A 103,881-nucleotide genomic window follows, 5' to 3' on the forward strand; every position below is an offset into this window, starting at 1 on the left:
TGCGACTATTAGTTTGGAAAAGAAATAAATTTTAAAGTGTTTACATTTGCAAGATGTTTCCATTAGATCACGCCAAAAGATTGATCATAATTCATTCCTAATTAAGCTGACTTAAGTAATAAGAACAACAAACAGAGCTATTGGATAACTTCGATCAATTTCTCAATGTTTACTTTGGATGCGAGTTGACACGGAAAACGAATTAACTCTAAAGAGAATCTTAAAGTCGATCAGATTTATGGTGAACACTAATGACCCACTCAAGGTTCAGTCGTATTTTTTGTTTACCGCAAGGGAACAGACACTTGTGTAAACACCTAAATTCTCGAATAGTCCATATCGCATAAACATTCTTGAGACTGTAAGAAAAATGACACACAAATCAATCTACGCTAAAGCGCAGGAACATTACGATTCTTACTTGGGAACTTTTTCACGGCGAAATTTCACTCATACAGGGTGATACGAGATTTTTTTCTTCTCCAAGTGAGATGGAATTCTTTTAAGAAATTAACGTGTTTCTGCATCGTTACAATTATACAGAAACAACACCTTCTTAACGACCTAATTATGCCTAAATTATATACATTTTTTGGATACATAATATATTATACAGTAAGGGTTTTTTCCCTTACTGTACAGATGTAGTGATGCGATGAAAATCCACACATTCTATATTATAATTGACACTCTTATAAGACACCTGAATAGACGTCTGGAATCTTATCGACTTATTTATCAACGTGTTCGTGTTATTAACAGAATTGCCAAAATTAAGCAATGAAGAAATTATTAAAGAAGCTGAAAATCTTATACAAAATAAAGACGACCAAGATACATCATTCATACATGAATGCATTCACTTAAAGGATCATTTGGATATCACAATAAAATCACCAATCGACATAAGAAGAGTTAGTGCAGTCACTGAATGTGGATATGAGCTATTACCTCCGATTTCTTTGAACCTCCATCGATTTGCATGAAAATTGATGAGCGGTTAGAGGATATCTTAAGGAACTAAGGTGATATGGTGTCAACTTGCGCTTTTACCCTGGGGGTGGATGCCACCCCTTCTCGGAGGTGAAAATTATTTTATTAAAAATATCCCCAAAATTAGATAGAGGGATAAATTCTAAGCAAAATTTGTTACATAAAGTTATTAAAATAAATAAAACTTTTTGAGTTATTAAAGATCAAAGATTTTAATTTTTCATGAGAAAAATGCATGTTTTTAACCGATTTTTCGTAAATAACTCAAAAACTATAAGATTTTACCAAAAAGTTATTATTACCAAAATTGAAGCTAATAAAAAGTGAAATAAACTCCCTACTGGAAAAACCTTTTAATGTTAACTAAAAGTGAGTTATAATAGGTAATTGAATGTATATTTTTTTTTCGGCGAGTACCCAAATCTACTACCTATTCAAGCTTAAATAACGGGAAAATGATGCATTTTATAACATACCTAACCTTATTACACATTTGTCGAAGTACTTAGAAATATCCATAAAATGAGCCCCTAAACAAGTTGATAACATTAAAATTTATGCACCAAATATTTTTCAAAAACTATCTTTTAAAAATTTTTCCAAAAAAGTTATTGTTTTTTTAATAACTCCGTTAATTTTTACGATACATATCAGGTTTGCCTAAAAACCATTTGAAAGTTATATTTAATGGCTATTAAACCCCGTTGAATTTAATCTTAAATTTAAAAAAAAAAAAAAAGGTTGAATGGCCCCGGTTACATGGTTCTCGCACCAAAATTTAAGCTTTAAACTTTAAACGTTTCTATCTCGCTTATTTTTTACTCTACAGAAATAGTAAAAAGGTAAAATATTTGATACATAAAAAACTAAAATCTCGTTATACATATATAACTTTTTACGTATGTTGAGTATTTTTGGAGTTATTATCAAAAGAAAATGAAAATTACGATAATTTTAAAAATTATACCTTTTTTTCAAAAATATGAATTCTAAACCGGCCAAAATTGTTGAAATCATTATATTTTACAGGTATATTTTATAAAATGCATCGTTTTCCCGTTATTTAATCTTGAAAACTTAGATTTGCGTACTTGTCGAAAAAAATATACATTCAATTACCCTTAACTCATTTTGAATTAACATTAGTTTAGTTCTTTAATTAAAGAGTGTACCTATTCAGACTTTTATTATCTTTAATTTTGGTAATAATAACTTTCTGGTAAAAGCTTATAGTTTTTGTAGGTGAAAAACAACTTTAAAACATGCATTTTTTACGAAAAAATAAAATCTTTGATCTTTAATAACTCAAAAAGTATTGATTTATATTAATAACTTTATATTATAACAAATTTTGCTTAGAATTTGTCTCTCTATCGATTTATGGTATTATTTAAAAAATAACCCCTGAAATAATTTTCACCCCTGAGAAGGGGTGGCATCCACCACCACGGTAAAAGCGCAAGTTGGCATCATGTCACCTTTGTTCCTTGAGCTATCCTCTAACTACTCTCCAATTTTCATGAAAATCGATGGAGGTTCAACGAAATCTGAGGTGAAAACCTTCAGTGACTAGTGGATTGAAAGATATTTTCTTTAAAAATGAATAACCATTTTCAATTTCGTTGCAAAACGAAAACACAGCCGAACCATATTCTAGTCCAATCAGAGAGTGCCGCAAGCACCCCTACCCGTTTCGAAACTTATTAGTCTCTCATCAGGAGGCACATATGCTGCTCTCCCCGATCCAACCAAAACAAACACCAGCGTGCAGTCCCGGATTGCAACGAACGAAATGGCATAGATGCCCTAGCGGCAACTGCTAGCAAAAAGACTAAGTTTTCACACTAATGGCATATAAAACAACATAATGCTATTCTACATCCCACCAGAATGAAAACAATGGGAACCTTCTCTGGTTACACCTCCGAGGCTTCTACAATTTGCAAGCCATACGGATGCTGAGACTAAGGAAGATGAGGGAATTCTACAATTTACAATTCACGTCCCATCTGCTCAGCGCGGTAAAGTTCCAACGAGAATGGTTTCCTTCATACTCCACACAGAGTAAATGTAAATCAAAAATGAATAACCATTTTCAATTTCGTTGCAAAACGAAAACACAGCCGAACCATATTCTAGTCCAATCAGAGAGTGCCGCAAGCACCCCTACCGGTTTCGAAACTTATTAGTCTCTCATCAGGAGGCACATATGCTGCTCTCCCCGATCCAACCAAAACAAACCCCAGCGTGCAGTCCCGGATTGTAACGAACGAAATGGCATAGATGCCCTAGCGGCAACTGCTAGCAAAAAGACTAAGTTTTCACACTAATGGCATATAAAACAACATAATGCTATTCTACATCCCACCAGAATGAAAACAATGGGAACCTTCTCTGGTTACACCTCCGAGGCTTCTACAATTTGCAAGCCATACGGATGCTGAGACTAAGGAAGATGAGGGAATTCTACAATTTACAATTCACGTCCCATCTGCTCAGCGCGGTAAAGTTCCAATGAGAATGGTTTCCTTCATACTCCACACAGAGTAAATGTAAATCAAAAATGAATAACCATTTTCAATTTCGTTGCAAAACGAAAACACAGCCGAACCATATTCTAGTCCAATCAGAGAGTGCCGCAAGCACCCCTACCGGTTTCGAAACTTATTAGTCTCTCATCAGGAGGCACATATGCTGCTCTCCCCGATCCAACCAAAACAAACCCCAGCGTGCAGTCCCGGATTGTAACGAACGAAATGGCATAGATGCCCTAGCGGCAACTGCTAGCAAAAAGACTAAGTTTTCACACGAATGACTAAAGACTAATGGCATATAAAACAACATAATGCTATTCTACATCCCACCAGAATGAAAACAATGGGAACCTTCTCTGGTTACACCTCCGAGGCTTCTACAATTTGCAAGCCATACGGATGCTGAGACTAAGGAAGATGAGGGAATTCTACAATTTACAATTCACGTCCCATCTGCTCAGCGCGGTAAAGTTCCAACGAGAATGGTTGTGGTTGGAATATTTTCTTTAATTTTGACATTGCTTTGCACATTTATTTGTGAATACCAGTTGCCAACGTGTCCGCTGAAAGGTCATTTTCGAAAATGTCAAGAATTAAAAATAATTTCCCATCAAGTATGACGCAAGAACGTGTTAACAATTTGTCGATTTTGTTAAGAAAAAAATTTTTTTTTGAATAGTCTGTTTTTGAAAGGAATTCTCTGATGTGATCGAACTGGAGTGACGATTTTTTTTGTTATAGTATAGGTATATAAACATCGTAGTTTAAATCCATTCTTAGTGTATTCTTATTTAAATAAAAATTTCTGCAATTTTTTTTCGCAAAAATGGTAGGTACATGATTGAAGGGCGGCTACTAGAGAATTGCCTAGGGCGTCAATTGACCTAAACGCGGCCCTGGCACCACTAGTTGGGTCTCTAGGTTAGGTATCCCGTTTTATCCGACTATCCCGTTTTATCCAACTCTCCCCCATATACCGTAAAAATTTCAGAAAAAAATATTAAAATGGAACAGAGTTGTAGCGAGGTAAACGCAAAAAAAACGTGATTTCATTTTTTTTTAATTTTTAGGTTAAAATTGCGATTTTGACACTGTTCCCCCACATAAAATTCAAAATAAACTTCATTTTCGTTTTCAGCAACCTCGAAAATATAAAGTATGAATAAAATTAGCCCTTCGGCCCTCCGTGGTCAGTATCTCGAAAACTAAGCGCTTTTTTGAGGGTGTCCGCTTGTGTATTATGATTAACAAATATTGGGGTGATTATTACCATGGCTTAGGAGAGAAAGTAAATAATCGAAAATATCGGAAAAAATTGTCTCCCTTTAATCAAAAATTGACCTGTCGTTGGGTTTTTCAAAAATATCGTAATTCCTAATACTTAATTAATCTGTTTCAGGGGCGTCATTTGATAGGGGAAGGGGGGACATTTGCCCCCCGGCCCTGAAAATGACTGAAATTTACAAAAAATACACCAATTTTCTTCATTACACCATATGTAATGTATTGTATATATAATGCTTGCCCCCCAATCAAAATTTCAAATGACGCTCCTGATCTGTTTCGTTTTCGGTTACCCTGTATCTATGCTTTTTTTTGTTGTCTTTTCTTATGACATCTTCGTCGATATTGATTAATTCTAATAATTCTACGAATACGCCAAAAAAATATATGTACCTATGTATAAGGAAACGGAATTCTCGTCTACACGTGGTCGTCAACGTGTTAAATCGTATATAATGCGTTAATGTCATATTACGCACATTTCGCCACCGCCACCTTCATCTAATTTCACTTTCGGGCCCACACCGGCGGCGGTCTCGGCCGAAACCATAAACAACACAACGAAGAAGGTGCGTTGCAAAGGCGGTGGGCGTAACTGTGCACCACCCCCGCTAGACGACCAGCCCCTGAACTCATAGGGACTGTTGTGTTGGACTATGTATGCTGCTCTGCTATGCTCTGGGCTCTGCTTTGCTGGTGAATGCTAATAGGAATACACGCGATCGCGATGGCTTGGGGCTTCATGGATGACTTCGACATCTCTGTCTGTGAAGAGTGGAGAGTCGAGAGTGTGCAGTGTGCAGGGTTGGTTGGGTTTTAAACAGTGTTGCGTGTTCTTTTCACTTGCATAATATCCTAAACATACATGATACTGATAAATTATATTCTTTCTTTTTTTCTCTCCTTTCTTATACCCTTTCAGGAGTCGGATTTGGGTTCAATTATGCTACATATTCACCCATTTCTTCCACTATTTTTTGTCTTATCTTTTGTCATTATTTTCATAGTTTTATTTCATTCTCATTCTTATCAGATGTCCATAGGTATGGTCGAAGCGAAGATCGGTGGGATGTGCGCATTTTATCAATGAAAGAAATTCGATGTGTTTAAGACATTCCAGAAGCCGCTACAGATAAAATGTTTTAACAATCCATTAATCACTCAGAATTAGTCGACGGCTATTAGTAGATACAGTTAAAATAATTAAGACGATAACTGGACGATAATTATTTAATGAGTGAAATTTAAAGTTTTTTCTACTTTAATGACAAAAAAGCAAGCTCATTAGCAGAACCCAATTAAAAATAATTTTGCACATCATATTTGAAACATTATTTGGTTGAAAAATCTCATGTTTGCTGGCAAAAAAATATATCAATTTGTCTGAACTAAATTACAGTTATGTTTATCTTAAATGGGATATGCTATAATACTATCAACATTCACATAGTGTTGCCAAACTGAATTTTATTATTTTGAGTGTAAATTTTCCCAGCGATCTCCGAAACTACAATACCTACCAGTTTATTCGATCCTATCCCATTTGGTCTTTCCGACCTTGTACCCTGTAAATGTACCCCTACCATACATGGACTCTTAATACAGGGGAGTTCGTTACGGGGGGGGGGGGGGGCCGAAAAAAAATCTATCCTTAGAAAAACTCGAAATCGTCAGATTAAGATAAGGTAAGTTAAGTACCTACCTACATACAGAACAGTGTATATTTCAAAAGTCTGACGATTTGAGCAGGGCGTAAGGAAATGGGCGAATCACAAATTTTCACAAAAAGCGGATATTTTGGCGAAATGAACGTCAGATCGAAAAACTGAAAAAGACGGTTCAATATTTTTCAAAAATCTATCGAATAATACCAAACACGAAGCCCCACGCAGTGGGGTGGGGGTAACTTTAAAATTTTAAATAGGAACCAGGCGATATTTCGCGAAATGAACATCAGATCAAAAAAATTCTAGTTCTTCGAAAAAGGTTTTCATTATATTATGTATTCTTATTTTTTAAACGCTTTAGACGTTTGCGTCAAATCTTTAGACGTTAATTTGACTGCCTTTTCTTCAATGCAAATGAATGAAAATTTGCAGACATATGCATTCGTGGGAACAATACACGAATAGTCAATAAAAAAATGATGTTTATTAATTGTTTAAATAAAAAAAAAACGATTTTAATGGAAAATGCTTAAATTCTCTTGTTTTTTACAATGTAGATTATGTAGAAACTTGAAACTTTTACAGATTGTAGCTAATGATATGAACTATACCTACATAATTTCACTTTTTACGTTAATTATTTACGGTATGCTTCATAAATAAACAATAAAGTTTCAAATTTTTGACGCTCATATATTTGTTTATATAAAAATCGGCGCCTATTCGTGTCAAATTTCAATATGATACGAAACAAAACTTCAACCAAAACTCGAATTCAAAAAATTCGGGTTTTTATCGTAGTCTTATAAAAACCACCGGTAGAGACGTTTTGTGCTACAATTAACATTAGAATTCGTTTTGGCGTATTAATTAATTAAACGCTTTTCTTTAGTTCAGTCGTTTGGGCCAAATCTTTGGACGTTAATTTCACTGCCTTTTCTTCAATGCAAATGACTAAAAATTTGCAGACATATGCATTCGAGGGAACAATACACGAATAGTCAATAAAAAATTTTGTTTATGTTTATTAATTGTTCAAATAAAAAAAAACGATTTTAACGGAAAATGCTTAAATTCTTTTGTTTTTTACAATGAAGAAACTTAAAACTTTTACAAATTGTAGCTAATTATATGAACTATACATAATTTGACTTTTTACGTTAATTGTTTACGTTATGCTTCATAAATAAACAATAAAGTTTCAAATTTTTTGCCTATTCTGACTACTTTTCATGTTTGTACATCATATGTTTTATACATATTTTAATAAACATGACGATATATTTTAATGCTTGAAAAGTGTAAGACTAAAAAGTAAAAAATAAAAAAATATGAAAAAAATTTTTTAAGAAACGCTTTTTTTTAGTTACGAGAGACTAAATTTAAAAATATTATAAAAAAATCAACTAAAGAGCAAAAAATAAAAAAAAAATGAAAAAATCTAACACAGCGATTTTCAATGTTTTTGAGTCATGTACCACAAAATTCTTTTAAAATTATTCTTGGTACCACCTAACTGAAATACCTATCGATCAAGGTAATCTAACTAACTACGAATATGCTGGATTTTTGCTGTGTTTTAGTATTTTGTGTACCACCCCAAATAATGGGATGTACCACCAGTGGTACATGTACCACAGATTGAGAACCCCTGATCTAACACATTCGTTAAAGAAAAGCGTGGGGCGAAAACCGTTTATTCGATGAAGACGCATAATGACGCATAATGTTTTTAATTTTAGTCACTCGTAGGTAACTAAAGAAACGCGTTTCTAATTTTTTTTTTCATATTTTTTGATCTTATCATCCAATCCCTCACCCAATATCGATAAGTCCTTCTATTTCTAGCAAGAGGCGTAACGGTGAGGTAATTATAACAAGGAACAGCTTTTCTTCTCTCCTTTTTAATTTGCCATTTTTAAAATCACTTTACAACTCAACTCACAATAAGCTTATAACTCAGCTTACAATGCTGTTGCTTAACAAGCAACAGCAACAGCATTTAGCAATCAAAGAACTGTGCCAATTGCGTAAATCAGAACTTATTAATCCCGTATTATTTACAAATAAACGGTACTAATGGCAGTTTACTAACAACTTGTGACATTGTGAAAAAACAGTGCTATCAGAGCCACCTTGTCTCAAGTGAGAGTAAACTCTAGAGTCGCATAAACTCTGGTGTTTCACAAAAATATCTCATTACTCATTATGTGGAAACATATCTGAAATAAATTTCTTATGAGTTAAAAATTTCAAGAGATTTTAGTCTTCTACATAGTCTCAGCTTAAGAAAGTTAAAAGAAGCAATTATACTCATCATGTCCTTTTTCTTCCAGTTCTCTAGTTTCTTTTATTGCTTTATTTTTGGAGTAGAATAATATTGTCTGATTATTTGCATGAGGTGAATCTATACGTATATCTCATGAATTATAGGAGTTTTCCTTAGCTTAGTAATTTTTACTATAGTGGAGACCGGGGCACAGTGGACATAGGGGCACAGTGGTCACCTTAAAATATCTTTTAAATGGAATGCATTGCTACCACGGCCACCTAGTAGAGAAAGGCAAAAATAGGTCCAATAGGCAAGTAGATTACCGATAAAAACTTTAACCTCAAATTTGTGAGTGTCAAGTAATAATTCGGTCTCCAAAGTTTGTCAAATTTCTAGCGGACTGGCGGATACGATTAAAGTAAATTTATTTTCTTTATGTAGTTGATTCTTGCATGTATTAATATTCTACTGTCCCATAAAGATATAAGAATAACCTTTTATTTTGAATATAAAAAATTTACACATAGGGGAAGGGGGAGTATGATGGGGTAGCTAAGGAAAATAACAAAAATACAACATAATTACTACGTTTATTACTATTACTAATTGATGGCGCGTTACGTCATTAATCTAACATGATTTGGTACAATCTTTGGAAAATCAACCTATCACATTTTTCAACAATTAGCCATTAATAAGAACATTATGAAAAACCATCTTGCCCCATACTATGGGGTATGATGGGGTACTGGAATTGGGGCATGATGATGGTGCTAATTAATTCTCACAAAACAAACAAAAATGTGTATTTGCTCCAAATCTTCATTGTCCACCCTAGCACAAGCATTGTGAGCTCAACATCCACAGATCTGGCAGCCTACCCAGGGTTCTGACGATGTCACTTTATCTATGGCTGTTTTCATAACATCTCTCGACCACTCTCCTCTTTTTGTTTTTTTCTTGTAAGTACGTACCATGGTATTATCTAAAACAATAATCCAATGTTATTAATTAAGAAATTTAAATTAACCCAGACTTACCACCAATGTCCCATCATACCCCGCACCCAATACCCCATCTTGCCTCAAAAGGTAACTTTGAACAAAAAAAAATTCACTAATTAAATGTTTAACGTATTCACACAAGCAATATGCCATTATCAAAATAAGAATAGGTACTAGTAAACAACGATAAAAAAGACATTAATGAGGTGATCATAATTACCTTAAAATAACGATGGTTGTCCTTGCACAAAATTAGATCAACGGAGCGCTAAAACAGTTTTCCGTTTGTAAACAAAAAACGCGTGCACTCTCATTCACGGTTTCTCTTGCAGTGCCAGTGACCGTTAGTCGAATGACTCTTCCTATTGAGTTACTGCATGCTATTCACCAATGTGTAGTTTCTTGTTTGGGTGCGGTACCCCGTCTTACCTCGCGACCCCGTCATGCCCCCCATTCCCCTAACACCCATACCTCGCTTTACGGCCTAGATACGTTCCACAAAACTTGGCCGCAAATCGAAAACCCGTTTAACGAATCAATTATTCTAATACAAATTCATATAAATTCAATGGGATCGGTTCCAAATTTGTTAAATATGTTAAATGTAACATTCTCCAAAAACCAACAAAAATCTATAAATAAAAATGAAAAAACTTCATGTTACATAAAATATGTTTATGTATGCACACATTTTTTAAATAGCTTTAATCTGAAGAACGATGAAGAAGTGATGCTGGTAAGGATGGACCTGGCTTAGAAAAATTGACCAACATTGTTTGTGTTGAAATGTTGTCTATTTCGTTCTTCAGTTGTTTATAACAGCTAATTCCTCGAGAAACTTTCGCGTTACGTTCGACGTCAGGATCGTTTTCAAGAAGGATATTTATTCCTTGTTCGAAATAGGAAAAGCATTCGACAAATGTTTTGATGTTAGCTGTTTGGAAACAACAGGCTCTGTCTTCATCAAGTGCCAGTTCTGTTTACAACTGAATAAGTTCTTCAAATGAAGCGGGTTCCCTATCAGCTCCAAGTAGATCAAGCACATATCGTTCGTTCAAACCTTCAAAACCGAGATCATGTGCTAGATACAAAATGTTTGGTCTAATTTCAGGAAGGATACTAACTTCTGCTTCAGTAGGATGTGTACTTTTACACATTCTGGCCATATTTTTTTTTTCAAAATGCAAATATGTTTTAATGTCTTCTTTTTAATTGCAAATTTTAAAAATTTTCTCTCCAGCTAGCCGTTATAGCGAAACATTTTAGGCTGTACAGGGTGCGCCAAACCTCTGGTCTTCTTTGATTACGGCTAAACTATGAGATATACAAAAAAATGTTAATAACAAAACTAATGTGTATCAAAGAGGTCTATAATTTAAAATTATTTTCAATTATACAGGGTGAGTCAGAACGACGGTATGAACCAAAGTTGTATTTTTTTTAAATGGAACACCCTGTATATTAAATCATTTTTGAATATATTATTTAAAAATATGAAAAATTTGTATAAGGTCTTATAGGCCTAAAGTTAATAATTTTCGAAATATTTACATTTTCATTGAGAAAAATGGTAATATTTATAGGGTTGTGGATTATGTTTCCAAGGAAATAAAAATTTAGGTGATAGGTCAAAGTTTTTAAAATATAGTGTTATTTTTAAATAATTTAATATTTTATACTTTTAGCCATAAAATATACAGTGTGATCACTATTTGCAAATACAAAATTTTCTCATTTTTTTTAAATGGGACACCCTGTATATTAGTTTTGCGTTTTGTAGTAAATATTACAACCTTTCTTTTGGTATAAGGTTGTATGTACCTAGCTTGCTTCGTTTTGTAGATATTTTAAAAAAACTATAGATTTTACGTGTTTGCGGATTTTTTATTTAAAAATTTTTTTGCAAAAAAATAATTATAATCTGGTTTTAGAAACATACACCAAAATATAAAATATGAAAATAAAAACGTAATTAAAGATTAAAATAAATCGTATGCTAGTACAATTCAATTGAATTTAATAACTTTAAATTATTTTACAAAAAATATTTTACCATATTAATGAATGCATAAATTAGTTACTAAATTAAATCAACAACCAAATTTTAAATCAACCGTAGTAATTTTTCTACTACAGCAACTTTCCTGTACCAAATTAATTGTTAGTTAAATTGTATTTAGTTAAACTTTTAATTTACCTTTTAAATTTACTTACATACATCTTGAGAATATAAAAATTATTATAAAGTATGCTTTGAAACAAATGAATGTTAAATGTATCATCCAAATTATTTATTAATATAAATAGTATTTACTGGTGTCACAAAAACTGGTAATACTTTTGTAGTTGAAATTTTTGTAACAATTTTTTATATTTTAAATTTTAATTTTTTAACCGAAAAATTTTTGGATATGACATTTCTTTTGGGCGAAACCATTAGAAATTATTACCAGCTTTTGTGACACGAGTAGGTACATAGATACTATTTACTTCTTAATATACTTCCATAACGTTCATTTGTTTCAAAGCATACTTTATACGTTCTCAAGATGTAGGTAAATTAAAAAGTTATTAACTGATCTTACTCGTAAATACAATATAACTAACAATTAATTTGGTACAGGAAAGTTGCTGCGGTAGAAGAATTACTACGATTGATTTAAAATTTGGTTGTTTTTTTAATTTAGTAACTAATTTATGTATTCATTAATAAGGTAAAATATATTTTGTAAAATAATTTAAAGTTATTAAATTCAATTGAATTGTACTAGCATACGATTTATTTTAATCTTTAATTACGTTTTTATTTTCATATTTTATATTTTACTGTATGTTTCTAAAACCAGATTATAATTATTTTTTTTGCAAAAAAATTTTTAAATAAAAAATCCGCAAAAACGTAAAATCTATAGTTTTTTTTAAATATCTACAAAACGAAACATGCTAGGTACATACAACCTTATACCAAAAGAAAGGTTGTAATATTTACTACCAAACGCAAAACTAATATACAGGGTGTCCCATTTAAAAAAAATGAGAAAATTTTGTTTTTGCAAATAGTGATCACACTGTATATTTTATGGCTAAAAGTAAAAAATATTAAATTATTTGAAAATAACACTATATTTTAAAAACTTTAACCTGTCACCTAAATTTTTATTTCCTTGGAAACATAATCCACAACCCTATAAATATTACCATTTTTCTCAATAAAAATGTAAATATTTTGAAAATTATTAACTTTAGGCCTATAAGACCTTATACAAATTTTTCATATTTTTAAATAATATATTCAAAAATGATTTAATATACAGGGTGTTCCATTTAAAAAAATACAACTTTGGTTCATACCGTCGTTCTGACTCACCCTGTATAATTGAAAATAATTTTAAATTATAGACCTCTTTGATACACATTAGTTTTGTTATAAACATTTTTTTGTATATCTCATAATTTAGCCGTAATCAAAGAAGACCAGAGGTTTGGCGCACCCTGTATATCGAAAACGTGCCTTAATTGAAGAGGGCGAAACGTGCCTCGCTTATAGCGAGGTATGGGTGTAGTTGGACTTTAGGGCACAGTGGTCATTTCAAAAAGGGGTGCAGTGGTCACTACTTTCTCAGAGTTCGAGGAGTGACCACTGTACCCCCATAAGAAAATGCCAGTGTTTTATATAAACTGTTTTAGGAAAATATGGTAAGTAATAGAAAGATGAAAACAGAAATTGCTCTTACCAGCGAAAAAACTATACTTGCAGCATTGCGAACTGTTTTCAATAGCAGATGGTCAATTAAACCTATGTTAAATAGAACTGTAAAATAATTACAAAACCAAGAGAAGGTGCCTCTATAAAACCTTGAACTACCATAAAAAATTAGGTTTTTTTTTTGGTGGAAATAAGCCACAATTTTACTTTAAAATTAAGTTTATTTGACGTTTCGATTTCCACTTCGGAAATCGCTCTCAAAATACAAAACATTAATAAATTAAAGAACGTTTGTTTTTGTTGCTTGGTAAAAAATTCTTCTAATAATTTAATTTTATCTGACTTGTTCATATTGACAATTCACAAATTCACACATAGGTATATCTAGATATTGCACATTTTAAAGTACCTAGATACTTAGATGACTTTAACTTTAACATTATATTGCCAATATTCTTCAGTTGCGTTCCTATGATGACTTTAATTTAAGAATATCCGTAAGAAAAATCATAGCATATGATACCTATGTCTTTAAAAAGACGTGTACATAATGACGAAAGTAAAATTCTCTTGTCAGTGATCAGTGATCCCATAATCCCATAGCATAGTAAATTCTGAGGAATCAAACCTCAATGATACTATCCCGACATCGACAATGGTAAGTAGGCAACCTATTTGGTTTTACATTTACCTACTTTACTCTCAAAATTAACATCACTCTGATTTTATACAGGGTTGCGAAAAAGTCTGGCAACACGTTATTTTCTCGGAAACCGCTAGAACGATTTTTATAGATTTTGGTGGGTAAAGCAAGAAACCCATTATGAACGCCCGGCACGGCACAGCCCGGCACGGCACAGCACAGGCCGGCACGTCCAAAAACCCATTTGTAACGGCCGGCACGGCACGGCACCGGAAAAATGATCATATATTTTAAAAACTATCGTAAAATAAAAGTTTTTAAAAGACATAAACTACACAATTTTAAAGAATATGCATCATGTTAAAAAAACGAATTCATGGTTAAAAGATAATGTACGTACCTGTCCATTGATAAAAATTTTCGGATATTTGTACCCATGTATTGTCCCTTTTCTTACTATCATGATAACTTGAGTCCGATGCATCATACAAAAATGGGTATTCTCTGACACTCTCAATGAAAAGTTCGTCCATATTATTTTATTTCAAAAGAAACAACGCGCTTTCAATTAAAAAATCAACAATATATCTGCTTATTACCAATTATGACGCACTGGCGCCGACTGGCCGTTCAGGCCGTTCGACTTCAACGGATTTTATTCTCCTCGGAGAATTTTGGCCGTTCCGTTTGCGTGCTGGCCTGTGCCGGGCCGAGCCGGCCGCTCATAATGGGTTACGTTGCATTTAAAACTATACAAATGAATTTGGACTGTCCTGTGCCGGGCCGGGCTGTGCCGTGCGGGCGTTCATAATGGGTTTCTTGCTTTAGGGTCTCTTAATGCGGCCGATATTATAGTGGTAATTATATTGTTGTCAAATCTTCCGTTTTTCTGGAAATCTAATGAACTTTCTTATTTCAAATAGAACACCCTGTATGTTTTTTAAGTTTTGGAATCCTTAAGGGATACTGAATATTTCTCATATGATATTCCCTATACCTAAATGCCATAATTTCGCAGTTATTGCTACATTTATTAAAAAATTAAAAATTTTTAAACAATTTATAAAAATCATTTTTTTCGGCCCGGGTAGACAATATTTTAGGTTCTTTGGATCATTCTAAACAAAAAAGGTCTTTTATAATTTTTCTCTAAAACTTAATCGTTTTCGAGTTATAAACAATTTAAAACTGAAAAAAAAACGAAAATAGACGATTTTTAAGGTTCAAAAACACAAGTAAAAAAATAATTTTTGAAATTACAAAGTATGTATGTACCTATAAATACAATACTATACAAAATAGTATACAGATACCTATGAGAATTTTTGGGACGTTTTATTCTAAAATATTGTTTTTTTAATTATTAATGAAGCGCGTATGAGAGAACGGGCGATCGGGAACAACTAAAAAATAAGATTTTAAAATGAAACAAGACCAAATTGCTTATCGGCAACTGATAAAATAAGCCTTGATCTTAAATTTAGTCACTTTGTAGTTTCAAAAATAATATTTTTTACTTGTGTTTTGGAACCTAGAATATCGTCATTTTTAAATTTATTTCAGTTTTAAATTGTTTATAACTTGGAAACTATTAACTTTAGAGAAAAAACTACAAAAGACCTTTTTTGTTCACAATGATCCAAGGAACCTAAAATAATGTCTACTCGGCCGAAAAAAAAATGATTTTTATAAATTGTTTAAATTTTTTTTTAATAAATGTAGCAATAACTCCTAAATTATTGCATTTAGGCCTAGGGAACATGATATGAAAACTAATAAGTTTCCTTTAAGGATTCCAAAACTTAAAAAATATACAGGGTTTTCCGTTTGAAATAAGAAAGTTCATTACATTTCCAGAAAAACGGAAGATTTGACAACAATGTAATTAACACTATAATTTCGGTCGCAATAAAAGACCCTCTCCCACCAAAATCCATAAAAATCGTTCTAGCGGTTTCCGAGAAATTACCCTGTTGCCAGACTTTTTTGCAACCCTGTATGTAGGTATCTTATTTTAAGACTTATATGATGTATCCTCGATATGTTATTGGTTTACTAATAATGGTATTTTCTTTCTATTGATTTCCACTTTTAATATGGGTAAGGTAACCAGATCCTACTTCATTCTGCCGAATAATTTGCGATACAATTTATTTCATTTAAACATACCTACCTAATTGCAGCCGCTTCTTAGGCTTTTCTCTTTTTACCATCTGTTTCTTTCAGGATTATACTTGAATCTTTCCACTGAATTTTCCCATGCGTGTTTACATAAGTATTTATGATCTATGATCTTTCAAATTCTCTATTTTTAATATAAGATTTATTTTCATTTATTCTACCGTTTAATGGTCTTGATGTTTCATCTAAATACAAATGTTCGCATTCACACGGTATTTTATAAATACAATTATTTGTTCTTTCTTGTTCATTGCTAGGTTTAGTTTTAGACAAAATAGATCTCAATGTGTTCGTTGTTTTGAAGGTTGTTGAAATGTTTAATTTATTTTCTATCGTTTTAAATTTTTCGGATAATCCTTTTATGTATCTAGGTATGTATTGTTTCCTCGTATTATTTGAAAAATAATAAATTTATACATATAAAATAAACAAAAAAATCGGCAAAAGGCTGATATAATTTCCTAAACGGCAACCATGTCCAGCTAATTTTATCCTTCATCTAAAGACAATTGGTTCTGCTATTAGGTAAACATAAAAAGCATGTAAAATCATGTAAACACGCAGCAACGCAAACTCACCAAGTTCCAAGTTACATACTATTGACAGTATTGACACAAACAAGCTCAACTTTCTAGCGTTCATATTCTGCAACATCTGACAATGGCATCAGTACACTTATTTTTTATTTGTAAAGTCAGAATTATTGTCAGAATCAAATTTGGTGAAAGGCAGGTATCGATTGGTATTAAAAACAAAGACCAATCGAATTGTCATCGCCGATACAACAGTGGATGTTAAAAAACTGTTTTGAGTTCTTGTAAAAGCCGGATATTTCGGGGACAAAGGTCAATGGGAGGACGCAAATGTAGTCGGCTGACGCCCCTTAGCCCGCGGCTGGGGTTCAGGGAACATCTGACGGAAGAGAAAGCCCTCGATATCGGCCAGTGGCGGCGCTACCCCGATAAGCAGATGGTCCTTGATAATGATAAGTGATTAGTGCACCTGTTTTATTAAATGGAATTACCTGTATGCCAGTGGTGTCATGGTGTGGGAACGCGTGGGAACGCCGTTCCCGCACTGGTCAACAAAAGTTAAAAATAATAGAGAATTTAGGTTTTGTAAACAAAAATTAGCAGTGCGTTCCGGCACTGCGTTCCCGCACTGCTAATTTTGCCATGACACCACTGCTGTATGCATGATCATTTCTGAAGATAAATGCATATTTATTAAATGTAGATCAATACACAAAGGCGTGCATTAGAACTCCAACAGTGACAAAGTGAAATAATTGTTCTGTCTGCAGTTATAAAATTTCGTCACATGAGAAAAATAAGTGTTCAACAATTATTACTCTTCTTGTGATGCTATTTCCAGTAATTAATGAATCATTGAAATAATCGTATGGTCTAAACCTCGGAATACCTATATTATTTTCCCTCTATACCTCTATGTCCTGGATATAAGATATAAGGGTCCAGGAAGAAGAACATCCTGGTTAAAGAACCTCAGAACCTAGTTCAACACAATATCTGTGCAGCTTTTCCGCGTTGCTGCAGATAAAGTGAAGATTGCCATGATGATCGCCAACATTCGTCAAGAATAGGCACATCAAGAAGAAGAAGAAGAATACCTCTTTAACAATGGCGAATGCTTCATTGCACTGTGTGCTTCACTTTGAGTCAAAACGACCACAACACAAGAAGCAAGTAAAGGCGAACATCTCTCGTATATACCAGATCTTGGAGAGGCGCATATGCAACCAGTGATCACTACCTTAAGATGACCAAGATTAGATTAAAGATAGCTAGGAATAGGAAAGAACGCAACAGACATATACAAAGAAAGTTCAACGTTGAGAATCTACAAAATGACGAGACAAAAGTAGAATTCGTACGAGAACTGCGCGCCAATTAATAAAAACCGAAAAAAAGATTGACAAGGACATTGTGGGAACAAGTGAAAACATTTTGAGCCTACAGAAGTACATTAAGAAAGAGTGGATCACCAGAGAAACATGGAACAAAATAGGATGTCGCAAACGCAGTAATCTAGAAGCAGAACTACTAAATTCCATAAGAGAAGCAGAGTCAAAAGGCAGTAATTAAAGACAAAAGAAATGGGCAGAAAATCTTGCTAAAGAAGTGAATGTTGCCGATGAATAGCAAAAGATGAGACACTTATATAATATCACTAAACAACTAGCCAACAACAGATAGGCCATTCACCAACCAATTGTAAAAAGTAATGTTTAGGTGAAGAAGTCGCCACAGGAACAAATTAAAAGATGACATGAATATCTCAGTCAGTCTCTAAGTGCTATCCCAACACTACCAGAAGACGCACAAAATATAAACCCCAATATTAACAAACTAAGAATTAGCACCAATGAACCAACAACGCAAGAAATAGAAATGGTCATAGAAAAACTGAAAGCGCATAAAACAGCCGGTCCTGACAACATTTCACCAGGGTTATTAAGAGCTTACCCAACCCAACAACAGAGCTAATCAAACCAGTGCAGATTTATAATAAAAAATACCAAAAAAGAGTGACAAAAGTTATTGCGAAAACTGGAGAAATATTTCACTCCTGAATATCATAAATAAACTAACAGCAATAATTATAAACAGCCTAATGGCAAATAATGTGAAACCAATGTTAAAGAAGAAGGAACAAGCAGGCTTCATACCCAACCGACTATAGACCAGATTAATACACTTAAGGTAATCGTTGAACAGTCTCAGGAATTTAACTTTCTTCTCTTCATATACTTTGTGGACTTCTACAGAGGTTTCGACACGCTCACACATACGGCCATATGGAAAGCACTGCAGGAAATGACTACCAGAAAAATAATAAATTTCATCAAAGAACTCCACAGTGACAGATAAAGCAAAATCTTAGACAACGACATAACATACGACCCAATAGCTGTGCTAAACTGAGTAGAACAGGGCTTTACTTGCGTTTTCTATTGGTTTTTTATTCCCCCTACTATTTAACATTGTATTAGACTCCGTAGGTACTAACAAAGGTAAACTCTATGACAGCGGTTCTCAATCTGTGGTACATGTACCACTGGTGGTACAATTCATTATTTGAGGTGGTACACAAAACACAAAAGTAGCCAAAATTAGCACTACTATTGAAGTTAATTAGATCACCTAGCAAGATAGGTATTTTAGTTAGGTGGTACCTAAAATAATAAAAAGTATTTGGTGGTACCTACATGACTCAAAAAGATTGAGAATCGCTGCTCTATGATATATGCCTCTATAAAAATAAATATATTACTAGAAGAATAAAAGAAGTGTGGTCTAGAAATAAATATCAACAAATCCAAAGAGATGCGATTTGGCACAAGTAACAACTAGCAACTGTGATCAACAATCAGGTTTTGAGAGAATGGTGGAATTTGTATATCTGAGCAGCATAATTGGCTGTAACAGTGGTATAGAGCGTAATCTGCAGGAAAGAATTAATAAGGCTCGTAATGCTTATAATATGCTTAATAACATATTGAAGTCCAGGATTTAGTCAATTAAAACGAATAAGGTTCGGCCAAAAATTCCGTAGACCCCCAGTTGACTGCGCTGTCCTGTCAATGTCAAAATATTAACAACCTTTACTCATTTTCTACTAAAATACTTGACACTTTAATTTTTTAACATTTAATTATCCATTTATCTCTTTCTTGCATTATTATCGTCTTCGTTTAATCCTCGAAAGTTCAAGATATATTGTTAATGTGTAAAAGTATATGTAAAGTAAAACTATATGAGTAATGGTAAAGATAAATGGTACTAACTAATACACTCAAACTCAAAGTGACTAATAAATCCTTCAATGATTTACATAATATATTGGAACACTATTCGCGAACTCAAGCGAGGGTGCTGCCGCTTATTTGGAACTAGAGGAATTGGGATGAAAATTTAAACAAAGCATCCGTTAACCTATGTATCAAGGTCGATTGAATGTTTGTCCGGTGTGTTCATTTCATGAATGATTTATTTATATTAATTAATTACAATAATAAAAATATTAATTACATCAAAATACGTTATCCCAATTACATCGGCCATTTTCATGCAACTGCACTGCCACCTATAGTCGATTGAGTTCGCGAATAGGTACGAGCCCTATAACGATTCTAGACATTGAAACACTATATGAGCCCTAACAGCTTAATAATTTGTTTCCTAAATTTTTTTAAATTGTAAATGTGAAATTAAATATGTAACGCATAACTAAATATGGGAACATTTTTGCGTTTCCTCACCTTTTTAAAGTTATCAGTTAAGCGCAAAGAAGGCTTTTAAAATCAAACATACGAGTACAATAGGTAGTAGGTCTGGATCCCGCGTATGAAAAAAAAGTTGATTAATAGCAAGCTGAAAATTTGTTAATAGCTTAAGGGTGTCTAGTCGGACAAACTTTGATATATGGGAACACTGGAACAGGGGAAGTTTTAATTGTGGAACAGGTTAAAAATTTGGAACGGTCAGACCACGAAAACATCACACGTATTTTGTCCGACAGAACTTCCAATTGATTTGTTACCCTTTCATTAAACTCTCATGCAAAAATGAGACTGCTATTTATCACCTGTCATAATTCCTGTCATTTGACATGTTCTACGTGTTCCACTCATTATAATGCCCATTTGAAAGTTTAATGAAAGGGTAACAAATCAATTGGAAGTTCTGTCGGACAAAATATATGTGAAGTTTTCGTGGTCTGACCGTTCCAAATTTTTAACCTGTTCCACAATTAAAACTTCCCCTGTTCCAGTGTTCTCATATATCAAAGTTTGTCCGACTAGACACCCTTAAGCTATTAACAAATTTTCAGCTTGCTATTAATAAACTTTTTTTTCATACGCGGGATCCAGACCTATAGTGCCTAGTGAGATTTCATGTTGTCAACAAAAATTATCATTCGTCATTTGAGTATGAATAATTATTAACAACCGTCAGTTTTATTACGAGTAAAATACAATAATGGCACTGATAGAAAACCTACTGATCCAAAAGTGCGAGAAATTATTTGATATTCATCATAGTAGGGGAGCCCAGGCGGGGATTTTTGTAGTTACTCGAGAGCGTCAGATTATCATATGGGAGCAACCTGGTACCCTGCAGATGTACCTCTACCATATATTGGCTCTTAACACAGGGGAGTTCGTTCAGGGGGGCCCGAAAAAAAATCTATCCTTAAAAAAAGTCGAAATTGTCAGATTAAGATAAGGTAAGTTAAGAAGTACATACATGCAAAAGTGTGTATATTTAAAAAATCTGACTATTTGATCCGGGCGCAAGGAAATGGGTGAGTCCCAAAATTTCACACGAAAAAAGCGAATATTTCGCGAAATGAATGACAGATCGAAAAACTAAAAAATATGTGCTCACTATTTCTTAAAAATCTATCGAATGATACCAAACATGACTTCCTACGGAGAGGGATGGGGGGTAAATTCAATATTTTAAATACGAATCCCGCGATATTTCGCGAAATGAACATTAGATCAAAAAACTGTAAAATACACTTATTCAATATTTTTAAAAAATCTATCGAATGACATCAAACACGACCCCCACGGAGGTGGGGTGGGGGGTTACTTTAAAATCTTAAATAGGAGCCCCCATTTTTTGTTGCAGATTTGGATTCCTCACGTAAAAATAAGTAACTTTAATTCGAAACATCTTTTCGAATTATGGATAGATGGCGTTATAATCGGAAACAACGATTGTTGGAAATGGAAAATTAAATTAAAAAATGGCAAGCGCCCACTAAAATGGAAAACTTTACTTAACTTTTTTTGGCTTTAGGACCTACTATTCACAACCCAATAGGTCCCCATAACGCTCGAGCGACTGCACATTTAACATACTTTGCTCCCCTACTATCAGTACTATAAAGGGAAAAAACAATGCGTGAGAAAGTCGGAACCAGCTTGGTTCCAACCAATAGAGTTGGTTCCGGCTTTCTCATATAACAAGCACGTGCACAGTGCAGTCTTGGGCAAACATGAAGACTTCCTTACATGTTTTTAATCTTTAAACATCGACTTATTGTCGCATCTGATTAAGTCGAAATGGCTTAAAATTTGTAATTTAAAGATCATGTCGCCGGTCCGAAAGAAGAATGAATTAACTGCAAATTTTGTCAGTTCTTGTTTAGTGCGTAATTAACTTCCAAAATATTGTGTACAGATGAAACAACAAAAGGGACAGAACTGTAACTATGTGCTGAGCCACTACAGGGTAGTTGAGTCGTTATTGAAACACGCGCCAATCTAGACCTTCTTTCAGATGCATAATGACGCAACTGTAGATAGGGTTGAAAATGGGGGGATTAAATTAAGATATTAATAAAATTCGAACCAATAGGGATGCAAATAAAAGCCATCATTATAAGAATAAACGCCATACCGATGCTCCTGGATGATTACTTTTCATTTAATCCATACATTAAATATTTAAAAATCTTTTTTTACTCTCCTGAAGAAGTTAGCTTTATGCAGTTACGTCATTCTTCTTCCGGACCGGCGATGTGACCAATTTCTGGGGCTAGTTTCAACTAAAGTGATCCGGAGTTTAACCTGATGATGGTTTGCTAAGACCGAAAACGTTTGTTAACCTGTGATGTACTTTTAGTCCAACTGAGATCTCTTATATATTAAAAATTTATATACCAGCTACAAAAATAAGTCTTTTTTATCTACTTATTCAGTATTTTTACTATGGTATAGGCACGTATAGGTAAAGTGCACATAATTTAAAGGTGCCGGTTGGGGGTGGCGTATATGGACAGTAATATAGTCGGTGAATGAGAGAGAAAGTAGGTATTCGAAATAATGAAATAACAAATACTATAAAATTTGTTATTTCATTATTTCGAATATTTTCTCTCTAAAATTGGAAAGAAATCCTTTGTAAAAGGTATAATTTTTTTTTATTAAAATCCCTTAAAAGGGCTACATCACAACAAAACGTTTTCGATTTTTATAAAAAAATCATCATCAGTGTTGGATAAACTGGATGCTAGCTGAGCCACAAAAGAAAAATATCCGGGTAAAAACCCTTTACATATAATATAGATGCCTTAAAAGTGCATACTTCAATAAAAAGCTCTGTGATGATCACATGGCAACCAGGATAATGCCTTAAGGTAATGTATAGAGATTTCCCAACACGTGGGATCCAAATTGAGTTGATTACATTTCAATGACTTAATGGCAACTGACTTAAGTCATTGAAATGTAATCAACTCAATTTGGATCCCACGTGTTGGGAAATCTCTATACATTACCTTAGGGCATTATCCTGGTTGCCATGTGACCATCACAGGGCTTTTTATTGAAGTATGCACTTTTAAGGCATCTATGTTATATGTAAAGGGTTTTTACCCGGATATTTTTCTCTTGTGGCTCAGCTAGCATCCAGTTTATCGAACACTGATGATGATTTTTTTTTAAAATCGAAAACGTTTTGTTGTGATGTAGCCCTTTTAAGGGATTTTAATAAAAAAAATTTATACCTTTTACAAAGGATTTCTTTCCAATTTTGTGATTGATGGTATACCTACAGCCAACTACAGGAAAAACATTTTCTTTTCCCTGTGGACTTTCTCTCCCATACACCAACTATAATAGGTATTGCACATAGACGCCATCCTCCACCGGCACCTTTAGAATATGTGCACTGTACATCCAATTAGAGGGATTTCCCTTTTTATGATAAATGTAATAGTTTTTTCTTTAATAGTTATTTATGACATAAGGGTTAAAAGTGCAATTTTAAGGCACGCATGTGAAAGTTTGCAGAATGAGCGAAGCGAATTCTGCAATTCACATAAGTGCCTTAAAAATGTACTTTTAACATTTATATCATACAATATTTTTTCTACAAACGTTATAAATTTATAAAATACAATATTTTTGTTAATTGCTGAAACCATGAAACCTATGACCCGTAAAAGGTAGAACTGGTAACTGGTGTCTACACTCGAGGGGAATGTCTAAAAATTCTTAGCGAAAATATTATACCGTTACATAAACTTGTTTTTTTCTATAAACGTGTTAAAAATGCAATAATACAGTTTAAATTAAATTTTAAAAAACCTTTTAAACCACCTTTTTCAAATTGCGCAAGTTGTACTATTAATAATGTTAATAAATGAAATGTAAATATTTTGACGTTTCACAATTTGACAATTCACTTTTAACTGCAGTGCCTTAAAATTTTTAAAGCACTAGTGCTTTAAAGTAGCATTTTTAGGGTAAGGTGGGGTAATGGCGTACACTTAAAGATAATTAGAATTTATTTTATTATTAGACGACATTAAAATTTGAAACCTAAGCAAAAATGAAGAACACATGTTAGTCTACAAATTTTGATTAAAAAAACTTTTTAAAATTACAATACAAAATTAAAAATATACATATAAAAAAAGTTGTCACTGTCCGGTATTACCCTCTATGTTGGGGTAATGACGGACACCTTTTACAAACAAAAGTCGCAAATAAATTTTTTGTCATTTGGAGAGTTAGAACATGCCTTGTGTGCCCAATGACCACAATACACACATCTTAGCCAAAGTTCACTGTTCTTGCCAAATTCTCCACACAAAATGCAAATGTCTTCGGTAATGTTCTTGTCCCTAACATCGTCATCATCCTCTATCTCACTTTCTCCTTCTTCACATATTTTATAGTTTAAGGCAATTTTTGTTCGCTTTGATTTTTGTCTTAATGTAGACCCCTCCTGTGTCATAAATACATTTCTTTTAGCCTTATCTGATTTGATTGTTGTCTTTTTATTTTTCTTCTCTTCTTTTTTTTCTAGCTCTTCTTTTAGCGGTGTTGACGTAAATACAATAGAGTGTTGCTTGTTTGCCTTATTTTGTCTCTTTACAACATTTTCGTGAGAACAAGATGGTAGAGGAATTATCTCGGCAAAGGAAACATTTTTTAATTCTGTCTCATTCACACTACTATTTTTTTCAGGGGTAGTCTCATTTGTTTTGAGTAGTTTTTCTGCTTGGGTAGGTTCTTGAAGTGCATCAGAAACAGTGGATTGAAAGGTTTCTGCAGGAGCAAAATCTTCATCTGTGAATACGTCAGGGTTGTAGGGGAAAATACCTGTCTCTTTAAATCCCTTGATAGCCTTTTCCGGGGTTGCCACTCTACTAAATGCTAAATTAAATAATTCAGCAATCTCACTAGGCGTGATTTTCTCCCCTGGATGGCTGGTCAAATATTTGGAACATTCAGAGTTGAATGCGGTCTTTAGAGGAAAGTAAAAGCTCACATCGAGTGGCTGAAGGCGATGTGATGAATGTGGAGGGATTGTCAGAACAGCAATACCGTTATCTCTACAAAAATTATATGCTTGTAACGTGCAGTGAGTGCTATGATTGTCCATGATTAAAAGAACTGGATCTTCTTTGGATGCTTTTACAAATGCTTGAAAATGTTGTAACCAAGTAAGAAATATGTCCACTGTAATCCACCCATTTTTTGAGCATGTGTAAAGGGCACCTGGGGGACCGTTTCGTTGAAGATGGGACGCCATTCTTTGGCGTGCAAATATAAACATGGGAGGTATATAGGTTCCTGTAGCGTTGACGGCACACATCGCTGTGGTTGTTTTCCCCCTTTCCCAGCTTGTAACAAATCCAACACGCTTCTGACCTTTTTCTGCATATATTTTTGGTGGGCGTTGTACAGTAGTGACCCCAGTTTCATCGCAATTATAAATTTTATTGGGTGAAAATGCATATTTTTCCATAAGTCTGGATAAATTGTTAAAAAAAATGGTAACTTCATTGCGACTAAAAGCTGTAATTCTGTTAATGCTGGTTGCTTCTGGTTTCCTTAACGTAATATTGTGACGAGATATGAAGCCCCTTTCCCAGTCTTTACCAGCCATTTTTCTTTCTTGATTAAAGGGGACTCGGATGTTGTTTGATTGTGCAAATCCAAAAGCACATCTTCGTACTTCCTGGGGAGTTATTCCATAAAAAACTTTTGCCAGCTTCTTAATTTGAACAGCAAGTGCATTTTCGGCTTCAACTGAAAAAACTGGCTTTCGGCCCAAGGAAGGTCCAAAAGGGGCAGTGCCATTTTTAAGTCGTTCGTGTAACGTAGATTTTGGAATTGAAAATTTTATTGCAGCTTTTCTTAACGACATACCATTCTGTATAGCACGGAGTGCTCCTTGCAACTCCTCCTCTCTCCACGAAGCTTTTTCGGTGACTCTTTTATAATTCCGCGGCATCTGTAAATTAAAATAACAGTGTTTACTGTTTTGTATCCAATAATAAATATTATGATGGAATCGCAGAAACTGGATATTGTTACAACTTCTTGAAAGTAACTTTATTCAAACTCAAATACAATATAAACTTTAACAAACTGACAACTGTCGACTACTAAATCTGAATTACAACTGAACTATAGAATGTCAAACACATAATGTTTATATAGTTTTCTGACGTTCTAGATGTCACCAGACATTTCTGGGTTATTCCATGACATCCAGAATATTCTCGTACGTGACTACTTCTTCTTTCACGTCGAGGGACTCTTTCTATGTAGGAACAATCTACGGAACTGTCATAACAATATAAATACTGTAGGTATGTTTGTTGAGTTATTTTTATTGCCAATGTTTTGATCACGAATGGGATCTTCTTCAGGTCTACAAAGAATTAATATGTAAATGTCACATACATGTCATAAACTATATTAGATTTTGTTTTAATTGTAATGGGAAACAAAAACTACAAAAATTTATAAAAAATGTTGACAAATAATTATAAATGTAGGTAATTATGAATTATTACCTATTAACTATATTTATATCCACTTTCCAATATTCCATCATAATAAAACAACAGCAGGTATTTGCATGTACCTATCTCCCAATACAATAAATAGTTCAAACCGGAGCTGGGGTAATGCCGGACACAGTGTCCGGCATTACCCCTAAACGACATATTTATGCATATGTTCGGTAGTAATTATTAGAGGAAGTAATGAATAAAACTACTTAAAGATACGTAAAATACACTGCGTAAGCTATGACTTTGCACGTAATCTCATCAATTTCTTATAATAGAAATGGTCAATACTCACCTTTAAAATCAGTTAATTCATATAATCACACACTAAATTTTGTAATTTTTGTGATAACTCTCTTTGCAAGCACGTGGCAGCGACTAAACTGAGAACTGAGATTCAGATGTCTAACGGTCAGCCTGTGATGAGCGCGAAATTCAATAATATGCCGATACGTGCACAAACAACGCAGTCCGGTATTACCCCACCTTACCCTAACGCTCCTACGGTGTGCTAAAAATTGCATTTTTAACACGGTTATAGAAAAATCTATTTAAAATTGTGTTTTTTCCAATTTAGAAAGTAAAAGTTCCCTTAAGTAACGTATTTTCCAACATTTCATTATGTGCATGTTAAAATAATAGTTCAAATTGGTTTAATAATTAAAAAAATCCCCACCTAGCGCACCGCCCATGGCACCGAAGACGGGCAGTTAGTTTGTTCCGAGCAAGCGGCCGCGATACTATCCTACTATCCCCACCTAAAGCCAGTCCCAGAATGGCGTGGTTTGTGTTTCGTTTGCCCAGCCTGTAATTCGAAATTTAGCCCAGCGTTGGGAGTCCTACACGAAAATTTTCACGCCCAATCCGTTAAACATTTAATTAACAAACTTATCAACAAGAAATTAATAAAAATTAAGCCGAAAATTAGTGAAAAGTGACAAAAGAGGATCGATTGACGTAGAACGTCGGCCCGTTTCACACTGCAACACATCGGTCGAACAATGCAACTGATATTTTTCGAATTAGTGGTGAATAATGACATCTGAAGTGCAAGAAGTGCGTGTAGAATACGTTGAAAATTCGGCACAGGTAAGTTTTTGCACTATTTTCCATGTACCCACTTAGAAACTTAGCTGAAAGTCACAGGGGCGGTCGCAAACCAACGGCTCTGTGGGTGTTGCTTTGTCCCTGTTAGATTGGAGGTTGAACCGTGCCTAGAGGTCGGGGATCGTGATTATCCTTGGCACTCTTGATATTAAATTAGAAGATGGGTGTGCTTTTTTGGAGCCCGATGTCCAATAATAGTCATTAAATCATTAACGACCTACCACAAAACCTTCACTTTACTTCTAGATCAACTAGGTGTAAACTAAACTCTTGTGCTACCTACCTTTCAACAAAACACCTACCCATAGTGACTGTGGTGAATAATAATACATTTTCATAACTTATTTATGTGTAGGTATTTTACTAAGCAATAAGAAATTTCATTTCCTAGACAAATTCTGACAACCTTTTCTCGTAAGTGGTTGTCCACAGGCGTGTGCGAGATATTCTGGAGGGTTGTGATGCCCATAAAAATAAATATAATAATAATTATTGTAATGATACATAAATATGTCACAAACCTATTTGATACCTTTTATGCAAAAAATAAGCATTTATGTATAACTTAACTACTATAACTACAGGGTGTAACAAAAATACAGGTCATAAATTAAATATTCTGGAAATAAAAATATTTCGATTGAACCTAACTTACCTTAGTACAAATATGCACACAAAAAAAGGTATAGCCCCTTAAAGTTACAAAATGAAAATCGATTTTTTCTGATATATCGAAAACTTTTAGAGATTTTTTAATGAAAATGAACATGTGGTATTCTTATGTCAGGAACATCTTAAAAGAAATTATAGTGAAATTTGTGTACCCCATAAAAATTTTATGGGGGTTTTGTTCCCTTAAACCCCCCAAACTTTTATGCACATTACAATCAAATTATTATTGTGGTACCATTAGTTAAACACAATGTCTTTAAAACTTTTTTGCCTCTTAATATTTTTTCGATAAACCAGTTTTAATCGAGTTGTGCCTTCTTTTTTAATACATATGTTTACATACAAATTTTATTGGGGTTTTGTGCCTTTAAACCCCCCAAATGTTTGTGTACTTTCCAATGAAACTATTATTGCGGTAGCATTAGTTAAACACAGTATTTTTAAAACTTTTTTGTCTCTTAGTATTTTTCCGATAAGGCACCTTTTATCGAGATTAGATTAATTTTTAATATGGTTCAAAATATACCTCAAACTAATAATTTATAAATAAATGCATATTATTACATACCAGGTTTCATAATCGTACTTAACCATATACAAATATGTGGTGGATTTGACAAATATTCAAAATATCTCGATAAAAAGTAGCTTTTCGAAAAAGTACTAGGAGGAAAAAAAGTTTTAAAAATATTGTGTTTAACCAATGGTGTCACAACGATAATTTAGTTGAAACGTACACAAAAGTTTGGGGGGATTTAAGGGAACAAAACCCCCATAAAGTTTTTATGGGGTGCACAAATTTCACTATAACTTTTTTTTTGAGATATTCCTGTCATAAGAATGCCACATGCCCGTTTTCAATAAGAAACCTCAAATAGTTTTCGATATATTGGAAAAAATCAATTTTTATTTTGTAACTTCAAAGATCTGTAACTTTTTTTGTGTGCACATTTGTACTAAGGTAAGTTAGGTTCAATCGAACTATTTTTGGTCGAAGAATATGTGGTTTAATTTATGACCTGTATTTTTGTTACACCCTGTAGAACTAAATACTAAATAATATAAAAAAACTACACTGAAAACACTGAAAAGAAAAACAAAACTGCATATAGGTACCTACCTACATAATATTTTGAGACTGATGTTTTAAAAAAATTAACATGAATTCTATTTGCATTTAACAGTTTTCATCCTATAGAATTTTTCTTGGTGACAGTCCATATATTTTTTGTTTTTCACAATTTTTTAATAAAAATGGGTATTAAAGGAGGTCCTGCTGTACCTACCCCTACATCGAAAAATTATAATTACCTACCTAATTAGAATTTACCTAGGTTGTGAAACTTGTTTTGGATCATTATTAAGCTAGATCCGAGTTATTTTGTTTACTTTTTTATTTTAAACAGAATTTATAAACTAGGTATAATAACAAGAAAAAAGAAGAACCTCCTCATAGTGAACATAGGATGACTACCTATTTGCAGTGTCAATATCTACAAAAAGCGAAGCTGTTTATAGACAAGACGAAAACGGCGGGTTCGTTAGAAAAAATATTCCCATGAGATTTTTTTGCATAATCACATTCGTGAGACATCCCAGAATAAGGTTCAAGAACTCGCCCACGTGAAAAGTGATCCAATTTTTTTAACATTTTTTTTAATCAAATTGCAAAAATCAATATTTTTGGCCCGTACAAATTTTTGTTAGGTTTTTTGGACCATTCTGGACAAAAAAAGTCTCTTGTAATTTTTCTCTAAAGTTGATCGTTTTCGAGTTATAAACAATTTAAAATTGAAAAAACGAGAAGTGGCAATTTTCAAGGCCTAATAAATTGGTTAAAAGTTATTATTATGAAAGTCAGAAAGTGACTAAATCAAAGTTTAAAGCCCCCCCTACAAGATCCTGAAGACATTTTTGTCATAATTTTATTATTAAGCTGTTATTTTTAAGTAATAATAATGAGCGCCAGCACGTATTAGGCGGCTGACTATGGTGAGTGCGAGAGAGATGCCATTCCGGCAGTTCAGTGGGGAATCTTACTCGCACTCACATTTACAGCCGCGTCAATACGCTCTTACGTCTTATTGTTAATAATTAAAAATAACAGCTTAGTAATAAATTAATGACACATATTTCTTCAGGATCATGTAGGGGGGGCTTTAAACTTTGATTTAGTCACTTTCTGACTTTCATAATAATAATCTTTAACAGAGATATTAAGTCTTAAAAATGGCCATTTTTGCGTTTTTCAAATTTTAAATTGCTTATAACTCATCAACTTTAGAGAAAAATTACAAGAGACCTTTTTTGTTCAAAATGATCTAAAAAACCTAAAAAAATTTTGTACAGACCAAAAATAATAATTTTTGCAATTTGATTAAAACAAAATTGTTAAAAAAAATTTGGACCACTTTTCTCATGGGCGACTTCTGAACCTTATTCTGGGGTGTATTACAAATGTGATTATGCAAAAAATCTCATGGGAATATTTTTTTCAACGAACCCGCCGTTTTCGTCTTGTCTATTAGGAAAACAGAACAGTTTCTGGAGTAGACTTCAAGGTGAAAATTCACAATGAGAATATCTCATGAGATTTCTGTCTCATAAAATAAAAAATCACAAAACATTTATTTTCATTGTGGAAATAGACTTACCTATACATATACTAGAGATAAGGCGAGATAATGTATTACTTTAATTTCATAAGTATACAAATCCCAACATTTAAACACGATACATTGCGAATTACGCATGAAATCAATGGCGGATCTACGAGGAGGAAATATGTATGGTGAAATTTCCCACCCCCAACAAGGTCCAAAATTAAAGAAAAAAATTGTTGAAACATAAAAATATATTAGCTGACATGAAACTTAAATCACATACTGACAAATTCAACCCAATAAACACACTAGTTAGGAAAATCAAGGGAACTTAATGCATTATTATGCATGTAGTTGTATGTTATGTAGTTTGGGTTTATCTTTTTTTCTTTTATCACGCCACTTCATGAAATATTTATTTCACCTGCTACACATTAGTCAAACTGTTGTGTTGTGAGATAAAAACAAAAAAAAAATGAGTGAACCCAGTGATCAAAGGGGTGTCAAAAGAAAAGAATGTAATGTTAACTGGACAAGAACTATGAGACAGCATAATATACTTGTAATGAATCCTCTTCAATGCAAATTCTCATGAGACAAAAATCTCGAAAAGATTTTAGTGTCTTTGTGGATACTCACCTTTACAGAAATTAAAACTTTGCAACACAATATTTTATTATTATTTTTTAAAGTACACACTTGATACTCCGACGTTTTGCAATCCGACACGCTCGGTAGTCCGACGCACCTCCCGTCAAGGTCGCCGCCGTGTCTGCTTGTACTGAAACTTGTCACGACATGAATCTCCTTCCATATTTCTTTTAAGGCCATGGGTACATAATTCGCAAATATTTTACGGCTATCCCTACTTTTTCTGTCTTTACACGGCAAATTACGTGTAGTAAAATTCACACTGGTATGGATATGTAAACATTACTAGAATGTCATTCTACTTGACAATGTCTTGATTAACTTAAAAGCCGATGCCGCACTGCAGGATGCTAGATGGTGGCTTGGAGGGTGGATGGTGGAGGGTCGCTGCATCCTGGACGCAGTGAAAGAGTGAAATGAAGTCAGAAGTCAGTATCCAACTGACTGCTGAGGAATCGTTTGTTTCATTTGTTACGTTACATTTGGTTTGTTTTTTAGCATATCGTCATATTAGAGGTAAAACTCACTCACTAAACTTTTCAGAAAATGGAGAAAAATCGACTTAAAGGCCAAAATTGTTTTTTAAATTCACCTGACTTGAATATTGGATTTTTTTAATGCAAGTGCAAAGAATAAATAAAACATATATTTTAAGCCATGTTTCGTCACATAGTGGGTCTGCTGGGTCCCAAATTGCCCTTATTTTATACACAGCACTTATTACGCTTTCCTCTACCCGGATGGATTATCAAACACAACTGATATGGGTGGATAGACGCCTGGCGGTGGCGAACCACCGGATGGTTAGATGGTAGTGGGAGGCCACTGCGGCTACCGTCGTTGTATTATTCGTGGCAGTGTTGCCAAATGATCAAAACGAAAATATTGTACAATGCTGCAGAAATTATCGTTTTTTAAATGATTTTATCCTACAACCAACTGCCCTTAATTTTTCGGTAGAAATCGTCAAATTTCGGTAGATTTTATTTTTTTACTTCTTTTGATATCACATTGCAAAAAAGTGATACTTCTGGTATGAGTATTCAAAAACTACCTTCATCATCATATATGATGATCAATAATCATCATTCATCATAAAAAATATTCAAAGTTTAAAATCGGTGTACGTATATACGTTAAAAAATGTATTTTCTCGACTTTTATAGCATTTTCTTGACATTTTCTTCATTTTTTTAATCCAAAGTAACTCGAATAGATCCGCCTAACAGACGCAATACTAAAATATATCAAGGATGCTTTAGTTTTGTTACAATGAATAAATTTATTTATAACAAAATAAAACTGCATATTTTTTCCTGTTGTAGACTTTTTAGAAAAATTTACCACAGGTGTGCCTTTTAACAGTCCCAATACAAATATCTTCATCTTTGTTCAAATTAAAAATGTTTGTTAGGATAATAAATAACAGTTATGTCATTAACACTTTTTATACATTAAAGTAAATATATGTATTTATAAAATAAGCAAAAAATCTAAAGATTTTTTTTCGATCAATTGTTTATGCATTTCAAATAATTCAGAAATTATCGTACATTTATTCATATTGATCGTACATCGTACAATACCTTTAATTATCGTACAAATACGATAATTATCGTACGTCTGGCAACACTGATTCGTGGTATAAGTAGCTGGATGGTCGCCAGGCAGGTATCTACCTACCATCCACCATCCTACCAAACTTCCTGCAGTGCGGCATCGGCCAAAGAGATGGCTTTTGAATGTTCTTGGATAACTGTTATACTTTAAATGCAATCATGCATTTCCACCAATTTTTCTATTTTGGACTTTTTTCCTGACGTGTTTTTTGTTCTAAATGCCCTGGTCTATAGCTCTTTCTGATCAAGTGGCACGAAAATAGTTATTTTCCTAACTAGTGCGGAAAGTGATACTTTCCCGCGCGAGACTGAATAGCGGAGTTCGGGCAAGCAGTCGAGTGCGGGGAAGACACTTTCCGCATGCGTTAGGAACAATATTTTTTCTAGGGCCGTACGTTTGGAAAAAAGCCAAAAAAAAATAGAGTTACATCAATTTTTATTTAGAAGTGAAAATACACAAATTAGTTCTTTGACAAGGTTGTCAAAACCAAACTTTCAATATAATGGGTTACCACGACGACGATATTGGTTTCCATGACGACGATTCAAAACCATTGTTATTGTCTACTGATCTGACTTTTAAATATTATGTCAAAATAATTTTATTTCATCGAATTATTGCGTTAACATTAACACATGAACACAATAAGATACATTTGAAATAAATTAGTAAGTAATATCTAAATATTAGTTTAGTGCATGTATTATAGTATATTATAATGCCATATTAGAAAGTATTCTACTTTCCCGCACGCCGTGCGGAAAAGTGCAACTTTCGGAAACGAAATGCGTGCGGGAAAGTGGCTGTTTTAGCACGGCCGTAGAAAAAATAATTATTTAGCTAAAAGTTGGAGGCAAGATAGGACCATACTTTGAAAGTACAGTAAAACCTCGATATAACGGACTAATTGGGGGGCGGGGTGTCCGTTAAAGCCGAAAATCTGTTATATAAAAATAGGTTTAAAATAAATCAGACTATTTAGAAATGTGTCCTCATTATGCTATAATAAAAAGTTTATTGAATTTCTTTCTAAATATAGCGTTTGGGATCCACGGGGACCCCTTTGTTATGCAATGTATCTTGGTATCTATAGGCAGAGTTAAGTATGTACAGTGCGTCCATAAAGTAAGCCATAAATTCATTATTTCGTGAAACGGCGACTTTGAAGAAAAATCCCGAAACCGGTCGATTTTTATTTCTAAATTACGATTTTTTGGCATATATATCATACTAGTGACGTCATAAATCTGGGCTTGATGACGTAATCGATGATTTTTTAAATGAGAATAGGGGTCATGTGATAGCTCATTTGAAAGGGTATTCAATTCTCTATTCACTCATATAAACATTAACATAATTATTTATAAAGGGTGTACAAAAAAATTTTTTTTTTAAATTAAATTAATTGACACAAAAAGAAGAATGTATGCAATTTATTTAATTCTAAATACACTTTATTGCTGTCAGAAAACAGAAAAAAATTGTTTGAAAAATAAACATTGATTTTCGCTTAGTTCAAACTTCCAAGAGGGCAAGAGGCAGGTGGGTGGCAGCTTTGACATTGAATTTAAGCAAAAAACAATATTTATTTGTCAAATAAACATTTTTTTTCTGTTTTTGTATAAAATAAACAGTAAAACGTATTTTGAATTAAATAAATTACATAGGTACATTCTTTTTTTTGTCTCAATTAATTTAATTAATTTTTTTTGAACACCCTGTATAAATAATTATGTTAATGTTTATACTATTGAATAGAGAATTGAATACCCTTTCAAATGAGCTATTACGTGACCCCTATTCTCATTTAAAAAAATCATCGATATATGCCAAAAAATCGAAATTTAAAAATAAAAATCGATCTGTTTCGGGATTTTTCCTTAAAGTCGCTGGTTTACGAAATAATGAATTTATGCGTCACTTTATGGACGCACTGTATAATATTAACAGGACGTTTTAAATTTTTTTTACATTTAACCGGATTTTTTTGTCTGTTATATCCGAAGTCCGTTAAGTAGAGTTCCGTTATATCGAGGTTTTACTGTATTTTCTTCAAATATACAGTATTGTATTACCCATATTGACAGCGTGGATAAAACTATATTTTTTTAATAGAACACTCTGTAAATTTTTACATTTTTGGACTCTGCTCGATGTTCTCCGTTTTTGCAATGTTTCCCTCGCAGATATTCGTACTCGTTCAAGCACGACATGTTTAATCATTATTTACAATGTATATTACATTGTAAATCCCAAATCGTGATTTCCAAAGTTTATACATTATAAATCATGATTCGGGAGTGCTCCTCGTAACTTTCAACGTCTTTTGATTTGTTTATTTCTACTGCGTCTTAATTGTGATTTAGTATATACTCCATCTAATTTACTTACCGTTGCACGTCATCCGCGTCATAGCCCGAGACGTCACATGATACCAACACGAAATATTTAGGCGGTAGGTGTGTTCTTTTTTAGAATCACTTTGCCGAGTACTCTGTAATTACAGCCACTAGGCATATTTTATTATATACGCGTAGAAATAATATTTAAAGATTTCTATTAATGTTAACTTAAAGAAATGCACAATAATATGTTTCACTTAATTTGTATAAATGGATTATAAAGCGTTTTTATGAAGCACATTTGTTCGGAATACACTGTAACTATAATCGAACGAAGGTGATATTTTGGCATAAATTGGTAACATTTATTTGACAGTTGCGGTGATGACACTTCATATTTGTTTATACAGGGTGAGTCATAACTATAGGGACATAGACTAAGGACAGGTTATTTGGACCAAAATATGGCTATTGGGCCAAATATGCCTTAATAAAATGTTGCTGAGAAAAAAGATACAAGGTGTTAAAGTTAATTTTTGTTTTTCGTTTAAAACATTTCGTTTATTACAAACTAATAAACAAAGTTGCAACTGAAATGATTGTGACGAGGCATTTCAATCAAAAAAGTAATGATTACTTTTAAAAAATGCAACACTCACTGTCACATCAAAAATAATTTACTCTGAACAAATAACATTTACCAACAACAATTATCTTACAGTCCAAAGCATACTTTTCATAAATGAAATAATATTTGAAATCCTTTTTTAAGACTCTAAGCAGTTCGACTGCGTTTTTATCGAAAACGGTTGAAATTATCATGTTTAAACAAGAGTACCAATTTTACGTAAAAATGATGTTTACGTCATATTTTCTAATAAAAATTACTAAAAAGTTTCATCAGAAAAAATTTAGACTCAATTTGATCATCAGGAATGATCCACGTGGCGCCCTCTATGACAAAACGTAAAATTGTAGATAAAATACTATTTCTTGTCTAAGATTATGCCTCTGTGCCAATTTTGATAGCAATTTATAAATATACAGGGAAACTATTAGCAAAAAACGAAAAACAAAAATTAACTTTAACACCCTGTATCTTTTTTCTCAGCAACATTTTATTAAGGCATATTTGGCCCAATAGCCATATTTTGGTCCAAATAACCTGTCCTTAGTATATGTCCCTATAGTTATGACTCACCCTGTATTCTTAACTATAAGTATTTGTTTCATTATATTTACTGTTTTTATTATGTACTTTAACGTAAGATTATAACTTAATTCTTGTTTTCTATTTCTAAAGTTTTTATTTATTTACATTGAATATTAATTTGTTTTGCTGTATAATCCACTTCCGCAAAAATTGTGTGATGTATTTGATTTAAAATGAATTCAAGAATTTTTTGTAATTGGGCAACAATGTCAACTTAGATCTCTAACGTAAATAATGACGTGCGACGGTAAGTAAATTAGACGGACTGTACGTATGTAGGTACCTATAATACTGAATTTATTGATTGTTTTTTTATTCTATTGTTTACTACGAACATTATTATCATTTTTACCTGTAATTAATTAAGTTATATTAAAAATAAAATACCTTGAAAGAATAGCTCCACTTTTCTAAAATTCTGTTTCAAAATTTTGTTAGCAGTAGATAATAATTTTAGCTTTTTTGACAAATGACATATTACGAGTTTAAGAGATTCATTGAGTAACAACAAACCATAAGTAGGTACTAAAAATAACCATAACTATTTACCACCACTTTTTTTATAAGAGTGGAATACTACAACAGATGTTTAACTTCATTACCTCTATGTCTCTCTATTTAGTAGCTAAGTCTAGTATGTAGTTGTAAAAGATAAACATCCGCTGAATCCAACCCGACAAAACTGGTCGGGAGTCGGGAGTACTGTCGATTCAATAATATATTTACAAAGATAATACTAGAGAGTATTTTAAGAGCGAATGTGGGAGGTCCCTTGATGCAATAATCTAAATTTAGGGTTGGGCTCTCGCTAGAACCCCTGCCCAAGCCCCAAGCTAACTGACCTACATCAGCGAACGACAGGTAGGGAAAGGTCGCGGAAGATGAATACAAAGTTGCCACTACAAACATAAAATCGTTATGATTGATGTAGAATACTAATACATTATATTATATAAATAATTAAATAAAATAGAAAACAGTTGACAAGTAACCACTACTTATTCTTCATTTCTTTGCACATAAAAAGTGTACATATATTTGACTCGACATTAAATATAACGTTATATACAGTGAGCACGTAAAGGTTGGAATAAATTCATTTTCTCGAGAATGGACGATTTTGGAAAAAAATCCTGTAACAGGTGAATTTTTATTTTTAAATTACGACTCTTTGGCATATATATTATACTAGTGACGTCACCCATCTGGTCGTGATGACGTCATCGATGATTTTTTTTAAATGAAAATAGGGATCATTTGATTTGAAAGGTAATTCAATTCTCTATTCAGTACTATAAACATTAACATAATTATTTGTACAGATTGTCAAAAAGTTTTTGAATTAAATTTATTTACATAAAAAGAAGAATATGTGTAATTTATTTAATTTAAAATACATTTTAGTGCTATCAGAAATCAGGAAAAAATGTTCATTTGGCAAATAAATATTGTTTTTTGCTTAAATTCAATATTACAGTAGCCACCCACCAGCCTCGTGACAGTTTGAACATTTAATTTAAGGGAAAAGCCATAATTATTTTTCAAATAAACATTTTTTTCTGTTTTCTGAGAGCAGTAAAATGTATTTTAAATTAAATAAATTACATTCTTTTTATGTCAATAAATTTACCCTTAAAATTTTTCTTGGACACCCTGTATATATAATTATGTTAATGTTTATATTACTGAATAGAGAATTGAATTACCTTTCAAATGAGCTATCACACGTCCCCTATTCCCATTTAAAAAATCATCGATGACGTCATCACGCTCAGATGGGTGACGTCACTAGTATGAAATATATGCCAAAAAGTCGTAATTTAAAAATAAAAATTGACCTGTTTCGGGATTTTTTTTCCAAAATCGTCCATTCTCGAGAAAATGAATTTATTCCAACATTTACGTGCTCACTGTTTAATATGAAAAACTTTTTGATTATTAATATATTGGCCAATTATATTAGTCCTGGTTGCTGGATAATTGTCAAGGCCATAGTCCAAAAAAATAATAAGAAGAAAAAATAAGATGCAGGTTATGTTATGCAAACGTAAACAATTGTATGTAGTAAATAAAATTAGATATTAAAATGCAGTACTGCAAGCAAAATACAATTAATTAAATTTACCTTTATATAATAATTGCATATCATATCAATATTGTGGAACAATATATAATTTTTCTGCTTCAATGACAGAGGGTATGAAATATACGTCAATTTGACAATTTCAATTGACAATATGAAATATGAATTATTTAAGATATTTGCAATATTTCTCCGCGACTCGCGCACGGTCGTTTCTCGTTTCCCTTCCAAGTACTTGCACACCGCGAATAGAAAACTGGGTGGAAATGCATAGTTGCATTTTGAAGTGCAAAAAATACATCCAAAAGTGCATAAACATGTCAAAATAACTGTATAAAGCAGGAAACCCATTATGAACGCTCGGCTCGGCACAGCCCGGCACGGCACAGAACAGACCAAATTCATTTGTATAGATTTAAATGCAACTTAACCCATTATGAGCGGTTAAGTCGGTTCGGCTCAGTCCAGATGCAAACGGAACAGCCTTGTAATTCACAAGGATCTACAGACCGAGCTAGTCCTCTAAATTCCACGGCTTCACGCCATGCTTCACGCAACCGTACTTACTTGTGTTTCGAGTTGTGTGGTCGTGGGCTGGTCGAGTGGGGTTAGAATTTGTCAAATTTAAGTAAATAATCGTTTCTACTGATACATAGTAATTAGGTATCTAATAAATTATTAATAAAAAAATATATTACAAACAATGTTAAAAACTTTAATAATTATATTATATTATATTATAATAATTATTATTATATTATAATATAATATACAGCTTTTAATATTGCTAATACATATTATTATATTTTTTAACATTGTTTTTTATTTACATTAAGTATGTACATACCAAGTCACCTAGGGCTCGATAACATGGAAAGAGTCCCACCAGAGCTCAATCCTTTTAATACCTTAGGTATCTGGGATGAGTCAATTTTCCCCTTAGAGGGAGTGTGAGTCGTATGGCTAAATCTGGATTAGCAATATTAAAAACTTTAATATATTATACATATTATATTATATTATATTATATTATACAGAGTGGGCCAAATAAAAGGAGCCACCCCGATATTTGGCAGTATTTATTAGATTTTAAGAAAATAAAAAAAAAGGTCAATTTTTGATCTAAGGGGGACACATTTTTACGATACAAACATCTGTGATTTGTCAACTCCCTCCCTTCCACTTCCCCCACCCCTTATTTTTAAATAGGGAATAGGGGTCGTGTGCTAGCTCATTTGAAAGGTTATTTAATTCTCTATTCAGTAGTATCAACTTAAAATGTATACAGGGTGTCCAAGAAAAATTATTTTGAATTAAATTAATTGAAACAAAAAGAAGAATGTATGTAATTTATTTAAGTCAGAACACATTCTACTGCTGACAGAAAACAGAAAAAAATGGTTTTTGATAAATAGACACTGCTTTTTGCTTAATTTTAATGTTCAAACTTCCACCCATCTGCCTCTTGGTAGGTTGAATATTGAATTTAAGCAACAAACAGTGTTTATTTATCAAATAAACATTGTTTTCTGTTTTTTTATCAGCAGTAGAATGTATTCTGAGTTAAATAAATTACATACATTCTTTTTTTGTGTTAATTAATTTAATTTAAAATAATTTTTCTTGGACACCCTGTATAAATTCTTATGTTGATGTTGATATTACTGAATAGAGAATTGAATATCCTTTCAAGTGAGCTAGCACACGACCCCTATTCCCTATTTAAAAATGAGGGGTGGGGGAAGTGGAAGGGAGGGAGTTGACAAATGACAGATGTTTGTACCGTAAAAATGTGTCCCCCTTAGATCAAAAATTGACCTGTTTTTTTATTTTCTTAAAATCTAATAAATACTGCCAAATATCGGGGTGGCTCCTTTTATTTGGCCCACTCTGTATTATAATAATTATTATATTATACCGCAGTTTTTTTATATGAAAATGCAAAGCAAAATATAAATACAATTTGCAGAGTAAATGCTTATTGGTTTTTTTTTAATAAAATAATACAAATTGTATGTAGAGTAGCTAAGCGTTGGGTAGTAGCAAAAGTAGCTACGCCACATGAGACACGAAAATGATGAAATTAATTCTATTTTTTTTTTCATGGAAATTTTTTTAAAGTAGGTAACATCATTACAAAATATTTTGCTATTAATACACGTAATTGTTTGCTTTTATTTACTGAGCCTTTATAATTTTGACTAAGCCATTTTATAAGCTATTTGGAAAATAGCATTTCAGAAAATACTGTATTTTTTATTTAAGTATAATACAAAATATTATTACCATATTCATTTTCTACTTACCGGTATTCATTTTCTACTTAGGTACAGCAAAAAAACTTTGAAAATAAAACAAGAGTTTAAATTAAAAACACAAAGCTAAATAAATAATTTCCCACAACGGTCAAAAACCACACTTAAAAGTTTTAAAAATTCACACTACAGAATCAGTATAATAATAGGTTTGTTCTACCATCAGTTTCAAACGGTTTGAAACCATCAGCGAATAGTGGACCAGCGCGAGTAGAGGAGATAGCACTGGTGACTGTATTATGTTTTCTCACTGACCTGCTAACTGACTAACTGTTTGCTGACGGTTTCTGACTAGTTTGACTGTTTGCTAGAACAAACCTAATAGTACCAATATTCACACAGAATCAACAACCAAACACCTGACGCAGTCGCAAGTACGATTGCGCGAAGCCGTGGAATTTACAAAGCTTGCTCGGTCTGTAAAAGCAGGAAACCCATTATGAACGCCCGGCACGGCACAGGACAGTCCAAATTCATTTGTATAGTTTTAAATGCAACGTAACCCATTATGACCGGCCAGCTCGGCCCGGCACAGTCCAGCACGCAAACGGAACGGCCAAAATTCTCCGAGGAGAATAAAATCCGTTGAAGTCGAACGGCCAGTCGGCGCCAGTGCGTCATAATAATTGTTGGTAGTAAAGCAGGAAACCCATTATGAACGCCCGGCACGGCACGGCACAGCACAGGCCGGCACGTCCAAAAATCCATTTGTAACGGCCGGCACTGCACGGCACCGGAAAAATGATCATTTGCCATGGAGACCTCGTCAGAAGAAGAGGTTATAATAGTAAGTGAAATCTGTGCTGAGATTGAAACAGACGAAAATGCAAAATTACTACGGAAACATCGGTTTTGGGTTCACGAAATATTAAAAATAGAAGAGAATATGGCGATTTTCATCATCTTTTCCCGCATAAAAGTGATCTAAAATTTCCCAAATATTTTCGAATGTCTCAAACCAAATTTTATATTTCCGTATTTTAAAACAAACAACGCGTTTTCAATTAAAAAATCAACAATATATTTGCTTACTACCACAATTATGACGCACTGGCGCCGACTGGCCGTTCCGTTTGCGTGCTGGACTGTCCCGGGCCGAGCTGGCCGCTCATAATGGGTTACGTTGCATTTAAAACTATACAAAAGAATTTGGACTGTCCTTATTTTTGTTAAAATTTTTATTAAAAAGTACTTTTCTCGTTCCAAAACCGCTTTCGGTATCAAAAAATTGTGTTTCCCCATCCTGTGTTCAGTCAATTTACTATAGATTGGAGATCGGATTATGAGTCGCAAAAATAGCTTTACAATGTGTCTCATTATTTATTATAGTGATATGTGTGTATTTGTGTATACCTCACAATGTTTATTGTTAAATTAATTTTCTATGAGGTAGGTATACGTGGTTCTTGAGAATTTTTATAATAATTTCAATTGGGATATTGAGGATTTCCAAAAATTAAAAAAATGGACTTTACACAGTAAATCTGGAATTGATTCTGTCTGCTTACTGAAAAATATACCCCGTCATCTCAGTTATCGTGCATATTATATTACACCCGCTCCCCATTTGTAAGTTGAGTGTCTCACTAACACTCGGGACTTGTTTTTTTATCGCGAAATAATTATCTCAACCCCTCACATAAAAGTTTGCATTGTGAAAGCCTTAGCAAATCCTTACCACCCCTCTTAACGTCACGTGCTACGGCTCAATTAAGGTTATTAATCGTTTTAATTTGTATTTATAATACTGCTATTTGTTATAAAACGGCGCAGGAAATATTACGCGAAAAAGAATATTGCAGGGAATAGGGAGAAAGGAGAACATTTACCAGGTGTTCTGCGTTTTTTGCTACTACATAGGTAGTACTACAGTGTTGGTGTTACTATCGTAATGATTTTAACACTTATTTTATTTATGTAGTTTTTATTTTAATTTATTTACACTTATTTTTGATTTATTTATACTAACAGTAGATTACAATTTACAATAAAACATAATTTATATAACAGCCCTTTTTGTTTTTATTTTCTTAATTTTTTTGTATAAAAAATTAGTTACTGCTTGGGTAAAAGAAAACAGGGAGTTGTGTAACAATTTAATTTTAAATTATACTAGATAAAAAAAACATAGATATTAGATTAGAAACTGTAAAATAAAATAATGATTTGTAAAAAAAAACAATAAACATAAACTTGTCAATATTAGACAGATTAAGTCAACAAGCATGTTTATGCTTTTAAGACTTTTTTACGTTTATTTTAGTGTAAGTAAACCGAAATTGTAAATTATTGTAGTAACTATTGATTTTAATAAACGTATATTAATTAATAAACCATCCTGATTACTAACGTGGTCGGTATGAGATATCTTCAGGACTGAACGATAAAGCCACATTTTAAAAGCATCGATTTTCTTACAGGTGGCCAGGTGGCATCTGTGAGAGTCCACGACTCAACCCTTTAGACTTACTTTAGCTGTACGCATATAACATCTGCACGCTGTACGTTATTCAAACCTATAGTCCTATTCAGTTTCTAATATTACGCAGCCGGTACATTTTTTTTCCAATTCCTGGTTTCCCCCTACCTAGTTTACTCTTAATGATCAATTGAGGAATGTAGTACTTTTTGTTACATATATCAAATGACCTAAATAACTGGTTTTTCTTATTTTAGTCGTTCTCAAGGGTTGTTTTTCTATATTTAGTCTATTTACAACCCGTGTTGAGCTGGCCCCCCCACTTGCAAAAACTAAAAAACAAATAGCCCTGATTTATGAGCTATTTATGAGCTTTCATATTCCGCAAACTAAAAATTTTGAGCTCGTTCCACTGAGCAGGAATTTAATACTTTAGTGGGAGGGGGCTGAGTCAGCCCCCCACAAATCTATAAAAGAACTAATTATAAGCAAAATTTATTATATAAAGTTATTAAAATAAGTCAATACTTTTTAAGTTATTAAAGATCAAAAATTTTAATTATTCGTGAAAAAAATGCATGTTTTGAAGCGGTTTTTCGTAAATCACTGAAAAACTGTAAGTTTTTACAAAAAAGTTAATAGTAGTTTAATTCGTATAGCTTAAGTTCTAAGAATAAACTCTTAAAGCACGCGCCTTTCGATTATTGAGCTACAACCCCTTCGCAAGAAAACCATCCCATATTCCCGGCTTAAGAGAGAGTTGTACTTAAAATAATTTAAATTAATTATTTGGCGACTAGATATCGTTTAATAATTTATGAGCTCGCAAAATATACGCATCTCAATTATTGAATTGCCAGTTTCTTTCTGTAGTGCAGTCACTGACGGTAAAAATCAACTATGACCTTCAATTTCGGTAAATCTCCATTCATTTTCACGAAAATTGGTGAGCGGATTTTGATGCTATCAACTTTTTCTTGAGCTCATTTTTGATAGGTATTTCTAAGTACTTTGACAAGTATTTAGTACCTAAGTGTTATAAAATGCATCTCTTTCCCGTTATTTAAGCTTGAATCCTTAGATTTAAACAGTCGCAGAAAAAAATATCCATTTAATTACCAATAACTTACTTTAAATTAACATTAAAGGGTTTTTCAAGTAAGCAATTTATTATATTTTTTATTAGCTTCAATTTTAGTGATGAAAACTGCAGTTATTTTTTATAAAATAATTTTCACCCCCGAGAAGGGGCGGTATCCACCCTCAGGGTAAAGGCGCAAGGTGGTACCATGTCACCTTTGTTTCTTGAGGTATCCTCTAACCACTGACTAGGTACCTAATCGTTGAATTTTACCTTCAGTGACTGCATTATACAAAATAAATTGCAATTTACTGATCTAAATGCGCGTAATTTGGAAGCTTATAAATTATTAAATGATATGTAATCGCCAAATAATTAATTTAATCCATTTAAGTACAATTTTCTCTTAAGCCGGGAAGATAGGGTGGTTTTCTTGCGAAGGGGTTGTAGCTGAATAATCGAAATGCACGTGATTTAATAGTTTAATCTTAGAGTATATAAGCTATAGGAATTATATCCGCAATACGATATATTTTAAGTTTTCTCAGCATTTTTCTCTTAAGTTAAATCAATTAAAGGGTTGTTTGGGGGTGAAGGGATGAGCTCAAAAATCGAAACTATATAATTTCAAGAGCTCATAAATAGCTCGTAATTCTGCCGCAAAAACCGATTCAATATTCCTATTTTTAAGTAGTGCGGGGGCTGACTCAGGTATTAAATTCCTGCTCAGTGGAACGAGCTCAAAATTTTTAGTTTGCGGAATATCAAAGCTCATAAATAGCTCATAAATCAGGGCTATTTGTTTTTTGCAAGTGGGGGGGGGGGCAGCTCAATACGGGTCTATTTACAAGTTCTTCAATTATTGTTTTTCGTGTAGTACGGGTTCTCTCGTACACTAACACTTTAAAAGGCGTATAACATCTTATTTAGCTTTTGAGCCCACGTTTCGACTCCATAGAGAACAAGAGACCAAACAAATCATCTTACAAGTTTCATTCTTAGTTGGATATCGATATCTGTATCTATCGAAACTTGTAGTTAATTCAGCAGCCAAGGTATTTGTAATGGTTTACCTGTTATAAGGAAGCCATGCTGATCGCCAACAACCGAAACGGATAGGCACCGTAATAAGAAGAAGACCTGTTCTAATAATTTCTTATTTATCATTATAGGAAAAGTGACATTTTGCCTCTTTTGGAGTACCATTACCTTCATTTTTTTTCTCGTTAATCTTTATTCGAAATTTATTTTATATTAGGTACATATCGCTCCCTTAGTATTAAAAGGGCACATCTCGAAAATCGTTACTTTTGGGAAAACGAGATTAAAGATTAAGCAACTTCATCGTTTTCAATCTAGGTATACAATTTACAGTATTTGTACTCTATAATGGATAATCGAAATATTACAAAAAAAAATAATTTAATTAAAAAAAAAACGTTTCAAAAAATCTCTCCCAAGATAGGCCCCTCTCCCACTAAATTTCTTTAAATTTTGAAGGCATCTTACGAATTAAGCCTTTTAATGATTAAATATACACTATTTTTTAAGTTACAAATCTAAATATGGCTGTGTAATAATAATGTTTAACTACTTTCAATGATAAAAGTGCCTCTTGTAAAGGAATTAATAAAACATTAAATCGTAAAAGATTAACAAAAAATAACTTTATTCTCAAAAACCAAAAAGTAATAGGCATGTAGCATACAAATCCAATAACAAAAACTATAACACTCTTTTTGGGACAGTCATATAAAAAAAACCAGAATTGTCTTAACGTTTATAATGTAACACAAAACTAAAATAGTTCTCACAAAAAATTACTGAATTTACTAGACAAAAAAATTAACAAATTTTCTCAACATAAAATCATTCTTCTTTTGTGCGAGCGCTTAAGATCTATCATATTCATTTTTTACAATCAGTCGTGTTTGAATAGAATAGAATAGAATAGAATAGAATAGCTAACGACTGGAATAGTAGCTAAAGAACTATGAAATATAAAATAGCCAGCAGGTTTAAGTTTTAAGTAATAGTCATAAATCATTTCAAAAATAAAACAAAGTATTAAAAATTACAATTAGAAAACAGTTACATTAACATATTATTATAGTAACAGGCATGATAAGGGTCAATAAGTCTCTTAGAAATTAATTCTTTGAGATCCTGTTTCTTATTTAAACTTAACTCAAATGGCGCACATAAACTGTTTTGATAGATATTTCTTTATTATCCAACATTTTCTTTTTTTTGTTTCTAACATTTATTTGTTTAAACGCGTCTTTGTATGATGTCTTATATTGAAAAAAGAATGGGTTCCCTTTCGTAAATTTCATAACTTTGATGTGATTCCATACAATGGTATTCTTCTCTTCGTCAACGTTGAAATTATATCCCCACTTGACTTGTAAATCTTTCAAGTCGTAAAAGAAATCATGATTCAAAGTATGAACGATAAAAGGTTTCCCCGTTTTCCTAGCTCTCTGAATTGCGGTGGTGTGTTGAAGTGGTGTTAAGATTGGACCAGCTTTTAAATCTCTTGATATTTGTTTCTGTATCAGCATGTGTACATTGTCGGCTTCATTTTGAGTAAGACCTTTTATAAGGAATTTGTGAGTTATGCCCTTTAAGTTTTTTATAGTAGTGACTGCAAACATGTATAAAGAAGCTATGCATTTATTTTTGTTTTGGCCACAACAATTATCTGTTACAAATGTTACGTTAACTTCATGTTCACCTGCATCCTCACAAACCTTCTTTAAAAAGTCTAAAACGCAACTTCCAATCTCCACTGCACCTCTTTTTCCTTGGGTCTCATCCCAGAAATAGCAATGCACGTCACCATAGCCTTTAAAATCGTCTTCATTCTCTGGTAATTTATTTAACACAGTCAAAGTAAAGTTGTAGCTATTCAATTTGGATTTATAATAAAACGATGATGTTTCTCCATTGGGACTTTGCATTATCGCTTGAACATCGTAGCAAACGCATAAATTATATTTGTCAAGAGTCATTCTATCATTCTTTTTTTCTGCTCGGCTTAATTCCTTTTCTTCTAGGTGAGTATCATATTTGACTTTGAGAGCAAGCCTCTGATCAGCAGAAGAGTTGTTATACTGTAAACAAAGATCGCATTGATCTTTCTTGGGTTGAAAAAAACCCAAATTAAAATGGGTAGTAAAAATCTCATAAAACAAATGAAACTTTCCAGAATCTCGGGAATTATTCTTCTGTTTTTCTTGAAAGTCTCTAAACAAGTCAGTAATACTTTTCGATCCACTTATGAACTCTCTTGAGGTCGACGCTCTTAAATAATGCGATTCAATTCGTGGTATTAGATTAATAAATCTAATGATATCTTCTTTCAGATTGTCATCCACGCGTCTATGACTATTATGTTTGCCTCTTCTATCTTCTTCAACAGAATTGCAATTGTTAGTCTTATATCTTACTGTGCGAATTATTTTACTTGTTATTCCCAACGTATTGATAAAAAATGTTTTGCAGACTCTGATTTTGGCGTTATCATCGTACAAGTAGAAAGCAGCATTTGGTGCTCTGGGATGTTGAGCGTTTGAATACTTATATTTAGGTTCAACTAAAGCCATTCTTGCTTTTATAAACATACGCTGTAATTGCAAATCTCCTAGTGCCCAAAAACATTTGAAATGTTGAAGTCTTTTAGCCTCATCAAAATTTTCGCTGTATCTGTAAGAGGTTAAGATATGGTTACCCTCTTATTTAATACTTGTTAGTACATAAAATAATAACAATAATTAAGGCCTTAGTACCAAAAAACTTTGTAGTTTATGGACACAACTAAGAAACTCGTTGAATTATTTTAGTATTACAAGGATTTAACTTTCAATGATATTGTAAATCAAACAGATATTTTTGTAATAACAAGAATCCTTTAGATATAGTTCCAAAAATCATACAATAGTTTTAGTAATATAAAGAACTCTTTTTAAATAAACCCATAAATTTTCGGAAGTTTTAGAAATATACAGCATTTAATCTTAATGTGCCTTTATAAAACAAAAAATATAAAACAACACGTACCTCAAGTTTTGTAATAGAAGGGCTCAACTCGTAATGAGAGCGCTCACTAACACACCTGCTTCGACAGACATCGGCACCTTACTGAATGGGTCTATCTCGCGGGAAGATGTGTTGGCGGAGAGGGGAGTACGAAAGGGTCACATTATATCGGGACTTGCTTTATATTCTCCGTTTTCAATTTCTGTCAAGGCCAAGTTGTAGTACTAGTAGTTTTGTGCCCATTTATGCCAAAAACTCAGAAACGCTAATTTTCGAGATGTGCCCTTTTAATACTAAGGGTGCGATATATAAGAAATTTGTTTCCCATTAATTTTTATTCCCATTGAAAGGTTTACCAGCGCTTTTCTTGAATGGTAATCTGACTATATTTTCTCCCCTTAATTCTTCAATTTCGGCATTTGTTTTCATTCTTCTTTCTCCCTCTCTTGTTACATTGAGGTCCAGTATCGTTCTCATTATTTTTCTTTCAACTTTCAGAAGAGCCTCATTTCTTTATTCCTCCTTTTTTCTATTCCGTAGAAGGCCAGTATTAGTTTGTATACAGTGATGAGCGCACTAATAACCGGCAAAATAGCGCAAAAGATGGAAAACATAAAACATTGCGAAACAAAAAGAGATGAAACTAGTGGAGATGGAAATGATCGTTATAAATGTATAAATTAACGTTGTTTAGAAGCTATTTTCTTGTGGCATTAATAGTTATCATCACTAGTTAATTGCAAAAAATAAGATCATTTTTTTAGTAAAATTGTGGCTTATTTCCCATCAAAACTAGTTAATTGCAAAAAATAAAATCATTTTTTTAGTAAAATTATGGCTTATTTCCCATCAAAACTAGTTAATTACAAAAAATAAAATCATTTTTTTTTTAGTAAAATTGTGGCTTATTTTCCATCAAAACTATACTCCATCTAATTTACTTACTGTTGCACGTCGTCCGCGTCATAGCCCGTGACGTCATATGATACCAACACGAAATATTTAGGCGGTAGGTGTGTTCTTTTTTAGAATCACTTTGCCGAGTACACTGGTATTACAGCCACTAGAAATATTTTATTATATACGCGTAGAAATAATATTTCAAGATTTATATTAATGTTAACTTAAAGAAATACACAATAAATATGTTTCATCTAATTTGTATAAATGGATTATAAAGCGTTTTTATGAAGCACATTTGTTCGGAATACACTGTAACTATAATCGAACGAAGGTGATATTTTGGCATAAATTAGGGATTCCAATGAACTGTCAGTGGTGGTCGGTGGATGGCTAAACTGACATGGCCATAGACACAGTTAAGGGGGGTGGTCATGGCGTATGTAATGTTTACATTGAATATTGACAAATTTGTAAAGAATATCCTGTTTGGTTTTGTTTTTTTGTTAATTGTGTAGCGAAATTTGTGAAATTGTGATAGCAAATTAAATATGAAGTGGTTTAAACATTCGATACGCCTATGGATGACAGTTTCGCCATCCAGCAGCCATATTATATCACGTGATTTGGAATGCCTAATTGGTAACATTTATTTGACAATTGCGGTGATGACACTTTATATTTGTTTATATTCTTTTCTCCTTAGTATTTGTTTCATTATATTTACTGTTTTTATTATGTACTTTAACGTAAGATTCTAACTTAATTCTTGTTTTCTATTTCTAAAGTTTTTATTTATTTACATTGAATATTAATTTGTTTTGCTGTAGAATCCACTTCCGCAAAAATTGTGTGATGTATTTGATTTACAATGAATTCAAGAATTTTTTGTAATTGGGCAACAATGTCAACTTAGACCTCTAACGTAGATAATGACGTGCAACGGTTAGTAAATTAGACGGACTGTAGTTAATTGCAAAAAATATAAATTAACATTACATTACAGTAGGAAAAATGAAAGAATACCCAAGAATACGAACATATAAAACACGCTTATTTTCCTGTCACCGTGTCAGACAAAAAATTGGCCAGCGCAAGTACATGTAATAATTATTATTGTTACGTGTAAAATACTTGCACTGGACAATTTTCTTTGTGACACGGTGACAGGAAAATACAGCGTGTTTTATATGTTCGTTCATGGGTATTCTTTCATTTTTCCGACTGTACATAGTTTCCCACCTTTAGACGTATCAGACGAGTATGACAACTGTCCCCGTGACAGTAGAATTTTATAAAATACTTCTGTCACAGACGTATGTAATGTCCGTGATGTAATGTAATCCACTAGTTTCATCTTTTCTTGTATCGCAATATATTATGTTTTCCATCTTTTGCGCTATTTTGCCGGTTATTAGCGCGCTCATGTTGAAAACTATAGCTGCAAAAGAAAAATGATAGATATTTTTGAAATCCAGAGGCTCAAAAATATTTAAACGCAGTTCTTAATTCTTCGGCACCAAAGTGATTGTTGTGATGTGTAATAAATAAATATAAAGGTAACCCATTGTTGTAGCTAGTTTTAATAACCATTATGAAACATTCAGAGGATATTAATATTGATCATCATCATTACTGGCATTACAACTCTTCAGAGTCTTTGCCGTGTTTACGATTGCCTTCCATGTTTGTTGGTCCTGTGCCACTATTTCCCAATGTCTCACTCACATTTTCTATAGATCCTCTGTGATTGCATCTTTCCACCTTTTTCTAGTTTTGTAACGACCATGTATTGTGCTTTGTCTTAATTTATTTTTAGGTCAAGTTTTATTAATATTACTCGTATAATTTTCAGGAGTCGAAGCCGACACCCTCCCCCCTAGCTCTGCTAGCGGCCACCTGTAGCAGAATAGGTCCGACGTCTGGCGATACCCAAGCAACAGTCACCATGTCGACGACGCCAACACCGACAAACGTCAATATAAAGGGCGTACCCATGGCAGCTAGTCCTCAAGTGGTAAGCGTGCCCGTTGGTCTGCCCCAGCAACTGCAGCAGCAGTTACTTCAACAACAAGCGGGAGCTGCGCAGTTGGTCAGCGCAGCTGGTCAAAATGCCGCGCTAGCGTATAACCTCATGCAGCCTATGCAAACGGTTACTGTCGACGGACAGGAAGCTCTTTTTATACCTGCCATGTCGTTAGCTGCTGGTAAGTAAACACATAGCTTTATACATACATATGTCATATACCCAATTTAGGGTGGGCCGAAAAAAACTTTTTATTTTATTTCGTGTTGCTATACCGCGGAAAAGTTGCTACTAGGATAGAGTTTTAAATTACCGAAACAATTTTTCAAATTGGTTGATATCTTCCGGTCGCGCATTGATCGTAAAATTTAAAAAAATTGGTTGTTTTTGAAATTCTCATTGCATTTTTATTGCAATTCAGTTGTTTTTTTTTATTTCAGTCTTGTGCCTGGCACATGAAAAGTAGGGCCGTTGTTGGTTTTATATTATTAAAAGCGTTGTATTTTCAAAGAAGAAAATAGCAAAAAACGATATTTTTTAATATTTTATGGACGATGCGCGACCGGAATATGTCAATATATCTTTTTTCTTTGCTTTATTTTAATCCTGACCCCTCAAGGAGATATGTGCGGTATAGCAAAACAGGATAAAATATTTTTGTGTTTTTAAAAAAATTTCAAAAACAACCAATTTTTCAAACTTTACGACCAATGCGCGACCGGAAGATATCAACCAATTTGAAAAATTATTTTTGTAATTTAAAACTCTATCCTAGTAGCAACTTTTCCGCGGTATAGCAACACAAAATAAAAAAAAAGGTTTTTTCGGCCCACCCTAATACCTATACATATATCTTGCACAAAATGAAAACATTGAAGAAAGATGCAATGCTTTAAAAACAAAAATAATCCAACAACACATCGCATTTATGAAGGCAGCTTGTTGAAGCTGAAGACATAAAGCTTAAGGCTAGAGCTGAATTTATGATGGCAACTTGAAGAGATTCCCAGGTTAATTAAATGTGTCCCCAGGAAAAAATTTGATCGAAAATAATGCCGAGAAGCATTTCTTGGTCTACTCTTACTACTTGGGGAGAAATTTCCATTCAGAGTAGTGGTTGGAGATCGCCTGTTTTGTCTTCTGGTAAAATGAATCACTTTGGATTTGGATGGACAGAAGTTAAGGCCGGATTGACTGACCCAGTTGTTTATACGGAGGAGATATTTTGTTGGTGTGAAAGGTACAATGTTGTTTTCTGGTATTTTTTACAACAGATCTGGATTCGTCCCTTCAAGGAGGGGAAAGAATTGCTTGGCTGGAAGAAGTACTGCCTGGTGTGTTTGTGCAATTCTAAGCAACATGCCTGATTTTTTGTAGAAAATAAATTTCATTTTGTTCGTAAAAAGGAAGACACGGTTTTGTTTGTCTTCGAAAGAGATCACAAAGGAGGTTTGAAGCTCGAAAGTTTCGTAGGGAAGAAAACTGGAGAAGACCTTTTAACTAGACTTTTAACTGCATTTTCAGTAGTTTTTTTTGCAGAATAAATGGAGCGACATTAGATATTAGGATTCTCTTTGGTGGAGAGACCAGTTTACGTAGTATATTTAAAGTTAGGGAGCCGATTTATATGGTAGGATGAGATTTTACAAGTTCATCTATATTTTTATTAGTTAGATACATACAGACCCTGTTGTTGGAGATTCTGGGGGAGAAGCAGATGTTCCTGGTTCGACAATATCACCAATTGCTTTCATTTAATCAAACACAATGAGACTGTTTTCGGCATGTCTTCGTATGATCGCTTGTTCTTTCTTTGTCTTGGTTGGTTTCAGTGATGTTTTTGCTGCTGTTATGTATGGCAGTATGACATCAGAGAAGTGTTGTTCTTTGCAGCAGGTTGGTTGATGCGGATTGAAGAATCTTGTTGAGACATTTTTGTAGAAGGCTTATTGGTATTCCCGGTGATGCTCATAGCTGTACGTCAGATGTTTCTTGTATTAATTGATAATTTAAGTTTGAGTGCAATCAATGCCTGGCCTATAAGGCCGACAAATTGTTTATGTTAACTGGTTTTATAGAATAAAGTTTTAAATCACTTTTTGACAAAAAGTTACTAATTGTTCTAATCCTGTAAAAACAATAAGTATACAAACAATATGTATACTTTCATATGTATTGTGATTTTATATGTATTGATGTGAAATCGTTGATGATTAGAGTCAAACTCTAGGATACTTTTTGAATAATATATTTATATTTGCAGTAGATATTAAAAATTAGGACGATTAAGAATACATCGTTAAATAGAGTATACTAATATCGGTTGTAATTTCAGGTGCTCAACAGCCCCAGCAGCTCTTTAGTCCTGGTCAAATTATCCGTGCTCCCAGCACAGTAATCCCTGCGAACATCCAGAATATCCAGAACCTCCAAAACCTCCAGAACCTGCCTACCGTTCAACTTGCCAACGGCCAAAGCGTCACTGTCCGCCCGTCTATTCCCCAAATGGTGCAATTCCCCATGCAGCAGACGATACCCATACAAGTGCCCATTTCCACGGGGAATGGCCAAACCGTATATCAGACCTTCCATATTCCAGTCCAGCTTGCCGCCACAACCGTGCCAAATATCATTCAGACACAGCCGCAGTTCGCAAATATTTTGACGCCGAATGGTCAAATACAGCAGTTGCAGATTGCTACGAGTGTGGCCGCAGCGCCACAGACTCCCACGTCGGTTGCTCAGACTACTGCGCAGGTTGCTCAAGTAAGTTACTTTCTATTACGGTGATATTATATATTATACCGGGTGTCAACTTATATTTTCCCCCATTTTAACTGCCTATAACTTCTAAACGACTCAAGATAGAAATAGGTATGCGGTTTTCACTGAAATGTTTTTAGACCGGTAAGTATTGTCGCCCCCGCTAGCGAAATTATTCCGATTCGATTTTTTTGCACAAACTTACTCAAAAAGAGGTCCTTATAACATATCCACAGGGTGCCGGGAGGTGCCGTGGTCAAAAAATTGTTTAAACAATTTTTTTTAAACATTCAGAAAAATAATTTTTTATTTCGAACAATATTTTTTTAGATAATTTGGGTCACTCTGAACAAAAAAGGTCTCTTGTCATTTTTCTCTAAAATTGATTGTTGTCGAGTTATATGCGATTAAAAATTTGAAAAACTTGAAAATGGCCATTTTCAAGGCTTAATAACTCGATTAAAAATTATTATTATGAAATTAAAAAAGTGACCAAATCAAGTTTCAAACCTCTTCTTCAAGGTCCTGAAGAGATTTTTGTCATTATTTTATTGCAAAGCTGCTATGTTTATTTATTAACAATTAGCGCTAATAGTCCAACTGTATCGTCGCCCTCGTTAGCGAAACTATTTCGATTCTAACTTACTTACTTCGATTCACAAACTTACTCAAAAAGAGGTCCTTATAACATATCCACAGGGTACCGGGCGGTGCCGTGGTCGAAAATTTGTTTAAACAATTTTTTTTAAACAAATTCACAAAAATAAATTTTTCATAGCGAACGATTTTTTAGATAATTTGGGTTATTCTGAGCAAAAAAGGTCTCTTGTGATTTTTCTCTAAAATTGATTGTTGTCGAGTTATATGGCCATTTTCGCATTTTTTAAATTTTAAATCACGTATAACTCGACAACAATCAATTTTAGAAAAAAAATCAAAAGAGACCTTTTTTGCCCAGAATGTCCCAAATTATCAAAAACAAATTGTTCAAAGGTTAAAAATTATTTTTGTGAATTTGTTTAAAGAAAATTGTTTAAACAAATTTTCAACCACGGCACCGCCCGGCAACCTGTGGATATGTTATAAAGACCTCTCTTTGAGTAAGTTTGTGCAAAAAAATCGAATCGGAATAATTTCACTAACGGGGGCGACGATACCTCCTGGACTATAGCGCTAATTGTTAATAATTAAAAATAACAGCATTGTAATAAAATAATTACAAAAATCTCTCCAGGACCTTGAAGACGGGATTTGAAACTTGATTTGGTCACTTTTTGAATTTCATAATAATAATTTTTAATCGAGTTATTAAGCCTTGAAAATGGCGATTTTCGCATTTTTCAAAATTTTAATCGCATATAACTCGACAACAATCAATTTTAGAAAAAAATGACAAGAGACCTTTTTTACTCAGAATGACCCAAATTATCTAAAAAAAAAATTGTTCGAAATAAAAAAATTATTTTTGTGAATTTGTTTTAAAAATAATTGTTTAAACAATTTTTCGACCACGGCACCGCCCGGCACCCTGTGGATATGTTATAAGGACCTCTTTTTGAGTAAGTTTGTGCAAACAAAACGAATCGGAATAATTTCGCTAGCGGGGGCGACGATACTGCCCGGTCTATTTATTTAAGTAAAAGTTCTGTTTGAATGAATTGCATTTTTCATATCGCTTTAAAAAAATGGCGGATTTTTGAAAAAAACGTTGATTTTTTTTTTAATGAAACACCCAGTATTTTTTTTTGTAAATATTGAAAGAACGGCCATTCAGCTATCCAGCGATATAATGTTCTTTAAAATCGGTTGTCAAATGACTGAGTAATTAATTTTTAAAATGAGAGATGCAATATGTGGAAATTAATAACAGAATATCAATTTGCTTAGTTATTTTAATCATTTATTCACTTATGTGATTTCCACGTTGTATTTCTCATTTGAAAAATTAATTACTCAGTCATTTGACAACCTATTTTAAAAATCTTTATATCGCTGGATAGGTGAATGGCCGTTCTTTCAATTTACAAAAAAATATACAAATGGGTGTTCCATTCCAAATATACAAATATATAAATGGGTGTTCCATTAAAAAAAAAAGTCAACGTTTTTTTTTCAAAAATCAGCCATTTTTTTTCGTAATTGAAAGCGATATAAATAATTCAGTCCATTCAAACAAAACTTTTACTAAAATAAAACATTTCAGCGAAAACTGCATATTTCTATCTTGAATCGTTAAAATATAAGTGGACACCCGAACCCGATACAGGCAAAATAACGAAAAAGATTAAAAACATAATACATTGTGCAGTAAAAAGAGATGAAACTAGTAGAGGTGGAAATTATCGACATAAACGTATAAATTAACGTTACATTACATAGTTTCCCACCTTTAGACGTATAAGAGGAGTATGACAACTGTTACTGTGACAGGAGAATTTTATAAAATATATAAATAAAATAAAATAAAATCCTGTCACAACGTCTAAAGGTGGGAAACTATGTAATGTAATGTTAATTTATACGTCTATATCAATAATATCCATCTCTACTAGTGTTATCTCTTTTTAGTTTACGACGTATTGTTTCCAATCTTTTGCGTTATTTTGCGGGTTATTAACGCGCTCAAACAGATTATTACATATTAAAAATACGTTATTTTAACGTTATCTATTATTATTAATCAGAAAAGCTCAGTTTGCTCTAAATGTTCTCAGCGGTGCTTAGACGTCTATTAAGAGATGCTTGTTTCATAGATTTCGAAACGACTTTTGGCAGGGCACGTTATGATTTACTTAAAGATATTCTTGAGAGCAAAGGCATGGATGATAAAGATCAAAGATCTGAGAATAATCGCTTATTTGTAGTGGAATGAAGAAACTGTTTCAATAATCGTGATATCAGTCATCAGTCTCTCTCTACGAATTAGTTTAGTACTTACCTTGTTGTACGTCGACGAAGTGGTCTAAGAGCTCTAGCAACGTTTTCGAGAAAGTATTTTAAGACAGCTGATTCTTTACTATATTGTTCCTTATGCTTCTTCGAACACCGTACCGGCCATCTGGCTGCTGATACAGGTTGCGTTCATTACTGCGCAGCACACCTGTACTGGTAAATACAATATCATGGTGATTGATTAGTTTGATAAAGCTTAGTAAATCCACTATAGCAATATATAGCAATAAAAGTTAATAACAAAAATTGTAGCCAACTTTTAGCTTCACATTACAAAATTAGTATTAACAAAGTTATAACCAATGTTCTATGAAAATCGTAATAAGTTCAGCTCGCTGTATAAATAAAAATAGGCACAAAAGCAATGGTTTATTGGTGCCATATTTTTTTGTTGATTGTCAAAATTTATAAAAATGGTTGATATTGCTAATTTTCTTTATATCGAATACAGGGTGAGTCAAAACGCAAGTACATTATTACCTAAGTAATTTTAAATAGAACACCCTAATTAATAACTTGCTCTGAAAAATGAAAATATCTCGAAATCTAACAGATTTAGACATAGGGAATATTATACAAAAATTAAAGTACGGTAATGGTACTTTTCGATAGTGATATAAAATATAGGGTGTTCCATTTAAAATTTCTGAGAAAAAAAAACAATCTACTTGCGTTTTGAATCACCCTGTATTCGATATAAAGAAAATTAGCAATATCAACAATTCTTAAAAATTTTCACAATCAATACAAAAATATGGCACCAAAATAGACCATTGCAGTTGTGCTTATTTTTATTTATACAGGGAGCTGACCTTGTTACGATTTTCACAGAAAATTGGTTATAACTTTGTAAAAGTCCTATATAACAACAAAACTTTATGTTTTTGTGATGGGGAAGTTAAGAGGATGTCGAATATAAAATAAAATATAAGGTGTTCCATTTAAAAAACAAATGTTTGGTCTGCCACTATGTTATCGAACACCCTGTAACATTCTAATTTTGTAATGTGAAGCTCAAAGTTGGCTACAATTTTTGTTATTACTGAGCTTTATCACACTAATCAATCACCCTGTATATTGAATGTAATAGTTATTTATGATATAAGTGTTAAAAGTACACGTTTAAGGCATGCATGTGAAAGTTTGCAGAATGAGCGATAGTGATTTCTGCAATTCACATGTTTGCCTTAAAAATGTAGTTTTTAACACGCATATCATACAATATTTTTTCTATAAACGTAATTACAGGACAATATCTACAAAAACTTTTACTTGAACTTGACTGACATTCCATTTTTATATTTTTTTGACATTACATCAAAGTTGCGTATACGGTCAATACGAATTGCAGTGCCATAAAAATTTTAAAGCACTAGTGCCTTAAAGTAGAATTTTTAACGTTCGTATGCAGTGCTAAAAATTGCATGTTTAACACGGTTGTAGAAAAAAAATATTTTGAGACGAAATAGCTATTTGTATAACAAGGGAGGAAAGTGCTACTTTTCCTCCCGAGAATAAAGTTTACTGCCCGACGCGTAGCGGAGGGCAGTAAAGGACAGTAGCGTAGGAAAAGGCACTTTACTCCTATGTTATACATATGGTTTTTCCACCTTCCTCAAATTAATAACAAGCCATTTTTTCATTTTTACTTTATTTATGTAACTAACCAACAAAATTTATTAAAACTAAAACTAACAAGTAGGTACAATATAACTATCAACTGTCAAATATAAGTCAAATTATTAATGTACACCTTGTTAAATTAAAATAACAATTTAATGTTTTTTACCATTCTGCAAAATACAGGGTGTTTTATAAATCAACGTTAAAATGTATAGATACTTACGTAATAGAAAATAGATATTGTACAGGGCGTCAATAAGTTATATTTCATGAATGAAATACCATGACGTCACTTTTACTTTTCTTCCCTAGGGAGGAAAAATATTTTCCTCCCTAGGGAGGAAAAGTACAACTTTGGTCCCTACAATCAGGTCCGGAAAAGTATACTTTCGGTAGAGGTAGGTGGAAAAATTTTTTTGTCATTACTTTTTAAACCACAGAAATGTCTGGCAATTATAATTCATATTTCTAATGCTTAAAAAATAATGAAAAAAATATTTTTCGTCTTAAAATAATTTTAAATTCGATATTATACCTGTAGAAGTGCGCTGCGCAGTAATGAACGCAACCTGTATTCAGTGGCGGATCCAGAATTTTTTGGGGGGGCTTCATGGATCTTGAGAGTGATTTAATTACTTTTCTTTGATGCAAGATCACTTAGTCTTACCACCCCTAGGATAAGTGGGTTCTCAATTATTTTTTTTTAGGATTATTGAATTGAATATTTTCGTCTGGGGGGGGGGGTCATGACCCCCCTTGAAAAATATTTATTTATATGAAAAATATTTATTTATATGAAAAATATTTATTTATATTTTTACAACAACTGTATAATTTACTTATAAACATAAGATTTATATTTATTTGTATTAGAGAGAAGCTTTAAAATCATATGTTCAGCTCAGCATCACCTATTTTTTCGCATTGACAATATGGATTGTCTCTTAAATGAATTTTATGTACATAGATATGTTGGAATCAATGCATGTCATTGCAGACATAGAGTTGTCATTGCAAACCATGGTCTTGATGGTATTGTACATTGAATTTCTTTATAGTACTTACATACCTTTTTTCCTCGTTCTAACATAAACCAGCCTTAAATCACAATTAAAAACATTAATTATTCTAGCAAGCTTTTATCACCGCATTGTATTGAAGGAACATGACTTTGTATTGAAAACATTCTACCACAGACAATGGCACAATCCTGGCGAATTATTTCAAGTATTATAAGACTTTTTGTAGTTGAAGTTTTAAAGATTAATTTACACTTTCAAGCTGTTCAAATATCTTTTATTTTCTGTCATAAATTCTAGCTGTAATAACCATTTTATGATGCTTTGACCTTGAAGTGTCAATTATAATTTACTAAGATGTGTCTAGCAGCAGCAGCCTTCCATTACCCGTGTCCCCTGTTATTATCACAAAGGAGTTATGGGCTGTTATACGAGTTGAGAGGTTTCGCTATATAAAATAATAACCAGCAATTGCAATTTCAAATGAATGAAACTTTTGATGTTTCAGTGATTTTGTCCAAATTAAAACTTGTCGACAGATCAAGTCTTTCACGGTCGGCATCTTGCAATGAAATACTAGGTATACAGAGTGGACCAAAATACTGGAAACGCAAGGTCTTATCTTAAATGAATCATCCGAATTATACAAAAACAGGAATATGTACACCTATTTTGCAATATCATCATCATCAATGACGTTACAACTGTTCGTGAGTCTGCCGCGTTTAAATACTCTGTGCCACTATTTCCCATTATCTCACTCACATTTTCTCCATCTGACTGGATCTTTCCACCTTTTTCTACACCGTACTACAGACCTTCTCCTATCTGGATTTGCCTAAAACACATATTGTTTATAAGGCAATTGTCGTTGCTGCTTATCACATGCCCTGCCCATCAGAGTCTATTGGCCTATATATCTGACTAGATTTCTTCTTTATGTGCCGTCTTCTACCGAAGGTTGGCGACCATCAAACGATAGGTTTCTCTGTTTTGTGCCGCATGTATTATGTTCGCAGCTTCTGGTATTTGAAACGATTCTCTCAAGTTTCTCAGCCAGAATTTCTTCTTTCTGCCCAAATCTCTTCGACCTTCAATCTTGCCTTCCACGATAAGCTGTAGCAGACTGTACTTATCATTACTGAACACATGGCACAGGTATGACGCTTTCCTCCTTTTAACAGTTGTTAACAATTCCACCTCTTTACCCAATCATCTCAATACCTCTGTGTTGGTCACTCTGTCTGTCTAAGGTATTCTCAGTATGCGTCGATACAGCCACATTTCTAGAGCCGCTAACTTCTTTATAGTTGCTGCTGTTAACGTCCACCCTTTACTCCGTAAAGTAGCGTAGAGAGGCGCGCTTAGGTTGAGGTTGCTTAAGAGCTTTCTCATTTTTATGAATTTGGATCTTGCTATTTCAATTCGGATCCTAATTTCTACGTCTGGGTCCCACTTATCATTTACTGTATATCCCAGATATTTAAATCGGTGTACTCTTTCAATACGTTCGGCTTCAATATTCAGGTCGATATTATGTTGAATGTTCTTTTTAGTTTTCTTTCTATTGATCTTTTTTTTTGTAAGCATTTATTAACAATCAGAATTACATATTCTATAAGCTAATTTGATAACAAGTACAATAACATATATCAATGTATTATTGTACAGTAAAATGGCGTTATGAGGTACATCACCCAGCGGTTTCACCTCAGTTTCAGCGAAGATCTGTGGGCCATAATCTTCGCAATCTTCTGTTGTTTAGTGGCTGCAGTAATGGTAATATTAATTGGTTGGGGTGGTCTTCCAATTTCTCGTGATGTCTGTTGGCTCTTTCTTGAATTACTGTGCTGACTAACGGGATGTTTAGGTCTGTATGAAGGGTTTGGTTGGAAATGTACCACGGGGAATTTGCGATGGTGCGTAGAATTTTTGATTGAGTTCTTTGGATAATTTTTGTGTTTGATTTGCTGGCACAACTCCATAGTTCTATACCGTACGTCCATATAGGTTTGATGACTGTTTTATAAATCAGCAGTTTGTTCTCAATTAAGAGTCGAGATTTTCTACCTATAAGCCAATTAATTTCTTTCACTCTCAACTCAATTTGTTTCTTCTTCTTTAAAATGTGTTCTATTGATCTTCAGTCCAAATCGGTTGCCAGTTGTATTTACTCTATTTAGCATCATCTGTAAATCTTCGATGTTATCGGCCAGTATAACAGTATCATCTGCATATCGAAAATTACTTATTGGTACGCCATTAATCTTGATGCCCTCATTGTACTCTTCCAGTGCCTCTAGAAATATTTGTTCCGTGTACAAGTTGAAAAGCAGTGGCGAAAGAATACAGCCCTGTCTAACCCCTCTAGAAATGGTTATGTTTTCACGCACCATATGTCCATTCTTTACGTGGGCTGTTTGATTCCAATATAGATTTTTTATAATCTGGATGTCCTTAGTGTCAAGTCCTGAATAATGTAATAGTTCTATGAGTTTGTCATGTTTGATAGTATCGAATGCTTTCTCATAGTCGATAAAACAAGCGTAAACATCTTTCTGTTGATCCAGGCATTTTTGAATCAAGACTTGTATTGCAAATAGGGGCTCTCGAGTTCCAAAACCGCATCTAAAACCGAACTGTGTTTTACTTATGCTGTGTTCTAATTTTGCTCGTATTCTGGAATGGATAATACGCAAGAATACTTTAAGGGTGTGACTCATTAAACTTATAAGGCGATATTCGCTACACGTCTTAGAATTGGATTTCTTGGGAAGGGGCACAAATGTAGATTTCAACCAGTCCGATGGAATTTGACCAGTATCGTATATCTTATTAAACAGTTCCAATACTACATTCGTGTTGTTCTCGTTAAAAACTTTTAAAACTTCGACTGGTATTTCATTGCATCCTGTTGCTTTCCCATCTTTCGTTTGATCTATAGCTTTTATCACCTCACTTTTCAATATTTTTGGCCCATTCAGATCAAGAGTGTTCGTAGAAATATGACGATAATCCGTAAACAAATCTTTTAGGTAAATTGCCCAAGTCTGTAACTGTTCTTCTTTATCTACAATAAGTTTGTTGTTCTCGTCTATTAACTTACCAAACTGTTTTTTCTTGTAAGTATAAGTAAACTCCTTGATTTTTTTATGCATGTTAAAACTATCGTGTTTTCGTTCTAGCTCTTCTATCTCTTGACATTTTTCTTGTAACCATTTCTCTTTGGATTCTTTTATCTTTCTGCTGACAGTTCTATCCAGTTCTTTATATTGTTCGGGATTATTCTTATTTTCCCTCCTTCTGTCCATGAGGTGTAATATTTCATATGTCATCCATTCGTTCTTCTTCTTCCGCTCGTAGTCACCAATTACTTCTTTCGCACCGTTGCATATAGCGTCCCTTAAGTTGATCCAGTTTCTTTCAATATCATCAGTATTGGTTGTTAAAGCAACATTACTATTAATGCTATTTGTAAGCTTGACTTTTATCTCGGGATTTCTAAGTTAATCCATATCTAATCTTTTGTTATTCTGTTTCTGGATTAAGGTTTTTAGTCTGACTCGTAATTGGGCTACAAGAGGATTATGATCAGAGTTTATATCAGCTCCAGGATATGTTTTGGCTGATATTATTGCGTTACGGAATCGTTTGTTAATTGTTATGAAGTCTATCTGATTTTTAACGATGTACCCAGACTTGTCCTGTGGTGACCTCCAAGTGTACAATCTTCTTAATGGTAACTTAAACCAAGTATTAGTGATAATTAAGTTTTTCTCCTGGCAAAACTGTATTAGTCGATCACGTCGTTCATTTCTTGTTCCCAACCCATACTTGCCAACTACGTCACTGACTTCGCCTTTTCCTATTTTGGAGTTAAAATCTCCCATTACCATGGTTATGTCTTGTTTCTTTAGGTTTTTATGATTTCGTCTAATTGTTCGTAAAACTCTTCAATTTCTTCATCAGTAAGTACTCTCAGATGTGGGAGCATAAACCTGAATTATATTCCGTTTTAGACTGTTCTAGCTGACTAGATTTACCTTTCCGTTTTGCGAGGCTATTTTGCAATGTGAATATTTGAAATTCGATGTTTGTAACATTGCCAGATTTACCATTTTTCTGTTATCATTAGTCACTTTGGTTTTTTTAATGCAACACTCTCTATATCGTACCGATATTGAAATCTTCACTTCAATAATAGTTCAACCGTCTACAGTACTTTCGATTTTATGTAGTCAGGAACATCTTAAAAAGATAAAACAAAAGCGTAGAAACGTCTAATCATCTCAATAAATTTATTTATTCATACTAGGTATGTATGAAAAATGTACGCAATTTTGAAAATAAAAAGTTACTACTACATTGCTAAATTAAAGTCTACCTAATAAAGTGTTCAAAATGTTCTCCGATGTTAATTTGACGGTGTCCTAACTAAACGATGGTAGAATACGTCTATTATGTTTCTCCATGTTTCTAAAGTATGTAATTCATTTAATTGCTAAGTAATGCTAAGTATTGCTGAGAACACTTGCTAGTAATGCTCCATGCACTTGTTATAAAATTTTACTTTTCAAGTATCCCAATAAAAATAAATTTTAGTGTTCAAATCGGGTGAACGAGGAGGCCGTTCAGTACTAAAACTGTAATGTCATATGTCAAATTACTTACTTTTGTAATCTCGTTCATATTTAAAAAGAAAATAATTCCTGCTTTTATTATTTACCATAAGTATCATGCTTAGAAATCCGGACTCGAGTAATAAGGTTATATTATATAATTTGTTTTAGATTGACACAAGTCCACAATTGACGTTCACAGGGGCCAATGGGCAGCAGTTTACGGTGATCCCAGCGGCAAATCTTCAACAAGTTAGAGGTGCTACAGTAGGAAATCTAGGAAATTTAGGAAATATTATTCAAGTGCCTAATATCCAAGCAATACCAAATATACAAAGTATTCCAGGTATGTAAGCAATTATCTTTAATTGTTAATTAAACTGAAATAAATAAAAAGACTTACTCAAAATCACTTTATTCTACCACAAACGACCGGTTTCGCTAACTGTAATTTACTAAGCATCATCAGGTCTCCAGTACAGCAAACCTGTATGATAGACCTGATGACGTATAGTAAATTATAGTACGTAAAACACGTCGTCTCTGGTAGAATAAAGTGATTGTAATTATTTTCATTTATGTCAGTTTACTAACAATAGGGAAATTGCACATTAAAATATTTTTGCATAAAATTGTTAATTTATGTTTAAAAATGTTATATTCAAAATATTACGTCCTAACAATGAATAGTGTACGTACAACAACTGGTAATAGTTCCGCGCCCAAAATTTCCGTTTCAAGTCTGTTCGTCGGACAACAGAGTCTGACATCACCAACCACTGCGTTCTCGTTCGCCCCTTCGGTGAGCTATTGCATTGAATGCATTTAGCCGTTGCTAGTTGTGTCTGTCGAATAACTGTCTTGTTTGCTCGGTGTTTATATTATTGTATTTAGTGTATAATATACATACTTTATCAAAATGGAAAACAAATCTGCGCTATATAAGTACTATATATATATTATTGTATTTAGTGTATAATATACATACTTTATCAAAATGGAAAACAAATCTGCGCTATATAAGTACTATACTATACAGGGTGTAACAAAAATACAGGTCATAAATTTATTCACATATTCTGGGACCAAAAATAGTTCGATTGAACCTAACTTACCTTAGTACAAATCGTCGGCTTACTGCCAAAACCAACCAACTCCATTTTTAACAGTTTTGAGAAACCTACCTTTAAACTTTAATTTGAAATGAAAAATCGTCTGCATTTAAATAATGATTTAATGAAAAGTATGACAAAAATATTTTTCAGTTATTAAATAATTTTGTTAAATTCAGTCGATTTTCAATTTCAAATTAAAGTTTAAAAGGTAGATTTCCCAAAACTTTTAAAATGGAGTTGGTTGGTTTTGGCAGTAAGCCGACGAAATGTGCACATAAAAAAACTTACAGCCCTTTGAAGTTACAAAAAGAAAATCGATTTTTTCCAATATATCGAAAACTATTAGAGTTTTTGTATTGAAAATGGACATTGCTATTCTTATGGCAGTAGTATCTTAATAAAAAAATTATAGTGAAATTTGGACACCCCATAAAAATTTTACGGGGGTTTTGTTCCTTTAAACTCCCCCAAACTTTTGTGTACGTTCCAATTTAATTATTATTTGTAGTACCATTAGTTAAACACAATATTTTAAAAACTTTTTTGCCTCCCAGTACTTTTTCGAAAAATCAGTTTATATCGAGATATTTTGAATATTTGTCAAATCCATCACATATTTGAGTATGGTTAAGTACGATTACGGAGAGTTGGTAATAATATGAACATTTATTTATGATTTACATTTTTAGGTATATTTTGAACCATATTAAAAAAGAAGCCACATCTCGATAAAAGATGCCTTATAAAAAAATACAAAGAGGCAAAAAAGTTTTAAAAATACTGTGTTTAACTAATGGTCTCGCAGTAATAGTTTAATTGGAACGTACACAAACATTTGGGGGGTTTAAAGGAACAACACCCCCATACAATTTTTATGTAAACATATTAAAAAAGAAGCTGCAACTTGATAAAAACTGCCTTATCGAAAAAATACTAGGAGGCATAAAAGTTTTAAAAACATTTATTGCAACTAATGGTACCACAAAAATAATTTAATTGGAACGTACACAAAAGTTTGGGGGGGTTTAAGGGAACAAAACACCCTAAAATTTTTTATGGGGTGCACAAATTTCACTATAATTTTTCTTTAAGATGTTCCTGCTATAAGAATACTACATGTCCATTTTCAATAAAAAGCTCTAATAGTTTTCGATATATTCGAAAAAATCAATTTTCATTTTGTAACTTCAAAGGGCTGTAACTTTTTTTATGTGCATATTTGTACTAAGGTAAGTTAGGTTTATTTGAACTATTTTTGGTCCCAGAATATGTGACTTAATTTATGACCTGTATTTTTGTTACACCCTGTATAGTGCGGGAATGCCAAAGCACAACAGAACATCCAACAAATATTTTTTTACTCTACCAGTAGAACCAAAACGTCGATTGAAATGGCTAAAGGCATGCAGGCGAGAGGCATGTATTTATCTAATTAGGTACGTAATAAATAAGACATTTTCTATTTCAAGCAAAAATATTAGGTAGTTGTCGTTTCATGAAATGCGCCTACTTAAACTTGTTTATTTGTTGCAGTTGGAACAAGACATGGATAACTATATAAATTCAAGATTATGGGTGGTCCCAAAATTATTAAGTCAGGTGTTGTCCCGCACATATATGATTGTTAACCAGACATAAAACGAGGGCCCATTTTTCTCAGCCCATAAGGGAAGCAGCCCATAAAAGGTTTAAACGACAGCTTCTTGAAGATGCCGATTTAACATCTCAATCTAAGTCTGTTCTAGAGGACAATGATGATAAGAAACAGTGTGATCACACTTTCACAAACTTAGTTCAACCAGGACCTGAATTAAACCAACCAGCTTTACCTCTAAAACTGAATAATGCATCAATACAGACTCGCATCAAAATCAGAAGTAAAAGTATTCAGTGTAAATTTCAAAGGAGTGTTATAGTAACTTCACCTATAAAAACTTGCAAACATTTTTTGAAGATACAAAAAGTGAATCAGGACGTTCTGTATTTGAAGATAATGTCCTCCTCAACGTCCTCCTTTATTCAGATGGACTTACCCAAGTTTTTTTTTATGTATTTTGACCCATAGAACACACAAACAAAGTACTTGAGGAATTACATATCGGCGATTTTTCGCAAAAAAATCATTTTTTTTGTATTTTTTGGGTCATTCTAAGCAAAAAATGTTCTTACAAGTTTTTTCGTAGAATGCATAGCTTTCGAGATAAACGCGGTTGAACTTTCAAAAAATCGAAAAATTTCAATTTTTGAACCCGAATAACTTTGGATTAACAAATAATAAAATAGCAATTCTGCTTACCGCATCTGAAAGTTCAAGACAAATTATGCCGGTTTTGATTATTTGCATTGCTAAAAATTAATTTGTTTATTGCCAAACAATGCTATAAACAAAGAGTGTTTCCTGTGCCCAATGCATGCGTTTTAAAGCATACTACATAGAAATTGCCTGTTTGTAGGCTCGCCTACTCGTTCGATTTTAAATGAGAAATGCATTAAAAACATCACTCAAGCACTATGTGTTTATAGCTTTGTTTAACAATAAAAATAATTTGTAGCAATGCAAATAATCAAAACCGATAGAATTTGACTTGAACTTTCAAATGCGGTAAGCAGAATTGCTATTTTATTTTTTAATCAAAAGTTATTCGGGTTCGGAAATTGGAATTTTTCGATTTTTTGAAAGTTCAACCGCGTTTATCTCGAAATCTATGCATCCTACGAAAAAATTTGTAAGAACATTTTTTGCTTAGAATGACCCATAAAATACAAAATGTTTTGTTTTGCGAAAAATCGCTGTTATGTAATTCCTCAATTTCTTTGTTTATAACAATCTTATCGACATCCGGATCAACTGCTACTCAAAAAATGCTTTGGTATATCCATAAAGGAGACCGTTGTACATCCTCCCCCCTAGCGACAGGACTATTACATGAAAGCTGTTTGGAACATATCTCACATTCAAATCGATTTTGTCTTGTATGCATGCCTATTCATATGAACTTTTAAATAAGAACTAGTTGAAAACTGTTTGGTGCATATTTTACATTCAAATAGGTTTTATCCAGTGTAAATTTCCATATGACGTTTCAAGGAAGAAATGCGTGAAAACCGTTTTTAGAGCATATCTTACATCCAATTGGTTTTTCTTGAGAATGCGTTGACATATTATGGTTTGTTAAATGAATATTTTGGGAAAACTGTTTGGAACATATTTCACATGCAAAAGGTTTTTCCCCAGTATGCACTCTCATGTGTAATTTTAATGTAGTACTTCTGGAAAACTGTTTGGTGCATATTGCACATGCAAAAGGTTTTTCACCTGTATGTACTGTCAAATGTCTTCTTAGATTTGCATTTGATAGAAACTGTTTGGAACATATTTCACATTCAAATTGTTTTTCTCCAGTATGTAATTTCATATGGAGATTTAAATAACAACTCTGTGAAAACTGTTTGGTGCATATTTCGCATGCAAATGGTTTTTCTTGAGAATGCGTTGACATATGGTCTTTTAAATGAGTATTTTGTGAAAACTGTTTGGAACATATTTCACATGCAAAAGGGGTTTCCCCAGTGTGCGTCATCAAGTGAACTTTTAAGTGAGGTTTGTGTGAAAACTGTTTGGTGCATATTTCACATACAAAACGTCTTTCTACAGCTTTCACTTTCTTTATGGCAGTTGTACATTGGGTCATTTGCTTACTTATAATGTGATCTTTTAATTCGTTGCATTCATCAGTTGGTGTATCTTCACATATGAAACCTAAAATCGTAGTTATCCATTAAAATGGTATTAAGCGACGAAAGGTAAAACAAAAAAATGTAATTTAGAGTTACGGCCCTAACATATATCTTTGTCGACAAAACATATTTCTTTCTATAAAAATACCCGTGACTTCCCGTATGTCAGTTTGTTTATGTTTATGTACGAATGTCATGATGCCAATAACCAGTTTAACTCAGAGTATACGCTGTGAGCTCGTACGTAGAGGGGATATTTGCAAATTCGCGAGCGCCAGTAGTGGCAAGTCTGTAAATGTTTACCGGAAATTTGACATAAATGTCAAAGTGATTAATTTAAAATTAAAATTAAAAACATTAATTATAAAAAATATTAGTTGGTCAAAGCTGTGGTATATATTTTTACCTTAAATATACTTACGTTTTAAATACTGAATTTAAGTTTTTTTAATGTTCCGTAATATGTAATTATAAATTATAATATTAATCTTAGCACCGTCTACACGATAATTGTGAAAGTATCCGAAGTAAGAAATTCATATTTTATCAATAGAACGTCAAAATGATTAGTAAAATCTTAAAAAAATCGATTACAATTTAATTACTTTTTTGCGTTGTAAATATTAAGCGATAACAATTAAATAATAAATTTAAAAATTACCGGTGAAAGTTGAATTAGTAGTCCGCTAGGAGCGGTCCTAGCGGTTACTAATTCAACTTTCACCGCTAATTTTTAAATTTATTATTTAATTGTTATAGCTTAATATTTACAACGCAAAAAATAATTAAATTGTAATCGATTTTTTTAAGATTTTGCTAATCATTTTGACGTTCTATTGATAAAATATAATTTTCTTACTTAGGATACTTTCACAATTATCGTGTAGATGGCGCTAAGATTAATATTATAATCTATAATTACATATTACGGAACATTAAAAAAACTTAAATTCAGTATTTAAAACGTAAGTATATTTAAGGTAAAAATATATACCACAGCTTTGACCAACTAATATTTTTTATAATTATTGTTTTTAATTTTAATTTTAAATTAATCACTTTGACATTTATGTCAAATTTCCGGTAAACGTTTACAGACTTGTCACTACTGGCGCTCGCGAATTTGTAAATATCCCCTCTACGTACGAGCTCACAGCGTATAGGGCTTTTCATTAACAGTCATTTCGAGCTTCTGTCATGTGTCACATAATATTTATATATCTACGACATACGTTATTGGTATATACAATAATACAAACCAAAGACGTATGACGTAGATATATTAATATTATGTGACACATGACACAAGCTCGAAACAAATGACAATCGATGAAAAGCCCCATTAACATTTATGAATTAAGAATAGACCATTTCAAAACTTTGACGTTTATGTCACCTCCCAATAAGTATACTCGTAGAAACAATCGGGGGCTAGTACACGACAAGTAGAGCATGCCATGACTAAAAGTCCGCGTCAGGGTCTGCGAATAAACATATTTTTTCTATTCTCATACTATATCAATTATGATGTCAATACCTGTATTATAATGAACTTCATTATGATACAGATTTTCATTAAGATACAGATTTTTAACCAATAGAATCGCGATATGGTATTCGCGATAAAGATGGTACGTACACGCGCAGTGACCAATGGCGAGTCAAACACATACGCTTTGACAGTTCTCAATATGTAAACAAACTGTCAAACTGACAAACTACTTAATTTGTTTGCGTTAAAAAATTCAAAAATTTGAATATATTTTTATTGTGAATGATCATAGAAAAGATCGTGTATACAACTTGCATTTAATTATCATTATGAAGCTCATACTCTATACGAAACTCGCCGCTAGCGGCTCGTTTCGTATCCCTCATACTCGCTTCATAATGACCATCATTAAATGCTCGTTGCATAATATACTATTATTTGTTATTATTTTTTGACATCGTGTTTCTTAAATTTTTTACCCCTTTAATAGTTTTTAAGTTGTATTTTACGAACATTTTGTTGTTGATTTTGTGTAGTTTTTATTTGTAGAAGTACTTAAATGACTTTATTTACTTTTAAGCAGTGAATAAATAAAGATGGGTGAATATTTTCGAAAGTTGTTGGCAGACAATACATATGTTTCTTGTAGGTACACTAGTGATTTATTTAGCATTTTCATAGTGAATTTTATAGCTTTATTATTATATTTGACCATTGTTTATGTTTCTCAGATCATAACTTATTTATTTCAGTTGGTTTTATGCTTAAAATAAAGCACTGATGGTAACCGATAAAACTGAACTTTATCAGGATTACTTCACATTCCACACTTAAAACACAACAGAAATGAAGCATATTATCGATTATTTCAGTAAAAATGTTAAAATTAATCCTTGTACCAAACAAAATTACGAATAAATGCAACTAAAATGATCTAAAACACATTAAGAACTGATAGAATAACATTTATGTTTCCCTCCCAGTCGCCATATTGGGAGCGTTCAAGTATTACGTAACGCGATTTTGGAAGATTTTGGACCCCCCTCCCCCCTACGTAACGCACTCTAATGGGCGTTTAACTATTGCGTAACGCAATTTTTGAAGATTTTCACCCCCCACCTCCCAACCTGCGTTACGTAATACTTGAACGGTCCCTTGACATAATATTGACAGCATGTTGGAATGGTCTATTTATATTATTATAACCTAGCGATTTTTCCCGACACTATTAGGCCTGGATCCCGCGTACCAAAAAAAAGTTGATTAATAGCAAACTGAAAATTTGTTAATAGCTTAACGGTGTCTAGTCGGACAAACTTTGATCTACGGCAGCGGTTCCCAACCTTTTTTCACTGCCGTTCCCCTTGAGATAAATTCATTTCAAATTGTACCCCCGAGAAAAAAAAGTTGCAAGAACATTTAATTAATCAGGGAAAGTAAATATTTACGCAAGAGTTTTTTTTATTTTTTATTTGACAATAAAGTTATTGTTCCAAAATTAGGCCTATATATGTTTCTAGTAAACTTAGTAAATTCTAAATACCAACTATAAAAAAATAATAACAAAGTAAATACAATGTTTCTTATCACAAAAAATACTAGAATTAGCAAATAAGTTTATTGAAAAAAAAAGAAATCAAAATTATTCTTAAAACAAGTCAAAACTGTTTTAGTGTGACCCTTGGGCCTGTTTTGTTGCACATAATATTTTGAAATCAATATCAAAGGTTGATAAATACACTCTTAAATCAGGAATTGCATTTAGCTTATTCCTATACTTATTCTTAATGAAAGCATAGGAAGAGAACGATCTCTCAACTAGTTCTGTGTTTGTAAAAGGAAGTAAAACCAGAAGGGCTTTTGTGGTTAAGGGTCCATATTCATCCCTAATGCTCACCCAGAATTGTCCAAGGGGTTTCTTCTTGAACTCGGACTTCAAGGAAGAGTCACTTGAAAGTTCTAGGAGCTTTTCCATCTCATGAACAGTCAATGTAGCAGTCTTGACGTTTTCTTCATTGAAAGGATCTGCAATCCAGTTCTCTCCGTCACATCGTTTAGGAAAATACTTTCTAAAAGAGTCCTTCAGGTTTGTCAAATGTGTGTCACTATTTGATGTTTCACTTTGTCAGATATGGGCAGATTATTGTCACTTAAGAAATCATGAAGCGTGCCAAAAACTTCAGCTTGATTGTTTTGAATACAGGTTTTCCAAAAATTAATTTTCTTCAGCATGGATTCAATTTTGTCAGCAACTTTGAATACTGTAATTGAGCTGTTCTGTAAAAGTTGAGTTTATTGATCTGAGAAAAAATGTCAGCTAAATAAGCAAGCTCTTGAAGCCAGTCACTATCATGAAACTTGGAGGCTAAATACTTGCAGTACTTCAAAAATACTTCAAAAAATACTTGCAGTTCATGTCTGAGCTCAAAAAGTCTTGTAAGAACCTTCCCGCGAGATAGCCACCTTACTTCCGTGTGCAAAAGCAACGTGGAGTGAATGCCACCCATACCTTCACAAAGCACTTTGAACAGTCTGGAGTTTGTTGCATTGGCTTTAACAAAGTTGACTACTTTAACTGCTTCATTAAGAACATCATTCAAAGAAGACGGCAACTTTTTGGCTGCAAGACCCTGTCTGTGGATGCAACAATGGCTCCATGCTACGTGGGGGGCCACTTCTTTCACGCGCCCCCGAAGACCGATATATATGCCAGACATTGATTTTCCTCCGTCAGTGCATATACCACACAATTCACCCCAGTCTATTTCTTTTTCACAAAAGTAGCTATAAATCACATTGAACACATCTTCCCCTGTAGTACGCTCAGTTAATGCATGGCACAGCAACAGATTTTCTTCAAACTCCTTGTTGGGATTTACATACCTTGCAGTAACAAGTAAGATTGCTAGGGCAGCAATGTCCGTACTTTCATCAACTTGGATGGAAAAAAAATCACTGTCTTTTAATTGCTGAACCACTTTTTCTTCAATGTACTTAGAAATGTCTTGAATTCGCCGTGAAACTGTGTTGTTTGACAGCGGAATGGAGTTCACCTTACGAACAAAGTCCTGACCAAACATAAACTGAACAGCATCTTTTATACAAGGGGCTATCAAATCCTCACCTATTGTGTGGTTTTTACCACTTTTTGCAATATGGTAGCTAATTTTGAAAGAGGCTTCCACAGCATTTTCATTATCTCTATTAACTGATGCGAAATAAGAAGAAACCACGCCATCTTTCCCCTAATTTTTTGAAAGTCGTTCAAAATAGGTAATTTCTTTATTTTTGTGCTGGGCGTGTTTGGATTCAAGGTGGCGCAAAAGTAAGGAAGGTTTCATGCTACCATTACTTAAAACTTCTCCACAAACAACACATAGTGGGTTTGGACTTTCCTCCTCTCCAGTAAACGAAAAGCCATATTTCAAGTAATCATTTGAATATTTTCGTTTCTTTGAGGAAGTTCCAGTACTAGTACTAGATTTCTGAGGTTTACTATCACTGGTACTCACACAAGAAGAATGTTCTGCTGCCGAGTCCCGGGACGTACTAGGCTTGCTAAGCACCTGACTTGCCGTATCAGTCTGATTTGTTTTAACCGATCCAGTTTTTAACCACTTTTCCATATTCTTGATTACAGTTAAATCATTTACAAATCAGTCAAAAACTAACACGCACAATAAGCAAGTAAAAAGTAAACTGAACATAAAATCACATAATGAAGACCGACAGACGACAGTCAACTACTATGCGAGCACTGACTGATAGTACGGTACGGTAGCAGTGCATTGTGATAGTGGCTAAGTGAGTGGGGGAGGGGGAGCGGCAGAGAGCGAACTGACTTTGACGAGCGAGCGTGAGTCAGACCATCGGACGATTCGGCGCGCCAGTACTGTACTTTTCAACCACCACGTACGTAACGTACGACAAACACATAAAGTCCGCCATTACCAAATATTTTCGGCGTACCCCCAACCAGGTCGTTGCGTACCCCAAGGGGTACGCGTACCCCAGGTTGGGAACCGCTGATCTACGGGAACACTGGAACAGGGGAAGTTTTAATTTTGGAACAGGTTAAAAATTTGGAGCGTCAGACTACGAAAACGTCCCATGTATTTTGTCGCACAGAACTTCCAATTTATTTGTTACCCTTTCATTAAACCCTCATGCAAAAATCAGACTGCTATTATTTATCACCTGTTATAATTCCTGTCATTTGACATGTTCTACGTGTCGGACTTATTAAAATGCCAATTAGTGATAAATACCAGTATGATTTTTGCATGCCAGTTTAATGAAAGGGTAACAAATCAATTGGAAGTTCTGTCCGACAAAATACATGGGACGTTTTCGTAGTCTGACGTTCCAAATTTTTAACCTGTTCCACAATTAAAACTTCCAGTGTTCCCATACATCAAAGTTTGTCCGACGAGACACCATTAAGCTATTAACAAATTTCCAGCTTGATATTAATCAACTTCTTTTTGGTACGCAGGATCCAGGCCTATATCTACAGTCACTCCACTCAATTTTTTCAAAACTTTAGCATCGACAAACTTTCAAAAGAATTAAAAATTATATTTATTATACATTAAACGTCTTGCATGTAAACCAAGTACATATAAAGTAACATAATATGGCTTTCAAGAATTTTTCTTAATAAAAAAAACCATATTGTTTTCACCCTTGCTACATCATTAAAAAATGGTGAAAACGTTGAATTACCTATGTCCGTCTGTCCGTCCGTCGGTAATCACATCTCGTCCGTTATTATAGAAGATAAACAAAAAGATAAGGTGTCAAAAATATCAGTAGTTAAATAGGGTAAGACAGTAAGGGTAAATAATTTCAGTTGAGACTTCCGGTTCTAAAATTACAACCGGAAGTGACATATTTATTGTTTAAATGGGATATATGTATGTATATGACTAATCTATGAACGCGTATTGAAAAGACAAGTTCAAATATAAGGTTCCGGTTTTACTTAATATCTCATCCGGTTAAAAAGTTGTTACCAGAAGTTTTTCAAAAATATCTCAAATCAAAATTTTATTAACGCATATAGCATTTACAACAGGTCAAAGTACAAAATAGCAGTATATAATATTGTCTAATAAAATACTAAGGTATATAAAATTACAAAACAAAAATAATTATAAAGATACAACGAATATATTAACCTATATAGTTTTGCAAAGTTCCACTCTCCCCAGACCTTGGTTCAAGTCTACCTGTGGGTATGGAGAGTTGACCTATATCCCATTTTTTATTTTTTTCCTATTTCTTCTTGAGAGATAAGTCCAAAATTTCAATGGTTTTTAAATACGCAATATGCTATTTAATTTCTTACACTCTGTACTGGTAACATTGAGATATGTATAACTACACAAAATTTAGCTCTGCAATGATGAAACCACTGTGTATTCCTTTTAAAGTTCATACACAGTGAAAACAATAACAGTGAGATATCTCAGTGTTGAACGACATCATAACTTCAAATTATTTTCGATGTCACAGCGATACTGAGATATCTCGCCAATGCCACACTATCATAGACTTGTAGCAACAGCTGCATCTACAATCCACAGCGGAATATACTGCAGAATGCACTGTCCAGTATTTTCAAGGGTTTAGGTAATTCAACTGAATCAGAAGATGTAGATGATAGAGATGAGGATCCTGAATACATTTACCTGACACATGATCAAGTTTGTTTTATTGTTTCCTAAAAAATGTTGTTCTACATGAAAAGCAGAGTACTTAGCAAAAGCAGAGCTATAGCTAATGAAAAATAGGTTCATATTCGAAAAATTCCAAATAGAATAATTCAATGTGAAATAACCAAATAATGAAGCATTCTTAGGGAAAACACATTACAACTTTTTAAAGTGTTTAAAGAAAGATTTATTTCTGTTTTTATAAAAAAAATTCTAGCATAAAATGTGAGCAAGTTACGCTCAAAATAAAGTTGGTCCCTTTTGTTTTGGCAAAAAAAAAATCGGGAAGATCACCCTCCAATTAGCAACTTAAATAAAATTAATTGTTACCGCTTCACAAGTTACTTTACTTATGTTGTGTTTATATGATCTGTAAGTTTCATCGATTCAAAGTGCTTATTTTTGAAAAAAAATCGTTTTAAAGTGAAATTTTTAAAAATTTTAATTTTGAGAAAATTCTTTTTTTCAAAATAACTTAAAAATTGTTAGAGATACCAAAAATCTTAAACAATAAAAAGTCGGCTTTACTTTTCTGAATACTTTGTATTTTTTTGTTTTTATGTAAGACAAAAATTGGTTAAGATTCGGTGTTTCTAAATTTGCATACACTCGTGATAAGTGACTCGTTCAAGCCCTTTTAACTTACAGATCATAATATGATCAATACATACGGTAAAATGGTAACAATTAAGTTCATTTGAAATGCTAAGGGGTGATTTTCCCAATTTCTTACCAAAAAAGGGACCAAATACGCTATTTACTTAGAATTTCTTACACTCTGTACTGGTAACATTGAGTTGGTTGTTTATTAAACATGTTTTACTAACGAATTGTATTTATCCAGGTTTAGGTAATGTTCAAGTGATAACTCAACAAGCAGCAGCCCCCACTCAAATCGCCGTCGGTCAACATATCCAACAGGATCCCACTGATCCCAACAAATGGCAAGTAATACCGACGGTTACGACGACGACTGCACCTACAGTGGCTCAACCTGCAGCAACGCCGGTGTACACGGGTCAGATTAATCCAACACTAACTCTGGTTACTTCAGATAACAATGCCTCGATTCAAATGCAGAACGATACTAGTCATCAAGATGCCATGCAGAAACAGAGGGTGAGGAGAGTGGCGTGTACATGTCCGAACTGTCAAGAAGGTATGTTACATACTTTTATGTTTAATAAACAGTCGTTTTCTGTGTAGCGTGCTGTATTTCCTCTTGATATTAATAACTCTTGTTTTAAATACATAATTTTGAAAACATGTGGTTTAGAAGTTCCTAACCTGTAATTTCGTCATCTTACTTACCTACTTAGTGCTCATTCCAGCCGATTGCTCAATCTTTTCCAAAAAATCCGTTTTGCTTTTTAGAAACTCGTCCAAAGTGAATCATTCTCGTTTTATTTTCTCCCATTCCTTTGCGGTATCTTTATCAATTCTTTTAATTAAGAAGTAAATGAGTAATGTGTCCCATTTATCCGTAGGCTCTCCCAGTGATTAAAGAGATTTTTAATTGCTGGATACACTATCAATTAGATGGCGAATTGAAAAACTTTCTTTAACTGGCTTTAGATTGAAAATATACATAAGATGCTTATGAATAAGTAATTGTCTATTTGAGAACCTCTCAGACAGAAGGTTCCATGTTACACAAAAGTTAGGAGCTGAAACCAGGAGAGAATTGGATAACTTTTTGTGCGTTTCCTGTCAAACATGACCTCAAGTAATGAAAAAATTGGAATATCACTGATCTTCTTCAAGTGCCATCTCCTAATCGGAGGTTGGATATCATCATCACTATCTTTACTCTATCCACCGCTGCTCTAAAGAGTTCTATAGAACTGCATCTAAACCAGTCCCTTAAATTCTTTAACCATGACAGTCTCCTTCCTCCTATACTCCTTCCGCCTCTTATCTTTCCCTGTATTATCAGTCTTAGCATTTCATATCGCGGTCCCCTCATTACGTGTCCCAGATATTGTAACTTTCTTATTTTTATTGTGTTTATTATTTCGCATTCTTTACCCATTTCTCGCAGTACTTCCGTGTTCGTTTTCCTTTGTGTACATGCTATTCTAAGCATCCTTCTTTAACACCACATTTCAAATGACTGTAGCTTATTTATGTGTTCTTGCTTTAATGTCCAGCTTTTAAGTCCATATTGTAGTATCGAGAACACGTAGCATCTCAAAGCTCTTACTCTCAGTTCTAAGCTAAGGTCTTTGTTGCAGAGAACTGTTTTCATTTTTACAAACGCATTTCTTGCTATTTCTGTCTTGGTCCTTATTTCTGTGGTTTGATCATTTTTCTCTGAAATCCAGGTTCCTAGGTATTTGTATTTATCAACCCTTTCTATCGGTACATTTCCCAAATGTATGCTTGTTTGTATGTTTGTTTTCTTAGTTATTATCATGTATTTGGTCTTTTTTATATTCATTTTTAGTCCATATTCTTTACAGAAATTGTTTTTTTTGTTTAGGACAAGTTGGAGTTGTTCAGCAGAGCTTGCCATAATCACGGTGTTATCTGCATATCTTATGTTGTTAATAGATCTTCCGTTAATTATTATTCCTTCACTTATTGGAGACATAATACATCCTTGCCGAACTCTTCTTCTGATTTCAATTTCTGGACTGGGTTCGTTATCTATTACAATTTGTGCTCTTTGATTCCAGTAAAGGTTTGTTATTATTCGTAAGTCCCTTTTGTCTACGTTTTTATCTTTAGAATTTGGACTAATTTTTCATTTCTTACTTTGTCAAAAGCTTTCTTAAAATCAACGTAACAAACATGCACATTAAAAGCAAATAACGCCTCTCTGGTTCCTAGTCCGTTTCTGAACCCAAACTCATCTATTCTGTCTTCTAGTGTTTTATTTATACGACCATGTATTAGTTTCCAGAATAATTTGAGAATGTGACTTATTAATGATATTGTTCTGTATTCACTCCAATCTTTAGCGTTTGTATTTTTAGGGATAGCACAAAAGGTTGAGAGTAACCATTGTTTTGTTATGTTTCCTGTTTTGTACACTGTGTTAAACAAGTCTACGATAATGTCTAAGGTTTCATCATTTATGCATTTTAAGCTTTTTACTGGGATTTGGTCTGGACCTACTGCTTTACCATTTTTGCTGTTTTTTAATGCCGATTTAATTTCGTCTTTTAATATCTTCAAAACCGTATCATCTTCTACTTCGACTTCCATCTGCTCTGTTCTATTGTCTTTGAACAATTCATTTATGTATTCTGTCCCATCTGTTTAATTTTTCGTTAGTACTCAACACAAGTTTCCCATCTGTATCTTTTAGTATTCCCGGTTTTCTTTTTCTGTTGTTCTGAGTTAATTCCTTAATTTTTTTATGTGTGTTAAAATTATCATGTCTTTTCTGGTGTTCTTCTATTTCTGCGCATTGTTCTTTTAACCACTGTTCTTTAGCCTGCTTAATTTTGGATTTTATTTGTTTATCCACATTTTTGTACATCTGATTATCTTTGTTTTTATGCTGACGTCTTTCTTCCATTAAATCTAAGATTTCCTCCGTCATCCATTGTTTCTTTTTGTATCTGGTTGGTGTAAGAATTTCTTTTTGACATTCATCTATTTCTGTCTTTGTTAATAATCATTTTGTCTCTGTTTCAGTATTTTGCTGGATTTGTTCTTTAACATTCATTAAACGGTTATTAATTTCATCTGTCAGGCGTTGTTTTGTGAGTGGGTTTCTTAGTTTACTTGTATCGATTTTTACATCTGTTCTGCGTTTTATTATTTTCATTTTGAGCCTAATTTTGGTCACTACTGGGTTGTGATCTGATCCTATGTCGGCACCAGGATAGGTTTTTGAAGATATAATTGCGTTCTTGTATCTTTGTCTAATTAATACATAATATATTTGGTTTCTTGCAATTCTCCCTTCTTGATCTGCTGGTGACTTCCAGGTATATAGTCTTCTCTTTGGCATTTTAAACAATGTATTAGTTATGACAAAATTATTGTTTTGGCAAAATTCGATAAGCCTGTCACCTCTTTCGTTTCTGTTACCCATACCATAAATATCACTGATAGGCTATCAGTGATAGCAGAATTTAAATTAATTAATGAGTGGAAAGAATCTCGGAATTCAAGCCAGTTTTCTTAATAACCAAAAAATTTTGAGCCATGAATGTATGGCAGATGAACAGCCGAAACATGCTACTGCGGTGGTTTTTCGGATGATTGATCCCTGTCTCACACACAATCATCTGAACAAATCTAAATATGTACAATTTGTATAAATAAATAGCGTGATATATCTTTTACTTAACGACTCTAAACACTATTTTGTTTTTTAGGTGAACGTCACACAGACAGAAAGAAACAACACATATGTCATATACCTGGTTGTAATAAAGTCTACGGTAAAACAAGTCATCTTAGAGCTCATCTACGATGGCACACTGGTGAACGACCATTTGTTTGTACCTGGCTGTTTTGTGGTAAAAGGTATTTTTTTTTCAATATGCAATATTAAAGCAATTTTATAATTGTGATTTTATAATAAAAATATAACTGAAGCTGGATGATATCTTAAAGAGTAAAATAATTGAATTAATGTTTGCCTCTTCATGTTAGGAACGTGTTTTCCGGATATAACATTAAGAGCCCCCTTCGAAGGTTGGCGATACAAATGGCAATTGTAGTTTTAGAAACTGCCGCACGAAAAATTTCTGCAAACAGTCAAACCATCTTCTTTGGTCTTTCAGCCATGAGTTGTGGTGTCTTCCTACTGATCTTTTGCCCTGTACTTTACCTTCCAATATGATTTGAAGTAGTTCATATCTTCCCCTCTCAACACATGGCCCAATTATTGTATTTTTCTTTATTTTATTATTCTTAGTAATTCCTTTTGTTCGTTCATGCGCCGAAGTACAGAAAATTTTTGTACCCATGGAATTCTCAGCATACGTCTGTATATATACATCTCAAAGGCATCTATTCTCTTTTCCGTTTCAGAGTCCATTGTCCAACGTTCACAGCCATACAGCAACACAGAAAACACATAATATCTGATCATTCAGATTCTGAGCTCCAGACTAAGATATGATCTTGTAAAAAATGGTTTCATGTCCATGAGTGTTTTCTTCGCTTGTTCGATTCTTGATAGGATTTATTTTTTCTTTGTTACACTGGCTATTGACATTTGCTACCAAATATTTTATGGACGTTACTTGCTCTATTATTTGTCCCTTGGCATACACATGCACGTTTATGGGTGTCTTATTGAGAATACCAAAATTTTAGTTTTGGAAACGTTTAGGTGTAAACCAAACATTTCACTATGACTTATTATATTTTGTAGTACTTGTGCGTTGCTTGCTATTAGGACGGTATCATCGGCGTACCTGATGTTGTCTATGCTGGTTCCGTTAATTCTGATTCCACCTTGGAACTCGTCTAATACGTCTCTGAATATAGACTTCCAATACAGATTAAATAATAACGGTGATAAGACGCAACCCTGTCGCACTTCTCGTCGGATTTGTATATCTTCGGGTGTTGTGTGCTCTATTTCCATTGTTGCTGCTGACAATTCGTAGGTCTTGCTCGTCATTTCCAGTTGTTTTTAGAATCTCGGATCATCTTTTGATGGTTACCGCAGTCAAATGCTTTTCGATAATCAATAAAACATGCATACACATCTACATTTATGTCTCTGCATTGTTGTGTTAACACATAAAGCAAAAAGAGCTTTTCGTGTTTTAAATTAGTTTCGAAATGCGAACTGAAAGTCACTCATTTGGAACTCACACTTCTTGTAAATTCGGTATGGATGATTCTGAGAAAAGTTTTCAGGACATGAGCTTAATACTCGATAATCATCGCACTGTGAAGAATTGGATTTTTCGGTAATGTTATTACGAATCTTGATTTTAGCCAGTATGATTTTATTTTACCTGTGGCGTAATATGTATATCTTATTGAAGAGTGCTGTTATCATAGTCCAGGGTAATAAGGTTTTTTCCATGACACTTCAACAGCCAGGGTACTGAAGCGTTTTTTCGACAAGTAATACCTGTAAGAACGAATTGTAACTATTTCCTGCTTAGGATCTGGCGGCTATTTTTATTTATAAACAATTTAGTGTCAAAAAACGGTCTTTTTTCCTTTTTTTTGCAAATTAATGGAAAACAGTAAGCTTTATGGTTTTCTTAGTACAAACATCTTCGAGAGAATGGAAAAAGCTTGAAAATGGTGTATTAAAAAGTTTAATACACTCATTTATTGTTAATATAATTGCGAAAAAAGGTCGAAATTTGAAAAAAAAAATTTCGCAATAACTACTGTAAAAATAAGTATAGAGCTTTGAAATTTTTGTCAAATGAGGGTTCCTTGATGCTTAATATGTGACAACAATTTCAAAGCGATTCATTGAATTGTTTAAATTTTATTCAAATTATTTATCTCGGAGAGCTTTTTTTGCAATAACGTAAGTCAGAAGAAAATAATGTTAGAACCATTGTAAAGGTGTCAAATGAAAGAGCATGAGCCAAACTTTCAAATTGGTTTAAAAAAAGTTAATAAAAAATGCATTTATTAGTAATAAATAATTATGCAAAAGTATGTTCAATTTTTCCTTATATTCTTTTTATTTTTTTATATAATAAATTATATATATTTATTACAATTTTTCATCAATTATCATATAAATATCATTACTTGGTAGTTATGTACCTAAAAAACGGTAAACAAATAAGATTTTTTTGAAAAAAGTTATTCAAAATTTTAAAGGATTCAAAAAAAATTGACGATACTTTTGTGCAATTATTTATTACTAATAAATGCATTTTTATTCACTTTTTTTAAACCAATTTGAAAGTTTAGTTCATGCTCTTTTATTTAAAACCTGTATAATGGTTCTAACAATATGTTTTCTGACTTATGTTATTGCAAAAAAAGCTCTCTGGGATAAACAATTTGAATCAAATTTAAACAATTGAATGAATCGCTTTGAAATTTTTGTCACATATTAAGCACCAAAGAAACCTCATTTGTCAAAAATTTCAAAGCTCTATACTTATTTTTACAATAGTTATTGCAAAATTAATTATTTTGAAATTTTGACCTTTTTCGCAATTATATTAACAAAATGAGTGTACATATTAAACTTTGTAATACGCCATTTTAAAGCTTTTTCTATTCTCTCGAAGATGTCTGTATCCATTATCCATTAATTTGAAAAAAAAAAAGGGAAAAAGGCCGTTTTTTGACACTAAATTGTTTATAAATAAAAATGGCCGCCAGATCCTACGCAGGAAATAGTTACAATTTGTTCTTATAAGTATTACCTTTCGAAAAAACGCTTCAGTACCCTGGCTGTTGAAGTGTCACGAACAGGGTATATTTTTGTCTTATTACCCTGGCTTATCAAGTCACTTTTTCGAGCTTGGTGCCGTCTTTATTATCTTTTTATCTATAAGTATAGTTCTGTGTAAAATTCTTCATCTATATTAATTATCTTGTCCTTATATGCTATTATTTGTCCATTTTGATCTACTACCTTAACAGTATTCTTCTTACCTGTAACTTGACTCCATTTCAGCACCCTTAAATATTCTTCGACACCCGTTGTAATCTGTTTACTGTTATATTGGCATAAGTGCTTCCTCACTGTTTTATTAATTTCTTTATTAAGTTGTCAGTACGCGTATGTTCGTATCGTTTTCTTCTCTTCATGCCATATAAGTCTTTTTGTCTCTTGACTGAATTTTTTGTCCTTTTCCTTCCTACAATTTATTTGTAATTTGTATTGCACTTTTTATGTGCGTTCTTGATAGCTTTTATTAAGTTATCGTTTATGGTTTCGACATCCATATCGTCTATGTTTGTTGTCTCCAGAGATCTCAGAATTTCCTCTTCGAAGGACATGGCATTTTTGTTTGGATTCCATCTTGTTGGGTGTGTTTGTTATCATTTTGGGATTTAGTATGACTTTCGCTCTTACCACTCTGGTCACTTCCCGTTGAACAGCTATTAAGTGGGGGATTTACCTTATCAAGAGCAAGACCTGCGGGGATTCGGTAAAGGCGGAGGTAGATATTTTGCTACTGATGGGCGGAGCGTAAATACCATAAATTACGTTTCATACAATAAAATAATCTCCCTTATCTCTAAGTATAATAAACACGAGGGGATTTGAAATCTTTGAAATAAAGTTTAAAGACTTATTTTGCACAGTCTGCAATAATAAGGAAATAAGGATTACCTTGTCATGTACTTTATCCCTGAAAAATTCAGCTTGTTACAAATAAGTGGGAGGTAAATCGTTTTCTAGAGCGAATATTGTAATATCTACACTCTACTAATTCCTTTTGTGAGTTTGTTACATATACATATATGAATGGTATGTATTTAGATATCAGTAAATAATTGTGAAAATATGATGAATTTTTGTTTGAACATTTTTATTTAATGTCAACTCTGTCATAACTTATCGAATAGTGAATATCTGTCATACTGATCACAAGTTAAAAAAGGGCTTAAACTATCGATTTTCGTTAATATCGTAAAAATAAAAAAAATCTTACACTCGCTATAAAAAAATCTTACACTCGCTATAAAAAAATTTGAAAAAGATCTGAAAAATCAATTGCATCAAGAAATATTTTAAACACAAACTCTTAAATGATTATATATTGAGATATTGTTTCGGATTATTGCCTTTTATAAAAAATCGATTGGGATCGATTTAGGGATCGCGTTGATACTCTTTTAGACGACATCCATAATCGTTTTTGGCACTTTTTCGAAGAGGCATCGTAAAAATATCAAAATAACACTCGAAAACACAAAAATACAAAGATAAGTCCGAAAAATACACAAAATACACGACACTACTGCTCAAATACAGGAAAGATAATGATATAATTACCTTCGGTACCTACCTGCTGATTGTTTATATTATTTGCAGATGTTTTTATGAGGCTTGTTCCAACTAGCGGTCAAACCAGTCAGAAACTATCAGCGAATAGTCGACCAATACGAGTAGAGGGGATAGCACTTATGACTGCATTATGTTCTGGCACTGGCCAACTGTTTGCTGACGATTTCTGACTAGTTTGACTGTTGGTTGGAACAGACCTATTGTAATACCAAAAATACCACTGTCAGACACTAAACCTAATAGATGCAAATATTTTATTCTACAGGGAAAAATAATAGTTACTTACAAAATTCAAAGTGTGATTCCTCATTTGAAGCTATTTTTATTGCCAATTTAATGCAATAAAAAAATAATCTTGAAATCAACACCAGAAAAACAACAATTTTAGTTTTTAGTTAATTTGATTTATTAAAATGTGATTCCTAATACAGTCGAACCCGCTTATTGGAATAGCCTTCGTGCCAAACAAAAATATTCCTATAACCGGGATATTCTAATAACCGATCATTGATGGCTAGTAGAAACATTTCGGGGACTCAAATTTCTATTCCTTAAACCAGGATATTCCTATAACAGATATTCCAATAAGCGGGTTTGACTGTAATTATTTTATTTTTTGCATTGAATTACTAATTCTTTTTTATATATTAGAATATTTGCTAATATTTTAACTTGAAAACTAATGTCAGATTTTAATAACTAAATAAGATATTAATACAAATATACGTAGCGATACAAATATTTTATATAAAGAGAACACAAAAATTACTTATGAAGGTACCAAAGATATATAGAAATAAAGGCAAAAATTAAAAAGTATTTTTCATCGTTCCCCCGTAAAATGCAAACATCTGTGAATGAGTTTATTATCTTTAAAAAATATTAGTTCCTTTACTTTCCAATCGGCGGAGCCACTTTATAGAAGCAAAATATTGGATTGCAAAGAGTTCGTAGTCCCCCATTTTTAAAGCTTATTTTTGATTTTAGGCTCACGAAAAAATTATGTAATGTAGGTAAAAGTCCAATCTGTGTTCCTGTGGAGAGAGTTATTAAAAATTTTATTTAGGTGTCCTTAAAAAAAATTGAGAAAAATGGGTAAAAAACCGACATTTTACCAATTTTTTTAGAAAAAACTAAATAAAATTTTTAAAAAATCTCTCCATAGGAACACAGATTGGGCTTCTACCTACATTACATATTTTTTTCGTCATCCTAAAGTTAAAAATAAGTTTTAAAAGAGGGGGACTACGAAAGCGTTTCAAATACTGATATTTACAAGGTAAATCCCCCTCTTAAGGACTGTTCCATAATGGACCATGGACTATGTTTTTGTTGTTGGTATGGACAACATTGATTTTATTTTTAAGAATATAAAGAAATTTACAGAATTGTAATTGGTGCAATAAAGCTATTAATGGCGAATGGCGTGGTATATTAATAAAGATATTTTATTGTAGGTTTACGAGATCAGATGAATTACAAAGGCATAGGCGGACGCACACCGGAGAAAAACGGTTCCAGTGTAACGAGTGCAGTAAGAAATTTATGAGATCAGACCATTTGTCAAAGCATCTTAAAACACACCAAAAACAAAGGATAACGGTTAGTGTCCGATTCTTATTTCACTTTTTTAGTTTTAGTCTTCGTAAATAAAATTATGCTGCATGTAAATGGTACATTTCATGTGAAATCACTCGGGCAAAAACTTTTGGATCTCCGATTTTTCTGAAACTTTGTGTATAGCTTCTACGGGACTTAAAAATAAGATATTTAAGGTCAAAAGTTTTCTTTTTTTTTTCTCCAAATGCTATTTTATGCGATTTTACAGTGATTTGGTGTTTATTTAAACAAATTTGCATTTTCTATCGTAAAGTATCAATGGAAAAATAATATTTTAATAGAGGGGACTCAAAAATGTCATTATTTGGCATTATAACAAGTTATTTTGATTCAAAACAACTTTTTGATCAAATGTTATAGTGCAGAAAACGTTAAAATACCGTTTTTTACATTTTCCTCCATTCTCAAAATAAATCATAATCGATTTGGCTGAAAATTTGCCCACAGCTAGCCAAAACATAGGACTTTAAGTAGTTAGAAGGATTTGAATGATATTATAATACAAAAAAAGTTACATGCAATATCAGACTCAAAAGTATATTAGTCCAGTCGAGATAGCATTTGACCTTGCATGCCGAGCTGCCCAAAATTTTATTTTTCTATTTCGGGGGTCAATAGTAGCCTAAATTTAAAATCGCGAATGAATTCCTCCGTTACGTTAGCCGCCATCTTGATTTTAAAGGAGAACCGTTTTTGCTCAATATCTCCGCCATTTTTAACCTTTTGACAAAAATGGTAGAAACTGAAATGGTTCCAAATAAATCGTATTTACAATTATTACAATTTCTTTTTAACAATTTTGTCGTGATGTCGGTATTTTCCGAGTTAATTGTACTTGCAGTAGACAACTATATTTTTGACTGATATTGCATGTAACTTTTTTAGTATTGTAATATAATTCAAATCCTTCTAACCACTTGGACCGCGTTATGTAATAGCGGAATTAAGCGCCAAAATGTAGTTTTGAGATAAATCGGTTTAAAGATTTTAAATTTTTTTTTGGTACTATTTCTAAAATATAGTATTGACATGTTTCATATTTAATATATTAATGCAAATGTAAATAGACTTTTACATGTGTTTAAAATTTTTTAAAAATAATTTATATTTTAAAAGTTATTCGATCAAATGTCGCTTAATTCGTTAATGATTTTTTAAGATATGCATGAGTTAAGATCCGAATACCGGATTAAGAGACATATTTGGCGCTTAATCTGATGTTACCTTACAAAGGATGTCTTTTAATTCGATATCTTAAACGTTAGTAAATATGTTATGTTTTGTAATAAAGAATTAACCGACTATTTGTGGCGCTTGATTCGTTAATACACTTACAAAGATGCGGATTTTTGTTTATGACAATGGATTATGTACCATTATTGGCGTTTAGTTCGATATTACAAATCCTAGTGTGAGATTTTTTTTAATAAAATAAAAAATGTCGCTTAATACAGGCATTTAAAAACAGCTTTTTTAAATTTTTTTTACAAAAAACATATTTTTATACATAGATTTGCACCCTAGCTGCAAGATGGCACTAATATCTCGATTTTGGACTTTTGGCGGTTAATCCGTTATTACATAACGCGGTCCACTTAACGTCCTATGTTTTGGCTGTGAGCAAATTTTTATCCAAATCGATTATGATGTATTTTGGGAATGGAGGAAAATGTAAAAAATGGTATTTTAACGTTTTCTACACCATAAAATTTAATCAAAAACTTGTTTTGAATCAAAATAACTTGTTATAATGCCGTATAATGACATTTTTGAGTCCCTTCTATTAAAACATTATGTTTTCCATTGATACTTTATGACAAAAAATGCAAATTTGTTTAAATAAATACCAAATCACTGTAAAATCGCTTAAAATAACATTTTGAGAAAAAAGAGAAGAAGAAGACAATTCGACCTTAAATGTTTTATTTCTACATCCCACAGATGCTATATACCAATTTTCAGACAAATACGCGATGCAAAAGTTTTTTTAATCCAAAATTGAGTGATTTGAAATGGAATCACCCAAATCAAAATGTAAATTCTTACAGGTTGGAACAAAAGATATTTTCAACAAAGTATCCAAATCATCCAAATCATATGAGGGGATCGTTGTTAAAATAATTAAGAAGAGGCCATTTTTGCACAATATTTACTTTTTTAACTGCTGAGGTAACTCACGTTTCAGGGAAAGTCTTTAGGCTTTTTTCTACAAAGTTGAAGGATAAATCTTTCACCTAAGACTTACTAAATTAAATTTGACCCCCTATTTATTTAAATAATTATATATAAAACTTAAAAAACAAATTTTCTAAAAATTATTATTTTCGTTTTAAATAAGCACTATAAAATATTTTATTTTACAGAAGTTGAGCTATATTACCAGTATTAAGCAAAAAATTGGTCGAAAAATATTTAATAATTTATGAGATACTGAATTTGAAGAAAAAGATCTTCTGTGTAAAATGTATATTAGTTTGAAAACCCCAATAAAGGGCTACATTAAAATACAGAACGTTTTCGCTCTAAAGAGAGCATCATCAGTGTTCTAAGCAAGCTCTATATGCTTAGTGTGAAAACCTCGTATCTCATTTTTTTTCGAAACTGACATTTTGGTGGTTTTAGTTTGAAAACCTTGTATCTCACGATTTACAACTGTTAGAAAAAATCCAAATACACTAGACTATTTTCTAGAGCCGAAAAAAGAAACCACGTATATCAATTGCTCTCTTGATTTAGTGTGAATACCACGTATATTTATAACCAAGAATTTGGTACTTAATTTGGAGTGTTTGTTTGAGAGATTCGACTTGGAGAAATGTTTTTGTGGACAGCAAAAGGTAGTCCTGCACACAGAAACATTTTATGAACCTTAAATCAAAAGATTTGTACTGTATCAATCTAAAGAGGTGTGCAATAAGCTACGAAAAATGAAAACCTCGTAAATAATAATAAACACAATCTCATTTGAGATGAAAACCACGTATATCAAGATATACGAGGTTATCATAGTTACAAAGGCTCTATATACTGCAAGGATATTTACGTGTTTTTCATAGTTAATATTTGTATTTCCAATTTAATAGCAACATTTAACACTTTTAGCTCTAGGTCAATATCAGATATTTGTTTCAATGTGCTCAAATTAAAAATACGTAACGGCAGTTTTTGTTTTTAGGTTACATTATGCAGAAAATCAGTTTTTTGCGTCTCCTGTAAAATTGTAATTTAGTGAGATACGAGGTTTTCACACTAAGCCATCGATATGCTAAGTCACCAAAAATACATGGGTTAAAACCATTAAAATGCCGACCAAAGGTCGGCATTTTAATGGACCAAAAGTCGACAGAGAAATCAACTCAACCACCCACATGCTTGTGGTATAGTCATATGGTGCCTTGAGGTATACCCTTTAAATTTCACCCATCGCCAGGGTTTCATAAATAATATGCCAATGTAAGACCTTTGGTCGGCATTTTAAGGGTTTTAACCCATGTATTTTTGGTGGCTTAGCATGTAGAGCTTGCTTAGAACACTGATGATGCTCTCTTTAGAGCGAAAACGTTCTGTATTTTAATGTAGCCCTTTATTGGGGTTTTCAAACTAATATACCTCTTACACAGAAGATCTTTTTCTTCAATTTTTTGTAATTAATGGTATACAGCCAGCTACAGGAAAATTTTTCCTTATGGATTCTAATACTGAATTTGTTTATTAAATGTTACTATATTTTCAATTGCAAAAACGCGGTTGTTCCCAAAGAAATATGCACCTGTATGAGGTCTCATTATTTTTACTTTTATGTATTTGTGGATTGAAATTTTTCCTTATGGATTTTAATACTGAATTTGTTTATTAAATATTACTATATTTTCAATTGCAAAAACGCGGTTGTTCCCAAAGGAATATACACCTATATATTATAAGGTCTCATTATTTTTACTTTTATGTATTTGTTCCTTCAAATAAATAATCGATTACGGCCATCGACCACTTTACATTTAATCTCGGTTAATTTGATTAATAATCGCGGCAGGTAAAGTAAAATTCTTTCAGTACAATAAAGTGTTACTTTACTGCCGCAAATGAGGGCCAATGAGTACAATAATGAATGACTTTAGTGACGGTTGGCAATAATAGTTATTTATGTACCAAGCCAGTAAAGTGACTCTTTATCGAACGAGTCTGATATTACGAGAAGAGCGAGGCGAGTAACGGACGAGTTCGATAAGGAGTCTTTACTGACGTGGTGCATACAAAATTTTATCGCCAACATATATTTTTTAATTTAATGTCGTCCGAACCACTGGGGTTATAAACGAAAACAATAGAAAATACATATTAAAAATAAAAAGAGATTATAATATTAAGTAAATAGATATGTACTAACAAAAAGTATACCTGAAAAATTTGTGATACAATTAAATGTCTTTTATCCCTATTTCCGTTAAAAACTGTATGATATTGTTGATATTTGTATTGTCTCTAAAAAGCTCAGATATGTCCCTAGGAAGGTTGAGTTTACTTCTTGTTTGCTGGTATATTTGACAATCGGTTAAGATATTATGTTTTATTGATATAAAATAATAATATTTGCCAACATAATTTGATCTTGGTTTTAACACTTACTTGGAATTTACAATTTAAGAACTTTTAAATTTTAGACGTCATAATAATTTCATGACGGTGATGATAGATAACTTGCAAGATGGCCGCTTTCGATTTTTAATCGATAGTTATCAATATTGAATAATTACTAAATCGGTAAAGTTTTAATTTATTTTATATAAATATAATTACAAAATACTACAGAATTTCACTTTTTGACATAAATTTAATTGATAATATCGAAAATTGCGTACAATATTTTTAATAATTAAAGTAAATAATTTTACGTCCACTCAAATACTCGCCATTCGATTACTGCCACCGACCACTTATATTATTAATCTCGGTTAATTTGATTAATCGCGGTAGGTAAAGTGAAATTCTTCTTTCAGTACAATAAAGTGTTACTTTAGTGCCGCAAATGAGGGCAAATTAGTACAATAATGAATGACTTTAGTGACGGTTGGAAATAAAATATTTTATAGTGCTTATTTCAAACGCAAATAATAATGTTTTGAAAATTTGTTAAGTTTTATATATAATTATTTAAATAAATATGGGGTCAAATTTAATTTAGTAAATCTTAGGTTAAAGATTTATCCTTCAACTTTGTAGAAAAAAAATCCCATAGACCTTCATTGAAACGTGAATTACCTCAGCAGTTATAAAAGTAAATATTGTGCCATAATGACCCCTTTTTAATTATTTAAACAATGATCCCCTTATATGATTTGGTTACTTTCTTGAAAAATATATTTTGTTTTCACCTAAACTTTTAATATAAAATTTTTTCCAACCTGTACGGAAGTACATTTTGATTTTTTTTATTTTATTAGGCTATTTTTTTTTCACTTATTCTTTCTATCCTTCATTATTTTACTTAAGACCAAACTTGTTTGCGAAATAGTAACTGCATTTTTACAGAAGCAGGATACTCCTGATGACCAAGAAGACGAATCGTGGGATCAAGATCAGCCTGAGTCAACTGCAGATCAAGAGACTGATATGAAACCTGTCTGGATAACGGACAGCAAAAATAATATCAAATATGCCATAACGCACGTGAATTATTCACAAGTAAGTAAATACTGGTAATTTATTAGAGTTAAGGCTACTCACAAAGTTTTATTTCTTTTTCTTTAAGTGCCGTCTGCCCAATCGGAGGTTGGATAGTATTAACACTATCTTCACTCTATCTATCGTAGTAGGCTATTGATTATGTATTTTAGAAATTAACTACAACGTTAACGGGGTTTTATTGTTTCACATAGTCAATGAACCTCTAAATATGAAAAAACCGCAGAGTGCTACCATTTAAAGGGGTGCGTTTTTGAGAAAGGGTTGAATTAGTCCCTAGGCACAGGGCGAATTAGGGTGAGTTCTATGCACTTTTGGTACAAACACGTCTACAGGAAAATTGTTACAGGTTAAATTTACTATCGAAATATCACATTTTAATGTCAAAAATATTTACTTTTTACAAAAATATATTCAAAAGAAAAGCAAGAGAAAAACACGAAAGATAACAATTTTATTTTTTGCCCTATACCTTTTTTCCACGGGGATATAAATATAGGCATTGCTTTAGGGAAAAAACTTCCATCCTTCCTCTTTAAAATGGTGTCTGGTAGAAGTCTTTATCGTTTATAGTTTCCAAAATATGATTTTTCAATCTTCGCCACTCACAGCGATTTTGGGCCATTTTCCTTGTTACTTCGCAAACATTGTTCTGTAACTTTTTTCTACGCAGCTTTAAGTATATGCAATGTTACATTTAATAGGAAGAAATATCAATTACCTTTAAAATGGTCTATTGCAGAAGGCTGTATTTGAACAAGATATGGTTTTTCAAAGTTTTATACTTTTAATGGTTTTTGATATTATTTACGATTATTTTTAAATTTTTCATTATAACTTTTTTTATTGTATATTTAGGTATATACATTGTGCAATAAAAAAGAAAGCATATTTTCTTTACTTTAAAATGGTGTATGGTGAAAAATTCTAGGACCATTTTTAAACTAGATATGCTTTATCAAAATGTGACATATACACATGCAATAGGCCCCACTAAGTTGGAACCAAATGGAAAACTTTTTTATTACATATTAACTTTATGAAAAAAATTATTCCTTATAAAATGCTTTGTATAGTCTAAAACCTAATATGCAATCATCAATTATCAAATTTTATCAATAGTGTACGAGGTATGTTAAAAAATATGAATTTCTCTCAAGAGTAAAGTACCATTCTATTTCACAATATCGAAAAGTGTTATTAAGAAAAATTATGTTTCAATATGCACTTATATTCTTCTAATTGAAAAAAAAAATGCGGATACCTTTGGATATTCTACGGATATCTTGTTTAAAAGTAGTCTTAGAATTTTTTGTAATACACCATTTTAAAGTAAAGAAAGTAAGCTTTTTTTTTATTCCACAATGTATATACCTAAATGTACAAGAAAAAAAAGTCATAATGAGAAATTTAAAAAATAATCATAAGAAATATCAAAAATCATTAAAAGTATAAAACCTTGAAAAAGCAGAACTTGCTTAAAAATAGTCGTACAACCTTATACAGTAGACCATCATAAAGGTAATTGGCTTCTCTTTCTACTGAATGCACCATGGCATATACATAGAAATGCGTAGAAAAAAGCTACAGAACAATGTTTGCGAAGTAATGGGGAAAATGGCCCAAAAATGCTGTGAGCACCGAACTTGAAAAATCCTATTTCGGAAACTGTAAATCGTGGAGACTTCTACCAAACGTCATTTTAAAGAGGAAGGATGGAGGTTATTTTTCGCTGAAGCAATGCCTATACCTATATCACTGTGGAAAAAAGTTATGGGACAAAAAACAAAATTGCTTTCTTTCGTGTTTTTCTCTTGCTTTTCTTTTGAATATATTTTTGTAAAAAGTAAATATTTTTGACATTAAAATGTGATATTTCGATAGTAAATTTAACCTGGAACAATTTTCCTGTAGATGTGTTTGTACCAAAAGTGCATAGAACTCACCCTAATTCGCCCTGTGCTTAGGGACTAATTCACCCCTTTCTCAAAAACGCACCAATTTAGATGGTAGCACTCCGCGGTTTTTTCAAATTTAGAAGTCCGTTAACCATATGAGATAATAAAATCTCGTTAACGTGAATCTCTCTTATTTTGAACATAATCAATAGCCTATAGATCTGAAGAGTTTTATTGAATTGCATAAGGTACTAGTACACTTTAGAAGACCAAAAGCAAGCATTTTTTAAAGATATTTTTCTCAGAACCCTTATTAAAAATTAACAACAAACTTTTTACATATTAATATCTAACTCTTAGAGAATACAAAAAATATATCTTTTTTCATTTATGCACGTACACTAATATTGTAGAGGGCGCCAAAGTCGAGGCCTCAAAAAAAGTAGTTCCGATGGCGGACAGTTAATCTCAGGATTGGGATCTCTGAGGCAAAAACGGCAAAGTACGGCATTTGAAAAAGGAAGGTCTCTTACGTGACAATTTACCACCGTCAGTGAAAAATTACGCAAAAAAAGATTTTAGGGAAATTTGAAAAATTTTGTAAAAAAGTTTTCTTCAGTTTTTCATGGTTAAAAATATTTATTTTTTTAAAAAATGATTATTTTTGGTCTTCTAAAGTCTACTAGTACCTTAAATCAGTCCTTTAAACTTTTCAACCATGCCACTCTTCTTTACTTACTTACAAATAACTGGACATGTCACCACATAGCTAGAACAATTATTATAACCACCAATTTTGAATGTTAGATCATCATTTATAAGGACTGATTCTTCTTATCATCAAAGATTTCTGAAAGGTTAGCTCAAAATCGTAACTTCTGGAGTACCTACTCAGAATTGATATTCATCCACCTTTGAGTCCTGATTTAGTACCAACTCACTTGTCGTTGGCGCAAATGTCGGATACGAAGAAAAACGATTTTTAAGTAAACTGTATTATTTGAGAAACGGAACGGCAAATGGATCAAAAGAAGCTGGATAAATATCATGGGTTTAATGCTCCTTCAGACTACACTGGTTTACTCAAATTTTGGTTCCGAAAATTTCGTAGTGGTCGTATATCTACATTAAATGAACCACATGCTGGACAGCCCACCGATAAAATTACACCGGAAAATGCGAAGAAAGTCCATGCAATGGTTAGTTAATCGTAAAGTGAGAATGGCAGAGGCCACAAGAATTAGTAAAGAGCGCACTACTCACTCATATTAGTTTTATTGACTATATTGATCAAAAATGTGATTGGACTGAATTGAAGCATGCACTCAATGAGAAACGGCCTCATATAAATATGCAGAAGAGACAAGCGTTGTTTCTCCAAGACAAGGCACTAGCTCACAAGAGCGTTATGACAATAGCAAAAATTCATGAGCTGGGTTTCTAATTGCGTTCTCACCCGGCTTATTATCCTGATTTGACCCACTCCGATTATTATGTGTTCCCAAATCTAAAGAGATGGCTCGTAAATAAATAATTCCGCTCAAATGTAGAGATAATTGACAAAACAACTATCTATTTTGCAGAGCTGTCAGAATCGTATATTCGGACGGCATAAAGACAGTGAAAAATCGCAGGAATCATTGTATTGAGCTAAAAGGAGATTATCTAATAAAATAAAAGGATTTGCTGGACAATTGTGGATGTTTTCCTTCCAATGAACATGATATGTCTTTTAAACTTTTGTTTTCTTCTATTTCTGTAAATTTTCCATATCGTTGACCATATCAGAACATTTCTAAACTTTAATTTCCTTGCACATTTAACATTGACTGCCACTGAACGCCAAAAGGCTTTTGTGTTACTCGAGTCAGGTGTCACTGACGTCTTTTGGCGTTCATAACCTGTGGAATTATATAGGGTTCTTTTCGTATTGGCACCATACGAAAGTGACTGAATATATAGCGGCAGCGAATTTGTTAAAAGGTTCTTAATTCACTTTTGTTATGTTTCTGATTTTCTCTAAGTATTCTTCTTTCCTGTAGAAGATGTTTTCTGTTGTAGCTTATTTTGAGTTCTTGTTTTCAGCACGAGAACAGCATTAATTTCTTTTCAGCTTCTTTTAATAATATTTTGGTGTAGCCAAACTAGTGTTAATGTTTTCTTCAAAAATTATTTTATCTTCTGGGAAAATCCATCTTCCGCTCTTCTTTTTTGCTAATCATGTTTTTCCTACTTTTTAAAACTGGTTTCTGCACAATAGGTTTAAATAAATGTCCCTATAGTATGTACATAGACGTTTGCGTTTTGCTTCAATTCAAGTCTCTTACCATCCTCTGACACGTGTTTCTAGGTCTACACGTCATCAGAGAGGCTCTTAAGAAGACTGAACTGAATCAAAACGCAACGACTGGTTGGTAATTATATTAAAATATACCAAAGCATGCCTCTAGCGGCCTCTCTTGATAACGAGTAAGGTAAACTGCAAACCAAATCGTAATCACGTTCTTAAGGGCGATGCTCGGAATATTTATTTTCCACTAATGCATTAAGAGTTTCTTCTTCTTAAAGTGCCTATCCGTTCCGGATGTTGGCGATCATCATGGCTATCTTGACTTTGTTTACCGCAGCGCGGAACAGTTCAGTGGTAGTGGTGTTAATACCACTTTCGTAAATTTTGAAACCAGGAAATGCGTCTTCTTCCCGGTCCTCTTTTACCATTTACCTTCCCTTAGAGAATCAGTTGGAGAAGGCCGTAACGTTCTTGATTTCTCATTACATGTCCTAGATATTCTAATTTTTTTGTTTTGATGGTTATGAGAATTTCACATTCTTTCCCCATTCTATGCAGGACTTCCACATTAGTAATTCGGTCAACCCAGGATATACGTAAGATGCGCCTATAACACCACATTTCTAAAGCTTCGAGCCGATTCATAGATGCAACAGTTAGTGTCCACGCTTCCATTCCGTAAAGCAGAACTGTGAATATGTAGCTTTTCAACAGACGGTATTTTGTTTTTAATGATATGTCTCGACTGTTGAAAATGGGTCTCATTCTAACGTATGCTGCTTTCGCTTTTATTATTCACTGTTTAATTTCTGTCGAGTGGTCCCATTGGCTATTTAAATTCGTACCCAGATATGTATATTGCTCAAGTCTTTCGATATTCTGTTGGTTGACTGTAAGTTGAGCGTTTAATATTGGTTTTTTACAAATTGTCATAAATTTGGTCTTCTTTATGTTAAGAGCTAGTCCATATCTGTTGCTGACTTTTGTTATACGATTTGTTAATATCTGTAAATCATTCAGATTATCGGCGAAAACTATGGTGTCATCTGCATATCTAATGTTATTCAACCATTCACCATTTATTAATACTCCCTTCGCACAACCGTCTAAAGCTTTCTTAAATATCCATTCAGAGTAAATATTGAATAGTAGTGGAGATAAAATACAGCCCTGTCGTACTCCTCGTTCTATTGCAATTTTATCAGTTAACTGGTCTTCTATTTTGATTTTTGCCGTTTGATTGTAATAAATGTTTCTGATAATTCTTAGATCTTTGTTGTCAATTCCAATTTCTTGCATTAGAGTTAATAATTTGTCATGTTTTACTCTGTCAAATGCTTTCTGGTAATCTATAAAGCATACGTATATATCACAATTTACATCCCTGCATCTCTGAAATATCACTTGCACAGCAAAAAGGGCCTCCCATGTTCCCAGAGCATCACGAAATCCGAATTGTGTTCTTGTTAGTTGTTCCTCGCACTTTGTATATATTCGTTTGTGAATGACCTTTAGAAATGTTTTAAGTAAATGGCTCATAAGGCTTATAATTCTATAGTCTTCGCACTTTCTCGCATTGGGTTTTTTTGGAAGATTTATAAAAGGTGATTCTAGCCATTTTTGGGGAATTATGCCTGTGTATATTTTGTTAAATATATTTGTCAGCCATTTTATGCCGTCGTAGTCCATAAGTTTTAAGAATTCGGAATGAAAATGATCAGGGCCTACTGCTTTACCATCTTTGGTACTTTTGATGGCATACGTTACTTCTTCAACAGTAAGTAGAGGTCCATTTTCGCAATTGGTGTTTGTTGTGATGCCAGTGTTACTTCGTATATCTTGAAAAGTTTTTTCCACGTATTTAATCCAAACATCCCTTTTCTGTTCTATTTCCAATACTATATGTTTCCCTGATTATCTGTCAGAAATCCAGTGTTCTTGTGTTTATATAAGCCTGCAACTTACCTATCTATAGAGTTTACCTATCTAAATCACCATCAGTCACCATAAATCACATTCAGTTTAGTCTTCCTACTGTGTGATAACGGGTAGACCTAGAAAAACGTGTCAAAGGATGATAAGACACTCAAATTGAATTGAAACGCAACTAGCTATGTTTATTTTGTTTCCCGTCGACGCAGAGTACAAAATGATGTTGATTTAGATGGGTAAACTGCTGATGCATTAGTGGAAAAGAAATATTCCGAGAATCGCCTTTAGTATCGTGATTACGCTTGGGTTTGCAATTTATCTTAATCTCTATCAACGCTCACTTCATCGTCCCTATCTATATTAAACACAGGTATGTTTTAGATAAGAATCTCAACTGCATTGTTTTAGTTATTGTTCATTTAAAGTAATCTACTAATATTTTTCTTTTTTTTTTTTGTAGGAAGCTGCAACTTCAACCCAATCAGCGTCTTCCGACTCGAGCAACGAAGAGAAAATGATGATAACAATAAGTACATCAGAACCGGATGAGCTAATAATTGCAGAGCCTTTAGACAGCTGAGCACGGATCCAAGTGTACATATAACATGAGAGTGAATAATTGTTTAGTACATTATAAAAAACGTTATTATCAGTTTTTGTTATACTCTTTAATTAATGAATAATTTATTAAATTTGATTGTTTGTACCTATTGTACATTTGTACAGAATTTTAGAGGAATTATATATTTTTTATATAATTTTACTTGTATTTTTATTTAGAGAATAAGAAATGAAGACGTGCACTTGTAAGAAGAATTAAAAACGAGCTGATTTTGATAACCTAAATTTCTATCCCAGCATTCCTACCCATTTTTCCGGTATTGGAATAAATATTTTTAGGTCAAACTAGTAACAGGTCAACAGGTGTATGTTCTTAAAAAAACTGATATAGTGTATGTATTAGTAATTAAACGGTCAGGGGGAAGAACGATGAATGTCTATCTGGAAGCATTTTCGCTAAAATGAGAAACAAAGTTACATATTCATTGTTTTTACCCCTTGCGTCCATTCTTGTGACGTGATTTTAAGACGATTATCATCTTTATTTCTCCTTATCCATTCACAGGTTGATAGTACTCTTTCTAAGCTAACAGATTGCACAAAAATCTCAAAATGACCAAAAATTGACATTCATCGTTTTTTTCCTCTGACGCTTCAATTATTTATTAAATTCAGCTAAGTACCTGCGGCATAGCACATACCATCATCAGAGCTTCGTCTAATAGGTCATAAACGCCGCATAGAAGAGTAATTGTTGACATCTTCTTCTTTAAGTACCGTGCCCACATTTTAGGCGTGGGTAGCTTCCATGACAATTTGCTGATATCGTTCTCGATCTTGTGCGGCATGTAATAGGAGATCTGCTGATAAACCAGTCCATTGACGAAGATTTCGGAGCCATGAATATTTTTTCCTACCAATTCCTCTTTTTCCTACCAATTCCTCTTTTTCCGTCGATCTTTCCGTTGAGTATTAACTGCAGTATCCTGTATCTGCTGAGTCTCATTGTATGCCCTCGATATACAAGTTTTCTCTTTTTTATCATCTTCATTAAGTCACCTTCGCCTTGTCCTACTCTGTTTAAGAATTCTCTGTTTGAAATGCGTTGAACCAAAGATATTCTGAGCATTCTACGATATGATCACATCTAGAAGGCTTCTAATGTGTTCATCATGTTAACCTTCATGATCCAGGTTTCACAACCATATAGTAATACAGGATACACATACCATTTTAGGAATTTGACTCTTAGTTGTAAATTCAGCTGAGAATTGCTCAGAATAGATCTATTCAATACCTCTTGCAATTTCTATACGAGTTTACATTTCTTCATCCGGATTTAGTGTCTCGTTTATCCAACATCCTAGGTATTTAAAATGGTTAACTTTTGCTATCGGTTCATTACTGACAATTGCATAGGACCGACGTCTTGTTTACTAACCACAAGTAATTTAGTCTTTGTTTTATTTATGCTAAGTCCGTTATTAGAGCATTCTCTAGTGACTCGGTTTATAAGGAATTGAAAATCTTCGATACTTTCAGCCATGATCGCGGTGTCATCTGCATATCTGATGTTGGTAATAGTTTCTCCCCCGATTCGAACTCCACATTGCCCTTCCAAGGCTTCGTTAAAAACTATTTCTGAGTAAACGTTAAACAAAGTTGGGGATAACACACAACCCTGTCTGACACCTCTTTGAATGCAAATTTTGTCTGTTTCTTTGCCGTCTACCAGAATTAAAGCTTCTTGATTCCAATTATAGATGTTGTAAAAGCCTCAGATCTTTATCATCTATTCCAATCATTTCTAGATATTCAAACAGCCTATTATGTTGAACCCTATTAAACGCCTTCTCAAAATCTATAAAGCAGACCTAAATTGGTTTCTGTACTTCCCATGATCGTTGAAGTAATGTTAGCATTCAGAACAAAGCCTGCCTCGTTCCCAATCTTTCTCTAAAACCGAATTGTTTGTTTCCCAATGTCTCTTCATATTTCTGCTTGATTCTATTAGGAATTATCTTAAGAAGTAGCTTGAGAGAGCGACTCATGAGACTAATTAGTTTAAAGTCTTTACATGATGATGTATTGGGTTTTTTGGAAGTGGGATAAATGTAAACTCCAACGATATTTGTGGCATTATTCCAGTTTCGTATATGTGGTTGTAAATTTTTGTTAGTCATGAGACATTGTCGTCATCTAGAAGTTTGAGCCAGTCTGATGGTATTTGCTCAGGGCATGGTGATTTCCCATTTTTGCTTTGTTTGATGACTTTCTGTACTTCCGCTTTTAAAATACTAGGACCAGTATTCGTATACTTTGCGGTGTTAAGTGGTGGCCTTGTATCCAGGAAGAGCTTTTTTATGTAGTTAGTCCATTCTTCCTTTTTTTTTTCGTTTAAGTTGAGAATTATTTTACCTTTGGAGTTTTTCATAAAGTGACGAGTTCTTTTTCTCTGAGTGTAGGTAATGTCTATTTTTTTTTGTGTATATTAAACTCGTCATGTTTTCTTTGTAGTTCTTCCATCTCGCAGCATATTTGTTCCATCCAGGCCTCTTTTGCTCGCTTAACCTCGTATCTTATTTGTTTATATATTTCTCTATATCGAGTCTCGTCTTTACTTTTCCAATTTCTTCTTTGTATTGCTAGAGACATCGCACGAGCCGGTTGTGTTATTATATTCGTTCCTCATTGTAAAAGCTAATTATTTTAAAATGTATGTGAATGTGTTTTATTCAAATTATATTATTATTATCGTTTATTAAACTAGTAAAATGCAAAAAGAAGATTGTCTGCATTAGACGGGTGGACCGGTGTAGGCTTTCTTATCATTTTGCTATTATCGATTAACGTAATATCGGTTTTTTGTGCTTCATTGTCGGTCGGTGTTATCGGCAGTCAGTGAAAAGAGACAAAAAATAATAATAATAAACTTCAACCTGTTAGTTCGGGAAATAAATACAAAATTTTTTACTAAAGTGAATGATACAGCAGTCAAAGATTCAAGGAACTAGCGATGGTGTACCTCCAGTTACAACTAACTCTGAATACAATTACTAACCACAATGCCCTACAGCTCTACCAAGTATGCGGGCAAGTACATAATTCTAACGTACTCTAAGAGTATGTCATAAAAAATATTTTTCGGGATTCTTCTATATTTTGAATTATATAATTGATAAGGTATTACCAAAGTAGAAAGTAAAATAGTTAAATGCTAATTTATGAGTCATAATTCATCACCATTTTGATATTTAGTTGTAATAGTTATTTCATCAGTGGTAAAAAAGATTTTGAAAAGTCCTAATAAAAAATTTTTATTTTTGACTTATACTCTTAATACATAGCACGAAAGAATATATGCTTTCTAATGTAAACAATATGACATTACATCCCACTCATATTCGACCTATGATGTATCAACAGTAATACAACCACATGATGAACTCTGCACTCACAACATGATTCAAACAGTAATGCACAAAATCAATGGAAATCGGGGGAACTAAACTCCGAATACTATAGTGACTCGGACACAAAGGGCGGTGTCCGAGTCACTGTAGTATTCGGTGAACGAAATTCCAGCGAAAACCAGATGCGACACTCAGTGCGTATCTTTTCGCAATGTATTTTATATGGGATGTAAGATATTGCTTTGGTGTGCGAGTCCGCTTAATCACATCAGATGTGAAATTTTAATATTTGAAAGGGGTTTCACCCTAGATAAGAGTC

General features: G+C 32.9%; 2 protein-coding genes across 3 annotated transcripts; one reads left to right on the forward strand and one right to left on the reverse strand.

The window, feature by feature from the left end:
* Positions 1-24,591: 24,591 nt before the first annotated feature.
* LOC126887793 (tigger transposable element-derived protein 4-like) lies at positions 24,592-27,682 on the reverse strand. The gene is made up of 2 exons (XM_050655610.1): positions 27,428-27,682; positions 24,592-26,567 (listed from the first exon to the last, which is right to left on the reverse strand). Exon 2 carries the CDS (start codon positions 26,565-26,567, stop codon positions 24,792-24,794), a length of 1,776 nt encoding a protein of 591 aa, XP_050511567.1. The 5' UTR covers positions 27,428-27,682; the 3' UTR covers positions 24,592-24,791.
* A 186-nt stretch (positions 27,683-27,868) lies between these two features.
* On the forward strand, positions 27,869-100,346 carry LOC114335463 (specificity protein transcription factor 3). Of its 2 annotated transcripts, none has more exons than XM_050655608.1 (9): positions 27,869-28,221; positions 52,035-52,386; positions 54,541-54,971; positions 65,353-65,527; positions 78,088-78,402; positions 81,578-81,728; positions 87,624-87,768; positions 93,316-93,468; positions 100,049-100,346. In XM_050655608.1, exons 1-9 carry the CDS (start codon positions 28,168-28,170, stop codon positions 100,166-100,168), a joined length of 1,896 nt encoding a protein of 631 aa, XP_050511565.1. In that variant the 5' UTR covers positions 27,869-28,167; the 3' UTR covers positions 100,169-100,346. The 2 variants fall into 2 exon arrangements, with proteins under 2 accessions (XP_050511565.1, XP_050511566.1); XM_050655609.1 differs by having other exon boundaries at positions 93,322-93,468.
* The last annotated feature ends 3,535 nt before the right edge of the window (positions 100,347-103,881 follow it).

The sequence above is a fragment of the Diabrotica virgifera genome, chromosome 7, assembly GCF_917563875.1.
Source record: "Diabrotica virgifera virgifera chromosome 7, PGI_DIABVI_V3a".
In the NCBI taxonomy this organism is placed as follows: Eukaryota; Metazoa; Arthropoda; class Insecta; order Coleoptera; family Chrysomelidae; genus Diabrotica; species Diabrotica virgifera.

Coding starts and splice junctions, on each gene's coding strand:
- LOC126887793 (XM_050655610.1), bottom strand. CDS start 26,567: ATGCCGCGGAATTATAAAAGAGTCACCGAAAAAGCTTCGTGGAGAGAG.
- LOC114335463 (XM_050655608.1), top strand. CDS start 28,168: ATGACATCTGAAGTGCAAGAAGTGCGTGTAGAATACGTTGAAAATTCG. Junction 52,387..54,540: donor TGCCATGTCGTTAGCTGCTG/GTAAGTAAACAC, acceptor TTGTAATTTCAG/GTGCTCAACAGCCCCAGCAG. Junction 78,403..81,577: donor ATGTCCGAACTGTCAAGAAG/GTATGTTACATA, acceptor TTTGTTTTTTAG/GTGAACGTCACACAGACAGA.